We start from the raw sequence: 141,671 nt of genomic DNA on the forward strand, positions 1-141,671 counted from the left end.
CTCTGAGGCCCTGGGGAGAGGCTAAGTAAAGCCAGATTCCCACCTCTTGCTGGTGCCTACCTCTAAAGAGAATGATGAAACCCGGGAGCACAGACCGAAATCAATTAGAGAAATCGATGCTCCTGACTGCGGTATGCATTGCTTTCCTCCTAGCCTGGTCCCACCCACCCCATCCCAGCAGCCCTGTTCACTCTTTGGGAATCAGAAGCCTTAGTTAAATCCCTGCTGCTCTCCATCCCCAGACTAGTTCACTCTGGCCAGGCTGGGCCTCAGGGATCTGGAGTGGCCCCTGTGGGGAGGGAAGGTTGGTGAGTGGGTCAGCCTGCCATTAGGAGGGGGGACAGGGCTGGAACGGGCCTGGGAAAGCTCATGGATGATCATGACTCAGGCCCAGGGCACTGAGTTGGACACTGTGGCACGTGCCATGGTAAGACAGGATCCTTTCTAGGCTTTAGATTTGAACTCCAAGGATTAGGCCAGACGAGGCCACAGGAAAGATAAAAAAGAAATTTCAATTCTCATGATTTCTTTACTCTGTTGCCGGACAGGGCAGGGAGAAAGGGGGTATCTAAGATGTTCTGAATTGGGACATGAAAATTTATAGCCTGGAGAGCTGTTACTTTGCTTATTTATTCAGGGCATAGAGGTTAGCAGGGTGGGGGCTTGGATCAAATCCTGGTTCTGCCACTTAAAATATGACCTTAGGCAAGTTATATCACCTTTTTTTTTTTTGCCTTAGTTTTCTCATTTGTAGATTGGGGCTATTAATAGTAACTACCCCATAGAGTTATTATAAAAATTAAAGGCATATCCACATGTATCTTGCCATAAAGTTGGCTACCTTAATTATTTTTTCCAATGACAAAGTCTGAGAAGTCAGGACTGTCCCCTGGCTGGTCACTGTGTGAGTAGAAGGTAATTCCCCTCTTCCTTGTCCCCTGTGTTGAAACTATCACATCTTGCCGATTCATCTTTATAGAGCCTCTGACAACCCTCTCCTCGTGTTCAGGCCAGCACTACTTCCTGTTTTGGACCCTCATTATTTCAGGCTGAGGCTGTTAAAATCGCTTCCTACCCCATCTCTTGTCTCCATCCTTCATGGAGCTGTCAGATCAATCTTCTAGAACACTGTTCTCATGCCACTGGCCTGCTCGAACACCTTCAGTGGCTCCTAGGGGAACAAGGGCTAAGCCTTCTATGCTTGTCCTCCACCGTACCTCCCGATCGGACCCTCCAGATCTTCTCTGTCAGGCCCCTCCCCACCTGTGCCCTTTGTTCCTCCCAACGCTTGGACTGTTCCTCAAACCTTTCCTACCACTGTGCTTGACCTATGCTGTCCCCTCCCCAGAGTGCCCTCCTCTGTGCTCTCCCAGACTCTACCATCCTTCCAGGTCCATCTCGAATCCTACCACCCCCTGTGAGTCCTCCTGAAGCCCACGGGTACTAACCTCTCCTTCCTCTCACTTGGCCCCAGTGTGCCTTTGGGCTGTTCACTCTTTTCATGGGTCCCCGATCTAACTCTACCTGTGCACGCTTCCGTGGCAGGGGCAGTCCTGCTCAGGACCGTATTCCCCACAGCCCTTGGCACTGTGGTGCGGGATCCAGTAAGTTTGTGCTGGTTGATGGCTTGTGGGAGGCCCTAGGTCAGCTGCTGTCCCATGGCTGAGGGCACCTCCGCTTGCCAGCTCCATGGTTTCTGACACATCTTAGTTGCACCTCCTTCTTTTTATTCCTGGTTGGATTTTTCTCTCTGGGGCAAGGGAATCCTCAGCGTTCTTTGCTCCACAGAAGGAAAAGAGGGGATGAGATTCTGCTGGGAGTAGCACAAGTCTGGTCTGTTGAGCCGTGTGGCTAATGAGAGTGTGTGTGCGCATGCGTGCATCCTCGGGTAGGCCTGCAACCCTCCCCCCTTCCACCAGTCCTTCTGCTTCCCTACTGTTCTTCCCCTCCAGAGAATCCACTCCACCAGACGACTAGACCTAGAGAGAAGAGGGAAGGGGAAGAAACTAACGGCCCGAGTGCCCTTTCTCCCTCTCCCTGCACATTATAACTCCCGGATCTGTGATGGCGGACGGGCCATCTTGGGTGGGCTCATCTACCCATGAGCTCAGCTGGGATGGGCCCTTAAAGTCTGAGAAAGGGTGTGTGAACGTGTATCCGTGAACCTAAAGGCAGCTGTTTACACCTCCTGAGAGTCTCTCTCTTGACCCTCTACAAAGCTGTCTCTATTTCCCTTGAAGCCCCATAGCCTTTTATCTCTGGTTTTCATTTGCCACTTTGGTGTTTATGCCTTGTCATAGGTTCCGAATTCTTCTGGATCCTGGAGAAAAGGGGTGACATTTTACGAGCAACTTTCTAAGAGTCAGGCATTTGACTAGCTGCTCTGTGTACAGTATCTCATCTGGACAAGGTTGGGTTTTTTTTTAAAAAAATCCCCATTTTATAGATGAGAGAACTGAGGTTCAGAGAGATTAAATTGCCTATGGCTAGCACATGTCCATCTGTGTTTCCTCTGCAGATCCTGGCATGGGGCAGGGGTGCGTGCATATGGGAGATTCTTGGGAAATCATGGGGTGACACTTGGACTCTGCCATGTCTAAGGGCAGTTCAGGTGGAAGGTGGGTCAGCAGAGACTGAGGTGTAGTGGGAGATGCTTGTATAGACAGGAGGGAAGAAAGGGCCCAAGGTCAGAGGGCCTTATGGACACAACAAGGTGAATGTTGGCCTGGCTGGTGTTGTCCATTGTCCTTGTGACGACTCTGTGATCTGGAGTCCCTGAAGGATCTCAGCCACTCACCTCCTGCTACTAGATTCCCCCACTGCCACCATGGGAAATCAGTGGGCACCACCCCTGGGTGTTCATCACTGCTTTCTCAGCAAAGCTCCCATACATGCTTCAGAGAATTTTCCTTCTTATGCCCAGCCAGGATTAAAAGAAAGTTATAGAAATTGTTTTTGAGGTGGGGGAGGTAGAGAGATGTGCCTAGCACCAATTTTGGAGCCTGGAGTAGGGCCTTAGGAGAGGGAAAATCCGAGGTGGGATACAGAAATGTGGAAGTGGTGGAGGGCATGTGGGCAGCCAGAAGGCCCAGGAAGTAGGAGAGGAGAGGGGGAAAATTTATTCATACCAGTCTCCCAGCCCCCAGCCTCTGATCCAAGAGTATAATTCCTATCAGGTTTTCAACCCTTAACCTAAACTTTTCTGAAGCCGGTTCCTTAAGTCTCCCAGCTTTTGGAGTGAAAATGTGAAGTCCTTTCCTAGAACTGAAGAGGCCCGTTGGAATGGCAGGGAGGGCAGCCCCGAGGGGACTTTCCCCAGCTCCAATCCCCAAGCCTTCCTGCCCCAGGTTCTCCACTCACTGTCTAGGGCCACGCCTCCAAGCGGGCACCACTCAATGGCAGGGTGACAGGATGGAGCGAGGGCTGATGCCCCAGGATGGGGCAGATGTGAGGCATTCGGAGGAGACCCTCAGCTCTGCGCTTCCAAGGCTGGAGAAGCCGCGTTCCCGCCTGAATCCGCAAGATGGAAGTTGCTCCCTCTAGCTTTTCCACTAGCGAAGGCTAGGCTGCAGGTTTTGTAAGTGACCCCTCCCTTCGCGCCCAGGTCCATTTCTAGCATTTACTCTTTTCCAGAGTTTTGTTCATTTAAAAACGCATCTTAAAATGCACTAACACCTACACCTTCGATCCAGCCCAGATCCGGTTTTGGGTATCGCGTAAACTTTACGAGGCACTGTGTGTACCACGCCCCGGCACTTCGGGTGCGCGCGCAGAGCTGAATGTGTGCGCGGGAGCCGAGGGATGCTGGGCAGCTCTAACGCAGCTGAGGACGTGTCAGATGGCAAAGTGAAACTGGGGTACCCGGGGTGCGTGGGTGTGCCCGCGCGTGTCCACAGCCCACCGTCTCGCCCCCTCTTGTCGGAACGTGTCAGCAGTCTCACCTCTCCTTCAGCCCTATCCCAGCCAGACGCTTCCTTTTTGGTGCTTCTGAGCGTTTACTGTAAATGCCGTGACTAACGCACGCTGGTGAGCCCGGCCCATTGACAGATGGATCAATCGCCCCCTTCCCGGAAGGGGGAGGGGACCCTACCCAGAGCCTAGGAAGCGGGTAGCTGCCTGCTGCCTCGGGAGAGCCCCCCGGAGCCCAGCTCGCAGCCTAGCGCCGGCCGCCGAGCCTGGCGCGGAGACCTGTCCCGGGTCGGTCCCGGGGCGCTCCCGCCGGGGTGGGGTGCGAGTCCCCTTCCCCGATCCCTCCAGCGCAGTTCGGGCAGGTTCGCCGGCCTCTGATGAGGAGGTCAGGCCGTCACGGCTCGGCAGACTTCTTCCCGCACCGGAGGAGGGAGACAAGTGGGGAAGGGCAGTCTCGAAGGGCTGCGACGCTGGGGCGTATAGGCGGCGAGCGCGCCGCGGGCGTGCGGGGAAAGTTCTCGAGCTCCGCGCGGAGAGCACACGTGTATGCGTACGCGGGGCTCGACCGGGGCAGGCGGGCTGCGCGGGGACGCTGGGGGCTGGCTCCGGAGGGGATCCTTCTTCTCCCTAGCACCTTCGGGAAGACGCTCTGCCTCGGCTCGCTGGCCGAAGGACGCATCCGCCCGCGGATAGTGCAGCCCCCTGCCCAGACCCTAGCCACCAAGCAGGGTGTTTTTTCTAGCGCCCTTCCCCCACGGCCCCGGGATGGCTCGGGCGCCCGGCACTCCACGCCCTTGGGCCTCCGCTGAGCCTCCCCAGGCCTCAGTGAGCCGGTGGCCGGGGCGCGGGGGCGGGGGCAGTGGGGGAATTGGCGCGCGGCGGGGGAGGAGGAGGGTGCGGAGGCTTTGGTGGGTTTGGGCTGGAGCCCGAGCCTTTGCCGGGGGAGCCGGTCAGTTTCCGGCAAGGCTGCAGGTCAATCCGGGGAAGGGCGGGCGGCAGACCAGAGGGAGACAGCGGCGGAGCTCTCCTCTCGGCCCACGTTCCCCGGCGCCACCGCCACCGCCTTGTCGCCGCCGCCGCCGCTGCAGAGTGTCGCTGCTCCGCTGCGCGCCCGCGCCTCGCGCCGCCAGCGCCTGGGAGCCCGAGCGCCGAGCCCCGGGCGGAGGAGAGGGGCTTGGGTGCGACAGCCCCGGCGAAGGAGCCGAGAAGGGGGAAGGGGGCGGGCGCAGGGAGGAGCAGGGAGAGGGAGAAGGGGGAGGGAGAGGAGAGCGAGGGAGAGCCGGAGAGAGCGGGAGCAAAGAGCGAGAGCTGGGGAGAGGAGAGGGAGGGAGAGGAGAGAGAAAGACACACGCACGCAGAGACACACGGTCACTGGAATTATATTAGAAAAAAGTGACACGAGCAAAGGGTTAGCGGGAGAAGATTTTTTTAAATCTTTCCGTCGTCTTGTGAGAAAGAAGCGACTCCGGTCTCTGGTCCTCGAAGCTCCCGCTGGTTTGTTCCTAGGCGCTAACACCCGTCGGTGGATTTCTTTCTTATTTGCGCTTTATTCTGACCCCCACCCTCGCCGCTTCCTTCCAGCCCTACGCTCTCAGATCGCTTCTCCCCCACCTCCCCAGTCCCCTCCCGGGAAGCGCAGGGGAATCGGACCCGTGGGGACTCGCGCCTTCCCGGATGAGCTGAGGGGAGGGCAGACTTGAGGACCGGCTGTCGGCTTGGAAAGCAGACATACATCCGAATACGTGTATATTTGATTTTAGTGGGCAAGGGGGGCGTCGAGAGGCCGCCCACCGCCCTCCGTTCCACTACCTCCTCCAGCCAGAGGCGAGAATCGCAGGACTCAGGATCTTCATCGGGTGGACTAGCTGGGATCTCCGCATTGGATTTGGGGCCGATTATCACTGCTTGGCTATTATTATTATTATTATTGTTATTTTTTAATTCAAGGGAGAAAGACTAAAAACAAAACAAAACAAAACTGTGGGATTTATTTAACATGATCTTGGCAAACGCCTTCTGCCTGTTCTTCTTTTTAGGTGAGTATCTGCGGGTGGCGAGGGCAGCGTGTCCGCCGGAGCCTCGGGGGCTACGCGGGCAGTGCGTTAGAGCGCTGGAGAGCAGCCGGGAACGCGGGGGGCGAGCGGGGCGCTGGCGGGGGACGGACCGGCGGGGAGAGCGCGCGGCGGGGCGAGCCGGGCCCGGGCGTAGGGGAACCGAGCAGGGCCGGCGGCGAGGATGCGGGCGGAGGGACGGGAGCTGGCGGCGAGGATGCGGGCGGAGGGACGGGAGCCGCGGCTGGCTGGTTACGCGGGGGATTGGCAAGGAGACTTATAACACCCAGACGATCCCCGCGCACACGCACGCAGACACACACTCGCTCACTCACACGCAGTGATAGCGCTCATTTCCCTCAAAATAATGGGTTCAAATTGCGGCAACTTAAGGAAAAAAAATAAAATCCAACTCTTGATCTGGAAGAGAGAAGGGAGGGGAGAGGCTCAGTGTCGTGGAAAGGAAAATCATGCCAGTCCCACCTTTCCCGGCGGTTCCCTGAGTCGGTCGTGGTAGAGGACATGGGTTTCTCCAGGAGCTCCCGGTTGGACATCTGTGGGGGCAGCCCTGGCAGCCATCCCCCACCTGCCAATCAACCTCTGGAAAATGCACCCCGCTTCCCACTCTCCGAACCCCTTCCTAGCGGCTCCACTCCCTGGAACACTTTTCAAGTTTCTCCCCACCGTTTGCCCTCCCTCCCGCCCAGACCCGAGCCAGGTGGGTGGGCGGGAGTGGAGTGTTTCTAGCCGCTGTTCAGTGTGTTCCCTTGGCCACCTCTGGGGCAGGGGACCCCATAGCTGGTGGGAAGAGATGGGAGGGAGGCCAAAGTTTGCTTCCTTGGGTGAAGAAGGAGAGGGGTGAGGGGAGAATCCTGGACTGAACAAAGACCACTGCTCATTCTGTAAGCCCACTCCCCCAAGGGCAGCGAGCAGGGGCTGCCTGGTGCCCCTGAACCCCGGCAGTGTCTTTTGCACCCCGAATTACCAACCCCGCATCCCCTTTTTATGCTACACAAAATCTCAGCTGCTTGGGAAACGGGTATAGAGGGAGCATTCTTGGGGGTGGAGGTGAAGAAAAGTGGGTGTTTGCAAGGCTGTGTGCTAACCAGGAGTCCCAGGCAAGGCTGCTGCCCCAGTAGGTGCTCCAGAGAGGGAGCAGGCTAACGGTATGTGTGTGTGTGTGTGTGTGTGTGTGTGTGTGTGTGTGCGCGAACGCGCGCTCTGAAGGAGCACACATCTGCTTCATTGTGGGTACTGCTCCTGCCACCCTGGGCTGCTGTGTAGCCAGCGGTGAGCCAGGTTGCCCAGATGGGTCACGAGGGCACCCTTTCCCTCCTGGAGGAGGGGAGAGGGGAAGGCCTGGGGAGGTAGGTGCCGATCCCGGAAACACTTGCTGGGGGGTGTCTAAGAAGTATCCTGACTAGGACGGGGGCTTCCAGTCCCATCGATGTTGGTTGGGGCCTGGGCCCTTTGCCAGTTCCCTCCTCTTCCCCCTCCCACAGGCATGAGTTCCCCAGGGGGCCAGGCTGAGCTCTAGGGTGTGGCCTTCACGGTCCAGCCTCCCGAGCCAGAGGTGGCTTTTCTCCGGGCAGCTTTCTCGGGGTGGGAGGGGCTGAGGGAGGAGGCTGGGTCGGTGCTCCTGGCCTACTGTGCTCCTGCGGCCTTTCCCGGCAATCCTCTCTCTCTGAAGGGGCTGTTACGAAACCTGACCTTTTCTCCTACTGCTGGTTAAAAAACGCAGCTTTTTGGGGCCAAGAATGAGCAGGGCCAAGAAGAAAAGAAAATTGTATTTCAGGAAAAGCAGCCAGATTGCTTGCTCCTGAGCTGCGCACACCCTGGGCCGGCAGGTCTTCCAGGTCTCCGTCCCCCGGTGGAGGAGAGCAGTGCCGGCCCGGCAGTCACCTCTAGGCCCAGCCCCCCAGGCTGCAGGCAGGCTTGTCCCAGCTGAGGAGCCTGAGGAGAGACTGTTCTCCTGTGTATGTGTAGGGGGCCCGTTCAGAGATGTCCTCCCAGGTGTCTGTGACCCTAGCGTGTGGGGAGTTGAGAGCAGGAAAAGAGCAGGGTGCTGTGGGCATCCTCTTTGGTCACAGCCTTTCAGTTCCCTTCCCATGAGAAGCCCCTTTCCGAAGCTGGGGTGTGAGGTTAACTGAGTGACCACAGGGCATTGAAAGGCTCTGGGTTAGGCCAGTCGAGAACAAGGGATAGGTTGGTGCTAAGGACATTTCAGCACCAGGGCCCTTTCCTGGGAAGGAACCCATAGTTGGGAGTTCGTTGGAAATTCCACTTGGGGGAGAGACTTTTCTGGAGCTTCAGAGGTGGGGGGCATTTTCAGTGGGGGGGGGGTAGAGTGAAGCATGTTCCTAGGAGCAGGGGCCTTCGGTGCGCCCCTCCCAAGGCTCTAGTGAGGTCTGCGGCTGGAGAGGCCTTTCTGGCCCAGCCTGCCTGACCTCCAGTGTTGACAAGCTCAGGGAGAAAATGAGCTGGGGGTGGGGATCAGGGCTGGTCCGAGGGCCCACCTCTCCCTGGCATTCTAGCTCTTGTGGGGCATTTGATGCACGAGGGTGGCTGTAGTTCTGTGTGGCCTCTCAGTCCTTCTGTGTCTTTAGAAGCTCTTCTACATGTCTTTGCTTTCCTTGAGGGATCTGAGTTTTCTCCTGATCTAGAATTTGGAAACATCACCAGGATACCTTCCAACCTTTACTCTCCTAGAATTCTTGGCCAAAGGCACCGAGTTGCCATGACTTCTTTCTCTGGCTGGGTTGGTTCTGGGGGTCATGACTCCGACTAGAAGAGTCAGGGAGTTTGGTTGGAAGATGCACCGGCCCTCCTACAGAGCGTTTCCCTGCCTGGGAGCTGGCAGGATGAGGGAAGCCCAGGATTCTATAAGGATCGTCCCTTGGGGCTCTAGACCTCACCTGTAGAGCAGGGAGGAAGGCTCCTTATTGCCCCAGTTCCCTAGGCTAAGGTCCTGACCTTTAAGCCTGGGTAGGATGCCCCTTTCTCATTTTACCTCTGACAGTGCAGCCTCAGGTGACGCCAACGGGGGAGGGGAGATGCCTGCTGGGATGCTGGGGTGAGCGGAGTCAGTGGAAGGCCCAGGGCTGGGCCGGTCTTGAGGCTCCAGCAGGCTGGCTACCTGGCTGGCTAGGTGGGGCAGCAGGTACCAGTGAGGCTAGGTCAACACAGCTGCTCCTGGGTGGCCCAGATACAGCCGAGTCCTGCTCAGAGACCCAGGACTTTGCTGAAGCCGGGCAGTAAAGCTGCTTCCTGGGCTCGGGCGGAGGACACGTCTCCACCCACACCTGGGCAGATGCCCCACTGTCCATGACCACATTCCATGCTGGTTTCTTCAATGGTCTTGTCCCAGCCTGGCCACAGCCTTCAGCTCCTCCTGTCCTGAGGCAGAGGTGTGGTCAGGAGGAGAAGGGAAGTCTTTTGCTCTGGACCCTGAGGGCTTCTCCAACCCAGGCCCACCCCTTGCTCTCCTAGTGGGGTAGGCCTGGCCCTCCAGGAGCCCATTCCTTGATTCCTTTCCCCTCGGCACTCAGTCGGGAGTGACAGGCTCGCGGTGCAGCACTCTGCCTCTAGGTGTCGCTGTCTCCCTGTGGTAGCTGCCCCTCGAGCCGGGCCTCCTTGGGGAAAGGAGTGAGAAGTGGCGGTTCTGGGTAGAGATGGAGGGGATTCTGTGGGATTGGGGACAGGGGGTGGGGGTGGGGGACTTCTCCCTAGGATCTTTTTATGTTTTGGGGCAGGATGGAGTGGAGAAAACCCCCCCAGATCACTCCTTGGGTCTCGGAAAAGCCAGTGTTGGCTTTGGGCCATGGTATGGTTTTCTGTGGGGCAGGATCTGAGTGAGGGGCTTGGAGAGGACCCGGAGACCGGGAGGAGGTCTGTGTCCAGAGGAAGCCGTTCTGGGAGCTTGCTTTTGAAAGGACCAAGCGGCCCTTTCTTTCCCTGCCCTTCCCCTCCGAATCTCCTGACTTGACCTCTTCCCTTCCGAGGACCGTGGGTTTGGACACTTGAGGCCGTGGGTGAGGAGGGTGGGCTGATTCCTGCTTGTTCATCGTTGGGGAGGCGAGGGGCTGTGTGCGAGGCCATTCTGGAAAGAAGAAAAAAAAGGGGAGACAGAGGGGAGAGGGTTTCGGGGAGGGTGGGGAGGAGAGGAAAGAAAGAGAAAAAGAAATAGGGGAGAGAAAGGGAGAGAGACAGCCCGATGGAGAGAGGGAGAGAGGGAGGTGTGTGGGGGTGGGAGGTGTGGTGCGATGGAGTTGCTGGGTCTGCAGCATTTTCTTTGGCGGGGCCTGGGGTGGAACTTGTCCGTAGGGTACGTTTTCTGTCTCTGGCTGCACTGTGGGACAGGAGGGTGTGGAGGGCTGAGTCCCCCTGGAGGAGCGCCTCCTTCTGGGCTCAGACCATGGGGTCATGCTTGTCTCTCCCTGTCTCCTCGGGAAGTCTGGGGACTCAGAATGGGTAGACTGGGGGGTTAGAGGGGCATTTTCGGCCTGCGTGTGACCTTGAGTTGTCATCTCCCTTCTTTGGGCCTCAGTTTCCCCAGGGTAGAATGCAGGGGCTGACTCCGGCCTCTAAGAGGCTGTGGTGGATGGACCTCTGGCTGGACCTGAGGTTGCTGGGAGGAGGTCTGGGTGCTCTGAAAGTGAGATGCCCCCTCGGCCCACCCCAGGAGGCCCTGCAGCCGCCAGCTCTCTGCTGAGGCTGTGGCATCCTTCTCTGGCTTCCTGGCATCTTAGACTGTCTGTGGTCTTGCTGGGGCCTCTGGCTTTCCTGTGCTCCTGGGCCCAGGGCTACGGAGTGGAACCAGAAGAGAGTCTGGTAGGACCAGGGCAGAGGGCAGCTTTTCTCCTTTGGGTCTGAGGAGAGCTGGTGGACTCTTGGGACCCTTTAGCAGCCCTTCCTCCGACCTGCTGTCTGTTGGGGAAGGCAGCCTTGAGTCGGCCTTGCTGTGCCGAGTAGAATGGGTGTGACTTTCCCAGAAGGGCCCAAGCCCCCAGGCCTGCCTCTGGGGTCGGAGACTGCGGCCCTCATTCGTGCTTGTCTTCCCTCCCCACCACCCAGACGAGACCCTCCGCTCTTTGGCCAGCCCTTCCTCCCCGCAGGGCCCCGAGCTTCACGGCTGGCGCCCCCCAGTGGACTGTGTCCGGGCCAATGAGCTGTGCGCGGCCGAATCCAACTGCAGCTCCCGCTACCGCACGCTGCGCCAGTGCCTGGCCGGCCGGGACCGCAACACCATGCTGGCCAACAAGGAGTGCCAGGCGGCCCTGGAGGTGCTGCAGGAGAGCCCGCTGTACGACTGCCGCTGCAAGCGGGGCATGAAGAAGGAGCTGCAGTGCTTGCAGATCTACTGGAGCATCCACCTGGGGCTGACCGAGGGTAAGTCCGCCCGCCGCGATGGGAGGCGCGCTGGGGGTGGGGTGATGGGAGGGCCTCCTGGGGCCCAGGTTCAGCGGGAGGGCCTGGTAACGGGGCAGAGTGGCCACAGCGCTCTCTCTCTCTCCACCTTCCTGGGAACCTAGAACCCAGAGCAGGTAGCTGCCCAGCCTAGGAGGGCAGCTGTTGTTGGAGAGACAGACGAAGGAGGAGGTGGGGAGGAGAGACGGTGGGGTGGTGGGAGGGGAAGTGAACCGGGGCTGGTTGGACGGCTGTGTGCAGTGGTGACGAGAGAAGGTGAGGCAAGGGTACCCAGGTGGATGGACAAGTGGGGACAGAGGAGTGAGAAGGGGTAGGCGGCGTGAAGGGGAGCTGTGAGGTCTGCACGAGAGCAACCCAGCCCTTGCCGCTCCCTGCTGCCCCCCTCCTGCCTTCCTGCTCCCAGGAGGCCTGCCCTTCAGGTGGCTTCCTGACCCCGGGCCTGGCCTAGGCACCTTCAACAGAGCTCTGAGCGGCGTGAAGGCGGCAGGTCCCACAGCCCTAGGCAGGCCCGCCTCCAAGGCCCAAGGCAGAACCTGTAAGCCTTTCCCCGGACAGCCACCTTCCCCATTTCCTCCCCCTCCAGACTGGGGTGTGGAGGATTTGCTGGCCACCGGGGTCAGGCATTCACTTATTAATGCAGCAACTGTTTATTGAGAGTTTACCAGCTGCTAGGCATTGTGGCAACAGTTGAGAACAGCTGAGGCAGCCTCTGCCTTCGTGGAGCTCATGGTCGGGGGGGATGCAGAGAAGTTATTTGGTGACAGTTATCTGTTATTTGGTGATGTGAGTGGAAAGCACTGGGTGCTGCGGCATCACTGAGCAGGGGCATCAAACCCCTTCTTACAAAATCTAAAGTGCCTTCCTGGAAGAGGCAGCCTCCAGGCTGAGATTCAAGAACGAGCTGCAGTTACCTGGGGAAGGTGTATGGGGAGAGTATGGGAGGTGGAGGGAGAGCTTGGGCAAAGGCCTGCGGGTAACTCAGGTTAGCGGAACTCGCTTACAGACCTTCAGGTAACTCAGTGTGGTAGAGGCGGGTGCAAGTGGGGATGGGGGAGGAGAGATGGGAGGGGTACGGATCTGGTGGGCAGCACCCCTGGAAGGTTTTACACGATGGATATGTGCTTCAGGACAAAGTTCATGTGGTTCCAATGAAGAGAGTAGATGGGAGAGACTGTTCGGAGGCCACTGCTGGGATACAGGCCAGGAATGCTGGCGGCTGAATGAGGACAGTGGCAGGAAAGAAGGATCTAAGAGCTGTCCAGGAGGTAGAAGCAACAGGTCTTGGGGAAGGGTCAGAGGAGTCGGGGGGCTCCCAGTTTTCGGTCTTGGGCAGCTGGGTGCGTGATGGGGCTGGTCACGGTGAAGGTATTGAGTGGGGGGAGGGCTGGGAGATGTGAATTTGTTCTGGGGTGTGTGCCTCTCATTGGCCCCGCCCTACAGACAGCTGGGCACGCAGGGCTGGGGGTCACGTGAGGAAGAGCGACTGGACATAGGGATTTAGAAGTCGCCAGCAGACTGCAGGTGGTAACTGGGGCCGAGGGAGTGGGTGCAGTCACATTGGGAGGAGGTCAGGGACAGAGCCCCCAGGACCACTGCCATTTAAAGATGGGCTGCAAGGATGACTGAGGAGGCTCTGGGGGTGAGGTAAGAGGGACAGTAGGATACCTCGGGAGGGACTCACTCTCAGAGGAAGGAGGGTCACCAGCCTCTAAGACTTTAGGCCCAGCAGGAGAGGGGTTTTCGGAAAGGGTCCCTGATGCCCTTGGGGTGAGCGCCTTAGGTGGCTGCTGGGAGCAAAAGCCTGCTTAGGGGGTGCCTGGGAGCCGGGGAGAGGGGAATGATGACTGTGGCCAACTTCTTGAATTTTGGTGTGAAGATGGGAGAAGAACAAAGGATGACTTTTTTTTTTAAAGATGCGAGAGTCGAGCAGTTTAAATTCTAAAGTAGGATAGTAGTGCTGGAGAGGCTGAGGTGAAGAAGAGAGAGGGGTGCTCTGTGGATCTGTGCCCTTGGGGGCGGGGAGGCATCAGCCTAGGGGCAGCAGCGCCTCCAGCTGTTGGAGGGGGAGGAGGAAACTGGGCCCAGGGGTGGGGCCTGGATATCGAGAGGTTCCTGAGCAGTGGCCCCGAGGGTTCCAATGTGCCCTGAAAATAGGAATAAGCGGGCATGGAATTATTAATAGTGTTACCACCATTAGTAACAAAGTAATTCCTCATGAATCGGGTGGTCACTTCTTCCGTTGCTAGCAATGCTGGAGTCCTAGAACTAGAAGTTAGCAAAGAGAGGGAGCCGGCCACAGAGACGGGCACTCTGTTCTCCGTGAGACAAGGAGCCGTGTCCTCGCCCACCACACCAGCTGAATCTGTGCCCAGAACATTAAAGGCCCCGATTCAGCCTGCTGGGTTGTTTAGGTTTTTGCTTCCTTTCCGACAGCCTTCGGTTTCAGCCCGAGGGGGATTGGGCAGAAGGTGGGTGGGCTTCCTGTGGGTGCAGGATGGACAGGAAAGGGATGGAAGAGCTGCCGGTTAGAGAGTTGGGCGGGCCGCCTGAGAACCTTGCCATCGGACTGGCTCCGTGGGCACCGCATCAGGGCTCCGGGGACCTTGCTCGGAGCCGGGACGATGAGGCAGTTTGATGATAACAAGAAGCATAATGTGCATTTTATGCTGCCTCCTGCTGTGTCTTCAAGGCCCTTTCAACCCAGGAGGGCCTGACTGTAAGCTCTCCCCGTTCCAAGGCTTGAGATGGCTTGTTGGTTCATTTACTCAACAAGTATCTGTTAAGCATCTACTGTGTGCTTCAGAGGGTGAAAGCACTGGGGAAGCCGTGGTCCCTGTGCTGGTGTGTACTGGCTGGGGGACCCTTCCCCTGGTCCCACTCTAGAAAGGCAGACCCCTGCTTTTCTCCTTCCTCAGAGCCCTGGCCCCCACCCCTTGCAGATTGCACAGCCCCCTCCCCCTGGGTCTTGGGGCTAGAGGTGGTTTCCATCCAGGGCTGACCGGAGGAACCCAGAGGCTTTTTAACAGCAGGTGGTGTTCCTCTGAGGGACAGGATCTTCCTGAGAGGGGGCATTTCCCGGTGTGGGGTGAATGGTCTCCTGGGGAGGCTACAGGCACACCCTCCCTATTCCTTAAGACTCTTAGTAACTTGGCTTGGGCCGGGGTGGGGGGATTGCGGAGAGGAGAGACCCATGTGGGTTTGCACTTAGATTCTGCCTTCTCCTGCTGCGATTCCCCGGAGACTCGGCTCCACCTTCTGCCTCTACCTGAGGCTGAGCTCGCGGTGCAGACTGAGGCTCTCAGCGTGTGGGCAGAGCCGGCGGTGGCAGGATCGTGGCCTCTGCCAGGCTCTTAGACAGTCCCAACCGCAAAGGCCCTCGGGATCATTCTGGCGGGGAAGCTGAGAGGCAGGGAGGCGAGTCGGGGGCTTCCCAGGGCACACAGCAAGCAGCTGGTGGGACCAGGCCCCCGACTCCTTATCTGGACCCCTTTCCACTGCCCTGGGGGAGAGCTGTGGCCTTGGGCCCGTCTTCCCCTCTGCCATCACCACCCCCGTACCCACCAGTATTTACACGGTGGGGCTGTCACTGTTGGCTGCCCAGGGGACCAGGCTTCTTGCCTTCTCCAAATGCAATGCTGAAGTTCAGGGTCATCCTGGTCCTGCCAACGTGAAGCGCCGAGGCCTCTCCTACGTGTCCTCTCCCAGGTCGTGGCCCCGGAATCTGACATCCTGCATTTGGCTTCAGTCTGGCTGCCAGGCAGGTCTCGGGTTTCCTGCTGGTGAATTCCGCTGCAGGAGCAGGAGATGGAAGTTGAGTTAAATAGGACGGGCCCCTCCCACGTGGTCATGGAAGAGGCTCTTTTCCCCCAGAGATCCATCCCCTGTCGCCTCCTAGTCAATCGTACGAGCCATACTCAGGCACAGTCCTATGCCAGATGCTATAGGGACAGACAGACCCTGCTCTGGGGGAGCAGTCCAGCCCACAGAAGGTTGCTCTGTGAAAAGTTAAGCAACAGTAGTACTTGTTTAAGAACAATTTGGTTTCAATAACACTTTTTATTTTTGGAGACAGTATTCATAATGGTTAAGAACTTGGACTCTGGAGCCAACTTCCTGGGTTTGAAACCAGGCTCTGCCACTTACTAGCTGTGTGACCTCGAGCAAGTACCTCAGTGTCTCTGTGCCCCAGTTCCTTATCAGTAAAATAGGGAGAATAATAGTGCCTATCCCCTAGAGAAATTAAGAGGATTAAATGAGTTAGTACATCTGAAGCACTTCTAATAGTGCTGGCACGAAGGCAGCACAATACAACATCATCTTTATTGCAAAAGTGCTTCCTAAACGCTTGTGCTGTTTGGCTGCAGCAGAGAGCATGGCTGGTAACCCCACCACAGGGAGTTTCTCCAGTGCCGGTGGGTAGAGTGGAGGATGCTGAGATCATGCAGGCCTGCCAGGACCCTGCATGCCCCGGGGGTAGGTGGGATTGGAGACAGGCCTGAAGGAAAGGGTAACCTTTGGATTAGGTCCGTTGGCCGGTACCAGTGGGCACCCCCTGTGCGTAAGGTACCCTGTGTGCTGGGTGTGGCAGGGCCCAAGGTGCTCCTGTGAGGTACAGTGAAGGGCGGGGCTGCTTCTCCAGGGGGCGTGCTCTTCCTCCACGTCCTCTGGGGGGTCTGTACCCTTCTCTGGGGGGTCTGCCTGGTATAGCAGACAGGTGCCTGGTCCGTGGACCAGCGGAGGGCTGGTTAAGCCTTGAGGGCTAGCCTTTGGGTGACTTTGGGGGCCTGGCTGAACGAGCCCCTTGCAAGCAGATTCCAAGGCTCCTCTTCTGGGGGCCGGCTCCTTCCTGCAGGTGGCCCCCAGGGGTGCTGCCCCACGTGCTGCTCTTTAGGCGGGGGTACTTGCCCATGGCACTGGGCCCCGGGTGGATGGGAAATCAGTGTGTGAGGCTGTGGTCATCATCTGTCTCCCCCGCCCGCTCAACACACACACACACACACACACACACACACACACACACACACAGTCTGAGTGATTATCCATTGATTTCTCCTCGCCGTCATGTCTCAAGAGGATATTTCCTTTGCTGCCGAGGCATTGGCAGAGGAGGCTGGAGTCCCGCTGAGGTGGTGGTGGGTCTCCAGGGCAGCCTTGTGTCATTTATCTCCTGTCACTCGCTTGCTTGTCTGTTCCCCGAGCCTCTGGTGCACCCCGGAGCCTGGAGGAGAGGGCTGAGAAGCAGCAGGTGGAGGGGAAGACGGGTCGGGAGTCAGTCAAGACAGGAGCCGCAGTCAGGCCTCCACCCAGCAGACCTTCAGCCAGTCAGATTCTCCTGGTGGCATGGTGGGAAGCAAAGGGGAAATCCTGTCCCCTTAAGTCTGGGCAGAGCCAGCCTGGTGTGATGGGAGAGAATGCTGGTGTGAGGCTGGAGTCCAGCTCAAGCTCTGCCATGAGTAGCTGTGTGATCTCAGGCAGGTTGCTTCGCCTCTCTGGGCCACCTCAGAGCCCTCCCCTGTGAAATGAGGAAGTTGTACTCAATGACTGTGGAGGGTCCTTTGGCTTCAGATCCTGGGATTTGTACCTGGCCTTCCACAGGGTTCCAGCTCCCCTGTGCCTTCTTTCCAGAAGCATTCGGAAGTCCTTAGAAGAGGCCGGGACATGCAGAGAGGTCACGAGGGAGATGTATTAGGCAGTTCTGACCTGCTCTGGTTGGAGAGAAGTACCTTGCTCATGTGAAATGTGCAGCATTTCATTCCTAACCTGCCCTGTGCAGCACTTTGGGCAGGATGTGAGCCTGGGCCTGACACGGTTCTCTCTTCTAGGTGAGGAGTTTTATGAAGCCTCACCCTACGAGCCAGTGACCGCCCGCCTCTCGGACATCTTCAGGCTTGCTTCAATCTTCTCAGGTGAGTGGGCTCATGCTGGGGCCTCGCCAGACCTGCTCTGGTCCCCGTGGGTGGTGGATCAGGCCTCGGGGCTTGGCTCAGGTGTCGGCTTGCCAGCAGGTCCCTGAGCGCCTCTGAGCCTGGGGTCTTCATCTGTAAAGAGGGAACCGTAACACCCACCCACAAGGTTGTGTGTGGCATAAAGCATTTAGGGAATTGCCTAGAATGAGCTTGCCGTGCAGGAGATCTTGAATCTGAAACGTGGTATTGCTCTCCCATTTCGTCACCTGTCCTGCCTGGCTGGGTCCTTTCCAGCTGTTCTACTCTGGGCAAGTTACTCGACCTCTCTATGCCTCAGTTTCCTCTCTGGTGCAGAGGGGAGAGTACCTACCTCGTTGGATGGTCATGAGGTCAGAGTGAACCAATGGCTGTCCAGGGCTCAGCATGCTGCCGAGTGCGTGGGAGCCATTAGCCGTGGTTGTCGGCGTTCCTATCATCATCGTCCATTCTGCTCTGAAATTCTCCTCTCCCCTGGGGGCTCTGCTTCTTGAATCCCGTTGAGGAGAGCCTCTGCTCTCTGGCCGCTCCTGCCTTGGCCTGCCTGGGGAGTGAGAAGACCCATTTGAGCTCTAGCTTTGCTTGCTGTGGTCTGTGTATAGGAGCCCAGTGAGTTTTTTGGTTCTTTCTTCTTGGCCTTGTTCCCTCTGGCCTTTGGGTGACCCAGGTGACCCAGGGCAGCCTGCCCCTGCTCGGGCACTAGGGAGGACCTTCCAGTTTGGGGAACTCTTGGGGCTGGGATGAGCTTCCTGGAGTCACCAGTGCTGCTTAAAGGGGGCCAGGGTGGGCTTGTTCGCGGGCCCCAGGCCTCAGGCTTCCAGGCACTTTGTGGCAATATGTAACACCTTCCGAAGTTTCTTTTGCTCTAAGCCAGGGTTTCTCAACAGCAACATTATCGACATTGACCTGGGTAATTCTCTCCGTGGCAGGAGCCGTCCTGTGCACTGTAAGATGTTTAGCAGCATCCCTGGCCTCTACCTACTGGACACTAGTAGCAGTCCCCCAAGATGTGACAACCCAGTGTGTCTCCAGACACTGCCAAATATCCCCTGGGGGCACAGATGCTGCCAGTTGGGAAGAACTACTCTAGACTGTGAAATGAAAGATTCTCCAGTGAGACCCTAAGCCCTTTCAAATGAAGAACTCTCTAGGACAATGTTTCTCAAACTTTTTCTTGTTTTCATTGTTGCCCCTCTAAGGAGAAAAGTTAATTCTCTCTAACTAGAGAAATACTGTCTTAGTCTGCTTGGGCTGCCATAACAAAAGACCGTAGACTGGATGGCTTAAATGACAGAAGTCTATTATCTCACGGTTCTGGAGGCTGGAAGTCCAAGATCAAGGTCTGGCAGGTTTGGTTTCTGGTGAGGGCTCTCTTCCTGGTTTGCAGACATCAGCCTTCTCACTGTGTCCTCACAGGGTAGGGGTGGGAATGGGTGGGAAGGAAGTGGGGGATTGGAGTGGGGAGATAGAGAGAAGAGAGAGAAGAGAGAGGGGGGTGGAGAGAGAGAGAGACAGAGAGACAGAGAGAGAGAGAAAGGTCTCTTCCTCTTCTTATAAGGACACTAGTCCTACTGGATTATGGCCCCACCCTTATGACCTCATTTAACCTTAATTACCTCCTAAAAGCCCTATCTTCAAATACAGTCACATCGGGGGTTTAGGGCTTCAGCATATAAGTTTGGGGAGGGGACACAATTTAGTCCATAGTAAATGCCAAGTATTAAAGTTTTGTCAGGTAGGGTTGAGTTTTGGAGGGCCACAAACCATTGTGGTATCTACCTTTTTTTTGCCTACCCAGGAGCCCGTTTTTGCTCCCCTGGGGGTGATACCCTCCTCTCCCATTGAGAAAGCATGCTCTAAGGGATTGAGATAGGATGATACACATGTACTGGTGGGAGAAATCCTGGGCCCCATGAGAAGGGAGGCACTGGCCAAAGGGTGACCATCTGGACATACCTTGGGCCCTGGTGGTGGGCAGGGTTAGTGGTGGATGGTATGGTGACTTCGAAGATGGTCTGTGCATTAAGTGGCCTGCCCTGGGCTCTCATCATCATACCCCACAGTGGGGTGATGGCCGAGGTTCCCATCCTGCCTCTGCCTGTGGCGCTGTGATGGTGCAGTGACAAGCCTTGCCCATCCCACAGGGCTGAACTGGGTGATGGACTGACTGAGGCCCCTCCTAGCACAGACATTCTGATTCTCACATTTCCTGGTTAGTTTTGGGCTACTCCTCTTGAGACAGTGCTAGGGGGCTCCAGCAGATTGAGGAGATGGTTTGTGCGAGGACGCCGTGATGGGGAAATCCCAGCGGCCCGACATACCCGTTTCCCACCCTACCGTGGGCTCAGGTGCTACTGCCTGGGCGGGAGCCACTGGGTTTACCTCCAGTGAAGAAATGGCTTTGGCTTTTGCCCCCTGAAGGTTGAAGGTCAGAGGTCAGCACCCGAGCTCAGGCCCCTGCTGCTTCCTGGACTGACACTAAGTATCTTCCCGGCAGAAAATCTTTCCGTAATGGACTTGAGACTCTGTGGGACAAGGATGTTGACAAGACAAATGAGGAGATTACTGGTCTGCAGCTCACTGAATCAGCATTCTTTACCTGCTGCTCAGATGGAACTGGGCCCCACATGACTGTAGATCTCTGGGCTCTGGGGACCACTCCCCACAGTGAGGGCAAGGCTCCCCCTCATTGCCCCTGCTGACCCCGCTCCACCCAGAGCAGCCCTCGAGTTGCTGCACGGGCGGCTCTATCTGGGGAAACTCTGGTCCATAGCTGGGTGGGGAGGCCCTGGCCCAGCCACAAGAAACCAAGTGAGCCATGGTGGGGAGCACGCAGCTGAAAGAAGGCTGGATGGGGAGCCGGGACCCTGATTCCAGCTCATTCTCTGCCACAGATGAGCTGGTGGTCTTGGGCAGGTCACTTCCCTGCTCCGGACCTTACATTTCTTTTCTGAAGAAGGAGGAGGTGGGCTCAGAGCAGCCTTTTCCCCATTGAGGCGCACAGACAACGGCAGTGTTGTTTGGTATCTAGGAAGAGCAGAGCAGCTTGGAGCTCTGGTGGTCACAGGCCCTTGCCTGGCTGCCCTGCGGGCTGAGGGGTCAATATCTGGGCGCATGTATCACCCGCCCACCTGCGGCTCGCTGCCTGGGAAAGCCTGGTCTGGGGGACCCCAGATCCTGCACTGTTGCTCCAGGATGATAGCAATCTGCCCTGCAGGACTGTACGGAGTCCCTCCCCACTTCTACAAACTTACATGTGGCTGTATGATGTCCCCCCCCCCGCCCCACCGCCATCTCTGTGTGGAGAGGCTGCGGTGTGGGCCATGGAGGCTCCTCTAGGTCGCGCTTCCCCCAGTCGGGGCCCAGGGACTTGGAGAAGGTGCTCTTGTATCTTTGGGGCCAAGTTGCTACCGTCTGAGAATTCGGGGCCTCCTGGAATGTGTTTTCTTCTTTCCTGCTGGCCTGCTCTCTCTGTTGGGCTTCTTCGAAAGCCCAGCTGGGATTCTGTTGGCAAAGAAAGCTTCTGGGACTCCCCCAACACTCTCTGATGCTGAGGCCCTGGGGGAAGGGCAAGTCCTCCCCTCTTGTCTGCTCAGTTCAGAGACAGGCGCTGGGATCAGTGACTGGGTCTGGGATTCCTGGTGTCCAGTTAAGCCCAAGTCCAAGGCCGGGAGGGGAGCAGTCTGACTCTGGCCTGAACAGTGGGGACAGGGCTGTTGGAGGGATCCAGATGTCCTGCCCTAGCGTTATAGATGGGAAGGGAGATTTCACGGAGAAGAAATGAAGTTTGTTAATGAGGTTTGTCCTGTTTCTAGCAATTTAAACTGCCCTTGGAAACAGGACACGGAGTGTTTCTGGAGGCCTTGTCGGGCCTTTTTGAGCTATAGTGCCGACATTTGTAAAATGAGAAGGGGATGGCTACTGGTCTGGTCGATACAGAGGAGACCATGAGGATGGATGTAGGCAAAGTGACAGCCATCCCCTCTGCCGAGGACGCTTCTCTAGAGGGGTCCCTTGGGTGGAGTCCCTCCCTCCCCGAGCGCCTGGGACCCCGTGAATACTGAATCCCAGCTGGTCCCATCTGGGAGGCAGGAGAGGATGGAACAAAGTGGAGAGAGGAGAGAAAGGCTTCTTAGGGAAAGAAGAGATGGTTCAGGCAGAGAGAGGTTGTGAGGGGTGATGCGGGCAGTGAGGGAAGGGAACTGCTCCATCCACGTGGGGTGAGACCATCAGAGTGAGGATGAAAGGCCTGGGAGGGCCAGAGAGTGGTTTCCGTCGCCGCTGGGCTGTGCCTCAGGGACTGGGAGAAGCGACAGGCAGGTGGTGTGGGCCGGGCTGTCAGCGAGCGCGGCCTCTGCATTTCTGGTGAGGCTGGGGGCCCCCGGGCCCTCGGCATCCGACGCAGGCATTGGAGATACATGGGTGTGGAGCGTATTTTATGCAAACATGTCTTGTCTTTTCTATAGCTGGAGGGGGACTTGGAGATCATCTAAGCTCACCCCTTACCTGACAAAAAGGGAAACTGAGGCCCCAAGGGAAGGGATGGACTAGACCGGGATTCAGTCCTGCTTCTAGCCCTGCTCAGTGCGTACCTCAGGCAGGGGCCTCACCTCTGAGCCCGGGTTTCTTCTTACACAACACGGGACTGATAGCAAAACCTACCTGCCCGGGTTTTGTGAGGACTAAATGAGAACGTGCAGGTAGGTGCCTGGTCCGGTGCCTGGCACGTTGCACTAAAACACGTAGCTTCTTAGAACTGACAGTGGAGTGATTTCTCCAAAGGCCATTGGCCGGCTGGGCTAGGGCCGGCCTGGAGCCTGCATCCGGGAGATGGTTGCATGGCTTTTGGTGACGTGAGGCTGCCTTCCACCCATGCTAGTGCTGGGTGGGGGCTGCAGTGGGAGGTGACGGGGCGATTTGCAGGGGACAGTAGGTCCCTGGGACTACTGCTGAGCCTCTGTGGCCTTAGCTGCATTGTGACTGGGTGGGGACACAGGGAGGCTGGCGAGAGGCCTGGGCTCGGGCCTTTTGTGGGTTGGAGGAAGAAGCGATGGGTGGCGACAGCCTCAGCTGGCCGCAAGCCTCTGGGGTGGGTCATCTTGCTTGGATGGAGCCAGGAGAGGCCCGGGGACGTTCTAGTTGGAGGCTCCAGTGGTCCCCTTTTTGGGGGCTCAGGAGAGGAGGGAACCCTACCCCTGCCAAGAAGCCTTGCAGATGGCCCCTGAGGGATACTACCCTCCCACTCTGTGCCCTTGCACTTGGCTCTTATTACAGCGCTCACCCTCTGATTGTGGGCGTTGGTCTCTGTGTCACTGCACCCACGCCTCTCTCTGTGTTCCCCTGGGTGTCTAGTGCTGTGCTGTGCTCCTGACCCCATCCATGGAGGATCCGGGACTAGAGGGCGGTTGTGGACTTGGAGGCCTGCTGGTCCTAGTTTGAATCCTGGTCCTGCCCTACCAGCTGGTTGACCACAGGGTGGGTCATTTGACTCTGAACCTCATTTTTCTCATCTGTAAAATGGAGCCCTGTAAGGATGGGTGATGACGTGTGCACGGCTCCCCACAGGGCGCCGGAGCCCAGGAGCACCCTAGGTGGTGGCCACAGGTGATGCTGTCAGGGGCTGGGGGAGCTAGTGGTTTAGTGTGAGCTGTTAGCGCTGCACAAGGGAGGGTGGCTAAGAGGTCCAGGCACGTCTGAGGCGTCCCGTGTGCGCCGCCTGTCAGGTGGCCCTGAGGCTTAGAGAAGGAAAGGAAAGCTCACGAGGGCTTCGTGGAAGAGGTGGAGCTGGGGCCGGATCTCCGTGTGGTGCAGACGCTACGTAAGATGCTGCTTTGAGAGGCACCAGACCGTGTCCTTACTGGCTTGTGGGGCAGGCGGACACCACTTAGACGCCCACTGGGTGGTTTGTCAATGGTGGTAGAGTAACCCTGAGAGCTCAAGGGAGGCAGCAATAGGCGGTGCCTGGGGGAAATCAGCAGAGTCTCAGAAGAGGAGAGAGTGGGATCTGGGAATGACATTCCCGGCAGCATCATAGCATCATGGCTCGGAGGCCTGGCCAGGCTCAGCAGGAACCGCATACCTTCTGGGCCTGGTGGGCTCAGATGACAGTGACTAGACACCTTGTGGCAGATGAGAGATGGGCGTCTCTGGGATCTCCTTCCTTGGGACTCCTGCCCAGGAAGTCTCCGGGGCAGAGCTCAGTGTGACAGCCTGGCTCTGGGGCTGGGTCTGTGGGGAGGAACTTAGCCCCGGGCTCAAGACTCAGTCCCATGTGAAGGTTGCCTGAGTGGCCATGTAGGGGCCGGGAGAGGGTCGGGCTTGGCCTAACTCCGCTGGATGCCCAGGGAGCCCCCCTCCCTTCCCTGGCTCCGCTGAGGGGCTGCCGAGCCTTTGTGCCCCCAGCCCCTCCTTCGCTGGGGTTGCTGAGCAGAAGATGGCAAGCAAGGTCCAGCAGGTCGGCTGGTGCCTCTCAGAGACTCGACTCTGAGGCGGCCCCTGTGAGGAGGCGGTGGGGCTTTGGGGACAGAGGGCATGGGAGGAGAGGAGGAAGCAGGCAGCCTGTCTCCCTGCCACCTGCATGGTGGCTTGGGCGATAAACTGCTTATCCTCAGGTTGTCTCCTTGAGCTGAATGCAGAAGCATGTTATTTAAATTTCAAAATCACATTCTTCTTCTAACAGCTGTCAGAGACTCTGAGTGTCAATGAAAATTGGGCCTTAGCTGCAGCTCTGTCACCTCTTACATCCCCCCCTTTCAGGGAGGAACTGTCTGATGGCCCAGGAGAGGGTGTGGGGCAGGAGGAGGGACTATGGGAACAGGGAGAAGTGGGGAGGGCGGGCCAGGTGACCCGTGACCCTGGCCGCGCTGGTCAGCAGTTGGGACCCACAGGAGGATGCCAGTTACTCCATCAGGGGCGCCAAGCGCTTCCCCTCTTCCCTTTCATTTCCTCTTCTCCGTGCCCCCCTCCCCAGGCTCCCCCAGCCAGGAGAAGGATTTGCTCGCAGAAGGCGTGAGCAGGGTGTCGGTGGCTTCATGTTTGGTTGTCTTCATGTCCAAGGAAGAAATTGTGATTAAAAAAAACAACAACCCGGAGAGAACAAAATTTAACCCCAAAGAGAGGCTTTTTAATGGTAGAAGTTGAGGTGCCACGGTTGGGGTGAGGTCTTGGGGGGGAAAGGTATTTCTGGTTCCCTTCAAATAGCATCTTCCCTCTTGCGTGGGAAGAGATATGGGAACATATGTATACGTATAATTGATTCACTTTGTTATAAAGCAGAAACTAACACACCATTGTAAAGCAATTATACTCCAATAAAGATGTAAAAAAAAAAAAGAAAAAGAGAAAAAAAATAGCATCTTCTAAGGGCACCTACTTGCTTCCCCTTGGGCGGATAGACAGGCTCTGCCAGCAGCGGGGGTCTGTGTGTGTGTGTGGGCAGTTCTGGGCTGGGTCTGCCAGCTCTTTCCTGGCTCCTGAGGTGGCTCTGCAGGGCTTTGGTCCGCCCGCCCCACCCCGGCCCCACCCAACCCTGGCCCTGCCCCAGGCATGCTCCTCGGGCTTACCCTGAGCCATGCTCACCTTATTTATCTGGGTGGAAGGTAGGATTTGAGTAACTGTTCTGGGAATGCTCCTCCCAACCGATCTGTCAACATGTTCTTTTTTTTTTTTAACACCTTTATTGGAGTATAATTGCTTTACAATGGTGTGCTGGTTTCTGCTGTATAACAAAGTGAATCAGCTATACGTATACATATATCCCCATATCCCCTCCATCTTCCGTCTCCCTCCCACCCTCCCTATCCCCACCCCTCTAGGTGGTCACAAAGCACTGAGCTGATCTCCCTGTGCTATGGGACTGCTTCCCACCAGCTATCTATTTTACGTTTGGTAGTGTATATATGTCCGTGCCACTCTCTCACTTCATCCCAGCTTACCCTTCCCCCTCCCCGTGTCCTGAAGTCCATTCTCTACGTCTGTGTCTTTATTCCTGTCCTGCCCCTAGGTTCTTCAAAACCTTTTTTTTTTTTTTTTAGATTCCATATATATGTGTTAGCATACGGTATTTATTTTTCTCTTTCTGTCAATGTGTTCTTTTAAGCACATGAGTGTGTAGAGAAAGGAACAGATCTGAATGGGGTCAAGTGTGTATGTGTGTGTAGTGTGTAGGTGGGGAGTATAAGTGTGTGTGGTACGCACATGGGTGGTATGTATGTGTGTGTGTGTTGTGTGTGTGCTGTGTGTATGTGTGTGGTGTGTGTGTGTGTGGTGTGTGTGTGGAGTGTTATATGTGTGTGTGGGGTGGTGTGTGTGTGTGATGTGTGTGTGTGTGGTGTGTGTATGTGTGTGGTGTGTGTGTGTGGAGTGTTATATGTGTGTGTGTGGTGATGTGTGTGTGTGTGTGGTGTGTGTGTGTGGTGTGTGTGTGTGTGGAGTGTTATATGTGTGTGTGGGGTGGTGTGTGTGTGTGGTGTGTGTATGTGTGTGGTGTGTGTATGTGTGTGGTGTGTGTGTGTGTGGTGTGTGGTGTGTGTGTGTGGAGTGTTATATGTGTGTGTGGGGTGATGTATGTGTGTGGTGTGTGTGTGTGGAGTGTTATATGTGTGTGTGGGGTGATGTATGTGTGTGTGGGGTGATGGATGTGTGTGTGTGTGTGTGTGTGTGTGTGTGTGTGTGTGTCGGGTGATGTGTGTTTATGGGTTTTGGCAGTGGCCTCCTTCTGCATGTGGAGAGGGAAGGAGGGGAAGGAGGCAGGGATGGAGAGGCCTGAGTGGGGAAGTGGGGTGTGTGTGGCCCTTCCCTTGGGGAACAAGCGCTGCCCTCGGCCTCTTTCTGACCTCTTCGGGAAACCCTGGGAACAGTGGTCAGGGTGAATCCTGAGGGATGGAAGGCCATCCTTCTCCTGAGCAACAAAAATTAGCAGACTGAACCTTATGTGTGTGTTTCTCGGCCTCCTGCAGCCTGGAGGTTATGTCATTGGACTCTGGACGCTTAGGTCCTCTCTGCAGAAACGGCGTGTGTGTGAGTCCATGCCTCAGATTCACGAGGCATCCCGTGCATGCCATCCCCTGATCTAGGTGCTGAGGATACCTCAGTGGACAAGACAGAGGAGTCTTTTTGCTCTAGTGGAGCTTACGTTCGATTAGCCTAAGACAGAAAAACCACACAAGCCAACAACTACTCAAAAATAAAAAGTAAGATAGTGATGAATGCTAAGCAAGGATTAAAATAGCATGATGGGCAGAGGTGCCTGGTGGCTACTGTGGATTGGAAATGCCAAAGGATGACTCCCGGGAAGTATCCAGCCCTGGGAAGGCCTGGGAATGGCAGAGGGAACAGCTGGGGAAAGGCCCTTAGGTGGGGATGCGGGTGGTGGAGGGCTTAGGGAAGGCCACAGGCTGGGACAGTGATGAGGTGGAGGTGATTTGGGAGGTGGCCACAGAGGAAGGCAGGGGCCAGATCCCTGAGATGCTGCAGGCCGCTTAAGGAGTTTGGGTTTCTTTTTAAGAGTAATGAGAAACCTTTGAGGGTTTTAGATACTAGAGTAGCACTGTGTGATTTATGCTTTGGAAAAGATTGCTCTTGTGCTGTGGGGGAGCGGATCAGGGGCTGGGAGAGTGGCTAAGAACTGTGACAGTGGTCCATGTCCTACGACGGCAGGAGAGGAGAGGACGCGAGGAGCTGGGATCTGTTGTGGGGCTGGAGTTAAGGATGACTCTGCTAATTTAGGCTTGAACACAATGGTGCCACTGTTTACTAGGATGGAGAAGATGAGGGAAGGAGCAGGTTGGGGGTGGGAGCTGAGCTCCAGTGTTCTCTTTCAACCACGTGGGTGTTGAGATGCTAGTTAGACCTCCACCTGGAAATGCCAGGTAGGCAGTCGGATGTAAGTCTGGAGCCCTGGGAGAGGTCAGGTTGATATATAGGTTGAGAATCGTTAGCATATAGATGGTATGTACAGCCGTGGAACCATGAGGTCACCTAGGGAGCATATAGACAGAGAGGGAGGCTGGGGCTCTTCACGCAGAGAGGAAGTGCTAGTAAAGGGGGCTGAGACCAGGGCCAGTGAGGAAAGGGGAGCCAAGTGGCGGGGTGGGGGGGAGGGGAGCTCCACAGGCAGGGAGACGAGTGTGGAAGGGGAGCCCCTGGGCGGGATGCTTGGGAAGAGGAGGAAGGGAGGACAGTGAGCTCAATGGGAGATCATTCTTGAGAGAGCGCAGCGGGGAACGATGGGGTCCGTAGATGACAGTGCCAAGGAGTAGGGGGTGGACTGGTGTCAGGAGTCCCACAGGAGGAGAAATAGCCCGGAAATGACCCTGCGGAGGAAGCAGGACTCCCACCACCTCTGGGCCCGGAGCTGCCCAATGCTCACTTCTTCCCAAATCAGTGTGCTAAATGACCAAATCTCTGATTTTACCGGATTTATAAATCTGCCAAAACTTGATTCCTTTCATCATTTGTAAAACTTTTAGAAATTCACATTTGAATATGGTTTTCATGGCTTCTGAAGATTCTTGCGAATGGTCTTCACTGCTGTGTTTTAAGATATACGCAGTTTTCTGGAATTTAAGCATCAGGAGTTGATGTAGACTTCTTAGAGCAATAAAGTATATTTCATAATCAGTAAAAAAATTTAGCTTACGATTGGTGCTTCCAGTCTTACCTTTATTCATCACACACAAAAAAAAGGCTGACGAAGGATTAAGGTGAACCAAATCAATATGAAATGCCTCAATTTTGGTTTTTAATTGTTATAAATTCAGAATTAAAGCTGATAAGCCATTGTGGGAATTGGTATGAGAATGGTAAAAATCTTAAATATAAAAAAAAAGAAATCACGCCAAGACTATATTTAAAAGGACAGAGAGCCTTCAAAAGTGGCTAACAGAGTCGCTTCAAACGTGAAATACTGAATGAAGTTTTAATTTTTAATCGCTAGAAACACAAAATCAAGACGCATATGCCTTTTGCGGAATTGGAGAAAATTCTGACAGTGCTTAAAATTTGTCAAAATATAAAATGATATTCAAAAGCAATTGATTTTTTTTTTTTTTTTTTTTGCGGTACGCGGGCCTCTCACTGTTGTGGCCTCTCCCGTTGCGGAGCACAGGCTCCGGACGTGCAGGCTCGGCGGCCATGGCTCACGGGCCCAGCCGCTCCGCGGCATGTGGGATCTACCCGGACCGGGGCACGAACCCATGTCCCCTGCATCGGCAGGCAGACTCTCAACCACTGCGCCACCAGGGAAGCCCTTGAGCCTATCTTATACACAACAGTTTGTACCTCTCAACCTCTCACTCCCCTATCCTTGTATTGCCCCTCCCCCCCATAACCACTAGTTTGTTCTCTATATCTCTGAGTCTGCTTCTTATTTGTTATATTCGTAGTTTGCTGTATTTTTAAGATTCCACATATAAGTGATATTATACAGTGTTTGTCTTTCTCTGTCTGACTTATTTCACTTGGCTTAATGTCCTCCAAGTCCATCCATGTTACTGCAAATGGCAAAATTTCATTCTTTTTTATGGCTGAGTAGTATTCCATTGTATGTATGTATGTGTATATATATACACACACACACACACACACACACACACACACACCACGTCTTCTTTAGCCACTCATATGTCGATGGACACTTAGGTTGCTTCCATATCTTGGCAATTATAAACAATGCTGCTATGAACATTGGTACATATATCTTTTCGAATTAGCGTTTTTACTTTTTTTTTGGATGTATACCCAGGAGTGGAATTGCTGGATCATATGGTAGTTCTATTTTTAATTTTTTGAGAAACCTCCATACTATTTTCCACAGTGGCTGCACCAATTTACATTCCCACCAACAGCAGGGACCACATTCTTAAACAAACATTTATTGCACATGTGCTATAGGCTGGAAACCGCTTGTGGCATTTGTGTCCACATTATCCCGTGTAATCTTTAGTGCAGTCCTGTGTGTAGGCAGGGTGGGTGTTGTATCTTCATTTTGCAGATGAGTAAAATGAGGCTGAAAGAGGTTGTATTACCTGTGCACGCTTGCTCTGCTAGTCAGTGCCCCAGCTGGGTCCTCTAACTCCCCAGACATGGCTGGGAGTCCCTGCTCTTAATCACCAGCGCAGTCCCAAGTAGGATGGACAGGGATGCTCGTGAAGCCTGCAGGGTAAGCCTCAGGCCAAAGGGAAAGTTTCTGTTTGTTACCTTGATTATAATCTCATGTTCACAGGGGAATGTAAGCTCTAGGAAGAGAGGAGTTTTGTCAGTTTTGTTCATTTCTCCAGCAGTGTTCCACATGTAGTGGGTGCTCAGTAATTGACTGTTGTAAAAGTTAATGAATCTTGAGGGAGGGCTGGTCATGGGTGGCCCCACAGGGCAAGAAGCATGGAGGTAATGGTCAGGGTGGCTGCAACCCAGCAGGGGAGACGGGGGCCCCCACGTGGAATCTCTTCTCCTTGCCCCTCCCTCTTCCTCCTCACCCTTCCCGCCTTTCATCCAGCCCTGTTTAGAGTTTGTTTAGTCTACATCTCATTGTTGAGTGCCTCTCTGCTCACCCTTGTGCCCCTAATTATCTGGACTCAGTTGACTGTCCTCCTTTTTGAAACTCTTGTCTTGGTTTCCATGACACCAGCATCTCCAGATTGTCCATCACATCATGGTCCGCTCCTCCCCAATCTCCACTAAACGATGGCACCTGGAGCTCTGTCCTGACCCACTTCCTCTTCTTCATTGTCATCCTCAACCTCAGCTACCTCATGTAGTTATGTGGCTTTAAATAGCCTCCAATGTCAGTCATGCTCAGTTTTATCACTAGCTCAGACCTCTTTTCTGAACTCCAGACTCATTTATCCTCTTGCCTTTAAACATGTCCATGTGGACATCTCACAGGCATCTCAAACTTCAGTTGAAAACATTCTGTTCTGCCCCTCCTTCTTCTCTCTAAGTTTTTCCTGTTTCACCGAATGATTCCACCATCCGCTGGGTGCTCAGGCCAAAAACCTAGGCGTTTTCCGTGATTTCTCTCCTTCTTCCCTTTCAGTATCCAGCCCATCCTGTTGGCTTTATCTCTAAATTATATGCACAATACGCTTGTTTTTTGACATCTCTGCAGTCACCATTCTCCCCAAGCCTGCTATGGCAACAGCCTGTAACTGGTCTCCTTTTTAGCCCCCTCCCCTTCATGGGAACTCGGTCTTCCATCTGTCAGCCAAAGTACATGAGGTCGGGTGACTCCCATCCTTAAAACCCTCTAAATGCTTTGCATCTTAGAATAAAATCTGAAGTTCTTACCCTGCTCTGCAAGGTCCCACATGATCTCTGCTGACTGTCCCTCTGGCTTCCTCTTCCTCTTCCTTTCATTTTGTTTTGGAAACTCCAGCCACTTTCCCTTCCTTTTGCCTATAAACACACCGAGCTCATGTCTGTCTCAGGACCTCTGTACCTGCTCTTCCTTTTGCTTGGGATTCCCTTACCTTGGATTTTTTTATTTGCATGTTTCACTTCTGCCCTTCATCCTTTCTCAGCTTGGATGTCACCTCCTAGGACAGGCCCTCCCTCATCCCGCGTTCTCTTCTGAATTCTGCTTATTTGATTTTCTTCATAGCGCTTTACATTGCCTTATTTATCTGTTTGTGTGTTTATTACCAGTCTTCCTCTCAATAGAATAAAGGCCTCTGGAGAGCAGGGACTCCGTCTTTTCAGCTCACGGCTGGATTTCTGGGGCATGTGGTCAGCACGTGAAAACAGCCGTTGGCTGACAGCTGTTTGACCTACCGGGATGTGGAGCTGTGCCTCATGAGCCCTGGTGTGTGTGTGCGTGTTGAGGTGTGCACATGCGCTGTTGAGTTTGCAGGGTGGGACAGGGGAGCTCCCTTATTCCCTCCAGCTCGCAGAGTCCTGCAGTGGCGTGTGGGGGGATGGGAGTAGACAGGAGAGTCACAGAACTTCCTAGAAAGCCGTATAGTTCAAAACCTGTCATTTTGGGCTTCCCTGGTGGCGCAGTGGTTAAGAATTCGCCTGCCAATGCAGGGGACACGGGTTTGAGCCCTGGTCCAGGAAGATCCCACGTGCCGTGGAGCAACTAAGCCCATGTGCCACAACTACTGAGCCTGTGCTCTAGAGCCCGCATGCCACAACTACTGAGCCCACGTGCCACAACTACTGAAGCCCGCGTGCCTAGAGCCCGTGCTCTGCAACAAGACAAGCCACTGCAATGAGAAGCCCGCGCACCACAATGAAGAGTAGCCCCCGCTCGCCACAACTAGAGAAAGCCCGTGCACAGCAACGAAGACCCAATGTAGCCAAAAATAAATAAATAAAATAAATAAATTTATTAAAAAAAAAACCAACTTGTCATTTTTCAGGTGAGGAAATGAGACCCAGAGAGGGTCAGTCTTTGTTCGGGGTTTCACACACTTGGGAGAGATAGAGACAGAATTAGGGCCCAGGTTTCTGACTTCCACTTTAGTGGCCAAGCTGCAGAGCATGGCCTAGGGGCCCAGGGTCAGCTTGAGGGTGGACATGGCCAGAAGCAGGATTAGGGACAAGCGACAAGCGTGGCAGTTTCCTGGAAGGCCAGAAGGAAGAGATGAAAAATTCAAGTCCTATTGCTTTGGAAGCTTTGTGGAAAGGTAAGCATCTTATTTTTGCTCCTCCAGGGAAAGGCCTGCTCTGTGGTTGGAAGGTCTACCTTGATGGGCCTTTCAGTTCGGGGCGGGCGGTGGGGTAGTGAAGCCCCCAGGGGACCTGCTCTGGTGACAGCAGAGGCCCATCAACTCCCTTCTGCTGAGGATGGGTTGGTCGATTGATTGTGGGCTGGATGGGGTGTGTGCGTGTTGGGGGACCAGGCCAGGGGCACCTCTGCTTCTCCTCTGAGCCTCTGGTTCTCCAGCTTTGGAAGGCACCCTCAGAATCATGGGGAGCTTGTGAAATCCAGATTCCTGGGTGCCAGCCACAGAGCTCTCGACTGGGAGGGTCTGGGTGGGACTGAGCATCTGTGGGTAACAGGCAGTTCGAGCGAGTCACAAATGCACCAAAGTTTAAGAACTTCACGTCTAAATCAGTTACTTCCCTTCAAGGGCATGTACACCATTGCCAGAATGGGAAATGGGCATAGGAATAGATATTTGAATAGTAGTGCATTTTAACACGTCTTGGAAAAATTCAGAACTAACATGGATGTTATCATCCAGGACAAATCTAGGTAGGTATTGAAAAATTTAAAAAGTGAGTCTGTTGAAGAAATTTAAACATTTCATTTAATATAAGAATTAAGGGATTTAAAGAAAAAATTAATTAAATATCGGCACAGGTGGTACTGGTAACATGGCCAAAACGATATAGCTGGTACCCGGGTGACTGCGGTTTGGTAAACCTAGCTCTATAAAGGAAAATATTCAAGGATATCATTTTGAAGATTTAAAGACAGATGGTCATTGTCTTGGGGCGGCACCCCAGGAGGGAAGGGGGGAGGTGGGTGAAGCTTGGCTGGGGTGAGGCAGTCCCTCTACAGCTGGTCCCTCCTGGTCCCCAGGGGCTGGAGCTGGGAGGATGAGTCCACGGAGGTTTTGGGAAGTGCCAAGCACGGTTAAATCCCACCTCCCTCTCCTTCGAGCAGCCGTTCCCATTTACTCCTTGGCCCATCTGCGCTCTTCTCAGCAGGCCTGGAGAGCGGGCTGGCCCAGGCCTGGGAGGAATTCCTTGCTCCCGAATCCCTCAAAGGTCCTGTGTGGTCTGTGTAGGGATGGGGCAGGGTGGTGGTGGGCTAGCAGGGACCTCCCTCCCTGCTGTTTGGATATTTTAGTTCAGGGGCTGCGGCCCACACTGGGCTCGTGTTTGCAATCCAGCACATCCTTCTTCCTCCCCAGTGGGGTCTCTTGAAAAGGATAACAAAGGCTTCTGGACCTGAGGGAGAGGCGCCTTAGTGCAGATGCAGAGGCAGTGGATGGGCTGGGAAGAGGCTGTCCCAGGTCTGCCTGCCCCAGCACGGGCTTCCTCACTTACTGGGGGAGCCAGAGCAGGCCAGTCCTGGGCCTTTCTCCACGGTGGAGCGGGACCCCATCATCGGCCCACTGGTCTCTCTACCCACTCCGGGAGGATCAGAAGGGGCATCTTCCTGGTAACTAGGCAACTGCTGTTACTTTCGCCACCCTTTGTGTGTGCGTGTGTGCGTGCGCGCGTGTGTGCGTGCGTGTGTGTGTGTGTGTGTGTGTGTATTTCGTAGGAAATTTACCAAGTTTTGGCCCAGGGGTTTACATTTCCCACCCCCTTAGCAAAAGCTTTCACTATTCAAGTTCCAAATGGAAGCCGCTGAGGCTGTAATTACATCACGTTAGCTCGGGAACATACTGAGGGGAGCGGGAAGGCGCACCTGGGAACCTGAGAGCCGCCGTGGGCCTAAATTAGCTGCTGTTCATTGGCGGTTGTCACCCTGCTCCTCTCTGGGGCCCCTCATGTCATTGCTCTCCTCCACCTCAGCCCCAGGCTGCTTGACTCTTCGCTTCCACCAGCCAGCGTCCTGACAGGTGCACTGAATGGGAAAGAACACCCTGGCTGGTCCGGGAGAGCCCTCCCATGGAAGTGGTGCCCAGAATAGCCTTCGTGTAGACAGGTGTCCTTGCGTCCTCGCCTGGCCTGGGCAGAGTGGCTTGACAGCTGCTCAGAGACTCGCCCCCCACCCTGCCCCATGGCTGAAAGCTCTTGCATGGCTCCCCAGCATTGTCTCTGGTGGTGCCTCTTCCAGGCTGCATCTCCAGGCACGCTGGATTGCTGTGGGCTCCTTCCAGCCTCTGACCTTGCTGTTTTTCTCTCTGCCTGGGACCCCCTTTCCACTCTTTTTGCTTCCTCTCCCTCATCATGTAGGTTGCAGGAGAGCTGTTGCTGCTTCTGGGACCCCCTGGTCTGGGCGGGATGCTTTCCCCTTGGCTCCTACAGGCAGTGCCCTGACCTCCCCAGCACATCAGCATCCCCTCAGCCTTGACCCCAGCCACGTGTCTGGGGAAGTGCCTGGCACACGGTGGACCCTCAAAGATTTGTTAATTGAATGGGTAGGAAAACGAACCTTGATTCCCTTTCTGCCCTAATTCCCCTTTTATTTTTACAAGAAGGTAGGGAACTTTTCTCTTTCTGCCTTCATAGGGCTGTTGTTGTCTGGGTAGGATATTGGGGTGATGGTTCAGTCTTCGATGATCGCCCTCCTAGTTTCACTTCCGCCCCCGGGCTGGACCCCGCATTGATGCTTGACTGCACGTGGTCTTGTACTGACTGATGTTGCTGGCCCTGTGTCATTTTTGGCTTCCTTAATAATATTAGCCAACATTTTTTGAACACTTATTATGAACTAGATACTGTACTAAATACATTTATTTCTTCACTCATCAAATACGGATACAGCATTCACTACGTACCAGACACTGGCACCTATGGAATCAGCAGTGAGTACAACTGAAAAAACCCCTGCTTTCATGGAGCTTACATTTGGTAGAAAAATACAAATGACTAAATAAGTGTATACGATGGCAGATGGTGATGTGTAATCTGGGGAAAAGAGATCAGAGTAGGGGGTGAAGGGAGTGACTTGTTATTATGTGTAGGGTGGTCATGAAGGACTCACAGATAAGGTAACATGGAGCAGAGACCTGAAAGAAGTTGAGGAAAGGAGCTGTGTGGTCATGGGGGTGGGGGAGAGCTTTCCAGGCAGAAATCAGCAAGTGCGAAGGCCCAGAGGTCGGGTCATGATTGGCATGCTCCAGGAAGAGTAAGGAGGCCAGTGTTGCTGGAAGGGAGTAAGTGAATAGGGGGAATGAGTAGGAAGTGAGGTCATATATGGCAGTGCTGGCTAATGGAAGTATGTTATGAGTCACGTACATGCAATTCTAAAATTTCTTTCCTTTTTTAAAATTTTTATTAGAGTTGATTTACAGTGTTGCGTTAGTTTCAGGTGTACTGCAAAGTGAATCAGTTATACATATACGTGAATCTACTCTTTTTTATTTTTTGAATTTTAGAATCTTATTGTTTTATACAGCAGGTTCTTATTAGTTATCCATTTTATACTTATTAGTGTCTGTATGTCAATCCCAATCTCCCAACTCATCATACCACCCCCGCTCCCCCGCCAATTTTCCCCCTTGGTGTCCATACGTTTTTTTCTCTACATCTGTGTCTCTATTTCTGCCCTGCAAACCGGTTCATCTGTACCATTTTTCTAGGTTCCACATATATGCGTTAATATACGATATTTGTTTTTCCTCTTTCTGAATTACTTCACTCTGTATGACAGTCTCTAGATTCATCCACATCTCTACAAATGACCCAATTTTGTTCCTTTTTATGGCTGAGTAATATTCCATTGTATATATATATCGCATCTTCTTTATCCATTCATCTGTTGATGGGCATTTAGGTTGCTTCCATGACCTGGCTATTGTAAATAGTGCTGCAATGAACATTGGGGTGCATGTGTCTTTTTGAATTATGGTTTTTCTCTGGGTATATACCAAGTAGTGGGATTGCTGGGTCATACGGTAGTTCTATTTTTAGTTTTTTAAGGAACCTCCATACTGTTCTCCATAGTGGCTGTATCAATTTACATTCCCACCAACAGTGCAAGAGGGTTCCCTTTTCTCCATTCCCCCTCCAGCATTTGTTGTTTGTAGATTTTCTGATGATGCCCATTCTAACTGGTGTGAGGTGATACCTCATTGTAGTTTTGATTTGCATTTCTCTAATAATTAGTGATGTTGAGCAGATTTTCATGTGCTTCTTGGCCATCTGCATGTCTTCTTTGGAGAAATGTCTATTTAGGTCTTCTGCCCATTTTTGGATTGGGTTGTTTATTTCTTTAATATTGAGCTACATGAGCTGTTTATATATTTTGGAGATTAATCCTTTATCCGTTGATTCATTTACAAATATTTTCCCCCATTCTGAGGTTTGTCTTTTTGTCTTCTTTGTAGTTTCCTTTGCTTTGCAAAAACTTTTAAGTTTCACTAGGTCCCATTTGTTTATTTTTGTTTTTATTTCCATTACTCTAGGAGGTGGATCAAAAAATATCTTGCTGTGATTTATGTCAAAGAGTGTTCTTCCTATGTTTTCCTCTAAGAGTTTTATAGTGTCCGGTCTTACAGTTAGGTCTCTAATCCATTTTGAGTTTATTTTTGTGTATGGTGTTAGGGAGTGTTCTAATTTCATTCTTTTACATGTAGCTGTCCAGTTTTCCCAGCACCACTTATTGAAGAGACTGTCTTTTCTCCATTGTATATCCTTGCCTCCTTTGTCATAGATTAGTTGACAATAGGTGCGTGGGTTTATCTCTGGGCTTTCTATCCTGTTTCATTGATCTATTTTTCTGTTTTTGTGCCAGTACCGTATTGTCTTGTTTACTGTAGCTTTGTAGTATAGTGTGTGAAGTCAGGGAGTCTGATTCCTCCAGCTCCGTTTTTTTCCCTCAGGACTGCTTTGGTTATTCAGGGTCTTTTGTGTCTCCATACAAATTTTAAGATTTTTTGCTCTAGTTCTGTAAAGAATGCCATTGGTAATTTGACAGGGATTGCATTGAATCTGTAGATTGCTTTGGGTAGTATAGTCATTTTCACAATATTGATTCTTCCAATCCAAGAACGTGGTATCTCTCTCCATCTGTTTGTATCATCTTTAATTTCTTTCAACAGTGTCTTATAGTTTTCTGCATACAGGTCTTTTGTCTCCCTAGGTAGGTTTATTCCTAGGTATTTTTGTTGCAATGGTAAATGGGAGTGTTTCCTTAATTTCTCTTTCAGATTTTTCATCATTAGTGTATAGGAATGCAAGAGATTTTTGTGCATTAATTTTGTATCCTGCAACTTTACCAAATTCACTGATTAGCCCTAGTAGTTTTCTGGTGGCATCTTTAGGATTCTCTATGTATAGTATCATGTCATCTGCAAACAGTGACAGCTTTACTTCTTCTTTTCAGATTTGGATTCCTTTAATTTCTTTTTCTTCTCTGATTGCTGTGGCTAGGACTTCCAAAACTATGTTGAATAATAGTGGTGAGAGTGGACATCCTTGTCTTGTTCCTGATCTTAGAGGAAATGCTTTCAGTTTTTCACAGTTCAGAATGATGTTTACTGTGGGTTTGTCATATATGGCCTTTATTATGTTGAGGTAGGTTCCCTCTATGTCCACTTTCTGGAGAGTTTTTATCATAAATGGGTGTTGAATTTTGCCAAAAGCTTTTTCTGCATCTATTGAGATAATCATATGGTTTTTATTCTTCAGTTTGTTAATATGGTGTATCACGTTGATTGATTTGCCTATATTGAAGAATCCTTGCATCCCTGGGATAAATCCCACTTGATCACGGTGTATGATCCTTTTAATGTGTTGTTGGATTCTCTTTGTAGTATTTTGTTGAGGATATTTGCATCTATATTCATCAGTGATATTGGTCTGTAATTTTCTTTTTTTGTAGTGTCTTTGTCTGGTTTTGGTATCAGGGTGATGGTGGCCTCATAGAATGAGTTTGGGAGTGTTCCTTCCTCTGTAATTTTTTGGAAGAGTTTGCGAAGGATGGATGTTAGCTCTTCTCTAAATGTTTGATAGAATTCACCTGTGAAGCCATCTGGTCCTGGACTTTTGTTTGTTGGAAGATCTTTAATCACAGTTTCAATTTCAATACTTGTGATTGGTCTGTTCATATTTTCTATTTCTTCCTGGTTCAGTCTTGTAAGGTTATACCTTTCTAAGAATTCTTCCGTTTCTTCCAGGTTGTTCATTTTATTGGCATAGAGTTGCTTGTAGTAGTCTCTTAGGATGCTTTGTATTTCTGTGGTGTCTGCTGTAACTTCTTTTTCTTTTCTAATTTTATTGATTTGAGTCCTCTCCCTCTTTTTCTTGATGAGTTTGGCTAATGGTTTATCAATTTTGTTTACCTTCTCAAAGAACCAGTTTTTAGTTTTATTGATCTTTGCTATTGTTTTCTTTGTTTCTATTTCATTTATTTCTGCTCTGATCTTTGGGTTTTGTTTGTTCTTCTTTCTCTAGTTCCTTTAGGTATAAGGTTTGATTGTTTATTTTAGATTTTTCTTGTTTCTTGAGGTAGACTTGTATTGCTGTAAACGTCCCTCTTAGAACTGCTTTTGCTGCATCCCATAAGTTTTGGATCATTGTGTTTTTGTTGTAATTAGTCTCAAGATATTTTTTGATTTCCTCTTTGGTTTCTTCAGTGATCTCTTGGTTATTTAGTAACGTATTGTTTAGCCTCCATGTGTTTGTGTTTTTTACGTTTTTTCCCCCTGTAATTGATTTCTAATCTCATAGCATTGTGGTCAGAAAAGATGCTTGATTTGATCTCAACTTTCTTAACTTTACTGAGGCTTGATTTGTGACCCAAGATGTGATCTACCCTGGAGAATGTTCCGTGTGCACTTGAGAAGAAAGTGTAATCTGCTGTTTTTGGATGAAATGTCTTATGAATATCAATTAAATCTATCTGGTCTGTGGTGTCATTTAAAGCTTGTGTTTCCTTATTAATTTTCTGTTTGGATGATCTGTCCATTGGTGTAAGTGAGGTGTTAAAGTCCCCCACTATTATTGTGTTACTGTTGATTTCCTGTTTTACAGCTGTTAGCTGTTGCCTTATGTATCGAGGTACTCCTATGTTGGGTTCATATATACTTATAATTGTTATATCTTCTTCTTGGATTGATCCCTTGATCATTATGTAGTGTCCTTCCTTGTCTCTTGTAACATTCTTTATTTTAAACATTTAACATTCTTTATTCTATATTTTATCTGATATGAGTATTGCTACTCCAGCTTTCTTTTGATTTCCATTTGCATGGAATATCTTTTTCCATCGCCTCACTTTCAGTCTGTATGTGTCCCTAGGTCTGAAGTGGGTCTCTTGTAGACAGCATATATATGGGTCTTGTTTTTGTATCCATTCAGCGAGCCTGTGTCTTTTTGTTGGAGCATTTAATCCATTAACGTTTAAGGTAATTATCTATACGTATGTTCCTATTACCATTTTCTGAATTGCTTTGGGTTTGTTTTTGTAAATCCTTTTCTTCTTTTGTGTTTCCCCCTTAGAGAAGTTCCTTTAGCATTTGCTGAAGAGCTGGTTTGGTGGTGCTGAATTCTCTTAGCTTTTGCTCATCTGTAAAGCTTCTGATTTCTCCATCGAATCTGAATGAGATCCTTGCCAGATAGAGTAATCTTGATTGTAGGTTCTACCCTTTAATCACTTTAAATATATCATGCCACTCCCTTCTGGCTTGTAGAGTGTCTAATGAGAAATCAGCTGTTAACCTTATGGGAGTTCCCTTGTGTGTTATTTGTCATTTTTCCCTTGTTGCTTTCAATAATTTTTCTTTGTCTTTAAGTTTTGTCAGTTTGATTACCATGTGTCTCGGTGTGTTTCTCCTTGGGTTTATCCTGTATGGGGCTCTCTGTGCTTCCTGGACTTGGGTGGCTATTTCCTTTCCCATGTTAGGGAAGTTTTCGACTATAATCTCTTATAATATTTTCTCAGGCCCTTTCTGTCTCTCTTCTCCTTCTGGGACCCCTATAATGCAAATGTTGCTGCGTTTAATGTTGTCCCAGAGGTCTCTTAGGCTGTCTTCATTTCTTTTCATTCTTTTTTCTTTATTCTGTTCTGTGGCAATGAATTCCACCATTCTGTCTTCCAGGTCACTTATCCATTCTTCTGCCTCAGTTATTCTGTTGTTGATTCCTTCTAGTGTATTTTTCATTTCAGTTATTGTATTGTTCATCTCTGTTTGTTTGTTCTTTATTCTTCTAGATCTTTGTTAAACATTTCTTGCACCTTCTCAATCTTTGCCTCTATTCTTTTTCTGAGGTCCTGGATCATCTTCACTACCATTATTCTGAATTCTTTTTCTGGAAGGTTGCCTATCTCTGCTTCATTTAGTTGTTTTTCTGGGGTTTTATCTTGTTCCTCCTTTTATCTTGTTCCTTTATCTTGTTCCTTCATCTTGTTCCTTGGCCAGAGGTACATAGTCCTCTGCCTTTTCATCTTGTCTATCTTTCTGTAAATGTGATTTTTGTTCCACAGGCTGCAGGATTGTAGTTCTTCTTGCTTCTGCTGTCTTCCCTCTGGTGGATAAGGCTATCTAAGAGGCTTGTGCAAGTTTCCTGATGGGAGGGACTGGTGGTGGGTAGAGCTAGGTGTTGCTCTGGTAGGCAGAGCTCAGTAAAACTTTAATCTGCTTGTCTGCTGATGGTTGGGGCTGGGTTCCCTCCCTGTTCGTTGTTTGGCCTGAGGCAACCCAACACTGGAGCCTACCCAGGCTCTTTGGTGGGGCTAATGGCGGACTCTGGGAGAGCTCCTGCCAAGGAGTACTTCCGAGACTTTCTGCTGCCAGTGTCCTTGTCCTCACGGTGAAACACAGCCACTGCCTGCCTCTGCAGGAGACCCTCCAACACTAGCAGGTAGGTCTGGTTCAGTCTCCTATGGGGTCACTGCTCCTTCCCCTGGGTCCCAGTACACACACTACTTTGTGTGTGCCCTCCAAGAGTGGAGTCTGTGTTTGCCCCAGTCCTGTCAGAGTCCTGCAATGAAATCCTGCTAGCCTTCAAAGTCTGATTTTCTAGGAATTCCTCCTCCCATTGCTGGACCCCCAGGTTGGGAAGCCTAACGTGGGGCTCAGAACCTTCACTCCAGTGGGTGGACTTCTGTGGTATAAGTGTTCTCCAGTTTGTGAGTCGCCCACCCAGCAGTTATGGGATTTGATTTTATTGTGATTGCGCCCCTCCTACCATCTCATTGTGGCTTCTCCTTTGTCTTTGGATGTGGGGTATCTTTTCTGGTGAGTTCCAGTGTCTTCCTGTGGATGATTGTTCAGCAGTTAGTTGTGATTCCAGTGCTCTCGCAAGAGGGAGTGAGCGCACGTCCTTCTACTCCTCCATCTTGAACTAATCTCATACTCTTTTTTAGATTCTTGTCCCATATCGGTCATTAGAGACTACTGAGCAGAGTTCCCTGTGCTACACAGTAGGTCCTTATTAGTTATCTATTTTATATATAGTAGTGTGTATAGGTCAATACCAGTCTCTCAATTTATCCCTCCCACCAATTCTAAAATTTCTGATAGGTGCATTAAAAAAGTTAAAAAGAAGCAAGTTAAATTAATAAATACTTTTGTTTAACACAATATATCCAAAATATTATCACTTCAACATGTAATCAGGTAAAACATTGTTTGAAATGAAATGCTTTACATTATTATTTTTTCTCATTAAGATTTCAAAATCTGGTGTGCACATCTCTTTTCGGGCTAGCTCTATTTCAAGTTCAATGGCCACATGAGGTAATGGCTTCCATATTGGACAGCACACATATAGAGCCTTGTGGACCCTGCCAAGGCCTCTGAATGAGATGGGGAAGCCACTGGAAGCTTTGGGGCCCAGGAGCATTATCTCTGCCTTAGGTTCTAGAAGGTTCACTCCAGCTGTGATGAGAGAAGATTGCTGTGGGGTGGGAGGCAAAAGGACAGAGCAGGGAGACTGGGAAGGAGACCTTTACCAGCACACAGTGACAATGGTTTGGACCAAGGTGGGGACAGTGGTGGTGGTGAGAGTGGCTGGATTCTGGGTATGTTCTCCCAGGTCTTTCTGCTGTGGATAAGAGAGCAGTCAAGGGAGGGCCAAGAATTTTGGCCTGAGCTACTGGAAGGCTGGAGTTGTTTTCAGAGGGATGAGGAAGACCTGGGGTGGGGGGCAGCCTTGGGGGAACGTGGGGTGTGGTTTGAGATGCGGGTGATAGCCTTTCGGGTGGAGTTGATGGGCAGGCAGCTGGACATATGAGTCTGGGGTTCAGAGTGCAGGTCCCTGAACTGGCTGGTGATATAAATTTGGGAGTCGACAGCGTATTGATGGTGTGTAAGGCCATGCATGAGTGGAGGGCCCTGGGGAGTGGGTGCATATAGAGGAAAGGGGGCTGAGCCCTGGTGGAGAAGATGGAACCAGTGAAGCAGGCCTGGAGGGAGAGCACAGGGAGGCAGCAGGAAGGCTGTGAGAAAAGGGGGGCTGAGGGAGCCACCAGTTGTGTCCAGTGTGCCGATGGGCAGGGGAGGAGGAACCCCCAGGGCCTCTGATCACTGCCAAGGAAGGAGGCAAATGCCAGGCTGCCGTGGGTCTAGGAGAGAACGGGAGGGGAGAAAGTGACTACTGATATAGATGATTCGTTTGAGGGGTTTTGCTTTAAAGAGGAGCAGAAAGATAGGGTGGTAGCTTAGCAGTGGGCGTGTGGTCACGAGAAGTTCTTTTTTTCCCTTAAAGATGGGCAATGTAATAGCAGATGGGGATGATCTAGTAGACGAGGGAGAGAGAGAGAAAAATGAGCTCATTCATGCTCACAGCAGCGCTATGAAGTAGGTACTATTTTCCAGACGGGGAGACTGAGGCGAAGGAAGGTCCAGCCACTTGCCCAAGGCCACACAGCTGATAAGCAGCAGGATGAGTAATCGATGCAGATGCCTCAGCTTTAGGATGCCCAGTCTTAATCGTTCCGCTGTTCTGCCTCTTCGTTTCCTAGCTAGATTTGTGAGGTCTTTGAGAAGGGGCTCCTCTTACATGTACGGGTCCAGCCCAGCACCTGGCAGGGAGAGGGCTGTGCAGAGGCGGGACTTGATAGATCATGAATGACCAGGTGATTGGAACACTGGGACCTGTGCTGGAAGTGCCATGGGAGGGTAGACGTGGCCACACCCTAGTCTTTCCCACCCTCGGTGGGGCAGGGCCTCACGTGGATAGGGTAGTGCTCAAGAAATACTGAAAAGCATTTGTTGGGTGGATGAGGAATGAATGAGAGACCATGGCGCATCCATCCTAGGACCTAAGCCGGTGGCTCTCCCTGGTATACCACGGTGCTGGCCAGATCTGGGCTCCTGCTCTGGTTTGCTGCCAGTGTGCTAGAAGATCTCCCACCCAGCTCTCACCAGAATGTCATAGGGTGGCGGGTGAGGGGTCTGTACAGACTGAATTCCTGCCTCCCTACTCTGTCTGTCATCAGGATGGACAAGAGGTGCTCTGCAGGTGGGAGTAGGCTGGTGGCTGGGGGGGGTCCCTGTGCCACGTGTTCCCCTCAGAACAGCTGAGACTTGGGCATTGGGGCAGACACCACAGAAGGACCCTGACAGTTCCCGGGATCACCGAGGTGTTTTGCTCCACAGGCTGTGGCATGAAGCTCAAAGCCACGGCTCTGATGCCAAGGTCCCAGCCTCCAGCTCATCTGCGCTTTGCTTGATTAAGGGCTCAGCCCTGCTGGAGCCTGAGGCTGGCCTTCAGCCTCCTCCTCACACTGCCAGGCTCCCAGCCCAGCGCTTGCTTTCAGTGGTCCCGGCTGCACTAAGTGTCTGCAGTAGCAGTCCCACCCCATGGGGCCTTTTGAAATGTGTGGGGACAGTTTCAGTGGTCACAGTGGTGGGGGTGAGGATGGTGGCTGTGGTGCTGTTGGTACCCTGGCTGCTGAAGATCCCATAGTGGGAACTTCCTAAGGGCCAGCAGTGCTCCCTTACCGGAAGCCCTGCTCACATGTGCGACCTTGGGTGCCCAGGGACCCAGGGACCCATCTTGCATCAATGGCCATCCAGTTGTGTGCTCTTGAGCCAGTCCCTTTGTTTCCCCATTTCCCACTTTTGTGAACAGGGCCACGAACGCCTAGTTGCTTGCTTTTTGGTCTTGTGATAATTTTTTTCTTAAATCAATGTATAGTTGATTCACAATATTGTGTTAGTTTCAGGTGTACAGCAAAGTGATTCAGTTATATACATATATATATATTTTCAGATTATTTTCCATTATAGGTTATTACAAGATACTGAATATAGTTCCCTGTGCTATATAGTAAATCCTTGTTGCTTATCTATTTTATGTATAGTAGTTTGTGTCTGTTAATCCCATACCCCTAATTTATCCCTCCCCCTCCCCTTTTCCCTCTGGTCTTGTTTGTCTTCTGTGTCTGTGAGTCTGTTTCTGTTTTGTGTACAGATTCATTTGTATTATTTTTTAGATTCCACATATAAATGATATCATATAATATTTGTCTTCCTCTGACTTTCATCACTTAGTATGATAATCTGTAGGTCCATCCATGTTGCTGCAAATGGCATTATTTCATTCTTTTTTATGGCTGAGTAGTATTCCATTGTATATATACACCACATCTTCTTTATCCATTCATCTGTTTATGGACACTTAGGTTGTTTCCATGTCTTGGCTATTGTAAATAGCACTGCTATGAACATTAGGGTGCATGTATCTTTTCAAATTGGAGTTTTCGTCTTCTCTGGTTATATGCCCAGGAGTGGGATAGCTGGATCATTTGGTAGCTCTATTTTTAGGTTTTTAAAGGAATCTTCATACTGTTTTTGAAATAAGTTTTAAATAAGACTTTGGTTTAATAGTTGTCATCCTAAAAGCGCACCGTACGTACAGCTTGCTCAGTGGACCCGCATATTAACTTACTTGATCTTCATCACAGCCTTAGGCGGGAGGGCTGCTAAGTGATCCCCATCTCACAGATGAGCAAGCCGAGTCCGAGAGCACAGTGACCCTGGGGTGTGTCCCCAGCATTGGCTGACTGCCTCCTTCCTTCCCTCCAGGGACAGGGGCAGACCCGGCAGTCAGCGCCAAGAGCAACCACTGCCTGGATGCCGCCAAAGCCTGCAACCTGAACGACAACTGCAAGAAGCTGCGCTCCTCCTACATCTCCATCTGCAACCGCGAGATCTCGCCCACTGAGCGCTGCAACCGCCGCAAGTGCCACAAGGCCCTGCGCCAGTTCTTTGACCGCGTGCCCAGCGAGTATACCTACCGCATGCTCTTCTGCTCCTGCCAGGACCAGGCGTGCGCCGAGCGCCGCCGCCAGACCATCCTGCCCAGCTGCTCCTACGAGGACAAGGAGAAGCCCAACTGCCTGGACCTCCGCAGCCTGTGCCGGACGGACCACCTCTGCAGGTAGGGGCCGCTGCAGCTCTGAGGGGAGTCGGCTGGGGTGCTCTGCCTGCTCGACATTCCCGAGTTCGCTGGGTTAGGATCTTGAGCCCAAAGGAGAGGGTGACTCGGACATGTGCAAAACAAATTGTCATTCATTCATTCATTCGTCCTTCCCTTCCTTCCTTCCTTCATCCATCCATCCATCCATCCATCCATCCATCCATTCATCCATCCATCCATCCATCCATCCATTCATCCATCCATCCATCCATCCATCCATCCATCCATCCATCCATTCATCCATCCATCCATCCATTCACCCATCCATCTATTCATCCGTTCATTCATCTGTCCATTCATTTATTCAGCACAGGTTTATCATTTGCCTGCTGTGTGCCCAGCTTCAGGCTAAGCACCATGGGGGAAACCAAGATGAACCACCCTAGCAGCTCGTAATTTAACATCATAGACCCTAGAGCCTGGAGTAAGAAGGGACCTTCAGTGACTTTAGGTCCACTTCTAAAGGAAGCCCACCCATTATCCCAGTGAGGTCCTGTGGCCGTCATGGAAGGGCTCTTGCACATCCCAGAGGCAGCTCCTTCCACACTGACAGCTGAGCTCGTCTAGTGCTGGGTGGAGCATGGGGACTCTGACGGTCCTGGGTTTGAATCCTGACTTTTCCACTTACTAGCTGTGTGATTTGGAGCAGGCTTTTTAAATGTCCTGAGTGTCAATCCCTTCACCCATGAAATGGGAATAAAAATACCCAAGGCACAGCATTATGGTGAGGATTAGATGACATGTGTGTTAAAGCTTAGCGCAGAGTTTGGCATAAAGTAATTGCTTAATAAGTGTCTAATTATTTGGAAGGTTTGTTTTGTTACAGTGAGTTGAAATTTGCCTCTGTGATTCTTCCGTTTTTCTCGTTTGTTATTAACCATGTATTGAACCTCTGTTGCATCCAGTGCATGGTTCTAAGGCTCAGGCATGCAGAGGTGAACACGATGCTCTCCAAGGAGCACCCAGAAGGGAGACAGACAGGGGGAGCAGGGATCCCAATGCAGTGGGCTGAGGGCTGTGGGCTCCCAGAGGAGGGTGCACAGGAGAAGGGCATCTGCCTCAACCTGGGGCTCCAGAGGACGGGGCCTTGAGCTGAACCTTGGAACATGAGAAGGAGAAAGCCAGGGAATGAGTCTGGCATGCAAATAAAAGGAACATGTAATGGGGCCACATGTTGTTGGTGGGCAGATGTTAGATGGATGTATGGATGCGGGAGAAACATCTTTTGCACAGAATTATTTGTTGTGTTATTTGTATGTGGGGAAAGAATACGCAAAGGCTGGAGGGTAGGAGAGAGCCTGTGGTTATGGGCACCTGCAGGTGGTGGGTGCACGTGGAGTGTGGGCCACGGGGTGGGAAGGCCAGAGGTGAGGCTGCTAGGGAGACAGGGATTGCTTACTGTACCCCAGACACTGGTCTATTATATGGTTTATCTCATTAATCCTTGCAACAAGGCTACGAGGTAGGTACTGTTATCGTCTTTATCTGTCAAATGATCAGGTCGTAGAAAGTGACTTGCCCAAGGTCACACAGCTCATGCATTTGAGAGCTGGATCCGATCTCCAGTGCTTTCCTCCCAGTGTAGCACACTGGCCTGGACTAAGATAGTGGCTGTGGGCATGGGGAGAAGTGCATCAGTTCAGAGGTGATTGGTAAGTAGACTTGACAGGACTGGGGACTGGTTGAAAGTTCCCTGGAGGGAGAGGCATTTCTGCTTTGTTTACTCCACACCTGGTCCTGCACATAGAGCCTGACGCATGGCGAGCGCTCCATGAACATTACTTGAATGGATACATGAATGGTGGCCACCATGTTTACCGGGTGAATAATTCTGGGGCGATGGATCATTCAGCACTGGGGGTGCACAGCATCTGAGATGGTGGTGCGGGGGGGACCATTGCCACCCCCGTTGCAATGTCTGGGGCATTTGGACCTGTGGGCCTGGAGCTCAGTAAAGAGGTTGGAGTGGAGAAATGGGGTTGGGGGTTGTGGCGGGGACTGGAGGATGGGGCTGCAGAGGGAAGGGAGCTCAGGGCCTGTGTGGCTGAAGAGGAGGCACTACCTTGGTTTGGAAAATGAGCTGGAGTTCGGAGAAGGGCTGATCCCCGCAGGGCTGGGAAAGCCTGAAGAAAGTGGGCTTTTCTTTTTTGCTTACTTAAAGAAACATACCTTATTGCTTACAAAAACAATGGGAGCGATTTCAAATAAGATATGCACACTACAAGAGGATGGTTAAAAGTAGAAACCGAGGGACTTCCCTGGTGGTGCCGTGGTTAAGAATCCACCTGCCAGGGACACGGGTTCGAGCCCTGGTCCGGGAAGATCCCACATGCCGTGGAGCAGCTAAGCCCGTGCGCCACAACTACTGAGCCTGCGCTCTAGAGCCCGCGTGCCACAACTACTGAGCCCACGTGCCGCAACTACTGAGCCCGCAAGCTGCAACTATTGAAGCCTGCTCGCCTGAGCCTGTGCTCCGCGACAAAGATAAGCCACTGCAATGAGAAGCCCGTGCACCGCAACGAAGAGTGGCCCCCACTCACCGCAACTAGAGAAAGCCTGAATGCAGCAGTGAAGACCCAATGCAGCCAAAAGAAAAAGGCAAAAAAAAAATTAGAAACTGAGGGCCCACAAAAGGAAGTCAGGAGTCTGGCAGGCTGGGGCTCAGCTTCCCGAGAGCTGAGAGAAAGCCAAGACGGGATGGGCCATGTCACTCCCCAAACGTGACGGAAGGAGCCTATTAATTCTTGGATGGAAATGCATTTCTCCTTGTCCTAAATGCTAAACTGACCTGGTCAGGCTGCACAACAAAAGGTGTATGTGGGGTGGCAGGATGGACGAGGGACTGTAGGGGCTGGAGGGCCAGCCTGAGTCCAGGCTCAGTGACCACAAGCCAGGGTGTCAGGACCAAGGCCAGGTGCACCACTGCCCGGCTTCAAACCTCAGGTGGACGTCTCTGCAGGGGTCCTGAGCAGAGCAGCCTTGTGAACACCCTTTATTAGTGGTGTTTTAAGGGAGGACAACATGTGCAGCTCCTAAGGAGATTGGAGAGCGTGGAGCAGGGTGGTTTTGGTGGCCTGTAGAACATCTGTGTCTGTTCAAAGAGCCAGAGGGGTTTTTGTTTGTTTGGAGATGGGGGGAGTTAGGAACAGGAGAGCTGGGGCAGAAGCTTCACGTGGTAGAACCAGAGGTGTTTAAACAAAACTAAGTATTGGGAGCGTCAAGAATGAGGCGTCCCAGGACCTAAGGGCTGACAGTTTTCTGAGAGGCACTGAGCCAAGCCTGTGAGTGCCATGCATCCTGATATAAATTTAAACAACAGTGGGACTTCCCTGGCGGCTCAGTGGTTAAGACTTCACTTTCTAATGCAGGGGGTGCGGGTTCGATCCCTGGTTGGGGAGCTAAGATCCCACATGCCTCGTGCCCAAAAAACCCAAAACATAAAACAGAAGCAATATTGTAACAAATTCAATAAAGTCTTTAACATTGGTCCACACCAAAAAAAATCTTAAAAAAAAAAAATTAACAGCAACCATGGGACTCAAGGACAGTGCTGTGTCTGGATTATTGAGTTGGGTCTCGCATAGGAAGTTCCAGGTGATCCTGGATGTGGCCGGCTGAGCTCCTGGTCTAGAACCAGGGCGTTCCTCTAATGCATCTCCCCCAACTCCCATCCCACCCAGCTCCCATCCCCATGCAGATTTAAAGTATGGTCCTGCAAGTGGGAAGACGAGGGGTGAGGGCAGAACCCGAGGGTAGGGTGAGTCTGGCAGGACCTGGGGGCTTGTTACAGTGTGGCCAAGTGTCCTTGGGAAGCTCTGTCTGTGATGCAGAGTGGGAGGTGGGTGGAGGTGTTTGCCACGGTAACCCCGCAGCTGCAAGAGCTGCCTTCTGTGCTCACCCTGCCCCTGGTCTTCCGCATGATCCTGGATGGACAATTTCATTCTGCGTGCCCGGGCTGCTTCTTCACTGATCAAACAAGGATGCTCCCCATTTTCCAAGGACCCTTCCCGGTCTTTGGATCTGAGTCTATCTCAAGCAGCTTTCCCATCTGCCTTCTTCCCCTGCGCCTCCACTTGAGGTCATATTCCTAGAGAGGTGAGCCCTTGCTACAAGAGGAAATGACCAGAGATCCCTCGTCAGGGTAGATGATGTGGAAGGGCAGCTTTGATGGAGAGGAGCCGACTTCCTTCCATGCTTTTGTGGGCTTGACTTACTGACGCCTGGACCCTGTCTCTCTGGTCCATGGAGGAGCCCGGGAGGTGATGGGTGGCTGGGGAGGGGGCCTCTGGAGAACAGGCAGTTCTCCACTACACCCAGGAAGGGGCACTCTCCCTTCCCTCCTGGCCTTGGTTTCCTCCAGGTTTCTGCCTACCAGGGTGGCCACCACAGGTGGAAATCTTGTCTGTGAAAATGGGACGACCCAGTGCCATGGTGTTTGGAGCAGGAACGGGGGACCCCCCAAGTCTTCCTGTCCTGGATACTTTAGTGGATGGAGCTGGCCTTGATGGGGGTCACAGGAGAGCCTCTCTGGGCTGACTCTTTGGGAATGAGGCCCTTGTCTGCAGGCATCTCCTAGAACACGCTCCACGCTCCAGGGCTATAGTGCCCAGTTTGCACCTCACTGGGCCTGCCTGGCCCCCCTTGCCCTTCAGCTTGGGGAGTTGGCCCGGCTATGCCCAGGCTTCTCCCCGAATGAATCTTGGCCCAGGACTCCTTGGGGGAGAGCTCTGCCAGACCCCCGCCCCACGGCACTCCATTAAAGCAAGCCCATTGACGTGCTGTGCGGTGCACCTAGCGGCAGGCCTTGTACAGCCCCGTGTGATATTCAACAGACTATGCTGTGCTCTCTTACGAATGTTACTAAGCACAAAGCAGAGGGGTTTGCAGAGGGGTTTGCAGGGTATTTTTTGGGGGTGCTTGTGGGTATTGGGAGCATTTCCGAACCCTCTTCCTGCTCTTTGGACCAGGATCAGTTTGGGGTCAATGACCAAGGCAGGGAACCTCTGAGAGTGGAAGCTTCCTGCTCAAGCCGTGGGTCCGACTCTTCTTGAAGTTGCACTCCGGGAGCCCATGCCCTGCCTTCTGCCTTTGTCTGCTTCACATCCCACGGGCCTTTAGGGCTGTGGATTTAGGACCAGGAGAAGCTTTTCCTTTAAAAGCCTTCTGATATGGAGTCTGGAAAGCCTGGAGAATCTCTTGGAATGGTTCCATGGAATTTGGCTAATTTCTCGCACCCCAGCCCCCCAGTGAGCCATGACCTACTTCTTTTTTAAACGTAATCTTTTGGTTTACACTTTCTAAGCTTACACTCATTGCAAGGATGGTCCAGATTGTGTGTGTGTGTGTGTGTGTGTGTGATGATTGTGTTGTATTGTAAACTGTGTCCCTCCAGGCCTCATTTGGAGAGGCCCGCTGAAATGCCCTGTTCCTCTTGGTCGGCCAAGAGGATATAAATAACTCGGTGCTGGCCCTATGCCATATCTCGGGCTGTATGTTAACCTTTGGGTGCCGAGGATGTGCATAAATAAATTCCAGCCTGGGACTACCCTGGCTGCCTGGGCTCCTTTGTGCCGTGGACACTGTCCTTGTCGGAGAGGATTGCTGGGAAGGCAGAGGGGTTGGTGTCTCCCTTCTCAACTGTCTGCAGGGAGCAGGGAGGCATCCCTTCAGCAAGCTCCCTCCCCACCCTTGCCTAGCTTGGTGTGTGTCTGGTGTCTGTAGGCAGTGTGGGTGGACAGGTCTGGGTTTGATTCTTGGCTCCTGGGGGCTGTCCCTCAGCTTCTTTTGGACTCTAGAATCTGCTGGCTATGTTTTCAGCAGATTTTCTCTAAAGGGTAGCAAATGATTATTTGAGTACAGGCTTGGGGCTTCCATGCCTTTACTTCTTTTAAAGGAGAGGATCTTGAATATCTCGAAATCAGATGTAAAGTTTTGCGTGTATATTCTAAAGAGAAACTTGTTGCTTTCATTAGATTCTTGAAGGATTCTTTGACCTCCCCAAACTTAAGAATCTCTGCCATCTCTAGATGGCCAACTTGGACTGGCTGTCTGAAGGATTGTGAATCTGCCTCCTGGCTCAATAGCAAAGAGAGCTGTGATTGATTAGTGATGTCTGCCACTGGCATGGAAGGGGAAGAATGGGTGCCCTGCTAGAACCCAGCTAGTCATTCCTGGGACCAGTGGTTCACCAGTAGCAGGAGGAATGGGGGTTTTGGGGCCATTCCTTTATTCATTTGACCACTGTTTGTTGATTGTCCACTCTGGGCCAGGCCTCGTGTTGAGATTAGAGAATTAATGAAGTAGGCAGAGGCCCTTGCCCTCAGGGGACTCCCAGTCCAGTGACTGGACACTGTGGTGATTGCCTCTGCAATGGGAATGGAACCACACAATGAACCAGATGATAGCATTTCCATTCAAGTTCTCTTGAAATCCCAATTCTGCTCTGCTCCCTACCAGGCCTTCCCTGGGTCACTCTGGTGGCTCAGAGAGCAGCTGTTTCTTGGGGGAGATGAGGCACAGACAGATGAACTTTGTTCAGGGGCCCGTCTGGCCTCAAACAGAGCTCAGAACCCAGCAGCCCTATCTGTCTTCAGAGCAGAGCTGTGCCCAGGAGTGCCATGGGGTAAAGAAGTCACATCCTCCTGAAGAAGACTTAACCAGGTTGCAGTGGGGGGAGACTCTGTGGGGAGGGACATGGGATCCTCGGTCCTGCCAGAGACCCTGAGACCCATCTTCCCCTTGAGGATCCCATGCTGGCTTCTGCTACTAGCCTCAGTAGAGGCCCTGTTTACCCTTGAACTCTGTGCCAAGGGTGCCTAGATTTTTCCTCTTGGAATTTCCTGTGGCAAATTGACACAAGGCTGGAATGTTGAACATTACTAAAAGCTCTGGGAGAATAAACACAGAGAGAAGCTGCAACCTAGATAGTTAGTTTGCAAGACAGGGTTTATACGGCTTTCTGCTCTGGCTGCTACAGGGAGGTCAGCACGGCTGGGTAGAGTGCCTTTACCTTTTACCACCCAGGCTGCTCTCTGGGCACCTGGGCTCCATAAAGCTCACACCCCAGAGAGGTGAGGCGCACCCTTGCCTAGCCAAGGCTCCCATTGGTGGAGTTCTGTGTGAGAACCCACTCCATCCCTGGCTGATTGGAAGGAGGAATGACCGATCGTGGGGATGCTGCTTATGCAGAGAGAATCAGAGTACAAGTTGGTCAGGGTTGGGTGTGTTTTTGCTCGCACAGGGCGGGGCGTGCTCTCAGCTACCCAGATGTTACTTCGTTCACCAGGCTCCTTGATTATTTCTGCTTCCATTCAGTGACCTGGGCTTTCTCTTTGCTACTGTCGGTGTCCCCTGGAGCTGCTTTGACAAAATACCATAGACCAGAGGGCTTAACCAACAAACATGTTATTCTCACAATTCTGGAGGCTGGTAGTCCAAGATCAGGGTGCCAGCATGGTTGGGTTCTCAGCGAGGGCCCTCTTTGGGGTAATTTCCTCACGTGGCTTCCTTGTTGTATGCGTGCCAAGAGGGATTGGGTGTTCCTTCCTCTTTTCATGAGGGCACGAATCCCATCACGGGGGCTCTACCCTCATGACCTAATTACTTCTCAAAGACTCCACCTCCAAATACCATTGCATTGGGGGATGGGGTTTCAACCTATCCATTTGGAGTGGGGGGACACATGCAGTTTGTAGCACCTAGACTTGCACTTCATTCAAAGCCTGTTTGGTTCTCATCTCCCTGAGCCCTTTCTTAGCCTCTCCTTCCAATGATGCTTTCTAGAACTCATCTGCATCCTTCCTGTGGCACTAATCAAGTGGCTTTCCTTTGATACTTTATCTTCCCAACTAGGTCTCTGTTTTTAATATTCTTATATGTATATAATATGTATATGCACTGCCACATATATGTATAATGTTGATTAATTTATTTAACGGATACTTATAGTGTACCAGACACTGTGCTAGACACTGGATATGGATACTTACTGGAGAAACAGTAGAAACGGTCCTTGCCCCCTTGGAGCTTATGTCTGATGGGGGACATAGACAATAGTCAAGCAAACAGACAAGTATATGGTTAACATCTTTTTTTTTGTTTTTTTGCGGTACGCGGGCCTCTCACTGCTGTGGCCTCTCCCGTTGTGGAGCACAGGCTCCGGACGTGCAGGCTCAGCGGCCATGGCTCATGGGCCCAGCCGCTCCGCGGCATGTGGGATCTTCCCGGACCGGGGCACGAACCCATGTCCCCTGCATCGGCAGGCGGACTCTCAACCACTGTGTCACCAGGGAAGCCCTATGGTTAACATCTTTGACATGAGCAGGATGTAGAAAGAGAGTATAACGGGGGAAGGAGGGAGGACCTCTTTGGGCAGAGCAGTCAGGAAAAGTGTATCTGAGGAGGTGACATTTAAACTGAGACCTGAAGGACGAGGAGCCAGAAGTAAGCCAGGTAGAAGAAAGAACATCTCACTCAGAGGCAGTAGCATGCGCAAGAGTTGGGGGGAGGAGAGGAGCTCGGCATTGGCGTTGGCATTGACGGGGCTGGCGTGGCTGGAGCAGAGGGGACTCGGGAGAGACATGCAGGCAGAGCCAGGTCACACGGGACCGTGTAGCCCGGGGCAAGGAGTTTGGATTTCTTCTGAGTATACTTAGAAGCCAGCGAGTGACATTATCGAAGTTGTGACATAAAAAGATGACTCTGGCTACTGGGTGGAGAATTAAGGGAGAAGGAAAGAATGACCTCGGAGAGACCAGGGAGGAGGTTATTTCAGTATACTAGATCAGAGATGACGGCAGCCCAGGCCAGGGGGTTGGCCGTGTGGAGTGAGATAAGTGGGTAAATTTGAGATAGTTTGGAGATGGACATGAGGTACCTTGATGTGGCAGCGAGGGAGACAGAGGAACTCGAGGAGAGCTCACAGACTTCTGGCTTGAGCCACTTGGTGGGCACTGGTGCCACTTTCTGAGATGATGAAGGCTTGGAGGGGGAGATAAATCAGGAGTTCCATTCTAGACGTGTTAATTCTGAGATGCCTTTGAGACATTCCCATCTGGAGCTTGACTGGAGTTATACATTCTGGGGGTCATTAACATACTTATGGTGGTTAAGGCCAGGGGAATATGTAGGTTCTCCTAGGGAGAGGCCAGCATGAGAGGAGGCCCTGAGAATGCGCCTGGCTCCCCTGTAAATGCCCGGTAAGGGTTTGGGGGTGTTGTTATGGCGCCCCAGGAGTCAAAGAAGATTTTTGAAAAAGAAGGCGTGGACAGCTATGCCCGACGCTGTTGAGAGGTCTGGAAAGGTAAAGACACCAGGTAACTGTTGGATTTGGGAAAGTGGAAGGCGTTGGTGACCTCTTCAAAAGCAGTTTGGATGAAGTGGTGATTACAGAAACCTGACCAGAGGGAATTCCCTGGCAGGCCAGTGGTTAGGACTCCGTGCTTTCACTGCCGAGGGCCTGGGTTCAACCCCTGGTCGGGGAACTAAGATCCCACAAGTGGCACAGACAAAAAAAAAAAAAAAAAAAAAGAAACCTGATCAGAGCTAAAGAAATGTTTGTAAGTTGGCTGGTCAGAGCTTCCTGGGAAATATCCTCATGGAAAAGGAACCCATCCAGTGTGGGGAAGTTGCTCATCTGTCCCTTCAGTGGAGAGATAGCTGAGGAAAACTCAACACTGGCTTGGCTTTGGGAAGTGTGGGCTGGGGGTCCTGCCAGCATGGGCAACCCAGGGGCTCCGTCATGGCACTCTGCAGGTCCCGGGAGCACACCCTCGGCCAGGGTCAGTCTGGATCCTGAGGCCGTGCAGCCTTGGGACAGCCCGTAGCATGGGCCACATGTGCCTGATGGTCTCGGATGCTAGTGCATACACTGCAGTGGGATGAGGACCTCAGCATCCCCTCCTCCCATGTCCTCCCTGGGCTCTCAGGGACCACGATATGGACACTGCAGACTCAGTTTCTCCAGCCATGGCCGAAAGACTCTTTACAATGTGGGAAGAGACCTTTCTCTAAGCTCTGGGCTCTTCTGAGCAACCTAGCTGGCCCGCCCTCTCAGAGAAGAAGGCTCTGGGGCTGCCAGGAGGAGCCTTGCTTTTTCAGCCTTCTTCCTTGAGGAGATTCCTAGAACAGGCTGAGCAGTGCCTGAGAGGTGCCCCCAGGCTCCCTGCACTGGACCTCCTCTCCGTGCTGGATGTGGGATGTGACCTCTCCTGTAGCCAGCCAGGACGTGGTCTTTGACCTCCCGGGGCGGTACCCACAGAGGTGAGGAATGCTGCCCTGCTTCTTCTTAAGTAGCATTAGCCTGGCATTCTGGGGCCAGCTGTCCTCCTCAGGGCCCTTTTGGGGGCTCTCTTGGAATGCTCGGAGACCTGCACATGCCTCTGTTATCCCAGGGTCTCTGAGGTGGGTAAGCATAGTGGAGCACCATGGGCGCCCTCCCACCTAGAGTAGAAGCAGGACGTTGAATTAAGCACCAAGGAACAGTAAGATCCTCAAATGGAGTGAGAGGGAAATCTGGGGAGAGCTGCTCATACCCTGCCTGGCCCAAGGTGCATTGTGCTGGTCCAACAGGAGTCCTCCTGAGTGCGCGAGTTCTCCATCACTCAGCCTTTGGTGGGCTGGGGGTGGTCTCTGAGCACTGTGACGTGCTCAAGAAAAGGTTCCCCAGAAATGTTCTTCAGAGGGTCTTGAGTCGCAGCCCCGGATTCAGATCCTTGCGTGGGCAGTTGTGAGACCTCAGCCTGGTTCTTTAACGTCACGCAACCTCTGTGCTCCTTGTCAAAATCAGGATGGTTACGCCCACATGGAAGCTTGGTCACCCATTCCCCAGGACTTCCATGGAGCTCCATTTCCAGGTGCTCATCAGCCCGGATGCTGAGATAAACTGCCGGCCTGCCCAAGCAGCCCCCAGGCTGTGCCGGCTGGGAGGGGGAGGGCTGGCCCCCGAGGGTGACAGGGGCTGTCGGGCAAGGCGGCTTGGAGGAGGCATCTGAGCCGAGCTTGAAGGAGGAGTAGGCAGGCCTGTTCTAGCAGGCAGCCCTTCTGGTCCTCGCAGGGGGAATATGTGTCTTGACAGGGGGGGCCAGGCAAGGGTGAATCAGCTCCTAAAACCTTTGTGCATTTTGCCAAGGAGTCTGATTTTCTCCGGAAGACAATGGGAGCCATGAAGTGTTTTAGGCAAGAGAGTGACACAGTACAGTTAGTGCTTTAGAAAGATCCCTTTGGCCACTGTGTGTACAATGGATCAGAGGAGGGAGCGGCTGGAGACCGGGGGGCCTGCTGGGGACCCACTGTGATGGGGCCTGAGATCAGGAGGCTGAGGCAGAGGGTGGGTGGGGAGGGGCTGGGTCTGAGACCTTCAGAGGTCGGTTCCCAGGGACTTGCTGAACATGGACAGTGAGGGAGCGGGGAGGAGTCCAGGCGGACACTGCAGTCTCTGGCTTGGTGGCCGGCCGGCTGGCGAAGCCGTTACCTGAGGGAAGGGAGGAGGGGGTCTGGGCATAGAGGGGAGATGTTTGGGTTTCGAACTTGTTTGTTGGGAAGCCTTTGGAACAGGCGAGTGGAATTGTGTATGTGGGAGTTTGGGAGAGAGGCCGGAGCTTGAGATTGAGATTATGGGGTTAAGTGAAATAAAGCAGGAAAAGCAGTGAGCCTAGGGCTGGGCACACAGGTGCACGGTAAACATGAGTTCCTTCAGAGAGCTTGTAAGCGTGTTTGGGGAGACGAGGCTCACACCTGTGGAAACATTTAACATGAAGAGGAGGCCCTGCTTAATTAAGTGTTGTAAGGATTATACTGTGTGCTGCAGCCATTCAGAAAAGGGGAGCGGTGTGGCCAGAAGAGCCACGGAAGGCGGTGTGGAGTTGGGGTCCCGCAGCTGGGGAGGGAAGGAGGCTTCCAGAAGGGGGCAGGAGGGGGAAGCAGGGCTGGGCACGGCTACTCCCAGGAGAGAGGGATGTTCTGCTCACAGCACAGGTGCCAGTGGTGGGAGGAGTGTGTGTGTGTGTGTTTATGTGTGTGTATGTGTGTTTGTGTGTATTTATGTGTATGTGTGTGTATGTGTGTTTGTGTGTGTATGTGTGTGTATATGTGTGTGTTTGTGTGTGTATATGTGTGTGTGTGTGTGTGAGAGAGAGAGGGAGAGAGATTGGAGCTTTGAGATGCCCTGGGGAGACACTGGGCAGATAGGGACGACCTGTCCCAGCCTCCCACCTGTTGGTCCCCAATTCCAGCAGACTCTGGGTCCTCCAAACTTGTTGCTCAATACGTGGAAGAAATAGAGGCATGTGCAAAGAGTCCCGGATTAGGAGTCATACTACATCCTAGTACTGTCGCAGTCCTAGTACTACCTCGGCCTGTAACTAACTCTGTGATCTTGTTGCCAACTGGAACGAGTCACCTTGTTAGGTAGGGAGTTCCGCATCCTAAGAGGTATGGAGCAGAGGCTGGAGGCCTCCTGCCAGACCTCAGATGAGTGTCAGGTTTGGGACTTTGCAGGTCCCTTCTGAGCTGCTGTAACATGACCCTCCTGTCTCTTGGGGTCACGTGAAGGGAGTGGATTATGGGTACCAGGAGGCTCCCTCTGCCCCCCTCCCCTCCTCTCCTTCCCCTTTCTTTCTTTTTCTCCTGATTTTCAAAATGAAGTTCACTTTCCTGCGTTTGCTGATGACAAAAGCTGTATGTGCTCGCTATAAAACGTAATTCTGCCGAGACAGGAAGGTCACCTCGAGAAAGCGGAGATCATCCGCGGCCCTAACACCCTGAAATAACCCTGAACTAAGGGAACGTTTAGGAGAATGTAGACTTCCAGGCTTTTAACATATGCATACACGTATTTTTAACAACACTGATGTCATGCGGTACATGCTGTTTTGTTAGCTCTTTTTCCTCTAAATATATGAATGTTTCAATCTTAACGTCTCCGCACACGCAGGTTTACTGGTTTTGGTGGTGGTCTCGTTTCCCCTGTGGGTGACACGCAGAGCTTGCTATGGTTACACGTGTACATCCACTCTGTCATGTAAGAAACTCATGTTTGGATCTGAGCCTGCCACGTGGTAGGGGACAGATATTCTGGGCCCTCAGAGGGAAGGGAGTACTTAGGCAACAAGAGAGCTCTGGGATCCCTGACTTGGGCCTTCCTCGAGGTGAAGGGGAGGACGGGGGACTGGATTGAAGTAGGATCTCCACAGTGGGTGGGCGTGTTTCTGGGTAGTTGCCATTTGTGGGTTTGGGTTGTTCTCCACTGAGGGACCACTCAGGAGAGGATAGTCTGTTTCCTCTAACTTCTCAGGGCGGTGTGCGGGGTGAGGACTGTACCAAGCAGTGAATTTGAGAACAGAAAAAGCAGAGGCCTCTTTAGCAGCCATCCAAAGACAAGGAAGGATGATGCCCAAAGTGGAACGTTTTAGGAATCTGTACGTGTGTCGGCATCATAAAAGAATAAGCTGGTTGGTAATGTCAAGAGCAGGGCTGCGGGCCACGTTGGAGAGGGTTGGTGGGCCAAGCCTGGAAGGAAGGTGGGCCTGGGGTGGTGACGTATTTTCTCCCTTCGGTTTTCCTAAGTGTTTGTGTCTCTGGGGGAGTTTTAAGTAAACCAAGCAAGGATCATTGCCTGCAACTTGTTAATCCTCCCCTAGTTACAGCAAAGATGATTGGAAATCCCTAAGAAATCAAAAATTAGTAGCTACCAGGTGGTAACCAGTGAGCTCCGAAGATGGAGGCTGCAGCAGCAGAGGTCATTAGGCTGCCAGCTCTCCCTGCTGCTCTCGGAAGGAGGTGGAGAGCTGTGCTTGGAGCAGAGGTGGGCTCTTACCTCCCGGAAGATGCACAGGGCGGGAAGAAAGCTGGGCAGGTGCACAGGTCTGGGGAACCCCTGCCTCCTCCTTTCCCCTGCTGGGAACTCATCCACAGACGCCCAGGCGGGAGGAGGCACTTTGGCCACCTCTTGGCTACCTCTTCTGCCTGTTTCTCCTTTTGCAGGCTCAATTGTATTCTAGTTGCTTTCATTAGGGCCTGTGTCTTTAAGGAGGTTGAGTTGGTAAGGGGGCCTCAGACAGAACCAACCAGAACACCTGCACTGGTCCTAGATGGGGAGGAGAGGGCCCTGGAGATCCCTGCCCACTGGCCTGAGCACCCTGCCTCCTGCACTGCTTGAAGGAGGCGTGGCTTGGAGGGCCCCTAGTTCGAGGATGTGTAACAGGGGGCGCTGGCAGCGGTGAGGGGGGGCCTTGGTTGCTCTGTCTGTAGTGTGCCTCAGGCTGATTCATGATGGGAGGAAAGTGTGCTGTCTGAGGAGGTGGCAGCTGTGGGCAGAACAGGACAGCGTTGTGTCTGAAAATGTTTCTGGGTGGAGCCTGGGGGATCCATGATTCTACCTCAAAACAGCTAGAGGCAGGCTTGAAGCTCATCCCCACAAAATTTCATTTTAGAGATGAAGAAGCTGAGGCCCAGAGAGGTGGAGTTATTTGCCCACAGTCGCACGGCTAGGGAGTGGCAGGACTCAGGCAAGAGGTCAGGTCTGGCCTCCCTGGGCAGTGTCCTGTCCTGAGAGGAGGCTTGGCATAGTGGAGGGCTAACTGGACAGGGGGTCAGACACTGGGGTCCCAGACTCAGGACTTGAAACATCTCTGAGTTTCCTTATTTAAAGAACAGACAGGGGCTTCCCTGGTGGCGCAGTGGTTGAGAGTCCGCCTGCCGATGCAGGGGACACGGGTTCGTGCCCCGGTCCGGCATGTGGGAACATGCCGCGGAGCAGCTGGGCCCGTGAGCCATGGCCGCTGAGCCTGCGCGTCCGGAGCCTGTGCTCCGCAACGGGAGAGGCCACAACAGTGAGAGGCCCGCGTACTGCAAAAAAAAAAAAAAAAAAAACAGAATCAAATCTGTCCTGTCCACCTCATGGGGCTGTCGTAGAACAGAAAATGAGAGAAGCGCCGTGATGGTACTTGGAATGCTGCAAAGAATCCCCCTCCCCTACACCCCTCCCCACCATGTTTAAAACTGTGATGTTCCGCAGCACAGGGTCCTGGCCTGTACTGTGGAAAGGGAGGCGGGCAGCGTCGGGTAGGTCCCCACACAGGGGGAAGGGACGGACTGTCAGGGAAGGCTTGATGCTTGAGTCCATGCAGAGCCCTGGAGGTGGCTTTTGGCTTCTGGCCGTGGACAGGAGGTCTAAGACCACTTGGATCACGGGCTAGACCGGACCTCCGCTTCCTTCCTTTTCCTTCCAGCTCTTTGCAGGAAGCTCGTTAGACAGTCCTGAGCCCCTGTTGTTGCGCGAGAATCCCATTTGGTTTGTCCATGGCGCAGTGAAGGCTGGGCTGGAAGGGGCGGGGCGTGGGGTGCCCATCTTGGGAATCCGCAGTCCAGAGCCCCTCTCCCACCCTCCCTTTCTCCATAAGGGCTCACACCTGCATTGCTCCTGTCCCCCACTGCCCTCCCTTCCCCCCTGGATCAACCTCTCAGAGGTCAATGGCAAAAAGGAGGGGGGAGAAACAGAAATGATGATGACTGATTTTCTTCTCCTGTCGGAGCCTGGGGAGGGTGGTTGTTTTGCTTCCTGGACCTCAGCGGAGAATTCTCTGCCAGACAATCATCTCAGTGCTTTCATTGCTTTCTGATGCTCTCCTAACTGCACAGGGTCGGCTATTAAATGGTCATCAAACCTCAGCCTCTATCCCATCAATAGTCATAAAGTTGGGGAGATAAAAGCCATCAGTTTTCCATTATAGCTGAAAGCAATACTGTAGATAGCTATTTTCTGAATGCTGCAGATAGATGTATTTTAACCAGAGCAGGGTTTTCAGTGGGTCCCCAACTCAGCAGCTGTGAGTCCTGCTGGGCCCGGGAGAACCTGCCAGGTGGTGGTTGAAATGAGGGAGGGGCCAGGGCTTTCTCTCCCTTTGTCTCCTCTCTCCTAGGATTGAAAGGGCACATCCTCAGGTGTGGGATGCTGGGGCAGGGGCGCTGCGGTGGTGGGCCTGTGGGCGTCTTCCCTTGGTTCGGACCAGGGGCCGTGCATAAATGCAGGGGTTGTGGTCTGCTCATTCTAACGAGAAGTGACCCTCCCCTGCCTGATCTCGGGCTGCGGGCAGGCCTGGGGCTAGGCTCAGGGTAGGTGCCTGGTGATTCGAGGTGTGGGTGTGCGGGCCCGCAGGCTGGGTCTGGTGGAATAGGAGGGGCTGCAGCCTAAGGAAGCTGCGAGACAGCGGCGGACCATCGGGAGGATGGCTGCTCCTGATATATAGTCCCTGTAGCTTCTCACAGATGAGCAGGCCATTTGGAAATGGATTTTGCAAGCAAATAGCTCGGCAGTGAGCAGCCATCAGATAAGTCCTCAGAATGAACTTTTCAAAGCACTCAAACCCCAGGGCCCTCCCGCCTCTGGTTCCAGAAGAATCTGGGATCTGAGACCGCCTGCCTCGGACCCCCGCCTGCAGCCTCCTCTCCTGGCCCTCCTTCCAGGCACCTGTGCCCCAGCCTCCCTGGACGGGTAACTTCCCTCTGCTCTTCCTGCCTCTGGGGTCCTGCAGGGACCAGCTCCCCTGCCTGGGCCGTCCTCCTAATGAAATGGAAAGTTCCCGTTCATCTTAGGAGACCCTTTGAGGTCACCATCTCTTTGAAGCTTCTCTGTCTTCCTGGAGGTTATGTTTTCTGTTCCCTGTGCTCCTACACCGCTTGTCCCGACCCCCGTCAGAGGTCTTCTTAGGATGCATTGCAGTTGTAACATGTGTGGATTTCACTCTACAACACACTCTGGGGTCAGGTCACATTTCCTGATTTTTCTAAATTGGCTCCAGGTTCTCCCTGCCCCAGCCTGGCCGGCAGGAAATGCAATACCATTAATGGAGCTTCCCTTGTCTGTGGCATGCGGGATCCAGGCTCAGGGCATGGGAACCTGCAGCGGTGAGGAGGCTGCTTGCCCGCCTGTGGCATTGCTCCCCCTGCCAGCTTTACAGTGGGGCTGGGGCCTTCAGCATCTGCTGGGCAGCCCCGAGACCCCACAGTTGTAATCTCCACTGACCCCAGATGTGCCCAGAGGGAGCCCGCTGACCGGGCACTTCCCTCAAGGCCATGGGGACTCCCTGTTCAGCAGCTCCCGGGGTCCCTCATGTGGGCCCTAGAGCAGGGGGCCCAGGTTTCCTCTAGCTTGGGGAATGGTTTTCTCTCCTGCCCCACTGGGCTTCTCTGCCCTCTCCATCACCAAGCCCTGGCACCTCCCGCTCCTGGCTTGCTTTCACTGGGCTTCTGAAGATAAGGCCTCTTCTTAGCGGCAGGCATGCTCAGGCCTCCCGGCCTCAAAATCCTGTTCTCCTTCTAGAAGGGACACATGGGTGTCGGGGGAGGAAGGGAAAGCACCTTTTATCATTTCAATTCTCCTTCTTCGGTGTCTTCTCCACCAAGTTATCCTGCATGCAGCTGCCACGTGGCCTGTCCACGTGCCCCTGCACCTAGCCTAGGGCTGGCACAGTGGAGGGTGCAAGAAATACTTGTTGAATTCTTTTTTTTTTTTTATTTTTTGCGGTACGCGGGCCTCTCACTGTTGCGGCCTCTCCCTTTGTGGACCACAGGCTCTGGACGTGCAGGCTCAGCGGCCATGGCTCACGGGCCCAGCCGCTCCACGGCATGTGGGATCTTCCCACTTGTTGGATACTTGAATGCTCTTTCTTGCCTTAAACAGAGATTGTAGGAGGTAACTTAACCTTTTCTTATTGACGCAGTGCTCTCCTTAACTACCGGTTAATTCGCGCAGATGGCGTCCTCGATGCCTTCAGGTGTTACTGACTTACAGAGAACTGTTGGACCCTACACTAATTAGCCTCAGACACCGTGAATCTTGAGTAATTGTGTTTTGCTTTTCTAGTATTTCTGTTTCCTTCACTGTGTCTGCTGTCACTTCTCGCTGAAGGTTCTGTCTGCCCCTGGGAGTTTCCCTCTGTCATCCGTTTTCTTTCACTGGTTTTCTCTGGAACAGAAAAGCAGATTACCTGAGTGTTCAGATTATCTATGCACTAGGCACCATTAGACTTTAAGCAAAGAGATGAAGGATTTTCTTAGGAGTAAAATATCTATTTTAGTGTACAAACGCCATACTCCCCATGCAGGCGGCTTCCTTGTTCTTGGCGGGCTGCCTGAGGAGTGACCTACAAAAGTGCTATTATGGTGGACTTTTCAGATTAAAAATATATATTTTAAGATGACTTTGGAAAAGGGACATGAGAGCATATTAAGGCCTTTTGGAATCAGAGTTGGCTACGTAGATGGATAAGGAGAGGCGAACTCTGTTTTTTCTGCAAAGAATATCACGGAATCTTCATCATCTGTAGTTTTCCCTGATGACCTTGGGTAATGGCACAATTCTACCTTTTTTATCACTGACGGCGGGCCTGGGGATTTGGTTGAGGGAGGTTTGGACCTTGGAGGGGCGAGGGTTGTCACACCAGCAGGGGATATCGTCTCATCCTGGAGCTGTCGCCTCTGCACTGTCTCACTGCAAGCACCCGAGTCAGCGGTGGAGACAGTAAGGCCTGACCCAGTTAGGGTGCTGTGTGGACCAGGTCGAGAGAGTGCATGGTGAGGGCCTCTTTTCAGAAATTAAAAAGAAAATTTAATTGAAATATAGTTGATTTACAAGGCTGTGTTAGTTTCTGGTGTACACAGAATATGTATACACATATTCTTTTCCATATTCTTTTCCATTATGGTTTATCACAGGATATTGACTGTAGTGCCCTCTGCATACAGTAGGTCCTTCTTGGTTATCTATTTTAGATATAGTAGTGTGTATATGTTACTCCCAAACTCCTCATTTATCCCTCCCCTCTTTTCCCCTTTGGTAATCGTAAGTTTGTTTTCTATGTCTGTGAGTCTGTTTCTATTTTGTAAATGGGTTCATCTGTGTCATATTTTAGATTCTACATATAGGCGATATCGTATGATATTTGTCTTTCTCTTTCTGACTTACTTCACTTAGTATGATAGTCTCTAGGTCCATCCATGTTGCTGCAAATGGCATTATTTCATTCTTTTTTATGGCTGAGTAATATTCCATTGTGTGTATACACCATATCTTCTTTATCCATTCATCTGTCGATGGACACTTAGGTTGCTTCTATGTCCTGGCTGTTGTAAACAGTGCAGCAATGAACCCTGGGGTGCATGTATCTTTTCAAATTAGAGTTTTCTCCAGATATATGCCCAGGAGTGGGGTTGCTGGATCATATGGCAACTCTATTTTTAGCTTTTTAGGAAACCTCCATACTGTTTTCCATAGTAGCTGAACCCATTTATATTCGTGAGGGCCTCTTTTCAGATACGAGGGACGTGGGAGCTGGGGTGGTGTCAGCAGCTTGATGGAAGGGACGCACCTGTGCCAGAATTCCTGGGTCCTGCCCCCAAACCGGCCCCATCTGTCTGGGAAACCTCAGAGGTGCTCTGTACCCTCTCAGCCTTGGCTCCTTTATCTGAAAGCAAAGGGAGTGAAGGAAATGATATCCCAACTTCTATGCTTCATCAACGGTGGCTTGCCTTATTTCTGGGATTTGGGCAGGAGAGGAGGGAGTATGTGACAGAGGAGAACCGTGGGCTCAGGGCATCAATAAACTTCCTGCCACCCAGTGAGGTCAAAAGTGTCTTTGTCTTATGATTCATAAGTTTGCATGAGAAGATGCAGGCAGTGTGTGTGTGGCCTTAGGAGGTGCGGGGACAGAAATACCGAGGGAAGCGCAGCTTGACCAGTGGAGCTGTTGGAGGAAGGGCGTTCCACTTCGATGCCTGTGCAAGGCCAGACTCTTGCCTCTCTGCCGTGCAGGTAGGAGCTGAAACAGGGGCCTCTGGACAGCAGCTTCCTCACTTCTGGAGTGAGGTGGTTGGGCTCACTGGTCTCGAAGGTCCCTCTTCACCCCAAACACCGAGAACCAGAGAAACGCTTTACAGTCTCCCCTCTTCCTGGCAAGGGAGGATGTGGGGAGTTCTGCCCAATGGCCCACCCCCTCCTTGGATTCTCTGGTTGGGGTGCAGATGTCGGATCAGTTCTCCAGGGCATCCTGGGTGCTGCATCTCTAATTCTAGGCTTTCCAGGTCTGAGAGCCGGTCCATAGGCCCGCGGGCTGTGCCGTGTGGCATTTGGGCTTCCCAGGCTCAGAAACACGGGGGCCAGGCAGATCAGGGTCCTCCTAATTCTGGTGGCTGGAAGAGCAAAGAGGAGAGAGTCATTCTCTGGTGATTCCACCCAGAGGATGCCCTTTGGTGACGGCAGTGGGAGGAAGGCTGATGCAAGCGTGTGTGTTCTTTGGGGGATGAGTGTGTACTCAGAGGAGGGTGCTTGAGTGAATGAAAGTGTGTGTCCCTAAGGGAGAGGGATGTTCTAGGGGTGGTCCGTGGACTTTATCAGCACGTTCCCTCAAAGTGTCTCTGCACTGTAGGCGCTACTGCTGTAAAGAAATTGCCATCTGCTTTAATAATAACGAAACCCAGGCTCTCCACAGGAAAAGGGGGAAATCTCCTGGGCTCCACTGTCCTCTCCTGGGGCCCGTTCCCTTGGGGCTCTCTCAGGGATGACCACTGCCACTTCCCGAGTGTGAAGGGGTGGGGGCAGCCCTGCTCCCCTTTAACACTCAGGCTCCAGTGGAGATGCCTCTCCACTTTCTAAAACCTCACACACAGCCGGGATCAGCTGTTAATGACACTTAAATAAAGGGAGCCAAAGGGAGGTAGGCACGGAGGGTACCCGGAGCCCAGGTTATCTGTTTTTCCCACTGTGGCTACCCACCCCCATCCCCATCGTACTCTGGTCTTGGGCTGCCCGCGTGGTAGGCACCATTTGGCATCTGCTTCCCTGGGCACAGGCCTGACTCCTTGTTGTCCAGATCCCAGAGGGCAAGGCTGCTGGAGGGGACCTTTCCCTTCCCCTTGTAGCTGATGCTGGGAATGCCATTCCCTAGGGAGACCAGGCTTGCCCAGAAGGCTGTGGCCTTCCAAGGCAGGTGGCATTGATGGCGTGCCTGTGTGTTAGGTACCTGTCACTATGAGGAATTGTCACACGCAGCCTCAAGTGCTCTATACAAGCCTCCTATTATTTCTCTGTGCTCAGATAAGAGCACTGAGGGCCACAGATTTTAAGTGACTTGCCCAAGACTGTACAGCTTGTAGGATGGAACCTGAAGCAGGGCTGGCTCCAGAGGCTGTGTTTTCACAGTTATTCTGCAGTGTCTCCAGATGTGGCCCGTGGGCCCCCATCTCCATCAATGGCGGCCCTTATTAAAATGCTGATTCCCAGGTCCTCCCTAAAACCTATTGAGGCAGCTTCCTGGGTTTGGGGCCCTAGGAATCCAATTTCCAAAGCTCCCTGGGTGATTTTCTTCACTGTGAAAGTTGAGAACTGACACCTGCAGGCACCCGGGCACCAGGTCCGCTGCTGGGGCCCATGCCTGGAGCGGGCTTGGTACGGGGGCCTGCAGAGAAGGTCCTGGATGTGCGGCCTGACAAACAAATCCACGTTTTAGGTTCACCTGTGAGGAGGAGCTTATTTGCTGGTGTCTTCTGCTTCTCCGTGTTCTCTAGAATTCTCCTGATGGTGGAAGGAGTGTGCCTGGGCCGGAGAGTGGCCCAGATTCATCTGCCATTGGCTTGCGTGGAGCATCTAAACACTTTTGCTTTAATATCCAGCTGGCGTGTTTTTACTATTAAAATGACCCCTGTCTGTTTATCCTTTGGAAAACAATCAAAGTATTTGCCGTGAACCCACAGAGTCGCTGGAAGTGGGAGGCCAGTGCAGAGAGACCACTGTGGTGGGAATGGAATGCAGGGGTGGGCCTGAGCCTTGAAGACGGGGTTCGGCCCAGCGTGGAGGCCGGTGCTTGTGGCCAGACAAGGGTGGGGAGCGCCTCTGCACGGGTCTGGCTGCTGAATGCAGCACCCCGCACGGCCTCTCCCTCTCCCACGCTGGGGCATGCCTGGCCCTGGGGGACGCAGGCTTGGAGTCTGGGAACCAGAGGAAGTGAGGCCCAGGCCCCACAGCTGTCCTTGCCAGGGGGAGAGCACAGTGGGAATCGCTCCCCCAGGGCGTCATGGCTGCCGGTGCAGGTCCTAGGGACTGTGCTGGAGCGGCCCCAATCCTCTCTCCCAGGACCTACCCAGAGAAGGCCCCCAGCATGGGCAGGGGAGGCCCTGTCTCTCTCCCGTGCAGAGATTGAGACCCTGGAGAACAAAAGCCTGGTCCTGGAGGAGTGTCTGCTCAGGCCAGACACAGAGGGTCTCAGCCTGCATCTGAACCAAGCTGGGGTTGGGGGCGGCAAGGTCAAGTGCCCGCTATAAGGGGAAGGGGATTGACGAGTGCAAGTGGGTTAAATAGCCTCCCTTCCCAAATTCCAGAAGGTCCACCTGGAGCCCCAGCATGTGGCCTTATTTGAATAGGGTCTTGGCAGATGTAATTAGTTAAGATGAGGCCATGCTGGATTAGAGTGGGCCCTAAATGCGATGACTGGTGTCCTCATAAGAAGGAGAGAGCAGGCCTAGACATCTAGGGAGGAAGACGGAGGCAGAGAGACTGGAACGACGCAGCTTCGGGCCAAAAAACGCTGAGGGTTGCCTGGAGCCACCAGCAGTGGGAAGAGGCGAGGAAGGCTTCGTTCCTGCTGCCTTCAGAGCGAGCACACCCCTGCTGACACCTTGATGCTTCCAGAACTGAGAGAGGATTAATTTCTCTTATTTTAAGCCCCTCGATTTGTGGTGACTTGCCGTGGGGGCCATGGGACAGGAACACACCGAGGCAGGGTCTCCCACACTTCTCCAGGGGCGTCCCTAGCTAGAGAAAGACTGTGACCCCCAAGGCTGGTGGGCCCTGGCAAAGTTCATGACAGTTGATTTCCCATGAGAGGCGGGTAGGAGGGACCTCAAATGGGCAGATGCTTCTTGGAAAGGTGGGAAAATGCTAAGGGGAGGGGGCTTTCTGAGGAAGGGGAGAGGGCGTAAGATGGTGGGATCCAGGGCACTTGGTTGGGAGAGGATGGGCTGGGGTCTGTTCTGGCGTGAGTGAGGGGTTCTATGGTTTCCTAGGCAGAGAGAGGAGCTGGGGAAAGACACAATTTTGAGGGCAGAGATCAAGAAAAGCAGGCGTGGGACTTCCCTGGTGGTGCAGTGGTTAAGAATCCGCCTGCCAATGCAGGGGACACGGGTTCGAGCCCTGGTCCGGGAAGATCCCACATGCTGCGGAGCAACTAAGCCCGTGCGCCACGGCTACTGAGCCTGTGCTCTAGAGCCTGCAAGCCACAACTACTGAGCCCAGGCACCGCAACTACTGAGCCCACGTGCCTAGAACCCGTGCTCCACAACAAGAGAAGCCACCGCAATGAGAAGCCCACGCACCGCAACAAAGAGTAGCCCCCACTCGCCGCAACTAGAGAAAGCCCGCGCGCAGCAACAAGGATCCAATGCAACCAGAAATAAAAATTAAAAAAAAAAAAAAAAAAGAAAAGCAGGTGTGCTGTAGGCCTGTAAGGGGCGAGCCTTCCTCGTGGCAACAAAGCCCAGTGACTCTTGAGGGGGAAGGAAAAAATGGCAGAGCGTGTTTAAGGTCAGGCAGCACTGGCTCTGCCCTGGTGGCTGTGGCCGCTCCTTGGGGCCTCTTTCTTACATTCTGCTGCCACCATTGTACCCAACCCCAGAGGGCGATGTCCCTCCCACATGGGAGCAGTGGCCCAGGCCCCTCTGCTGCTCTGAGAGGACTGGCAGCCTTGGGCTTGCACCCCAGACAGGCCAGTGTTCAAGTCCCAGCCGCAGCACTTCCCAGGCATGCCACAGTCATTTCTCCAAGCCTCGGTTTCCTTCTCTGTCTGGTGGGGGATTTTGTGAGGATTAAACACGTTAATGCTTTTAGAGGTGCTTAGCGGACACACAGCAAATGCTCAAAATTGTTAGCTATTATTATTATTAGTTTGGTAGGTCTCAGTAATTGCAAAGACAGGACTGAAATAGAAATAATTATAGCAAACATAAACTGCATAAAAATACAGGAAACATAAACTGCATAAAGAAAACCAGGTTTCCATGGTGCAGATTTCAGATCTCGAGTGTCTGGGCTGGCTCAGCATCCTTGTGGCTGTCCCCGGGCTGGGCATCGGAATTCCGTGAAGGTTTCTACCTGGCCGCCTGCCTTGGAGCCTCTCGGCCTCTTGAGTGTGTCGTTGCTGGTGGCAGCAGCCTGTTTCCTGGTGGTGGGAGTGAGGCTGCAGGTCTTGTTCTTTGTCAGGAGCTAGATTGGAGTGACTCAGCTCTGAGGTCTCAGTTTTGGGAGAAACTCAGAAACCTCCTTTGGGATGAACTAACTGATATTCATCGTTGACTCCCCAACTTCTCCGAGCTGGCTGGCTCTGCTCTGAATGTGGAAGCTTGGGTGGCATCCTGTGTGCTCTCATGGCTGTTGCTGCCTCCCTCTGCTTCCGTTTAGAGCAGGAGGGGTCAAGAGTGATGGGTTTTGAGAAGGTCAGCTGTATGAGGGTGAGTGGGAGAAAGTCCTAGCCTGGAAGGCTGGTGTCCAGAGATTGTACCTGGGCTGTGGCTCCTTTGCAGTGGGCCATTGTAGCCTGGTCAACACACTGAGTGTGTCCCACAGAGACTTCCGCCAGGAATGACACTCCGTGTGATGCCATTATGTGTGCTACTTGGATCTGAGCCTAGAGGGTGGGTCAGGGGCGTCCTCTGCTAACTTCTGAATGTCCACTGGAACATAGTTATTTTTTTTTTTCATTTCTGTTCAGTTCTATGCACATGGACTTACCATTGTCTTGGGGTCCTGGATACCTTAATTAAAATGTCAGTCATCACCCGTTACATGTCCTTTCCCTGCAGATCACCAGCCACCTGATCTCTAATTGCCATTCCCAGTTTGCCTCCTGGTTTGGAAGGTTCTGCTTAAGGCCTTCCAACAGCCTGCCTATCTACCTACTATTTACAGACCTACTACTGCAGAAGAGTGCAGCTGGGTATTCAAGGGATGGCCTTCCTATCAGCTATACAACTGGTCTACCTTCCTCTTGCCACATTCATTTCCGTATATTAAAACCCACTGTACCCCATTTCAGTGCAATGGTAGGTTCTACTCTTTCCTTTGAATACCAACATCACCACCAGCAATACCCAGATGAAATTCACGTTGCCTGTAAGGACATCCAGTACACGTCTAGTAGGCCAAGGGGCAACGAGAAGGACCACCGCAAAATGCCAGGCCCCCATGGAAGACCATCTATGGGGGGACACTGTCAGGCTGTCTTGCTGGGACACATTACCTTCCTGTGCTGGAAGCTGGAGGACCGCTCCCTGGGGCCTGGGCTCAGACATCATCAGCCTGATTGACTGCTGTCTTCAGGCTCTGTGCCTCTTGGGGTGTCCTCTGGTGGCTTTCTTTGAGCAGACCCTGATGGCACATGGCCCCTGTGTGTCCTGGTAGGTCTGTGGTTTGCAGCTTTCTACCCACTGTGCCCATCAGCATTCATTTCTCCTGCCCTGTTTGACTCCCTGCACTGGGGCCATACCTGTCGAGTCACCCCTGCTGTCTGCCAGCTGCCGTGGGGATCCACCTTGGCTGACACACGGAGATGTTGCCTCCTACCTTGACCCCAGATGCCTACCACAGGAGCAGGATGCAGGAACTGGAGTGTGTTTTACAGGAAGTGCTGGATGTCCAATGGTGTTATGGCCAACCCACTTTCCAGATGACTGGGAAGAGGACAGAGTGAGCAGTTGGGGGGAACCTACCTTCACTTCAGAATTCTCCTGGGGAGCCCTGCCCCTTGTACTCATTGGAGAGAATGAGGGCTTGGTGGTGAACCCTGTCTTAGCCCATTTGAGCTGCTATAACAGAAATACCATATAATAGGGGGTATAACAACAAAAGTGGAAGGGGCAAGCTCTCTGGATCTCTTTTATAAGGGCACTAATCCTATTCATGAGGGCTCTTCCATCATGACCTAATCACCTCCCAAAGGCCCCACCTCCTAAAACCATCATATTGGGGATTGTGTTTCAATATATACATTTTGTGGAGACCAAACATTCAGTCTATAGCAGGCCCCTCAGGGGAATCTTTTTGCCCAGGGCTGCCCAGGTGTCCTGGAAAGGCTTCTGTTCATTGCATCCAGAACAAATGCTACTCTTGTTTCTGCCTCAAGAACCTACTCATTCATCCTTTCCCATTGCGGGGTCCACTTCCCTCTCTGTTGCACTGTTGCCATGATGGCTTTTCCTCTCTTCCTGGGTCTGTTCCTCCCTGTGTCTCGATTTCCACTTACAGGCTTTTCTTCCCTTTGTACCTTGTACTCCTGTGTTCTGTCTCCTATCTTTTTGTTTTTTCTTTTTTCGGTACGCGCGCCTCTCACTGTTGTGGCCTCTCCCGTTGCGGAGCCCAGGCTCCGGACGCGCAGGCTCAGTGGCCATGGCTCACGGGCCCAGCCGCTCCGCGGCATGTGGGATCTTCCCGGACCGGGGCACGAACCCGTGTCCCCTGCATCGGCAGGCGGACTCCCAACCACTGCACCACCAGGGAAGCCCTGTCTCCTATCTCTTGAATCTCGGCCTTAGCAGAGCCCTTTAGGGTATGCGTGAGAGATTCAGTAGAAGCAATGAGGAACTGCTTATTCTGAGATAAATGCATTCAAACACTTGATGAAGCACTTAAGATTCTTCTCACTCCTTGCCTGGTGTTACCTCTTCACGTAGAAGTCACCATCTTTTTTCTGCCACATGGAACAGTCTTCCTTCACACTTTGTCTTCTTGGATGAAGCCAAACTCCGGTTCAAATCTCAGAAGCTCCAAGTTTCTGACGTTTCATTGATTTACAGTAGAAGTTTTCAGAGAGCTGGTGACAAATCCATTGGGACCTTGAGACCCCTTGCTCTCCCTGAGTGGTTTGCCGTGTCCCCTCTGATTTCCATCCAGCCCACTCCTCACGGGAGGCACTGGACCCATTGCAGGACCGCAGCTCCCTGTAATCAGCGTTGGTGCAAGTACCACCCACACGGGAGGGGCATGGCTCCCAGCCCTCTGATGTCATCCTGGAGTTGTCACCTGTTGTGGAATTGGAGGGTAGAAGCAGGAAGGACCTGCCCAAGAATCACGGCTTAGGGGACGGGCCTGTGATTGGGAGGGATGCGGACTTCCTGCCTGGAGGTGTGTGTGGCCTTGCGTGTGCTGCGTCCGTCAGGGTGGCAGGGCCTTCGCATGGGCGTGCCTGTGGGGACACGTGTGAGTGAGCATCCTGCTTGCAGGTGAGACAGACGGCCCGGATTCAGTTCTTTCCTCTCTGGATGCTGTGTTCTGTGTGCTTGACCTTAAGCTAACAGATTGGAGTCCCTCAGTTTATAGATTTTATTTTTAAAGCCTTTTTCGTAAAACACTAACCTCAGCGAAGGAGAAAGAAGAAAAAGGAAAAAAGCTGAGGTCAGCAGCTGTAGTTTGCTGTATTTTTCATCTTGCATCAGCAAGTTGGGACCACAAATAATCTGGTCTTATATGCTTCGGTGATGCTGCTGCTTAAGACTCGGCTCTCCTCCTAAGGCAGGATATTCCTTGGAGCCAGCGTCACTCCCCTTCCCCAACCTGCTGGCTCCGGTGGGGGCCAGGGGCAGGGGTCCAAGTGGAAGGCAGAGCACAGAGGGGAGCACCGGCCAGCAAGGGGGTGGGTCATTAATTTCTGAATGGTTTCTGGAATCAGCGAAACATTTCCTTTTAACCAGCTTCCCCAGCCTCATATCCTTTGTTAGTTGAGGAAAAATGTCATTTATAATGGATATTGCCTTGATAAATAGCTCCCAGGAAGCACAGCGTTCTCATTAGTCTATATAATGAGAAATACTCCTAGTGGTGGCATAGCTGCCCAGATATTTGCCTGAATGGAAAAATATTTATCTATGCAGTGGGCTCTAGAAGGCCTGGATGAAGGACGCCGGGGGGCCAGGCTGAGGGCCCAAGGTCCCCTGCAGCCTCTGTGGCCCCGAGGGAGTGTGTGTTCTCCCAGTCCTCTGTGAGAGCAGACCCGGACTCCCGTTCCTTCCTGCGTCCTGCTGGGCCAGGCTGCGGTATGCAGGCTTCTCTCCCTCCCTGCCACACCAGCCTCCTGTCCTTGCTCTGGCCCCCTGCATTTATTCTCTTTTCATCATTCCTAGGGAGAAAAAGAATAAACATGTACAGAGTGAATTCTATCTTTCGGAGGTACTTTTGCATATGTGATTTCACTGTTTACTTTTGCATATGTGGTTTCATTTCCACACTCTTCTGTGTAGGTGTCAGAGCCATTTAGGCACTAAGAGTTACCATGATGTTTCCAGGTTTACGGCTTATAAGCAGCGGGTGTTTTGATCCAAATACTCCACCCTGACACTGATTCCTTTTGCCCTTCTGCTTGTTTGAGAATGGACAGTTTACCCAGCCTTTCTCCACAGGGACCCATTGGATTTTCCTCTGTGGGTCCCCAAGGCACTTGTTCATGTTAAGAGTGGTGCTTAAGCATGTGTGTTAATTCTTGCAGGCCACTGGGGCCTCCTTTAGCAAATGGCTGGTATCAGAGATAGCAAAGATACTTTTCCAAGTTCCTAACAACCACCAGGCAGTGTCTGAGGAGTAGAGGGAGACAGACCCACCCAAGGGCATTTTGGAGGGCTGACCTATCTTAGTGCCAAAGTTAATGTGACCCTGATGCATTTTGCCCTGATGCCACCTGGAAATCTGCTTGTAATTTTATTTTTCAAGGGGAGGTGCTTGGAGAGTTCTTGACTCTTTTCCTGCTTAGCAGAAAATCTTCTGTGCCTCTAGATATAGTCCCCACCCATCCATCCACTCATCCATCCACTCATCCATCCATCCACTTATCCATCCATCCATCCACTCATCCATCCATCCATCCATCCACACATCCATCCATCCATCCATCCATCCATCCATCCATTCTTTCTTCCCTCCCTCCCTTCCCCCTTCCATCCAAAAGGCTCTGTATTCAGTGTCAGGCACTACTCTGGGCACTGAGGATTCAAACATGAATAAAGTCATTTCTGTTCTGAAAGAATTGATACTTTAATGGGAGAAACAGATACAAAAAATATAAATTATGCTATGATTGGTGGGGAAAACATAATAACTGGTGTTTGTGAAACACGTTCAGAGTTGGGACAAGGCATCATTCTCAGAAAGTTTTCTGGAAGCGCCGACACCTCCTGAACTGGGTTTGGAAGGGTGAACTGGAAGAGGAGATAAGGAGCGTGTGGCTGGGGGAAGGCAATCCTGGCGGGAGGAGCCCGTGGGGTAAGGCTCTGTGGAGCATCACGGTTGGGGAACTCATGCCGTTTGCTGTTGCTACGAGGGTTTGGGCGAGAGAGAGGAGGAGAGGGGGAGAAATGAGATGGAGAGGTCATCACGGTCCCGATTATGGGTGAGGGTCAGGGTGGCAAATGACGGGCTCCTGAAACCCAGGAAGTCCTCCTTTGGGGGCATGAGTGGGGCCATAGTCACCAGAGTCAGAATAAGTCCCTCAAAAAGCTGAGGCCAGCGTGCTGGGCACAGTTCTAGGTGCTGTACGGGAATCTCGGTGACACTTCCCAGAAATGACTAGACCTTTTTTCTGGTTGAGGATTCTCACGGTGGGGTAACTTGCCCAAGCTTGTCCCCTTTGTGATTTGCAGAACTGGGGCTCGAACCCAGGTTGTTTGAGGCCTGGGATTTTGCTTTTAGTCACTGTGCCCCTCGTGCTGGCCTGTAGTTTAGGCTGGTTGTTCCTCTGTATGTTATGTTTTACGAAATATGATTTGATGTCAGAGCCTATCTGAATCTCTGTAACAACATGCCGTGGAATCATAGGGTTTGGATGGATTGTGAAGGTTGAGAAACACTCTGTGGAGGTGGGAGAGAGGGGAATTGCAAAGGGGGGGAGTGATCTGGGTCTTCAGCTTCTGGAATGGGAAGAATAAAGGTTGAAAGTGCTTGAACTTAGCTCATGAGACTTCAAGTGTCAGAATCTTAGGACTAATCCCTGGGGTTAGGAAGATCACGTGAGAGGCCGACCACTGGCCATGGGGATCTTGCCTGCTCCCTGGCCACCACAGGATCACCTGCTACCCCTGACTTAAAGGACTTAAAGGAGGTGGACCTGGAGCTTTTTGCTCTGGAGCAGGAGGGAGGGTGGCAGTGGGGAGGGAGAGAGAGAAGAAACTAACCTCATACCACCAGCAGGAACCATATCAGCATTTGGAGAAAGTTGAAAGAAATCTTTCAGCTGGATGGCTACCTAGCTCAAGGCTAACTACACTCTTAACACAATAATAAGTCAATCCTCACTGAATAATTAAATAGAGAGCCTTCATAAGTATTGACTTAACATGACAGCAAGTCTATAGTGACTCTGGGTTTGCTTATGTAAACACAATCTCTTGTTCAGCTTACTTAGCAGTTCAATGAAATAGAACAGTCCTTCAATTAAAATCAAATGATGCATACGTTTAATTCTTTTCTCCTCTTACCAGGTAATAATAGGTTTGGAACTTAGGTGAAGGGATTGGGGGGAAATTGGGGAAAAGGGCATCTGCCCATCTGCCTGTGTTTTCAGAGAACACGAAGGGCTATATCCAATGATGATGTCTAGAAGAAGGATGTGGCCTTGGCTCCCATCTCTGGGACCTGGGTGGGAGGTCCATGTGGGCTCGGGTTGGCTTCTGTCCCATCCAGACCCTCCCAATCCTCTCCTAAAGCAGGCTTCTGTTGGCCACTCTGGTTGGCATGCCAGTCTTTTGATGGTGGCCTGGGTCTAATTGATTGCTTCTGGTCACCTGGGGTCCAGTGGCTCCAACCACAGTCATCTCCAGGTCATTACCTCTGGATGCCATCATGGCTCACTGGGAGGAGAGAGGGGATGCTGGGTGAGCTCCAGACTGGATGGAAAAGGTGGGGGCCAAGGAGGAAAGTAGCACCTCACTGATTCCCACAGATGACACTAGAAGAGGAATAAGCCTTTCTCCTTTTGCGGCTGTCACATGCTGGGAGAAGGGGAGGGAGCAGTGGGTTGAGAAAAGAGAGGGCTGGGTAAGGGTGGGGGCAGTGTGGTGGCGGGGAAGACCCACTGGCTTTGGAGCTAAGATTTGAAGCTAAGTCTTGTGCCTTGCTGCTGTGATATTAAGTGAGTTAATTAACCTCTCTATGCCTCTATTTCCTTACCTGTAAAACAGGGGTAATCGTGCTAACTTCAGAGAATTGTTGTCAGGGTAAAGCGTGGTGGTGTTAGTGGAAGTACTTTGTGTGACTCGGGGTAAACGCAGGAGACGCTTGTTAATAGATCACAGATATTATACTCCTTTGGCCTGAAGGGAGAGCTCATGCCTTCTACACAGTGTCCCATGCTCAGCAGTCCCCTAATCTCAATAACAGTGTAGCAGGTGTTGAGGGGGCAGCATCAACCATTTGCTCATACAATCCTCGTCCCCACTGTACGAGGAGGTAAGTACTATTATAACCTCTGTTTTGCAGATGAGGAAACCTGGACAGGTTTAATGACCTTGTCCAGGACACAGAACTGAGCCAAATTTCAGACCCAACCAGGATGACAAGATGTCAGAAAGTGGACCTCACGGGTGGGCCTCCTTCTGTAGAGGGGTGGAGTTCTCTCAGAGTTCAGGACCTCCTGGGGAAAGGGAGCAAACATTTCTCCTTACAGTAGCCTGCCCTGAGCTCTTGGTCAGGTCCAGAAGGGTTCTGACCTGCATTTGCCAGTGTGGCATCAAGTTCTCTCACCTGCAAGCTCCTAGGACTCGGAGCTGCCCTGGAGTGAGGGGCCAGTGCTCTGAGATGGGTAGCTTTGCTCTCTCAGCCTCTTTCTTTTGGGATCTAGGGTCAGTCCCATTTGCTGATGCTTCTGGAACCAATAACATTTTCTCTAGCCAAAGGCTTCGAGAAATCGTTGTTTATAAAAACGCAGGATTCCTGGGGCCTCATTCCATTAAATGTAAGGAAATAATTACCATCTTAAAGCAGCTTTATTAAAAGAGCACATAATAAACAGTGTATTCTATTAGCATCTTTTGAAATTTAATTCTGGATCGTGTCAGTTCACACACTCACCATGTTCCCCTGTTTGTAACCAGGGTGCATAAAGTATATTGTCTCCTGCATTTTATCCCTTAACATGATTTCATGTTTAAATTTTCACATGTTGGTATCCTCTACGTCCTTGTCATTTTCAATAGCGATGTGGCTTTCTGTGGGTTACCCATCTGAACCGTTCCTCTCTAGGAAGAATCCAAGGTCAGGTCTGTCTTCCTTCATGAATTGTACCGTCGTCTGTTTTCCAAGTTACTCCCACTGAAGGGTTCCTGTGATCCTGCCTCTTTCACGTGGATTAGATAGACCCTTTGTGGGTTTGGTTTTTGGTGTGTGTCCCTTTCAGCGTGTGCCTTTTTTATTTGCTTTGAACTTGGACAAAGAAGATCAGATAAAATCAGAGAGCAAAGCTAAGCAGTAGTGAAGAATTTTTCTTTTTTTCTTTTTCCTTTTTGGCCATGCTGCGTGGCTTGCAGGATCTCAGTTCCCTGATCAGGGATAGAACCTGGGCCCCCTGCATTGGAAGTGCGGAGTTCTAACCACTGGACCGCCAGGGAATTCCCCAGAATTTTTCTGTTTTAAGTGACAGAGACCCAACTACCTTAAGAAAAATTAAAAAGGAATCTGTTGGCTTCCAGTAAAATCTAGAAAGGGCAGGAGTGTATTCCAGGACTCACACAAATAGGTCTCCCTCTGTCTCTCCTTGTCTCTAGTTTCTGTTTCTCTCTGCAGGTTAGCTGCGTGCTTATCCTTACTGTGACCAAGAGGCTAGATCTATGGTCCCAATTTATCTGGGCTCACGTCCATAGTGTCTTATAACCAGAAAGAAAAGAATGTTCTTCTTTGCTCCATTAGGAAAGTCTCTGGGCAGGGCTCTGCTTGGCCTGGCTAGTGTTACTTCCTTATACCTAGACTAGTCAGTGTGGCCAGGAAGAGAGCTGTGTGGTGGGCCAAGCCTGGGTCACGTGTCCACCTGTGGCCCCGGACAGTGGAGTGCCACGGTTGACAGCCTGTAAGAACTACCTGGCCGGAGGAGGAAGTCCGCAACCCACCCCCTAAGGGGAGCTGCTGTTCTAGGCAGAAAGAATAAGTATCCATGTACACTTAAAGAATAAACAGGAGGGAAGGAAGCCAAGTGGATTCTTGATTTCATGAGACAAGTGGCGGTAGTCCTCGGGAACAGGCAGGAAATGACGGGGGCTCAGGCTGTCCACGGTGAGCCCTGGAGGCGTCAGAAAACAGGCACGTGGGGGAAATCCATTTTCCCCTTTCTCAGTGTCACGTAACATTGAGCCTACTTAACCGTGCCCTGCACCACCGGTGGGGACCTCGGAAAGCCATTCCAGAGGCTCTTGGGTCTATGAAAGCCATTTCCTCTGTGTTCCCCTAAATTGTCTCTGAAGACCACCATGAGTAATTTGCATTTCTTGGGAACCCTTTTTCTCCTCCATAAGATATTCAAGTGCCTTGTTCATCAGCATGCAGCAGTGCTGGTGGCAGCCGTCTGGAAGCATTGTTAGTGGGGGCGGGTCATGGCAGCAGAGCCAGAGAAAGACCCTGTCCTCACTGGCAGGTGCCTGGCCCTGCTTTGCTGGCTGTAGGGTGTGTGACCGTGCGACCTACCTCTTGGAGCTGCCGTGTCCTCGCTGTGAAATATGTCTACTTTGTGGGATTTTTCAGAAAGTTAAGTGTGATAACCACGACTGGCACATGGTGTATCCTCAGTAAATATTAGCTTCCTTTACTCCTCCTCTGAATCGAAACCAGTAGAAACCCATGGGTTTCTGTGGCAGCAGCATAACAGGTATAACCTGATAAATGGGAACTTGGCCAAGAGCTTCAGACCCTAAAGCCACGTATTGGCCAGCATTGGAACGTTTTGGGCTTCGGGGGAGCAATTTACTGTAGTATTATTCTAGGCCAGACAGATTTGAGAAGAGTCTTTGTGCTTGGGAAGGTGTTTACAGTCTGCACCAAGGGAGGGATTTGTTGATAACAGGTACCTGTACTTTCTTGGCTAAGGCCAAAGAAAAGAAGCGAGAGGTGTGTACCCAAGTGTAACTGTGTTTGTATGGGGATAGGAATGTGTGTGTGTGTGTGTGTGTGTGTGTGTGTGTGCGTGCGTGTGTGTACAAACATGCATAGTCTTGTAACTGTGAACCTTCTTGGGCTACAGCCTGAAGCACTACTTTCTTCCATGGGCTGGGCTATATCGTAGGTATATTTAAAGCTGAGACCAGGGAGTGGAGTCTGGAGGGTTCCCACAATCCCAGCTCTGAAGCCTGTGCAGATTTGCTTCATCCCCCAACTTTTGCCTGCATCAGAATCACCTGGAGGGCTGGTTAAAATGAAGATTGCTGGGCTCTGCCCCTAGATTTAAGATCTGTTCTATCTGGGGTGGGATCTGGAAAATTTGCATTTCTAAGAAGTTCCCAGTTTTACACTGATGCTGTGGGTCTGCGGACCACACTTTAAGAACCACTGAGCTATAGGAAGTCCACCCTCTCCCATCACCACCACCCCCGCCCCCCAGTTCTGGATGATTCTGCTTATGTGGGTTGACCTTGGCACTTCCAGCTTTGCCTCTTTTTTCCTTTCAGGAACACACCTGTCCATCAAATAGGGTTGCCAGATCTAATAAAAATACAGGCTACCCAGTTAAACTTGAATTCCAGACAAACATTGACAAACTGTTTGGTGTAAGTATATCCCAGATACTGCATGGGATGTACTTATACTAAAAAAAAATATTCATTGTTTATCTGAAATTCAAATTAAATGGACATCCTGTATTTAATCTGGTGACTGTTTAATAAAACTGGGGGTCAGATGTCTCTCTCTGCCTCTCTTGCCACTTTCCTGTGATTGAATAGGCTACAGCTGCTGAGGAGACAAGCCCACAGAGGGTTTGTGTGTTTTGGACAGACCCATCTGCTGTCCTGAGCTCATTTGGCAGTCTTTACTCCATCTTGCTGAGATGGACTTGACTCGTGTTCATTGTTGGCTCTCTTGCTGGCTCTCTGTTTTTTCTCTTTGTCTGTCTGTCTGTCTGTCTCTCATGCTTTCTTTTATGCCATCACTCCTATGGGGGCTCTTCAAGGCAGAAATCTGAGAAGTGATGAGGCTGGTCTAGGAAAAGGCTGTTCCTGGAAGTGAGAACAGAGTCCAAGAGACTGGGGACCTCATGGCGTCAGCAGGGACGAGTGGTATCTGGCCCGAGATCCCCAGCTGCCTCACCGCACATTATGAAAAGGATAACACTTGCCTTGGAGACTGTACCTACCAGGACTGGACTGATGCACTCATGGTTGGAGTTGAGAGTGTCATGGGCTTGAAGGAAATTGGCCCCGCTGGTCTTGCATGCCGGTGGAGGGAGCCGGCTGCTATGGGCTTTGGTGTGACTTAAGGGACAGAGGGAACTTGAGAAATCAAAGGCCTCCCGGAGGCTTGGACACGGCGTCCTCCTAAACGGCCTCATTTGTCACTCTGGCTTGCCAAGGCTGCCTGGATGCTGAGGACAGAGAAATGGAGCAACAGAAGGCCTGGCCGCTTCCCTTCCCTCCACCCTTCCCCTTAGCTCCTCTCCCTCCCCTCCCTGTGCTCTGAAGAGAGCCACAGGCTGCTGTAAAGGAAGTGGGCTGTGGCCTTCCAGGAGCGAGGTGGCCTTTCCCCATGGGTCACCCAAGGTCTGGCAAAGGGGCCTGTGCTGCTCCTCCTGTGTCCTCAGCGTGGCATGGAGAGTGATGCGGGGCAGGGAGGCCATTGTTCACCTCGGTCCAGCAGGGTGACTCTGGAGCCTGGCGGGGAGAGAGGGGGAGCTGTCTCTCTCCAATAGGCTCACATTGTCTTGTGTGGGGTCCAGACCCACCTTGGAGGGGTGAACAGGTATTTTTCTTCTACATCAGACACAGGAAAAGCTACTCCCCGTTTGTCTGTGGCAGGCACGGTGCTGGGGATGAGACATCTGGGTAGAGAAGAAAGGTAAGGACAGTGTCTCCTCTCTGTGCCCCAGCTCTCCCACGTATCCCGTGAGGGAGATAGGCAGGCACAGCCCACCCCATTTGATAACTGGGGACACTGAGCACAGAAACACACCAGGCCTGCACAAGGTCACACAGCAGGCGAGCGGTAGACTGAATGTGGTTGTGTGACAGCTGCTCCCTTCTCTCCCAGCAGCTGGATCTGCCCTCCCCTCCTCACTGAGGGGTCTCACTGGCCCGCTGCACCTGGTGTTGGAACTCTTTCACTTTCCGTGTCCTGGCTTACTTCCTTTACCCACCCGTTCTCTCTGGATGACCTTGTCTCTCTCTGAGGGCATCATACTCCCATTTTCACACGTTCCCTCCGTCTCCAGCCTGGGACCCAGTGATATTTTAAGAAGCCTCATGGATGGTGAGGACAGCAAGATCCTTGAGGTTCTTAATGTCAGTGATTGGAGAACCAGCCTTGCAGAAGGGAGGTGAGCTTCCGGGAGGATGGAGCTGGGCTCTCAGGTCTGCTGCAGCAGGTGGCATGCTCCTCCGGGATGGTGAGCCGGCATTGACCTCTGTGGAGCCCTGACCCCATCAGCTGGAATTACCTTCCTGACATTGCACTGACATGCGTGCCATTCCCATCCTTAGTCTGTCAGCCACATGGCAGGGCCTCAATATGTATTTGGAGAAAAGATGAATGGATATCTACCACTTGCCCAAAGGGGTTTGGAGGATATGGGTGAAGAAATCAGTAGAGTCTGCCACTTTGGGAATGTGTGTTCCAGTTGGAGAGAGCGAACAGGGCAATATCAGTAAGTCTGTATGCAATTAAGTATGAAATTGACTGGTCCAGACCATATGTGTAGCTGGAATACAGAGGTGGACGAAGTCCATGTGGCTGGAGGGGCAGAAAGGGCTTCACGGGCTGGACTGACAGTGAGCATTGGGGAGCTGGTAGGAGGGGCTTGGGCTCTCTGTGTGATCACATGACATTAGAATGGACTCCTGTATTTTGGCTGAGAGATCCTATTAGAACATCTCTTTGGTGGGGAGGAGATGGTACCTAGCAGCTCTGCTTGTAATCTTGCAGCCCCACACCCTGCAGGAGCTTGGATGTGGCTTCACGCTGACCCCTGTGGTCCTCCTCACTGCAGGGCCTGACCACAGCCCCTTGGCTCCTTCTGGAGGCAGACATTTGGCCAAAACAGTGAAATCTTTGAAGGTGCTGTATTCATTTCCCTAGCTGCTGTAACAGAGCGCCACAACTGGGTGGCACTGATTTTTTCACAATTCTGGAGGCCAGAAGTCCAAAATCAAGGTGTTGGCAGGTCTGTGCTCCCTGTGAAGGCTTGAAGGGAGAACCTGTTCCATGCCTTCCTCTTAGCTTCTGGTGTTGCCGGCAATCTCCGGCATTTGTGGACCTGTAGGCGCCTCACTCCAAATGCTTCCTTGATCTTCACATGCATTCTCACTCTGTGCCTGTGTCTCTTCTCTTCTTCTTATAAGGACACCAGACGCTGGGTTGGGGGCCCACCCTAATCCACCGTGACCTCACCTTGGTTACATCTGCAAAGAGCTTATTTCTGAGTAAGGTCACGCTCACGGGTACCAAGGATGAGGACCTAGCTCTTTGGGTGACACAATTCAACCCACGATAGCTGCTGAGAGATTTTGGTCTGTTGGCCTCCCAATCTCCTTTACCTATTAAGTCTGTGTCCCCTCCTGGCCCCCTGACAGGTCTCTGGAGGTCCGGGGTGTGGGCAGAGACCATCTCTCATTGACCTTCATTCATTTGCTAGTTCATGGAGCAGGACAGACTCCGGTCTGGCCATTCAAAACCAAATGTCATTCTTGCCTTTTTTTTTTTTTTTTTTTTTTTGGTGGTACGCGGGCCTCTCACTGCTGTGGCCTCTCCCGTTGCAGAGCACAGGCTCCGTACGCGCAGGCTCAGCGGCCATGGCTCACGTGCCCAGCCGCTCCGCGGCATGTGGGATCTTCCCGGACCGGGGCACGAACCCACGTCTCCTGCATTGGCAGGCGGACTCTCAACCACTGCGCCACCAGGGAAGCCCCCAAGTGTCATTCTGCAGGGGCTGGGGGCTTGGTTGGAAATGCTGCTTTTCCCTGTTTTGGGGACTGTGTGGTGAGGCAATAGAGGGTATGATTTACGGGCAGGAAGGAGGGCGGAGACACTGCAGCTTTCCTTCTCTTTTCCTATGGAAGACGAGATACTTTTATAGAGGAGCAGGATGTGGGTGGAGGACCTGCCGGAAGGGGTGGCCCTTATTGTTGGGGTTCTGGGCTGGAGTCTTGGCTCCGCTGCTCGGAAGCTCTGGGGTCTTGGGCAAGTTATTCAGCTTCTCTTAGGCTCAACTTCCTCCTCTGTGAAGGAGGATGGTGATAACAGCTGCTTGGCAGATCTTGGCAAAGTTTCTGTGAGGATTACGTGATAAAAGGTGGATGTGAAAGGACCTCTTCTTAAGTCACGTTTTTATCGTGGTCAATTACACACAACATAAAATTGACCGTTTCCACCATATTTAAACGTACAGCTCAGTGGTGTTAAGTGCCCTCCCCTTGTTGCACAGCCATTACCACCATCCGTCTCCAGAACTTTTTCATCTTCCCTGACTGTGAAAATACTTTTATTCATTGCATATATAAGGCAAATGAGTCCCCAAGAAGCAAGGACTCATCTGAGACCTCGCAGCAAGATGGGGCGGAGCTGAAGTGAGACCTCGCCCCCAGCTCTCAGCTGGGAGCTCACCTTCCATCTCCAGCACCTCGCTGCCTCTGCGGGCTGCAGGGATCCAGGGACACTCAAGGTCTCTTTGGGGTCAAATCACTCTGGAGAGCTTCCTCGTTCTCCTAAACCCCCTCTCCCGGGACTGTGGGGCCTCCAGGGAAACCAGGTGGGACCCAAGGAGCCGCCTCTGTGTTGAGAGCATTCCTCTTAGGCTGTCCTGGTCTCTCTCAACTTCTTGTCTTTTTCTCTATCTGCTCCTTCCTGATATGGACAGAGTTCCAGTGGAGAAGCAGAGGAGCTGAATTCGGGGTGACCTTTGGGATGGCTTTGTGAGGTACCTCACGGTATGGACAGAGCTTGGACAGGGAGGCAGATGGCCTGGGTTCTGGTCCTTCCCATGGCTACTGTAGTAGTTCTCACCGAGCCCGTATTGTCGAGGTCCTACTATGTGCCCATCACTGGGAAAACACCAGTGAACAAGACCTTGGTACTTGCTGCATGCAGCTGCTGTAAGACACTCGGGATATGATGGCGAGGACCTTGTGGCAAAGGGCACTCGCCTATAGGAAGCCCTGGTGGGTGGGGAGGTGGGCGGTGGCCTGGGCTGATGGATGGTAACAGCCTGGGGCCAGGGTGCTAGGGCAGGAAGAAGAAGGAACGGGAATTGCTATGCAGGTTGGACTTGGGTGCCCTGGGCTCCCTGTGACCTCTGCATCCAGGTACTGGGGGCTGGAGACAGACCGGGTCAGACAGCAGCGGCCTTCAGGCAGCTCATGGTCGAGTGGGGAGCACAGAGCTGTGTGCAGGTGGTTCCAAAGCAGCTTTATCTGCACTGACAGAGAGGAACGGGTGATGACAGGTTACATCACCAGGGGAAGAAAAGGCTGATTCTGCCTTGCAGGATGGGGAAGCTGGTGGAGGGACGGCAGGGGAGGCTTTGCTCTGATTTGATGCAGAAGAGATGGGTCAGGAATGCCCAGGGGATGTCTCGTCCTAGGGGGACTCTTTCTTTAACCTCCCTGGGGGCTGTCCCCTTTGACCCCCAGACGGATTCTATGAAGTGGCTGGGCAGGGATTATTGTACTCATTCTGTGAGTGGCAGTGGTGCTGTGTTGGAGGACTTGGGAAAGGTCACCAGGAGTGAGTTGAGCAGGAAGCAGGGCCTGACCTTCCTGCCTGGGTCCCAGGCATTCTCAGCAAACCCACCCGGGTTCCCTCTGTTCCTCCGACGGAGAGACCCATTCAGAGCAGGCCTTGCCTAACCTGGGTGCCTGGGTCTCCAGGAAGTCCTGTCCTCAAGGAGCTCCTAGCCTAAAGCCCTCCAAGCTCTTTCCCTCCGTCTTCCTCCTCTCTGTTTTCCTGGCTTCTTCCCACCCTGGGAGGCTGTGGAGAAGCCGCTCTGCTGCCGGGGAAGCGGGAGGGCCGCCAGACTAACATGCTGTCCGATGGGTCTTCTCTTGACCCCAGGTCCCGGCTGGCGGACTTCCACGCCAACTGTCGTGCCTCCTACCGGACGCTCACCGGCTGCCCCACCGACAATTACCAGGCGTGTCTGGGCTCCTACGCGGGCATGATCGGTAAGCTGCCCCCACCCGGGCTCTCGGTGGCTCCTGGCTGCCCCAGGCTCAGTTAGGGACCGAGGCCCAGCTCAGGGTCGGCGGGTGGACAGCCTGAGCTGGCCCCTCTCTGCTGTGATGGGAGCCGGAGGTTTATCATGGGGGAGGAGGCCCCTGGGGCCTTAGGAGTTTCCCAAATAAGAAGAAAGGGTAACATTCATTGTGCAATATTCCAGACGCTGTGCTAAGCAGTTTACAGGGACTGTCTTGTTTAAGTCTCACGGCAGCCCTTACTAGGCAGGGGGTGGGGCTCCATTTTACAGATGGGAAAACTGAGGCTTGGGGAAGCTAAGTAACTTGTGCAGGTTCACCCTACTGGTCAACATTGGCACTGGGATCCAAACCCAAGAGAGAGCCTTAGCCTCCCTGACTGGAGGACACATGCTCTGCTTGTTGGTGAAAGAGAAAGTGAGGGCCCGTGCTCTCGGGTGCGGGGTCGGGGGGCTCCTTGGTATCCCCTCTGCCGCCCTGGCCTGTCCTTTATGCCATGCCCCCCTGCTGACCCCCGCGGTTTGGAATGTGAGCTGGGATATATGTGTGTTGAGGGGCAGGTGGATGGGAGGGAGGGTGGTGTCCGAAGCCTCTTCTCTGATGGGCCTGGGGTCTGGGGGCCCTAGGGGAAGCCTTACTGTTCCTCTCTCCTTTGCCTCCCTTTCTCCCTGCCTAGGGTTCGATATAACACCCAACTACGTGGACTCCAGCCCCACTGGCATCGTGGTGTCCCCCTGGTGCAGTTGTCGTGGGAGCGGAAACATGGAGGAGGAGTGTGAGAAGTTCCTGAGGGACTTCACCGAGAACCCGTGCCTCCGTGAGTCCTGCCACGTCCTCCGCAGCCAGCAGCCACCCCCCACCCCTCCTATCCCAGGGGGCCCTGGAGCTCTGCCTGGCTATTCCCTCCTTCCCCTTGCGGTGGCCAGTGACGCCTGAAGGGCTTCTCCAGCAGGGGGGTTGCCTGCAGAGACCGTGGGTTTTGTGCTCTCGGAGATTCACCCCGGAGCTGTCCGGAGGCCACTGGAGGCCTTCCACCTATGTCGAGTCAAGGCCGAAGGTTTCTGGTCTGTGATCCTGACAGTCTCAGCCAGGTTCCTTCAGGCACAGCCCTGGGGTGAGGTCTTAGCATCTGTCACTTTGCCCTTTAAGGATCGATTTCCCCTTGGAATTGGAGTGTCATCAAACTCCTAATCCGAAGGCTAGAGAGAAGGAAAGGTCAGCCACAAGCTCTGCCTGCCTGGTCTTTCTAGTCTGACACCCTTGCTATCCACACCCACCTGGAGATCTCCTCCCTCTTTGCTGCCCTCTTTTCTTCCTTCCATCCATCTGTCCATCCTGCCTTTCTGACAGCACGGTGGGGCTTAGAGATGGAAGTCACAGTGTTTGTCATTGAGCAGCTCACCCTCTGAAGGAGGTGCACTGTCAGGGGGTCACAGCCATCACAGTACGGTGGGGGAGGAACCGTGCTAGGGTGGAGGTCTGCAGAGGGGTCTGCAGAAGCCCAGGGTGGGGCTGCCCAAGTCAGCCTGGAGGAGGGGTGCCCTGAAGGCATCTCAGACCCACTTGGGGATCACTGGCCACCGGTCAGCTGAAGGGGCAGGGAGGGCCTGCTCGTCCGCTCTGGGCAGAGGTGGGTTTCAGGAACTGCAGACCACTTAGCCTTGCTGCACTGCATAAGGATGCCCAGGGTCACCTGGACAGGTGGAGAGAGTCCTCCTGGTGAGGGCCCTTGCAGATCTGAAGGCGTGTGGATCTTAGGGTCCTGCAGGTGGCGGAGGTGGCGTGAAGCTCGCTGAAGGGGTGTCGGCAGGTGGTACCATGGTCAGATCTGATTTCGGAAGGCTCACTCTCTGGTTCTGGTGTGGAGGGGGTGGGGGTAGGGATGTGGTTCGCACAGGTGACCCAACACAGAGTCCGCTAGAGGTTGTTGTAGGTGCTCTCGGGGGAGGACAGCACTCACTGATCCAGAGCAGCGGCGGGGTGTGGAGTGGGGAGGTGGCCTTGGTTGATGGCAAGCGGGTGGTTAGGGAAGTGTCCTGAGTACCCTAGGTTTCTGACTTGGGAGACTTGGGTGGAGAAAGATGTCACCGTCAGGACTGGAAACGCAGCGGGAGGCAATGTTGCGGTGGAGGGAGTGGTGCTTAGTTCAGGGGTGACATGATGAACTTGAAGTGCACCTGGGACTTGGAGGTGGAGCTCCATGCAGGCTCTTGGCCTGGGGACACAGTTTTGTCCAAGAGGTCCCATTAGTTGGTCCTGAGTGGATTAGTGTAACTGACTGAGTGGGGGGTGGATGAGGCCACCTGGGGAGGGGGACTACGTCGGGGGCCACGTGAGCGTGGTGGTCCGCAATACTGAATGCCGCAGAGAAGGTGGGCTTGCGCCCTGGACACAGCCTGCCCCTCGCCTCCCAGCTCCCCACACCCCACTTCTCCTCCTGTTTTCCTCTTCATTCCGCATCTGGTACATTTCCTTTATTCCGGTTTCTCTTTTTCAACTTCCTTCCTGCTCTTTTCTTCTCTCAATATGAGATCTTGGTAGCTATCTGAAAGGGAGCTTCAGCCAAGTTAGTTTGGACGAGTTCCACCCTGCCCCCAGCTCTGGGCTATCACAGGGAAGGTCAAGTTTGGGATGGCAAGGGGCAGAGTGATGGAGGGGCCCCTGATTTCTCTGTGTCTCCTGCTCTCTTTCCCCACAGGGAACGCCATCCAGGCCTTTGGCAATGGCACAGATGTGAACCTGTCCCCTAAAAACCCCTCATTCCAGGCCACGCAGGCCCCTCGGGTAGAGAAAACGCCTTCTTTGCCAGATGACCTCAGTGATAGCACCAGCCTGGGGACCAGCGTCATCACTACCTGCACATCTGTCCAGGTGAGGGGATGCAGCTCTGCCGCTGGGGAAACGGAGCCGGGGCAGTCTGAGGGCTTAGAGAAGCACCTGATGCCAGAGGCGAGGTGGGAAATTACAGCCTGGGGACCAGGGACGGGGCGCGCAAGTTCCTCCCTTTGGATCAGGACCCAAGAGGCAGGAAGAGCTGATGGGGGCTAGTTTTCCATGATTAATTCACTAACTGTCACCTTGCAAGTATCAGACACCTGTTCTGTCACAGGATTGTACTAGATACCACGGGGGTGCCGGAGAAATGGAATGGTTACCATTTATTAACCATCTACTAATTACTGGGTACTGTGTTAGTAGACTCTACCTATTTCATTGATTCTCACACCATGACCTGTTGGGATTCTTGTTGTACACGCAGGAAACTAGCCCAGGGATGTTAGGCGACACACCCAAGGTCACACAGCTGGTTAGTGGTGGAATAAGATTTCAAACCTACATCTGATTCCAAAACCTGTGATTTTCATTTGTTTGTCCATCCGTCCATCCATGCATCCATCCAATGTGTGTCATGCATGCATTGTGTTCGACGTCTTATGTGAGATGCTAGGGAGACACTGGTGAATGAGGCTGATGCAGTCCTGTGTTTTGTGGTCCTTGTGGTCTTGTCGAGGGTCAGACAGTTCAACAAGCACCAGACGTGGGCTGTGGTCAGTGCCACAAGAGGAGACCACGTGGGTGGCATTGTGGAGACACACCACAGGGCTCCCCACTCAGCCTTTCTCTCTGCTGAGCTATCCTCATGCTGTCACACCATTTGCTACAGTAGATTCTTTGCTTAGGATGTTGGTTCTAATCAGAACGTGCCCCCCCCACACACTCATACACACTCTCTCTCACACACACTCTCACACACACTCATATATACTCATATACACACTCATACTATAGAACAGAGAGTTTAAAAGAAGACCTTGTGCAGAATATCAGGGAAAACAGAGGAGGGGGGAAACAGTGAGGGTGTGGTGGTGGGGATAAGGGGATGTTTCAGGCAGGAATTGGGGCTGGAATTGCTAAGGAGAGGTGGGGTCTGGAGTCCAGCCAGTGAGAGCACAACGTGAGCATAGGTTTGGGGACTGGGGGAACAGGCCCGGCTGCGTGTGGCAATGAAGATGCCAGTCTGAGTGGGGCGGGCTCGTGGGATCACCAGTGAGCACTCACTACGAAGTTTCAGTCTTGCAAGATGAGTAAGTCCTGGAGAACTGGTTACAGTGATGTGACTGTAGTTGACAGTGTTGTACTGTGTACTTGAAATTTGTATAGACCTTAAGTGTTCTCAGTGCAAAAAAAAAAAAAAGCAAAAAAAGAAGATGGTAGAAGTGTGAAGTGATGGATGTGTTGATTGACTCGTGGTGAGTTTTTTACAATATTTATATATATTAGATTGTGCACCTTAAAAATATACTTTTTTCTGGCCATGCCGCTCGGCTTGAGGGATCTTAATTCCCCAACCAGGGATCGAACCGGGCAACTGCAGTGGAAGCGCAGAGTCCTAACCACGGGACCACCAGAGAATTCGCAAATAGATACAATTTTTGATGGTCAATATAACCTCAATACAGCCAGAGATGAAGAGCAGTGGGCTTTCAGAGTGCTGGCATGAGACCCGAGCAGGGATGGGGCCTGGCAGAGGTATCCAGGTTGCCCCGGGCACCCCTTACTGGTGCCCGTCCTGGTTGGGAAGCCCACTCCCCCTTCCCTTCCTGGTGGGCTGTAACAGCTGACCTCCAAGTGCCTTCAGGTCAGGCCCAGCGTGGGCTCCTCCATGCCCCGCTCCCCTCCATTAGGCCGCCCCTCCTGATTTGGGCTGAGGTGCCCGTGTCACCCCTGGGTGGCTTCTAATTACACTCAACACGCTTCAGCGGCTGCTGGCGGGGCTCGGTGGCCACTCCACAGACGGTCGCCAGTTCAATTTCATGCTAGAGTGGCGGGCAGCTCGGCAGGTCAGGGCTGTGCCACCTGTCAGGTGACCAGGCTCTGGCGTGGTCTCTCTGGGCACTGCCAACCTTCCTCCCCAGCCCCTTGGGGCTGGCTCACCGGGGAGATGCCCACTCATCAAGGGCTGTGGACCCTTCCTAATACTCCCACAGAGTCACTGTGGGCGTGGAGAAGTTCAAAGCCCTGGTCTCATGCCCACCGCAGCCCCCTCAGTGCCTGATGCCTCTGACTCCCTTTTTCCCCCCCGCTCTTTCCCTCCAGTGGTTTGCTAAACCATCGCCTGGTTTCTTTCAGCCCCAGCCTGGTTTTCTGCAGACTCACCATCTGGGGGCTTGTCTTACACTTGGTTTGATTCCAGTGGGGTTAACACACGATCTGTATGAGAGATGACGTATGTGAGGAACCTTACACACATGATGGGTGTTTTGAATCCTGGAGGGCTGTCTGGCAGGGGGCTCCCCCAGGCCTGGCCCCAGGGTCCGTCCACTTGGATGTGTTGACTAAGTCACTCTGGGTGGGACAGCAGGGGCGGACCTCCCAGGAGGAATGGAAGAGAAGCAGACCCTCAGAGGGACCCACCCACAATCACCCTCATACCCCCGTTCTTTCTCACAGAAACTGAAAGGAAAGGGCCTCTGATTCTGTTTTAATTGCGGTCTTTTATTTTTTTTATTCTTTCATTTTTTAAAATTTCTTTATTTTAATTTTATTTTTGGCAGCGTTGGGTCTTTGTTGCTGTGCGCGGGTTTTCTCTAGTTGCGGCGAGCAGGGGCTACTCTTCCTTGTGGTGCGCGGGCTTCTCATTGCGGTGGCTTCTCTTGTTGCAGGGCACGCGTGGGCTTCCGTAGTTGTGGCGCACAGGCTTAGTTGCTCTGTGGCATGTGGGATCTTCCCGGACCAGGGCTCGAACCTGTGTCCCCCGTATTGGTAGGCGGATTCTTAACCACTGTGCCACCAGAGAAGTCCTAATTGCGGTCTTTTATTTTGTGGTTTTTTTTTTTTATGTGATATGCAGGCCTCTCACTGTTGTGGCCTCTCCTGTTGTGGAGCACAGGCTCCGGACGCGCAGGCTCAGTGGCCATGGCTCACGGGCCCAGTCGCTCTGCGGCATGTGTGATCTTCCCGGACTGGGGCACGAACCCGTGTCCCCTGCATCGGCAGGCGGACTCTCAACCACTGTGCCACCAGGGAAGCCCTAATTGCGGTCTTTTAAATGAGCACCTACTCCTCTGTGCCAGGTGCTGGACGTGCAGAGGGAATAAGCCCACGACCCTGCCCTCAGCTTGGCTGGAGGCTGGTGTGGGTGGTCTGTCCCTCCCCAGCCCGTGCCCCCTCCCTCAGCTCTGCTAGCTTGGAAGGGCTCTGTGGTGGCCCTTGTGGGGCCCTTGGGAATGACAGCAACCCATGGCCACAGAAGGGAGTCTCCGAGTGAGGGCAGAGACAGGGAGCTGAGCGAGGGAGGGAGGGAGGGAGGGAGAGGAAGCCCGCACACCCCAGACACCCCTGGAGAGAGCGGCAAGATCACTTACCTCTGTCCTCCTTCTTATCCACAGGTGGACCCTGGGGGAAGCCTTAGGAACCTCCTTCACTGACCCAGAGATGGTAGCCAGGTGGGGACCTCACATGAGTGATTGGATGTTAGCGTCAGTGGGCTCTCTGAGAGCTGCTTCTCAAATCCCAAAGGATGGGAGGCCAGTGTGGACAGTGGCTTGTTCACAGCACCCCCGGCCCCCGGCTCCTGGACAGTTTTCTTTTGGCTGCGCTGTGCTGACTCTTCCTCCAAATCCGCTCCCCCAAAGGACTTTCCCACAGTGGGGCGGGGTCTGGCATTGGAGAGACTGTTGTCTCCACCGAGGGGCTGCTGAGCAGAACTGTGGGTGTCTTAGGTACCAGAGAGGAGCTGGCAGCTGGGCAGGCCCCGAGTGGGCCCCGTGTCTGTGGTCCTTGACGCTCTCTGGAGCCTGGCTCTCATATGCTTCCGTTCCTGGCTGTGGTTCCCTCTCCGGGTGGCCCTGCCAGCCTGGGGCTCTCTGGAACTTGGAGAAACTGTGGCAGAATCTGCAGAACAGTGTCTCCCTCTGTCCCTGCTACACACACACACACACACACACACACACACACACACACAGCCCTGTGTGAATTCCCTCCCTCCTGCCCAGTGGTCCCTAAAGCGAGAATCTACAGGAGGCCATCAATCTTGCACCCTCCTCCAAGGTCCTTTGTTTCAGAAGCCCATCAGGCACCCCTGGTGTAGGCCCAATGGCCAGGCTGAGCAACATGCTGGCCCTTGTGCTCGTCAGTTCCTCTGAGCGAAGGGCGTCTCCTTCCCTTCTCTTCCAGCCCTCTGCCTTTGAGTCCTACTTGGATGTCACCTCTTGGGTGGTCTCCTGACTCGACTCTGGCAGAACTGCCTTCTCTTTGCTTAGGGCTCCCGCTTTGCCTCCCTTCAGCCCCCATCACGACGTGTTCTGCTCCCCGCACCAGACAAGCATCCCTGGAGGGCAGGGGCCGCATCACCCCCTTGGTAGCCCTTATAACCATGTGCTTAGTGCCTGGCATCAAGTGGGCGCTTCACATGGGTCAAGAGAAAGAGCCCAGAGTTCCCGATCATTGGATTGATGGGAACTTCCTGCTCTCTGTTCTAGAAAACGGTCTGTTGTGTTGCTCGCAGGCAACTCTATTCAGCTTCCCTCTCTCTCATTGATGCCCTCTGTGTGCCGTGAGGTATGAAGGTAAAGAAGTAGGTAAAGAAGGTGAAGATGCAGGAGGATTGGACAGAAGGCTCTTTTGTCATAAGATGGGGCCTGGACCGGGGCAGTGCAGCATGGGCAGGGCAGACTGGCAGTGGGTTCCCACTTTCCCTGGACTTGGTTTGTTTCCAGTGTCCTTGGTGTTCCCGGCGGGTGGCTCTGGGCCAGTTTGCGGGACCCTGTCATATCACCTTCTGCAGGGCTGCAGGGCCCTATTAACGGAATCTCCTTTGCTTTCCTTGTCTCCACCAGCCAGTTTCTGCTCTCACCCTTGCTAGTGCCCATCACATCTGGGGGAATTAAAAATGAGTTTGGAGGGCTTGCCATGAACCCTCCTCACCACATGCCGGCCACAGGCTCAGCAGCCGGCAGCCACGTCCGTCTCCTCAGCCCCCTGCCTGTTCCCTGGACGGGTCTCTTACTCAGCACGCAGGCCGGTGGCTGTCAGAGCACGGGACCCAGAGGCTGCTCAGTGTATCCGTATGCCTATTAGGCATACGTTTCTGATTTACAGATTTGGCTCGTTTCAAAGCTTTGAGAGGCTGATGCGTTCCTTCTTTTCTTCCCTCCCTCTGGCTCTCCCTTGTACTCATTCATTTATTCTTCCGTCAATGCATTCCCTCATTTATTCAACGTAAATTCTTACCGCACGTCACCCTGTTCCAGGCACTGAGGCTGACCAGCATATGAGGCTGTTACTTTGGTCCTCATACCAGCAGGAGGGACAGGGTACACGCTCAGAGAATTACGGGGCAGGAGGTGATGGGTGCGCCAGGGGGCTGGATAAGGCGTTATAAGGCAGATAAGGCAGAGATGTGGAACCGGGAGGGGTGGGCGAGGAGGGAGCAGAGACGGGAGTCAGGACAGCACAGGGCAGCTGAGGAGGGGGGCCGGTCCTGCCGGCTGAATCTGGCCTGCTGACTGTTTGAATAAATTAAGTTTTAGTGGAACATGGGCGACACCTGAATAAATTAAGTTTTACTGGAACACGGGCCATACCCTATTGTTATGTATTGTCCGCGTGCTGCAGGCAGAGTTAAGTTGGGACTGACGCTATGGCCGGCAGAGCCTAAAATTGTTACTCTCTGGCCCTGTGCAGAAAATGTTTGCCTCCCCCTGACCTAGAGGAACACAGGCCATGCGTTTGGGAGAACGCAGGTTTCTGATATGGGAAGGAGCGGGTGGAGAGACAAACCTAATTTTCAGGTTGAACTGGTGAGTGTGGAGAGGCCGCTGAAGGCTTCTGAACAGGGATGTCTGATGACAAGTGTGATTTGGGAAGTTAATCTGACAGCAGGTGGAGACTTGTTGTCGAGGGAGAGTGACTGGGGGACCTGTTAGGAGATTTTTGCAATAGTCAGTGATAGTCAATGGTCATCAGAGGTAAGAAAAGAGGGGTTGTACTAGTGGATGGTGGGGAGTGGAGGAGGGTGAGGTGTGTTACTGGGGGTGGGCGTGTGCAGGACGGAGGTCCCCAAGGGCACTGAGATTTGGGGATGGGGCCGGGGACAGAAGCAGGGGACACAGGAGAGGGCCTGCCAGCCCCGGCCAGGGGTTTTCCCATAGAGACAACACTGGACTTGGTCCCTGGCACCTGGACATGCCAGACCCAGTTTCGGGAGTGTGGACAGAGGTGGCAAGGAAGAGGAGGAAGACGATAATTTCCTTCTAACTTCCTGAGCAAAGGGCCCCTCTGAGAGAAATTTCTAGAAGGATGAACCTTGTCTTTGCTGCCATCCTCCCTTCCTGCCACCAAGATAATCGGGTGAGATAGGCATCAAGAGTGGTCTTGGGGGGCTTCCCTGGTGGCGCAGTGGTTGAGAGTCCGCCTGCCGATGCAGGGGACACGGGTTCGTGCCCCGGTCTGGGAAGATCCCACATGCCGTGGAGCAGATGGGCCCATGAGCCATGGCTGCTGAGCCTGCGCATCTGGAGCCTGTGCTCCGCGACGGGAGAGGCCACAACAGTGATAGGCCCGCGTACCGCAAAAAAAAAAAAAAAAAAAGAGTGGTCTTGGGGAGGGGTGTGACCTCAGAGGACAGCTGCACCGTGGGGGGCTTGGGGAAGATAGAGCCTCTTCCCCCTCCCATTTGCTGAACTGGGGCAGAGGTGACCTTGTGGGTGTTTATTTCTCTCATCTGGGTGTGAGCAGGGCTGTGACTCACTCATCTTTGGAACCCCCTGCAGGGGAATGGTAGGGGGGGAGTTAATGGTGAAGGAGACGGTGAATTTGAGCCTAAGGCTTGGGCATTAGGTAGTGGAACCTCTTTCTCTATGCACTTCCCCCATCTGCCACTTTCAGAAAAGGTTGGCTGACGGGCAAACACCCACACTGTTCTGTGTGCCCAGGACTGGGGGAGAGGTCTTGGGCTTGCTGTCGGGGGAGATTACTGCAGCCTTCACCCCTTCGCTGTCTGTTCTGTGTTTTCTGGAAGTCAGGTGGAGGGGTCCACGGGGGCCCAGACTTCTCCCTGGCTTTGCTTGCTGAGCTGTCAGGGTAGAGCTAGGATAGCCCCAGGCTACCAGCTGACCTGGGTCTCACCCCGCAGCCCCAGTCCTGGGAGTTTACTGGATGCAAACGCTGCTTCGCTCTGCATCACGCTTGGGGATTAAGGGGCGTTTATACTTGTCCAGAGCTTTACTGCACCATACGCACGGTCTCATGTATCTCACGGTGCATCAGTGAGGTTCGCTTGACTATCGCTATTTTATAGATGAGGAAACTGAGGTGCCGGTAGATGAAGGGATTTGCCTGGGGTCAGTGGCTGAACCAAGACTGGAGCCCTGGCCTCTGGCCTCTGGGGTCCTTCCTTGGATCAAGGGGCTGTTCCACGGGGATGGGCACCAAGGCTTAGGACACCGCAGTCTAAAAAGGAAAGGCTGGGATGGGTCTCTGAGGACAAAAATCTGTAAGCTGGGTGTTGTAGCACTTGAAGGAAGTACTTGAGGACAGTGAGAGGAAGCCCAGTGTGTCACCTGGCCACTCAGCACTTGTTCAGTGTGTGGCAGGTCAGCCCTGGAGCCTGCCAGATGGAAATGCCATTGGTTCAGAAGGGCTTGGGCAAGTGCTGTGGATGACGGATCCAAGATGGGTCACTGAAGGGGCATGGGGAGGGGTCCTGTCCTGATATTCATAGAGCCCAGTCCTCTTACCCAAACCAGGTCCCTGTGGCCTGTCAGAGACCACACAGTGGGTCAGATTCCTTTGGCCCTGGTCCTGGGAGGTGGCATCCCTCTCTCACGGTAATATGGGTCAGAGGACGGGATGAAGGGGTCCTCTCCTGTTTCTTCTCCTCCCCCGATGCTCCCTCCCTCCCCCTCTTCCCTACCTGGTGCTCCTGTCTCCTTGGGTGCTGTCTTTCCCTTTTTCTCTACTTCATCCCTCCTCTCATTTCCTCTTACTCCTATCCCTTTCCTCCTTCTCCTCTTCCTCTTGCTTCCTATCTAATATTTGCCAACACCCCCTCCTGTGTCTTCCCTCTTCAGAGGAGGCTATCAAGTCCCAGGCGGCTCCAGAGCTGAGCGTTCAGATCCCACCTCCTCCCCTCATGGCTCCTCTCTGTGTGGTTGACCAGGCTAAGTTGTGTCCAGGTCTGTGTCCAGGACCCGGGGTTCCCTGAGAGCTGGCATCCTGTCACAGAAGGTCAGGCCAAGAGGTCATCTAGTTTAGCTATTTTCTCAAACCTTATTTATTTTTAAGCCACAGACTATTTTTTTTTTTTTTTTTTTTTGCGGTACACGGGCCTCTCACTGCTGTGGCCTCTCCCGTTGCGGAGCACAGGCTCCGGACGCACAGGCTCAATAGTTATGGCTCACGGGCCCAGCCGCTCCGCGGCACGTGGGATCCTCCCGGACTGGGGCACGAACCCGTGTCCCGTGCATTGGCAGGTGGACTCTCAACCGCTGTGCCACCAGGGAAGCCCACCACAGACTATATTTAAAAATAATTCTGTATATAACTTCAACATATAAAACAAGTCAAAATAGAGCTTCTTGGTTGAGGTAGCGGGGAGGACCGGGATCCCCAGCTGTCTGCCTGTGATTCCACACAGCCTCCTGTTTAGTGAGCACTGTGGGAGGGGGCGCCAGGGAGAAGACAGGGACCCTGGAGGGGGCGGAGACACGGCTGCTGTACCTGCAACAGTTAGAGCTGGAAAGGCTGCCAGGAAATATAGGTGCTGGGCTGCGTGGCACAGACCCTGACAGGCTACAGGATGTCATAGGTGGGGACCTAGCTGGGGCTGGGAGTTGCTCAGGGAGGTGACCGAGTGAGGATGGTGGGGGGCAGTCAGGTGTAAGCTAATGGTGACAGCACAGCCTCTGAGGTGGGGTGGGCAGGCTCCATCAGGCAGTGACCTCCCACAGCCCTATCTGGAGCTGCACTTGGTCCTGGGCAGTGGAATCCAGTCCTTGGGTCCGCAAGGGCCTCCGAGCACACACCCTTCTGCAGGGATGCAGGTTGGTGGCTTGGCCGGGCTAGATCTTGGCACCCAGAGTCACTGGTGCTGAGGTATTATACAGGATGCTCCTTGGTTGAGTCCCTGATTCTGTCTCGACTGCACTCGTTGTCCCCATGATCACATTTCTACCTTCGGTAGTGACTCTGCTCTTGGCTGGGGCCTTTGTGTGACAGCTGGGGCCTTGTTTAGCTGACCAGATGCCCTGGGTGGTAGATTGCCTGTGATGTTCAAAGCATCCTTCATATCTCTGGCCAAGAGCAGTGGTTTAGGCATAATTTCTTGGGCTTCCCAGTTGCTTCTGGTGGCCAGAGCCATTTGAGGCCAGTTTAGAAGCATCACATCTCCCAGCTGGTTCCCATGGGTCACTATTATGATGGAGACAGCAAAGCGCTGCTTATCACACCTACCCTCTGGTCCTCATCCAGGTGGTGTGCCAGGGGTGGAAAACCCTGGAGTCATCACCAAGCCAGCTTTCCTTCCTCATTCCTCACCTGAACCACAGAGCTCCCAGGTGCCACACAACTGTTTAGGGTGGAACAGCCAACACCTGGCACCATGGCCAGATGTCCGCCTAACCTGCCCCAGTGGCAGACATCACTAATCAATCACAGCTCTCTTCCCCATGAGCCCAATGAGGACTCATGATTTTTCTGGAGCTGGCACTGGGATGCTAGTTCTGATCTGTGGCATTCATTCATTCATTCATTCATTCACAGATATGTTAATGAATGGTGGTTAATAAACAGTAACTGAGTATAACATTTATTGAGCTGCTGTTATACAAGGAAAGAAAACATGGTCCCTGCTTCATCCAGAGGAACTCTGAGTATGGTAGACAGACCCGGGAGTGGCTTATTATTTTATTAGGCTGTAAGTGGGAGAGCAGAGTTAGAACTCCCTTCTTCAAGAGCCCTGATCACTGAGAGTGTCAGAGAAGGGCAAAGGTCTCTGTGCTGCCAGTGCTCTTTACGTGTACACTGTGATGTCAGGGGTGGGCAGCAGGGCCATGGAATGTGTCGTCTCATCTGAGTCATGGGACAAAGCCCGGCCAGAGACCCAGCCCCAGTGATCCATCCTTACTAGCGCCTTCTCTCCCACAGGAGCAGGGACTGAAGGCCAATAACTCCAAAGAGTTAAGCATGTGCTTCACAGAGGTGAGTGAGGGCCTGAGTGGGGGTGGGTGCCGGGGGCTGGGCCAGAGTGGGTTGTTTTCCAGGAGTGCCTTGGACTTGAAGCTCCCAGATTCCATTGCATGGACTGGGCTGGCTGAGCTTCTGGCCCACCTGGACCTTGGTAGGTGCTCACTCTGTTGGGGGTGAGGGTGGGTGGGTATAGATGTTGCAGCCAGGGCCCTTACTTGTCTCTTGGGTGAGACGCAGGAGGCCGCTCTGAGCAGAGGTCCTGGCAAGCCTTCCTGACTCTTTAAGACAGGTGTTCCCAGCAGCCTGCTCTGTGCTGGTTCTGTGACATTGAGGAGGTGGAATGATGGCACAGGACGTGGGCCCTTCCGTGAAGGAGCCCCAGCACAGGAGTAGATCTGTGACTATGTATATGTATAGCGTATATATAACTTAGAGGAGAAGTAAAATTAGTGAAAGAGTCTGCAGAAGGAGGGAGAGTTCAGACAGGGGTGTGCAGTGGAGGCTCTGTGGAGGAGGGATTCCAGCAAACTTAGGAACCCGGAGAACGTAGCTTCTCTCTTCACCCCTCCCCTCCCCTCCCTTCCCCTCTCCAGAAGCAGGTCCTGTGGACCCTGGGACTTTCTTCCTTTAGATCTTTATACCATCCCCATCCTCGCTGGTCTGCATTAGCCAGGCAGGGAGAGCAGCCCGTTGCCCTGGGGGCTGCTGCCTTGTTCCCCGAATAGTCAGCTGAGGCATAGCCCAGCTCCATGGAAGCCTGGCTCTGCGAAGAGGGTCCCCTGGGTGACCAGGAGGGCAGGGGCCTTAGTGCTCCACTTCCAGAGTCTTTTATTCTTTTTTTTTTTTTTTTTGCCTGATCCCAGCCCTACTGACTCGTTTGTCCTTCTCTCTGCTTCTGTTCCCGCTTCTGCCTGGCCACAGCTCACGACCAGTATCATCCCAGGGAGTAAAAGGGTGGTCAAACCTAACTCAGGCCCCCGCAGAGCCAGACCATCGGCTGCCTTGACCGCTGTCTCCTTCCTGATGCTGAAGCTGGCCTTGTAGACTCTGGGAGGTTTCCGAAAGCTACACGGACGAGCACACCCGCCTGACAAAATGGAAACACACACAGACACACACACACCTGGCAAAAAAAAAAAAAAAAAAAAAAAAGTCTTTTCCCACCTTGTCTCTGAACCTGTCTCCTCCCAGGTTTCTTCTCTGGAGAAGTTTTTCTAAACCAAACAGACAAGCAGGCGGGCAGCCTAAGAGCTGGCCCAGAGGTCCCCTGGCAGGGGAAGCCCAGTGCTGAGGAGGGCACAAGGGTCTAGAGATGCCCTTCACTTTCTTCTGGTGTTTTCCTCTCTGGACGCTGCTGACATGAGAGACCAGGATGACATCCCCACCGCCTAAGGGACATGGGCTGGGGCAGGATGGCTGCCGCTCTCCTCAAGCTCCCCATTCTGGGGACCTGCCGGGGGCTGGCGGGGGACGTCAGGCAGCAGAGCAGCGAGGCTGCCCGCCTTGGGGTCCAGCTGGGTACCTTCAGCACCTCCAGCTGGCTTCAAGGATGGAGGTTTTCTCGCCTCCCTTCTCTGAGGGCTGGATCTGACCTGTGGAGGGTTGCGGTGCTGAGCCCCCTTGACCTCCACTGAAGCACAGGGTGGGAGGCGGGGCAGTTCCAGGGGGCTTGGGAGCCCAGCCTGCCTGGGATATCCCGTTGGGGGTTGGGAGCAAAACTTGGATACCACCTCAAGGCTGATTCTTCCTGCTTGGTGGCAGGAGTTTTGAAATCAAAGAGAAATGATTTTTTGTCCACTCCCTTGGTTTCTCTTGGGTCCATTTGGTGGTTCTCCCTTGGGAGGGAGGGGCTGGCGCTGAGAGGGGCAGAGAAGACCACCGGGGCCCGTCTACCTGCACCACACTCTGGTCTCTGCGGCTCTCTCCAACTCTTTTCTCTCTGCCTCGCTCTTCTCTTTCCTCATTTCCGAGACGTATGCACACTGTATGTACATTACACGGCTCCTTTCTCGACATATATGTATATACACATCCGTATACATATATCGTGTGGTTCCCCCTCCTTTCCTTTTTTTTAAGGAACAAAACTAATGAAATAATACCCTAACAGATGATCGAAAATGTATTACTGTAAAGTTTATTTTTTTTAATAATGTTGTCTATGATGGGAAACGAAGGAGGTTGGCTCCCTGTGTCCCCGCCCCAGTCGGGTTGACTGGGCAGCGGAAGAGGGTTTCTGATCTATATCACGCTTAGCAGAGGCTCCAATAAACGTACTAGGAAGCAGTCTGCCCTTCTGCCTCACTCTGGGTGTGCCTTTGTCCCTATTTTGTTCTTGGCCCAGTGCCAACCTCGTGGCTGCTTCCCCAGGGGCTCCTGGTGGGCCTTGGGAGAGCGTGTGTGTCCGCGTGTGCACACGTGTGTCTGTCGTGTGTCCTCGGTGTGGCTGATAGAACTCTGTTAGGAGACGGTGGGGCTGAGGTCCCAGCTGTGCTGAGCCTGCGGGCTGTTCACCTGTCATCGCCTCCCTCCCTTCCCAATCAGCACCGATGCCCGTTGGTCCCAAACTGGAAGAGAATGAAAGTAGCCGTGGGGATGGCAGGGTGGAGACAACCTGACATCACATCTTGCAGATGTTTTTGTTAGAAGGCTGCCTGGGTGGCCCTGTGAGGCGGCACAGTTCGTCTTATGTAGGGTGGGTGGTATCTTCCTGCTGGGACTCCTGTTTTTTTTTTAAGGTATGTGATTGTGAAGGCAGAGACCTGGCCTCTTGGGTCCCAGCAGAGAAGGAAGACAGTTGTAGTCCATCCTTTTTCTCTTTTTCTCCGTTTGCCACCCAGGCTCTGCCCGGACATTGGGCCTGCCATATTCTCTTGGAGAGACTCTCCTTCAGAGAATACTAGGGGAATGCCTGCTGGCCGAGTGTGTGTGTGCGTGTGTGTGTGTGTGTGTGTGTGCGTGTGCGCGCGTGCGTGCTGGCGGGTGCGGGCTCGTGTGTGTTCAGGGCATGTGTGAGTATGCGCACAGCAGCAGGGAGGAGGGAAGACTGCCAGGAGAAGGGATGTTCCTTGTGTCAGCATGACCTTCAGGGCTGCACGTGATCCCATCCTGTCACCCCTGGGAGACGAGATGCTTCTCTCTCCCAATCCTGGGTCCCCCCAGGGGCTCTTGTTCCTGGCTGCACACGCACTAGGAACATTGGTCCCTGGTGGTGATCAGGTTGGTGTGCTATGTTCCAGCCTCTGATGGAGGGACAGTGAGCCAGCCTGCCCTCTTCCCCAGCCACCGCTGGCCTTACGTGGGTAGAGCAAGGTAGAGCGGCTGGCAATCCATGTTCTTTGCAAACAGCAACGACTGATTCACTTAGAAGGCTTTGGGAGAAGTTGGCTCATAGAGTCAGTGGGAGATGGGAGGACCAAGGGAGGCTCGGGCAGGAACCAAAGGACATTTGAAGGGACAGAAGGAACAATCTACAGGGTCAACGTGCCACTGTCTCTGTGATGAGCGACAACCAACCATTGTCATCCAGCTGGCTCAGCTGGGGCCTTGTGCCTACCTCCTGCCCCACTTGGGTGGGAGAGGAGGCTGTATGTCACGTCTGGCATCCCTAATGGGAGGTAAGCCCTTGGCTTGCATCATGGGGGAGAGAAAATTTCCCCAAATGAAATGGAGGTGCCATTATGAAGGAGGAATAGAGGCTGGGCAGCTTTACTCTGCCTTAAAACTTCTCCCCACCCAGGTATCACATAGCTGAAATTTTACCATTAAATATTCATTCCTTTGGTTGAGATGATTCCTGTTCTCCATGATCCTCTCAAAATATGTAAATAAAACTGGGAAGAATAAAGTTTCACTATCTTAATGCTAAGTAGTTTAATGGCTTGAATGAATCTTAGTAACATTAAGGCATTTGAGCCTACACTTTGAAGTTAGGCTGGGGGGACAGATAAGTGAAGAGAAGCAGGAAAGGAATTGAGACAAGATTGGTAGGGGCCACCGGAGATCTGAAATTACTTTCGCGTTCTTTCGGGGAGAGTCGTCCACATGGAGTATAGGCCCACTGTGCCTTTACTGCAGAGTCAGCAGTCTGTAAAATGAGCTTTTTCTTTTTGCCACCAGCCCCATGGGGACTGCTGACCTGGGATATGCATCTGTCTGCAAGGCTGTCTTATCCTGTTTTCTAAGCTCTAGTATATTGTCAAGACTGAAACCCTATGGGGATACTTCTGCCCTCCCTGGGGAAGCTTCCAGCCTGGGGCAATTGTGGTTCTGCCCAGAACCCAGACATCAGCTTCCTGCCTGGCTCTTGCCCTGCCACCCTCCTCTCAATGAAGCTGGGACCACTCGACTGGGCTAAAGGCCTAGAAGAGACCCACAGCGGCAGTGGGGGATCCAAAGAGGCTGGTTCAGGGGCTCAGAGGACTTGGCATCCAGCGGGCCGCTCCCTGGCCCTGGGTGGCCCTGGTGTGTGGGCCGCACGGCTGGTTCCCTGCCTTGTTCTGAGATCAGACACAGAGTTGTTATCTCAGTTCCCTGCACCCCAGGCCCTGTTTGGCAACACAGGTTTCCCAGGACTGCCCAACGCTGCTCTCATGAGTCCTTCCAAGGATTTCATCCCCAGGCCCCAGCTGGGCCCGGCTGTGGCAGCTCCAGGGCGGGAAAGAGGGTACATTTGGGGGCGAGGCAGACCTGGGGTTGAATTCCAAATCTGCTGATCACCAGCTGGGTGACCATGTCCAATGTAAGCCTCAGCTTCTCATCTGTGAAAAGGGGCCGGCAGCCCTGCCTCATGAGAACGGTGTTGGGATTAAACGGGATACCCTGCCAAGTGCCTGGCACTCAGCTACGCCCCTCCCTTCGCCCAGCGGCCACATGACGCTGGGCCTCTGTAGATTCTTAGCTCCTGCCTGGCCGGCCAGGGTTCCTCCTCCTGGCAGCGGGAGGAGCGGTGCTGGGGTCTGCCCTTGGAGCTTCTCCCTCCTTCCTCCTCCTCTCTGTGTCCTGAGATGTTTTCACGGATTCCCTGCGGCAGAAACAAGACATGATCAGGCCCCTGGACTCTGCTCTTGGAAGCATGGCCAAGTGGAGTTGAGAGGGCGGCGGGGGGAGGTGAGGGAAAAAAGGGAACTTCCTCCCGTATGTAAAGCAGAGTTGATTTGATCTGCTAGTCACTGAGGACAGTGGCTACAGAACATCCAAATGTCACGCTCCCTGGAGTCCGCTGAGTGGCCACGCCCTCTCCCCTCGGGAGGGCAGAAGATGTGCCTTTGCCGTGGGTGCGCCAGCTCAAAACTGGGACCAGGACGCATCGACTGGCCGTGGGAGCTGGGGCAGGCAGGCTGGCGTGGCATCCCTGGTGGGGCCCAAGGCAAGACCAGAGCAGCTTCACCCCCAGGGGTTTTGAGGAACTCCCTGCAGGGAGGGAGCCCCAGGTCCGCAACCCAAGCTTTTGGGAATGAGTTCTGAGCCATCTTGACGCTTTGTGAGCAGAACCGCCTCCCCTGTGACTTCCCTATAGAAAAAAGGGCTGGCAATGAGGCGGGAGTCTGAGGACATAGTCAAGTCCATATTCTCTCCTCCTGAAGTCTGGGGTATACCTGGAGAGGCTGTCAGGGGACCTGGGCTCAAACTCTGGCTTGGCCACCCATCAGCTAGTGACCCTAGCTAAGTCACTGAACTTCCCTGAGCTTCAGAAATGTTGCTCTAGATTGGGGATTGGCAAACATTTTTTTTCAAGGGCCAGGTAATAAATACGATAGGCTTCGTGGGCCATGGCGTCTTGGTTGCCACTACCAACTCGGCCACTGTAGCTCGAAAACAGAGGCAATACGTAAGTGATGGGACCTGGCTGTGTTCCAATAAAACTGGATTTACAAAACCAGACCCAGGCTGGAGTTGACCCCCCTGTTCTAGATGATCTCTGAGACCAAGCTCTCAATCCCAGGCTCTCTGACCATAGGGCTTTGGTGGCAGGAAGTGATGACGGGTGGTGGGGCTGAAATCATCCACAGGTCGGAGGAAGAGAGAGGGCAGGTTGCCATCGCGACAGGGAGGTAAAGGCAGATGAGCTGGTGGAAGAGGACGCTGGGAGGAGAAGCCCCACATTGGGCAGGGGCTGTGAGGAAGAATCCAGGTAGCCTGTGGGCCATACAAACATAGGTGTGGTCTGGAGCACGAGGGCTGCACGGGTGATTTTGAAGTTGTCCTCTGTACAGGGGCATCGGGCCGGGAGGGCATATGAGGTTGCAATTCAGCTGCTCTCAACTCATCCATCCGTGTAGCCACCTGAGCCCTAAGGAGGGGGTGCCATTCCCTGGTCTGCAGGAAGGCATCAGAAGGACCTGTGGTCCAGGGCAAGGGAAGCTGCCGCTCCAGGGGTGTGAGGGGAGAAGTTCACACGTGAATGCAGAGAAGGTCCAGCAGGGCAGTGGGGCTCTGAGAGCCCCCGCGTAGCTGTCGGCAAGTCACTTAACCTGGCCGGCCCCCACTTTCCTCGTCGACAAAGGGAAGGGTCAGAGACGCTGCTCTCCAAGGTTCCCGTCCACAGTAGGATTCTGTGATTCTATGACCGCCGGCTATTTCTGAACTCACCAGCCTGGCACGGAATAACTTGGAAGGAGGCGGAATTCATCTCTCTTTCAATAAACACCACCACCCTGCTTGGCTGCTCCAATTTTTCACCAATCATCTTATGCAGAACTGCAGACTGCTGCCTGGGGTCTCATTCTGCGTATGGCGGACAGTAGCGCCCCTCATGCTTTGCCCCATTTCCTCTTTTCAGACAACAGTGTTTCCTGGAAAGTTCATACCCATCGGCCACATGGAGCACCCACCGAGCCGGCCCTGGCCTCCCTCCCTGGGTAGGGTGCTCTCTAGTCACCACTTTGACCTGGATCCTGCTGGGCAGTCAGAGGTCACAGAGCCTCCTCCACTGGGACCAGCCAGGCAGAAGTGACTAATTCTCATCTAACGTCCCCGTAGGAGGAGTTTGCATAGTTACCACCGTGAGCATGATTCAGGGTGCTGAAGCTCTTGCAGCCAGAAGAGAGGCTTCCAGGAAAACCTCCCCCTTAATTTTCCCTGAGCCTGGTGGACTGACCTCTCTCCTCTCCTCCCCCGCCCACCCACACGCGGGAACTCGACAATTTAAAATACAGGCCGTGGCTCTCACTCTTCTCCATTTCAAAACGAGAGTCCGGCCTGGTTGGCCAAACAAATCCTTGTGGGATAACACCACTGGCCCAGTCCATCCTTCACTTTTATCCTCAGTGGGAGATGAAATGCCTTTTCTTTCAGGGGCCCCAGTAACCTGAAATCACTCTTAATTCTCACTGTGTTAGAAAGCTGGGTGAGTGTGAGGCCACAGTGACATGAAGGATGAAAAGGCCTGCCTCCCAGAAGTACAGTTATAGCATTTCTACCTGGGGGGCTGCTGAAATCACCTTCTCTCCCAAATGGAGGAGACTTGACTTTATTGATGATTGGAAGTGGTCCAGAGATGCTGTCATCCCAGGGGATGGCGATGACCCCTCGCTAGCCCCTCAAACTCACCCAAACCCAGGCATCTCTCTGTCCAGCCCAGGGCAGCTGTGGAAGGACAGGCCTAGAAAAAGCCTGGGCCATCTGGGGAACAGCTACGATTGCTGGGTCCCTCCCTGCCGCGAGTGGAGGTGGGGCTGAGCTAGCGCTGGGGGCCGCATTCCTCTTTGGGCGTTGGCTGGCGGGACTTCCTCCACTCCACCCCATCACCCGCCCCGAGTCTGCCGGGGGAAAGGGACCCCACTCAGAGAGCAGGGTGGGACTTTCTTCCCCACGCATCAGGGGGACGGCTCAGCCTGGCCCCGTCCTGGGCATCTCCATGTGGACTCAGGAATCCACATCCTCAGCGTAAAATTTGATACGCTCAGGACAGTGGGAGGACTGGGGTTGCCACCTCCATCTGAATAACTGTAACTGAAACTGATCATGTGACTGATTCCGGTGGGAGATGGGTGCTCCCGGGGACCCGCTCAGGTTCTGTTCATCATCTGCAGGACCTCTGACTTCTATCCCTGGGGGCTGTTCTCCCAGAGAATTTGCCATCCGCACCCCCACCCACTCATCCTCTTTGTCAGGCTGGGGCTGTGGCCTCAGACACCTTCCCTTACTGTTGAAGCGACTCCAGAGCCTCCACCTTTGGCAGGTGGGCTCTGAGACCACAGGTGTGGGCTCTGGGTATGGCCCTGGCTGTGCCCCAAGGTTCGCTGACTCCCCACGGCTGTGTCCTGTTAGGAATTCAGCTTGGCGCACACCTGGAATCATTCTCTTCCAGGAAATCTGTCTTTCATCCTCTTCCTTTTGAGCCTTCTTCCGCCTGGCTGGCTTGCTCCCTCGTCACCTTCTGGTGCAGGCATTTTTGTTCAGCATTTGCAGGCCCTGGAGAAGTGAGGCTTTCTCCCTCCAGGTCTTCTGCTTCAGGTCAGGCTGCTCTTCCTCTCAGAGGCTGGATCCAGCTGGGCAGCATCTCGGGGGACCATCCACCCAAAGTCCCTGAACTGGCCTCCCTGTCGCCATCGTTGCGTCTGCATCTCCGCATTGTCTGGTCCAGCCCCTTTGTAGGGTACTCTCCCTTCCACAGGGAGTGGAGTTGAGAGCAGAAACTATGAGGTTGACATCAGTATGTGAGGCAGCCTCCTCTGCTCCTGTGGTTTGTTCAAGTATTGCTGTTTCCCCCCTCGTTTCAGCCTCTTCAGATTTCACTGTGCATTTTCTTGCGTCCCTCTACAACCGGGGGCCAAGCTCCTCTCATTTGAATTAACTGGGGAGTTAAGGTAGACTCATCTAAATGAATAAAAAATCGAAACTATAGAATCTTGCTTAACAAATATAGTCTAATATCTAAAGTAGGCCTTGAAATGGCCTGGGAGGTCCCCGGGATCTGGTCTGGCTGCCTTTCCCACGTCCTCTCCAACTGTTGCCTCCTGCCCCTACTCTGCTCCAGCCACCTTGGCCTCCTGCTGTTGTATGAACACACCAGGCTGGCTCCCACCTTAGCGTCTTTGTAGTGGCTGTTCCACCTCCCTCCCTCCCTTCCTTCCTTCAGGTTCCCTGCTCAGATGTCAGCTAATTAAAGAGATCGTCCTTGTCCAAGGCATGCTTCCTTGCCCCCTACTTCAGGACTTCTCATCTTGAACACTTACTTTCCCAAAGTTTATCACACTTATCACCTTCAGATCCACTATACCGTACATACACATATATGTTCATGTGTGTGCAGAGTGTGTGTTGGGTATTTATTATCTACTTCCTTCTACTACAATGTAAACTCCAAGAGGGCAGGATCTTCATCTTTTGTGTTTTTAGCATCATGTCCTTAGCACCTACTACAGTGCCTGGCAGAGAGGAACTTCAGCAAGTGTTTGTTGATTGACTGAAAGAAAGTAGATATGGAATTTCAGTGGGTCCCAGGAGAGTGTGCAGGTGGAACACTGAGAAAAAATGAGGAACAGAAATCTGGAATTAGTATATTGAAGCAGAAGCCCAGAGAGTGCTAGCCTGGGACAACTTTTCCCTTGCTGAAGCAAGTCCAGAGACTACCTAGTATCCCAGGCCACGCAGTGTGTCCTCAGCAGCAAGGCTGAGGCTAGAAATCCAGACTCTATTTCCTAGTCCGATCCTCCTTTGGTTTCTTCTCTTAGGTGGTTACATACGTACCCTGATATCTCATTTAAAAGAATTAATTTGCTCGGCAAACTCTGTTCTGTTGGGTAGAATAAAGAGAATTTTGGTTCAGCCATCAAAGCACCGTGGATCTCAGCCTGGTCGGAATTGAGGAGGATGTTGAAGGGAACCCTGTGGGGAGAGCTTCTTGGTAGCGGAGAGAGACTCGGACATCTGTTTAAACAAGTTCAGCTGAGTTCCTCTGCGGGAAGCTTATCTCATAATGAAGCCGACTGTCATCTGGATTTCTGCATCCTGTCCCTTTAAATAACCTCATGTCCTGGTTTCCCCAGCCTCAACCTCCTAGGGGAAAAAAAAAATGACATTCCAGTGCAGAAAAGCCAGGCTTCTACAAGACTCTTTCTGAATTTGCACCAAGAGTGCATGCTTGCTCTGCACTGCGGCCGGGTGTCTTGGTAAATAAGCTGGGAAGTTAGTAAGGAAAAATCCACTCAGGGCACGTGCCTGAGAGTGGAAGTGTTAAGGAGGAGGCTGGTTAGAGAGGGAGGAAAGGGGAGTGGGGTAGGGGTGGGGGTTGTTATTTACTAAGTGGGAACTACTGATAAGGAAAGGGGAAACCCAGTCTTGCTTGTTCAGGTATGTGATTGAGAAAGGCCATTAGCCAAGGGACAGGGAGCTTGTTGAAAATCACCAAGCCATTATAACTGAGACCAACAGCTGCCTCTCGAAATGGGGAGGAAACATACAATCTCAGGAGAACCATAAAATGGGAAGATTCCAATGTGCTCTGGTGGACAAACACAACTTCGTGAAAAGTCCATTTGGGTGAGGGCCTCTATAGGATAATCATCCTCCTGGCCAATGGTGATAGAGAGTGAGGAACATTGGTCAGTGGCCAGGGCTGGGGTCAGAGGCCAAAGTTCCTCCACCTCCCTCTGGTCAGGGGTCACAAAGATGCTAACTTTTTTTTAACATCTTTATTGGAGTATAATTGCTTTATAAGGGTGTGTTAGTTTCTGCTTTATAATAAAGTGAATCAGCTATACATAAACATATATCCCCATATCTCCTCCCTCTTGCGTCTCCCTCCCATCCCCCCATTCCACCCCTCTAGGTGGGCACAAAGCCCCGAGCTGATCTCCCTGTGCTATGCGGCTGCCTCCCACTAGCTACCTATTTTATGTTTGGTAGTGTATATATGTCCATGCCACTCTCTCACTTCGTCCCAGCTAACCCTTCCCCCTCCCCGTGTCCTCAAGTCCATTCTCTATGTCTGTGTCTTTATTCCTGTCCTGCCCCTAGGTTCTTCAGAACCACTTTTTTTTTTTTTTTTTTTTAGATTCCATATATATGTGTTAAGATGCTGACTTTTGAAGACAAAGGAAAAGGGAGGGACCAGGAATGGCCAGCCCTGGGTCTTAAGTTTTCTAAATTTGCTGACGATCTTGTACTTAAAAGGATGCTTCGTGGAGCTCAGTGGATCAGCTCTGTCGGTTTCATGACTGCGGGGTCACACAGGTTTTCTCTTTCTGATGCTCTCGTTCTGCAGTGAGGGCCCCTGGGATATGTGTACACAAGTGGGTATATATGTATATGCGCACATGTAGAAGTTGCTTGTTGGCAGAACACGGAGGGTGGGTGGAATTTTTTCCTCTTATACGGTTCTCTGAACCAAACCCTGAGTTCCTTCGTGGGAAGCTGACTGACTAGCAAATCACAGGAAGTGGACAGAGAAATGACCCGACTGTATGAACGCTGCCTCTTTGGCTTGGCCCTCCATCCATGCAGCTTCCTGTGGTCTCAGGTGACCACGGGGACCACGATTTGTCTTAGCAGTGGCTGGGAGGAAGCCCACTCAGCCGGTGGGTCCTGCTGTCTGTCTGCCTGCCTTCCCGCCCAGGGCCATTTCCCTCCACGGCCCCCATGAAGGTATTCTTCCTGTGATAATTTGCAACTAGTGAGGAATTTAGCTAAGTCCCTCATTTGCCTTTTAAAAATGTCATTAGCTATTTGCACATGAACTCAGAGAGAAATCAGAGGAAGTGTGCATGGGAAGAGAGAAGCGTCCACAGAGCAGGCTGGTGGAAGGATTTCCCCTTTCACTTTTCTTGGCTTCCTTGCGCTGGGTGGATATTGTCTCCTAATAAAAGATGGATGGGATTTTGGGACACTGAATTCCTTTGGATAGAGTCCTGGATGTGTTCTTTCTTTGGAGAATTCTGTGTCTGGCCCTCAGAGCTGTAAGAAGTGGCCATGCCTTTGAGATGGAGGGCAGGCAAAGGGCAAAGGGGTCCTAAAAAGTTCCTCACCACTGAGAAGTAGCAGTTAGTGGGGGCTCTAGCCTAGCTGATCTGCCAGGATGAGCCAGGCTGGGAGGAAAATGTGTAAGGGAGTCAGGCAAGCGGTCCTCCTCCTGGTCTAGGTCACTTGCATCTGTCAGCCCCAGTTTCCTCTTCCATCAGGTGCGTGGTTTGGACCAGGTGTCAGGCAATCTAGAATGAGCAGAGTGTGTAAGAGCTGTGGGTGGCCAACTTGAGAAGATGGGCTGTCTCAACCCGGGCCAGCTCAATTTCCAGGCCTTCAACAGTAAGCTCCAGCGTTGTGACCTTGGGAAGCCACTTTGAAGAGTTGGAGGTATTGGACGAAATGCCTAGTGCAGGGGCTGGTACGTAGCAGGCTCTTTAAAAAATAGGTTCCCTTCTCCTTTCCTGGTTTTCTCACTGCCTACTCCTACATTCTTCTGCTCAATTGCAGCACCAAGTTTGGGAACTGGAAAGCCACATAGGGGCACTGCATTAGTTTGATTCCCTGTTTAACTCTGTGCACTGGGTGACGTTCCAGCATCCTACTCTCGGCTCTCTTGGGAGATTGCTGTAAGTCACGGCCACTTGATGAAGGTTTGCACTGTCTGCAGACCCATTCTGGAAGACACTGCCCATTATAGGCCATGTCCCTGAAATATGGATACATGTGACCTTAGACTTGAGTACAGGGAAATAAAGGCTCCCTTGATGTTAGACTACTGTGGAACGGATCGTAGTTCCCCTTTCTGCTTTGGTTGCCAGAAAACTCAACTAAATTGTGAGCTTAGGAGCTCTAATGTCTGAAATACTTGGACTAGCCAACCTTTCTTACACATCCTTCTAGGAAAACTTCTCTGACTCCCCAAGTCTGGGAAAGAGGCTGACTTCAGTGTTCCTGGTGTTCGTGCTTTCCTTCTACAGGACATTATCAGGCTGACTGTCTCATTTCCTTTCTCTCAACACGCACACACACACACACACACACACACACACACTCATCACCTTTAAGTTCCTTGAGGTCAGAGAGTGTGTCCTTCAGCTCAGTACGCCCTGCACAGGATCCGGATCTGGACCTTACGAGATACTCAATAAATGCTCATAGAATGGAGAGATGAATGAATGAACACATGATTAAATAGAACATTTTAGTTCAAATGTCAGCTACAATCATCTTCTCTTTCTACTCTCTGGGGTTTGATCTTTTACAATTATTGCACACCTTTATTACAAACACAACTTTAAAGCTTGTTGGAGTTACATAGGGTGAGGGGTATAAATCAATGAACAAATAAACAACGACATTCCTCTTCCACAAAGCCTTCTTTGCCAAGCCCAGCCAGCAAGTGCCTTGTGCTCAGGACCATAGACTTTGGAGAGAAGCAGGATGTGCATTTTCTGGCTCTGTCCCTTAACAGCTGTGTGAACTTGGGCAAGTTGCTTTGCATCTAACCTTCTGTTGTCTGATTCATAAAAATGGAGGTCATAGAATTTCCATCGTGGGGTTGTGGAAGATGCAACAAGACCACGTAAGTAAAGTGTGTAACAGAGTACCTGGCCCGATGGAAGCGCTCAGCAAATTTTTATGAGTGCAGAGAAGTCTCCGGTACTGTGAATGATGTGCCCCATGTGTCCTGTGTTCTAACTTGACTTTTAGCCCCTGGAGCCAGGTGCCTTGCCTGATGCTCCTCTTGGGTCATCTTGACCACCTGGCTCGGGACTGGGCTCGCTGGCTCTGCAAATCCCCAAATAAACTTCTGACACCATTAGAAAAAGTGTCCAGGCAAATACTGGTCTGGTTCCATGTGTCTTTAGCACAGAGATCTGGGAGGGGCCTTGGAGGCCAGATGGTCTGACTTTCATTTTACAGTGCGAGAAATTGGGGTCTAGGCAAGTGCTGGGTGGCCAGGCTGGCTGGCACCCTGGGCTTCTGACATCAGGCAAGGACACCTTCCCCGTCACCATGTTGCTCCACCTGACCATAAGCAGAGACCCTTGTTGGGGACAGACTGAGCCTGGCCTGGGGTTATGGGCCCTCTGAGCACGGGGCTTCGGGGCACTGTCTTGAAGCTGCAGTCGTTACCCGAGGTGCAGGCATGTAGCTTTGTGTTTCCAAAGTGCTATTTCACAGCCGTGATCTTGTTTCATCGTCTCAGGACTGTGAAGTAGGCTGGCAGTGGTTTTCATCTGGATTCTCTGAGAGAAGCTTGATGGCCAGAGAGGTTAAATGATGGGGTGGGGATCTCTCAGCCCATGAGCGACCGGGCTGGGATAGGAACTGTAGCCTGGGAGGCTGGGTCACTCTTCTTTGCGCTGTGCCTGGTGGAAATGCGCCGGAGGCTGTGTCGAGCAGTTGGCACTGTCCATGAAGTTTGCTCTGAGGAAGGTCAGAGCCTGAATCCCAACCAATCCAGCCTGTGGAAGCTGAGGGGGCCTGGCCTTTTAGTGAGGTCTCCTTTGCCCGTGGCTTACATGGGCTGATGGCATCAGGAGCAGACCGGGGGTAACTCTGAAGGCCTTGATTCGTCTCCGGGCTGGGTTCAAAGTCAAACGCTCAGAAAGCATTGCCAAAGACAGCATGAATAATGCGGTAGGGTGGGGATGGGGGCTCGTGTGCACGGTTAAGCCTCTGAAGTTTGCCCTGAGGCTGTATCATGTCTACACACGCATCCACTCAGGGCAGCCACCTGTACACATGCACAGATTGGCAATTAGCAAATTTCCAAATGCGAATTGCAGTATAAAATTAAATTCACATTTAAGGGCCTTTAAAGCATAGCCTATTTATTTAGCAGCTTTTTATGAAGTCCTCACCGATTTATAATCTGTGCGGGAACTCACTCCACATGGCTGAGAGCTGGGGGTTAACCCTTAGCTGGAAGAAACACATCTCCTTCATTCAGACAAAGGAAGCCAGGGGTGGTGACTAAGTCAAGGAGGCAGGTGGGACCTTGTAGGGGGAGGCGGTCTGCCTGCCACCCTCCCCTCCGCCCTGATGACCCACATCTTCCCCTAGTCCTCTGGAAATCCCTGAGGGCCTGGAGCCTGAGATGCAGGAAAAATATATTCATTCTATCCCATTTATCCAGAGCCAGCTATGTGCTGACCACGGGGAGCCCAAGGAGGACCTGCCTTAAAAAGTGCCCGATGGGCCGGCCAGCAGCACGGGCGTCCCCTTTCTGTGTGTGGGTGCCTGGTGCCCATAAACTCCTGTCCCCTGTCCTCTCCCCACACCTTTTCAGGAAGTGAAGAAAGACTTGTCACCCCTTCTCCCCCACCCACCCCGGGTAGATCCCCAGGCCTTCGGTTCGGCAGGGTGTCCTCCAAAGGTTTTCAATTAAGTCTGTTCTCGGGAGGAAAGCCCTTTCCGAATACTTGGGCCAGGCAAGCCACTTTCTCTGCAGTCTCCTTCTGGAGAATGACTCGGGCCTTAGAGGGTGTTTCTTCTGCTTCTGCTGGGGAGCATTTGCGCTAATTATTTGCCATCTCAGTTACATAACCGGGCCTTTGTCAGCGGTTTTCCAATGGGACTGCATGTAAAGTTGGGTTTTGCTGTTCAGCAAGCATTTCTGTTGAACGCTCCGGAAGGCCCACGGAGCTATAATTGTGCTTCTGCCCTGCTGGGTCCCGCGTGTCACTGGGACGCCAACCCAGCCTTTGTGGTGAGCTCAGGAGCTCTCTGTCACTGTGGCAGCCGCTCCAAAGGACACGCAACCCGGGAAACTCTAAGTCCATCTGCGTTGGCGGGGCCCGGCTCACCGACTCCGGCCTCAGCTGCAGCAGGAACATTTATTGGAAGAGGTGGAAAGAGCTCTCCTACAGGAAATGCGACCCCGAGCCAGGCCCTGGATCCTCTTGTTTCATACTAAACTCAAGCTTCAAACCTCGTTTACTAAAATCTCATTAACGGCAATGATAGTGGCTAATTTTAGTTATGTTCCTTTCAGGCATTTTACGTGGGTTATCTTCCTTAATCCTAATAACAACCCTATGAGAAGGTGTTATTATTTGCTCCATTTTACAGGCATGGAAACTGAGGTTAACAGAGGTTTAATACCTTCCCAAGGTCACTTAGTTGTGGTAGGCGGTGGTGGTGGAGGCTTGGGATTTGAACCCGGGGCCTCCTGCTGATTGCTTTGTTAGCTTGTCCATTTTCACAAACAGATATTGTATGTTTTCTATGTGTCCAGCACTGAAATGTGAAGGAAGTCCTCACCCTGGAGAAGCTCAGGGTCTAATGGGGAGGACTTCTTGGAAGCATACCACTGGGCGTAGCAAGTAGAGGATGTACAGAGCACACAGCACTCCCAGGAGGGTGGCAGAGCATTAATGACTGTTGGTGTACAGGAAGCGGTCAGGGTGGCCTCATGGAGGTGGCGGGTTGCTTGAGCTGAGTCTGGAAGAATGGACAAGAGATGCTAGGCAGCCAAGGGGAAAAGGGTAACCCAGGAGAAAAAACAGCGTGTGCAGAGGCACAGAGAGGTGAGATCCATTGCTGCCTCTGAGCATCCTGTGTTGTTTGGTGTGGCTGGAATATGACCTGCCCAACACCAGCGGGAGGTTCATATGTCTGCAGGAAGGCTCAGATGGATGGAGGGAAGGGCCTACCTGAAAGACAAGGGGCAATTTCATGGATCTCAATGTCTTGCTGAGGCCCTGCTCTACTATCCATGAAGGCTCTTCTCTCTAAACTTGAAAACTTAAAACCCATATTGCACGTTCCCTTTGGTGTCAGTGCCATAAGACCCCAGCCCCTGTATTAAGCAGTTGCAAGCTGTTGAACCCAGCTGCATGCTCTGGGGTGTCTGGAAACCTATCCCTCCTTGTAAAGCCCACTCCACAGTCTTAGTAGGTAGGAAGCACCCACTCATCTTGTAACTTGTCTTCCTGTGTTTTTCCTCCCCACAGTGACACTTGAGAAATCCTAAATTGGATATTCAGGAGATGATTGAAATTAGATCACATGTTTGTCGTGTCCTGCTAAAGTTCTTCAGTACCTCTTATGTCCTCTCATAAAATCTCAGGTAATAGGAGTGAACTAGGAACAATGGGGGTGAACTTTGGCTCCAAAACTATCACAGCAGGAATGGCTGGGGGAACACGGTAAATTCAGACTTGACCCTCACCACACTTATTACCTGTCACACACCTGCCTCAAGACCCTGCAGCTGGAACTCATTCTCTCTCCTCACCCCAGCCCCTGCCATGCTCTTGGACGTGAACATTCGATATCATGAAAAGGTCAATAGTTCCTAGGTTCATTTATATGTTTAATACAATCCCAATAATATACCAGCAAATTTTTCTTTCCCCCTGAAACTAGACAAGGTGTTCTAAAGTTTATATAGAAAAATCAATAAACAAAAAAACCTGAGAAATAACTTAAAAAAAAAAGAACAATAAGAGACTAGCCCTACCAGAGAATTTGAAAATACTCCACAGCTTCAGTAATGAAAACCATGTGGCACTGGAAGAGATATGCAGACCAACGAAACAGAACAGTCCCAAGATAGCTCAGAACATACATAAGAAATTAGTAAATGATACAGGTGACATCTCAAATCAATATGGTAGAGATGAAGTTTAGTTAAAGGATATTGGGACAACAGAATAACCATTTTGGGGAAAAGACAGATATGGCTCTGTACTTCACTCCATGCATTGGAAAAATCTCCAAGTGGAGCAGAGATTTTTTTTTATATCTTTATTGGAATATAATTACTTGACAATGTTGTGTTAGTTTCTGCTGTACAACAAAGTGAATCAGCTATATGTATACATATATTCCCATATCCCCTCCCTCTTGAGCCTCCCTCCAACCTTCCCTATCCCATCCCTCTAGGTGGTCATAAAGCATCCAGCTGACCTCCCTGTGCTATGCAGCAGCTTCCCACTAGCCATCCATTTTACATTTGGTTGTGTATATATGTCCATTCTAGGCTCTCACTTCATCCTGGCTTCCCCTTCCCCCACTGTGTCCTCAAGTCTGTTCTCTACGTCTGCGTCTTTATTCCTGCCCTGCCACTAGGTTCATCAGCACCATTTTTTTTAGATTCTGTAATTGTGCATTAGCATACGGTATTTGCTTTTCTCTTTCTGACTTACTTCACTCTGTATGAAAGACTCTAGGTCCATCCACCTCATTACAAATAACTCAATTTCGTCCCTTTTTATGGCTGAGTAATATTCCATTTTATACATGTGCCACATCTTCTTTATCCATTCATCTGTTGATGGACACTTAGGTTGCTTCCATGTCCTGGCTACTGTAAATAGAGCTGCAATGAACATCTTGGTACATGACTCTTTTTGAATTATGGTTTTCTCAGGGTATATGCCCAGTAGTGGGATTGCTGGGTCATATGGTAGTTCTATTTTTAGTATTTTAAGGAACCTCCATACTGTTCTCCATAGTGGCTGTGTCAATTTACATTCCCACCAACAGTGCAGGAGGGTTCCCTTTTCTCCACACCCTCTCCAGCATTTATTGTTTGTAGATTTTTTGATGATGGCCATTCTGACCGGTGTGAGGTGATACCCTATTGTGGTTTTGATTTGCATTTCTCTAATGATTAGTGATGTTGAGCATATTTTCATGTGTTTGTTGGCAATCTGTATGTCTACGTTGGGGAAATGTCTATTTATGTCTTCTGCCCATTTTTGGATTGGGTTGTTTGTTTTTTTGATATTGAGCTGCATGAGCTGCTTGTAAATTTTGGAGATTAATCCTTTACCAGTTGCTTCGTTTATGAATATTTTCTCCCATTCTGAGGGTTCTCTTTTCGTCTTGTTTAGGGTTTCCTTTGCTGTGCAAAAGCTTTTAAGTTTCATTAGGTCGCATTTGTTTATTTTTGATTTTATTTCCATTACTGTAGGAGGTGGGTCGAAAAGGATCTTTCTGTGATTTATGTCATAGAGTGTTCTGCCTATGTTTTCCTCTAAGAGTTTTATAGTGTCTAGCCTTACATTTAGGTCTTTGATCCACTTTGAGTTTATTTTTGTGTAGGGTGTTAGGAAGTGTTCTAACTTCATTCTTTTACAGCTATCCAGTTTTCCCTGCACCACTTATTGAAGAGGCTGTCTTTTCTCCATTGTGTATTTTTGCCTGCTTTGTCAAAGATAAGGTGACCTTATGTGTGTGGGTTTATCTCTGGGCTTTCTATCCTGTTCCATTGATCTATATTTCTGTTTTTGTGCCAGTACCATATTGTGTTGATTACTGTCACTTTGTAGTATAGTCTGAAGTCAGGGAGACTGATTCCTCTAGCTCCATTTTTCTTTCTCAAGATTGCTTTTGCTATTCGGGGTCTTTTGTGTTTCCATACAAATTGTAAAAATTTTTGTCCTAGTTCTGTGAAATATGCCATCGGTAGTTTGATAGGGATTGCACTGAATCTGTAGATTGCTTTGGGTAGTATAGTCATTTTCATAGTGTTGACTCTTCCAATCCAAGAACATGATATATCTTTCCATCTGTTTGTATCGTCTTTGATTTCTTTCATCAGTGTCATAGTTTTTGCATACAGGTCTTTTGTCTCCTTAGGTAGGTTTATTCCTAGGTATTTTTTTCTTTTTGTTGCAGTGGTAAATGGGAGTGTTTCCTTAATTTCCCTTTCTGAGTTTTCATTGTTAGTGTATAGGATTGTAAGAGATTTCTGTGCATTAATTTTGTATCCTGCTACTTTACCAAATTCATTGATTACCTCTGGTAGTTTTCTGGTGGCATCTTTATTGTTCTCTATGTATAATATCATGTCATCTACAAACAGTGACAGTTTTACTTCTTCTTTTCCAATTTGAATTCCTTTTATTTCTTTTTCTTCTCTCATTGCCATGGCTAAAACTTCCAAAATTAGGTTGAATAATAGTGGTGAGAGTGGGCACCCTTGTCTTGTTCCTGATTTTAGAGGAAATGCTTTCAGTTTTTCACCATTGAGAATGATGTTTGCTGTGGGTTTGTCGTATATGGCTTTTATTATGTTGAGGTAGTTTCCCTCTATGCCCACTTTCTGGAGAGTTTTTATCATAAATGGGTGTTGAATTTTGTCAAAAGCTTTTTCTGCATCTATTGAGATCATCATATGGTTTTTATCCTTCAATTTGTTAATATGGTGTATCACATAGATTGATTTGCGTATATTGAAGAATCCTTGCATTCCTGGGATAAACCCCACTTGACCATGATGTATGATCCTTTTAATGTGCTGTTGGATTCTGTTTGCTAGAATTCTGGTGAGGATTTTTGCATCTATGTTCATCAGTGATATTGGATTGTAGTTTTCTTTCTTTGTGACATCTTTGTCTGGTTTTGGTATCAAGGTGATGGTGGCCTCATAGAATGAGTTTGGGAGTGTTCCTCCCTCTGCTATATTTTGGAAGAGTTTGAGAAGGATAGGTGTTAACATTTCTCTAAATGTTTAATAGAATTGTCCTGTGAAAGCCATCTGGTCCTGGACTTTTTTTTGTTGGAAGATTTTTAATCACAGTTTCAATTTCAGTGCTTGTAATTGGTCTGTTCATGTTTTCTTTTTCTTCCTGGTTCAGTCTTGGAAGGTTGTACTTTTCTAAGAATTTGTCCATTTCTTCCAGGTTGTCCATTTTATTGGCATATAGTTGCTTGTAGAAGTCTCTCATGATCTTTTGTATTTCTGCCATGTCAGTCATTACATCTCCTTTTTCATTTCTAATTCTGTTGATTTGAGTCTTCTCCATTTTTATCCTGATGAGTCTGGCTAATGGTTTATCGATTTTGTTTGTCTTCTCAAAGAACCAACTTTTAGCTTTATTGATCTTTGTTATTGTTTCCTTCATTTCTTTTTCATTTATTTTTGATCTAATCTTTATGATTTCTTTCCTTCTGCTAACTGCGGGGTTTTTGGTTCTTGTTTCTCTAATTGGTTTAGGAGTAAGTTTCGGTTGTTTATTTGAGATTTTTCTTGTTCCCTGAGGTCAATTGTATTGCTATAAACTTACCTCTCAGAACTCCTTTTGCTGCATCCCATTGGTTTTGGGTTGTTGGGTTTTCATTGTCATTTGTTTCTAGGTATTTTTTGATTTCCTCTTTGATATCTTAGTTGTTTAGTAGTGTATTGTTTAGCCTCTATGTGTTTGTATTTTTTTATAGTTTTTTCCCATAATTGATATCTAGTCTCATAACGTTATGGTCGGAAAAGATGCTTGATACAATTTCAATTTTCTTTTATTTTTTTAACATCTTTAATCCAGCTTGATTTAAGAATCCTATGGATTACTTGTTAAAATTAATTCAGATTCCAGGCCCCTGTCTGTGGTGGGCACTGGGAATGTGTGGTTCCCCATTAACCCTGGGTTTTCCTTTGAGCGGGAGGTTTGGGAATGTGCTGAATCTCATCCTTGGCCACAAGGAGCCAACCAGACGAAACAGTCCCTGTGAAGGTCCTGATGCAGTGCCACCATTCTCAAACTTGAAAACCCAGGTCCAAATCTGATGAGCATGAAAATCTCGCTCCTTCCCCTGGGGATCTTGCTCTGCTCCACCACAGGGCTGGTCCTCCCATCCCGTGGAGAATCATGGCACAATTTGATGCCCGGATCCAGCAATCAAAAGCATGTTGTTGGATTTTCTTTTCCACAGTTTGCATTATGAAAATGACAGGCATTTAATTTTCTTTTAAAATATGAAATTATTATGCCCTTGAATATACATTTTCAAACTACACCCCACCCTTCCCAGTGCCCCAGGGAATTCTGAGAGCTCTGATGGATATTCCTATCTACCTACCCAGATATGTCCCTCACCCATCCCCTAAGCCTTGTTCAAGAAAAATGGACAGAAGATGCTTAAAAAATAACCCTCTGGTCCTTTCTCTCCCTCCAGGAACCACTCCCTCCACTTTGGTAGAGGAGATAATGCAGAGGGAGACCGTAGTCCTGAGAGGTGGCCTTGGGGATATTTCTTGGCCCCCGGCCATCTCCCTTTCCTCTCCTGGAGCTCTCCTCCCTGTCCCATGGGCTGTGTGTCTCATAGGCAGGCCACCTTGACTGCCTCACCTCCTTGTTGACTCTGGGTCTAGGCACACAGGCCCTTTTCTTCTGAGGGGTTTACCGCTAACCTTCATGGGGGAGCAGAAAGGAGGAACCCAAATAATGACCATGCAGGCGGTACAGAGTCTGGGGAATTGGGACCGTGGTCTTAGTCCTCAGGTGACAGTTCTGAGGCTCTGAGATGCTATCTGGAAGTTAGGGAGATGTTTGTGGAGAACCTGTGTGCAGCGTGGGCTCCTTAAATCCCTCAGCCTGCTGAAGATGCTGCTGGGAGGACCCAGGAGGTCTCAGGCTGAGTAGCCTTCCAGCTGGGCTCTCTGTGGCCCCACAGCCATGGGGGCAAGATGTTGAGAGCTGGGCTTTGAGTGGCAGTGGCCAGCCATCCACAAGGACAACCATGGCCCTCCGAAGCCTGGCCCTTTATCCCGCCCTCTCCTGGCCGTTGTTTTCCAGCTTGGATTTTTTGGCATCAGGAGGAAAAGGTCTGTCTCCTTACCGTTTCTCCCTGTAGTCCCCAAGCACTAAGGAAAGCACATCTTGGAAAAACTCGAGGTCTTTGCCACGCTAACAACAAAGACTTGTGTGCCAGAGATTAGATGGGGCCTGTGATAGGTACTGGGTAGGAGGTGCTGGCAGGAGCACTGCATCACCACCCCCGTGTCCCCAACACCCCGCTCTGCCTGGATCCGCCTGTGACCCTCGCACCCCCTTGGCTGCACGTAGGAGGGAAAGTGACTGTGAGAAGGGGGGTGCCCCTCTGCTGGCCTCTGTTTCCTCCCCAGTGAAATGGGGCCGGGGGAGGCGGGCTGCTCCGGGTCATCTCCAGAGCGCTTTCCAGCTGGAACTGACATTCCTGCCCGGCACCCGCCCTGCGCTGGCACCTCTTTGCAGGGAATTTGGGGTGAAGGGAAGCCCCGTTTGAGAGGCAGCATCTCTCGGCCCCTTGCCCTAGAGGACAGAGCAGCTTTTGCTGGACTTGCTACCATGGTGGAGCCAGGCGGTTTAGTTTGCATCGCCAGAGCAAAGATGGGTGCCCGCGAGGCTAAGAGGAAGGTCCAGCATCCCAGGCTGACAGCGGAATGCTTGCAGGGAGACCCGTCCCAGCACCCCCTCCACGGGTCTGTTCTCCCTGAGGCTCTGCTCCCCCAGCTCAGAGGGAGAATAAACAACCTCATCTGGAAGCAGACTTCTTTCCTCCTCTCTTTTCTTTAAATTGTGGCAGGAGTTCGGGCCCCATTTCCTGCCACCCTGTCACTCTCTCTTGGCCTGTTCTCCCAGATACTGAAGCCAAAGCACTGAGGGAAGGGATCCAGGCTGATGAGCTGGGCAGTTGCTCTCCAGGGGCCCCGCCTTGGAGGGGGATCACCACGTCCATCCCTTCTTCCCTTCCCTTCCTTCAGCTTTATGAGCTCTGGTGGGTCAGGGGGGGATGTCTGGAGAGCCTCCACAGAGGTAGGAGCTGTTGGGAAAGTTCTCATATTTACTGGGGCACAGAGGGTTCTGAGATCATAAATGGACTGGCACGTGTGAAAGCTGTTTGGAGGGAACTGCTCACAGGGAGGATCTTGTGGCAGCCAAGGAAGGATGCCTTTGGAACATTCCTACTTTCCTTGGAGTCCCTCTCCTAACCTATTAGGGTCTCTTCTCTCTCTTTGACACCGTCTTGACCTCTCACACTTGTTGACATAAGCCCCCTGTTTTCTGAGCACCACACCCCACCCCCGCCAAAGCTCTCCTCCCAAATGCCACGTGCTCATTGATTCTTTCCAGGCACGGTGACTGAGTGCCTCTATGTGCCAGGGGGACACAGCCAGGAAGGAGCAGGCATGCTGCCTTTGAGGAGCTGATGGTCAAGTGGAGGAAAAAATTGTTACTGTAAAAAAGAATGAAGTGATGTCATTTACAGCAACGTGGATGGACCTAGAGATTATTATAAGTGGAGTAAGTCAGACAGAGAAAGACAAATATATGATATCACTTATATGTGGAGTCTAAAAAAAATGATACAAATGAACTTATTTACAAAACAGACATAGACTCACAGACATAGAAAACAAACTTAAGGCTACCAAAGGGGAAAGCTGGGGAGGGATGAATTAGAAGTTTGGGATTGACAGACACACACTACTATGTATAAAATAGATAAACACGGACCTAATGTATAGCACAGGGAACTACAGCCAATATTTTGTGATAACCTATAATGGAAAAAATCTGGAAAAATAAATACACACACACACACACACACACACACACATATATATAACTGAATATATGGTATAAAACTGAATCACTTTGCTGTACACCAGAAACTACCACAACATTGTGAATCAACTATACTTCAGTAATAAAAAAGACCATTAATAAAACGATGAATGCCACAGGTTTTGTACACAGTCCATAGCGTCCAGGAAGGCTACCCATTCTCTCCTTTCCCACCAAGCTCATCTTCCCACAGTGTCCTGAAGTTGGGAGGAGAGCAAACCAATGGATTCATTCTCTCCAGGATTACTTCCACCCCACACAAAGGAGCTTGTTAACCTAACTCGAGAATTGTGTCCTGCAGGGAAGGACCCTTCCCTCTGGCCCTCGACTACTGTCCTTTTTTCCTCCAAATCTTCAACCTGCACCTTGCTTCTGCAAAGCGGCCAAAATCTCACATAGACAATCAACATATGGTGTGTATGCGTGCGTGTGTTTGAATACTATTTTTGGAAGGAGGCCGGCGCTGGGAGGGCAGAAGCCTGGATTTAGATTGCTACTAATTAGCTTTGTGACCAGGGCTGATTCATCATGCATCTCTGGACCCCACTTTCTTTGTAAAAGAAGACAATGCTCTCTGCCCTATTTCACGGAAGGGCTGCTGGGAGAGGTTTAGAGAGTGTCTGTGTGGGTGTTTTACCAACACTTGACAAGGTGCTCTCTGAATGCTGAGGATCAGGCTTGCTCATCCTGATACGCTCTGTGACACAGGTCTCGAGCCATCCGGCAGGTTGGAACCGAATAGGAGCTGGGGCTCTCTCTGCCCACATCCCTTCAGATCCCCTCCTGTGAACCCTTCTGTGAATCTCTTCCTGGCTCCAGTGAGCTTTACTTTCAACACTTGCCCCTGAGGAGGATACCCTGGGGTCCGGAAGCTGCCTGGGAACTGTCCCCCCGCCCTGGTTCTGTCTGTGACCTGGGATACAGGAGTGTACGTTCTGGCTCCTGGTCTCCCCATCAGGAGAACTCGGATGTGTAACCGAGCCCGGAGGCATCTGCTGAGGTTACCTTCCTGGGACTTGGCCTGAAGCCCCATTCATGCTCCCTCTCCTTTATAGCTTCTTCCGGGGAGCACTTCCTTAGGAAGTCACTCCCATGTGAATCCTGGCTGCAAACATCAGGGTCTGTTTCTGGGGAGCTTGACTTTGGGGTGGGGAACTATCTGGAGATAACGAGCTAGCAAAGGAAGGGAGAGTGATGAGGAAGGAGACGCAGTTGAACAATTATTAAGCACCTACTGTGTGCCCGGCACTGGGTCAAATGTCTAATATGTCACCTAATCCTCAAAAAACCCTGTATGATTGCTAAGCTTTCCATTCTAGAGTTGAGGAAACTGAAGCTCAGAGAGTTTAAACAATTCACCCAGGTCATGAAGTTAGCAAGTGACTTTGAACTCTGGTTCCACACTCTTTCTGCTTCATCCTGTTGCCTCCCTGGGATGCTGTGGCTTGGGGGTGACTGGGGCTGACTTTGGGAGGCACCTGTGAGCAAGTCCGCTCCTTGGGCTAGCCTGGGCCCCATAGTCATATCCCTGAACATGGGACAACCTTGGGAGCCTTTAGTTTCTCCTCTGGAGAGCTGTGTGTGTGTGTGTGTGTGTGTGTGTGTGTGTGTGTGTGTGTGTGTGTGTGTGTAGAGGGGGTGGGGCTGGGGAGGACGGTGTCCTTTTACCCTCGTAATGAGGTTTAATTACCATCTGTTTTTCAAGGGCTTTGAAGACCAAAAGCAGTGGAGAGAAGCTGGTTTCTAATCCTATCTGTCATAACTCACTCTAACACCAATCAGATGCCTTTTGTCTCTGCATCTTCACTGTTAATGGCCAGTTGTCTCTCTCGAGACCAGCCACGGACACCCTGCTACATCTCCTGCCAGCTGCAGGGAGTGCGAGGGGCACAGCTGTCCCCTTCTTTTCTCCCTGTCCTGTCAGGAGAAGGGAGCTATGGCTGTCCTCCTGGGGGCGTGGAACAGATGATGAACGGAAAGCTATGTGAACTGGAGCCACTCTCACTTTCTGCTTTCTGGGCCTCTGTTTTCCTGTCTGTAAAATGGACGCGATAGCATCTGCCTGGCTTTCTTCACGGAGTTGGTAGAGGAAGGAAGGAGAGAGCAGGCACAGAAACATTAGCAAGGAGATGGTCCCACAGAAACGGCAGGTGCACCCTCTGCTCCTGCTTCCCTACACCAGCGGGAAAACAGCGGGCCTTCCGGAGTGGCCTGTGGGTGGGGAGTGGAGTCCCTGCTCCAGGGCGGATCCTCTGGGCCGGGCACACCCGCAGCTGCGTGCAGTCTGGCCTGCGGCTTAAGTGTCCCGGGGAATTATTTGCCACGTATACAGTGTCTGCGAGAAGGGCCTCTTATGAGTCAGTGTTCAAATATGTTACTGGCTCAATAAACAGAGGTTTGTTGTAAATTAAGGAAAGGAAGTGAGGTGCCTGCAACAGCTCTTGTTCATCTACTGTTTTCTATTAGCGACGCTTTCCCCTTAAGTAGCGCATAATTCCCTGGTAGCTGCTAGGCAGGCAGCTTGGAAGGGGTTGGGGGGGGGGATGTAATTACACTGCACTTGTTAGATAGTTAGAGCTACACAATAAGGTCCGGAGAGAGGAGGGGCGGCCCCTGGGGGGCTTAGCTGGGCTCCCTGGACAGGATCATGGGTTGCCCGATACGCTTTGGGTGAAATTAGGGCCGGTGTGGTGAGGGGCAGAAGAGGTGACGATGGGAGGAGCAGCCTGGGCAGGACCGAGGGGCAGATCTAGAAAGCAAGGCTCAGACTCTCATCAGTGGGACGAGGTGGGTGGCTAAGGTCATGGCACCCATGGGAAGCCTGCGCCGGCTGACTGGCAGGATGTTGGCAAGGCGTGGCTCTTGCTCGTGGAGACAGCAGGTTGGCACTGGGGCTGCCAAGACACAGGGCTCAGTTGGGATGACTGAGTCCTGGTGGGAGTGGGGAGGGGTCTAACATGAGGAATACTGTGGCGGGGGTGGGGGGACTTGTGCCTAGAACCTGGGTGAAAATGCAGCCAGGCTGCTCTTGCCTGGGAGAGAACTCTCTGGGGAGCTGGCTGGCTGGTGAGCCTGACTGCAGGAGATCCTCTGGCATGTTCCACTCCCCCAGCTTTTTTCTAGCAGACCCTGTAGGGCCCCATCCCACCCACGACCCCAAACTCTGAGGCTGGAAGGACTTAAGTGCTCAGCCAACCTCTCCCTCCCCTAGCCCCCCATTTGCGTGGGACTTTCGTAGCCCTTGCTCGAGTGAGGGGTCCCAGGCTCCTGAAATGTTATGGGCATGGGGTCAGAGAGGGGCAGCCCATCTGGTCCTTGACACCAATGCCCATGTGGGTGACACTGGGCTGTCACCACTCCTGTCTGTCCTTAGCCACCATCCATGAGGTTGCTGCCGGCGCAGTCCTATTCCCACCGTCTGGCCCTTTCAGGTGTGTCCTTCTTCTCCCCCCTCGGCCCGGGGCACGGGGGTAGGGTGGATGTGGGAATATTATTTAGAAAGGCAGGAGGGCATCCTTACCCCTCAGTCATTCAGGTAAACCCCAGAGTTCTCTCAGTGCCTTAAGGAGGCAAGCTTCTGATTCTAGAGGGGCAGGAAGAGGCTCCAGGGCGATTTGTTTGTCCTTTCCCTGGGGGCAATGATCAGGGAAAGGCCCAGTGGCTTGAAGGAAGGTGGAGAGGAGAGCGAACATGGGATGGAGAAGAGGGCTGATACTCCATAACATCTCTCCATTGCAATTGAGCACGGCAGAGTTAACGGGGACCTTGACCAGCTTCTGTTCAGTCCCCCTAGTTTATGGATGGAGATACGAGGCCCACAATTAGACAGCTTCTTAGTGGCAGAGGGTGCCCTTCCCCTGGCAGAAGAGTTTGTAGCTGACATGCTGGAATGTGCCTGGTACATGGTAGGTGCCTAATACATTTTAGGTGAATGAGTGAATGGATGGATGGATGAATGAATGAATGGAGGGTGCAGTGGCCTCTGGTGGTAGGTGAGGAAGGACCAGAGTCCCACAGCTTCCTCACATTTTCCCCTCCCTCCTGCCCTGCCTTCCAGCATTATGGCAGGCACAGATGGTGAGAACACTCTAGAATAAATGGGGGAGGCTACTTGCAGCCAGAGGCCAGCCGCTGGCCGAGGGCTTCAGGGATCAATGTCTTATCTACCTGTAACCCACTCTTGCCCCACTATGGTGCTGCAGCAGGCCGGCTGGGCACAGATGCTGCATGCCTCAGGGGGACCTCATCATGCTGCCCCTCCCTCCTGTCTCCCCTGCTCCCCACCCCCAGCAGCAAAGCACCCAGAGCTGGCTGAGCGGCTCTGCTTCACTGTTCTCAGTGTAAAAAAGTTACGGTAGGCGTCAAAGTCACTCCCGGGTTTATGGGATCGGGAGAGAGCTCACCTCCGTCCACTTGGGGGTGAGGGGAGGGCTTCTGGAGACTTTCGATTCTAGAAACCTCTGTCCAATGTCCAGTCTTATCTTCCCAGGCTTGATTGGAAATCTGCATTCCGTCTCTTTCTCTTTTTGATTTATACTCTAATTTTGCTAAATCTTCTCCACACCCCTTGAATCCACGGAAGCGGTTTCCCATGTGGAAGCTGCTTTCCACGTGGAACCGTTTCCCATGTGGAACCTTCATGTCACATGACCTCAGGGAACACCAGCAGCTCCCACCCCGCCATTGCTCAGCCCTGGGCCCATCCCCGAGGCTGCTTCCCCAGGCCTGCCCTGTCTCTCAGCCTAAGCCTATCTAGTCCTCGACCAGACTTCTCCAGAAGTCACTGACTTTTCCTCTTCACTGAATGGGGCCTTACTTCAGTGTAACCTGTGATACGGTGGGAAGAGCATGGGCCCAGGACACCAGCATCTCATTTGAAGCCTGACCCTGTGCTGTGATCTTGGGCAACTCAATGAACCCCTCTGTGTTTGTTTTAGCTAAATTTAAAATAGATAATGGTTTACTTCACAGGGTTGGGGTAAGGATTATAGGACAATCTGTTTGTTGCAAAGGGACTTTGCAATATTCAAAGCCACTCTACAAGTCATGGTGATGCTTGTTCAGTGGGACCCGGGGAATTCATCAGTCTGGTCAGTGTTTAGCTAGTTGACAGGTCAGAGGGACCAGGCTGGGAGGACAGAGCTTCACCCTCCCTACTGCAAACCCCAGTTGAGGGAGTGTTGGAGTGGGATCCTGGGCAGCCTGTAAGATGAACACACTGGCTTACACTTGGCCCACACTAGACATTCATCCCAGAGATACTGACTGAACACCTACAACAATGTGTCCTACCTTGGGACACATCAGTAGACAAACAGACAAATGAGTCCAGGTCCACTGAGAAGATGCTACAATGAGATTAGATTTACTGGCAAAGAAGCAAGGAAAGGCTGGGGGACCCTTTACACTGGGATGCAGACCTACCCCTGCAGAGGGAGAGGGGGAAGGAAGGAGGTTTAGGGGAGGAAGGGCTTCAGACTGAAGCACAGTTCAGGGAATGGTTTGGCCCGGCTAGTGGGGAGCGCTCGAACCCAAGTCGACCACACAAGGAGTCTTGCCTTTTGGTGGGTGGAGCCTGCCTTAGTACCTGCTGTGCTTGGCAACTGGCTGGGAGCAGCCCTGGGAAGTGTGGCCTCAACACGAAGGTGGGGGTGGATCCCACAGGGCAGAGCTGTTACTATGGGTCAGTTACACTTCTGGCAGCAGAGATCTAAGCAGCAAATTTTCTTATTTGTTGCCACAGCAACAAATATTCTTATTCTTATGGAGCGAGGGAAGACAGACAATACTCAGTGCACATAGTAAACAAACAAATAAAATGGTCTGATAGAAGTTTGTAAGTGCTATGCAAAAAATGCGGTGGTGTAAATGAGATTGGGAGCAGCAGGGTAGGGAGGGTTACAACTTAAATAAGATGGGCAGAGCAGGTCTCCTTGCGGAGAAGACACCCAGGCCAAGCCCTGAAGGAGGTGAGGGAGTTAGCTATGTGGGTAGGTAGAGAAGGGTGTTTTATGAGGAAGGAACAGCCAGTGCAAAGGCCCTGGGGTAGAAGCAGGCCTGGTGTGTATGAAGAACAACAAGGTAACTGGTATATCTGGATGGAAGTGAGCCAAGGGGAGACTGGTAGAAGAGGGGGAGTGGGCCTGCAGGGCATTTCAAAGACTTAGCTTTTACTCTGTGTGATAGAGGAGACTTTGGAAGGTTTGAGGAGGGGAGTGATGTGCTCTTACATTTAAAACTGATCGGTCTGAATCTGCATTGAGAATAGATTTTAGAAGCTAAGATGGAAGACTGGAGAACAGTTGGAAGAGGTGGCATTGATTCAGCTGAGAGATGCTGGTGGCTTGGAGCAGGGTGGTGTCACAGTGGAGGTGGTAAGGTTCTGGGTGTATTCTGAAGATAGAACCAAAAGGTTATTCTGATGGTTGGTGAAGGAAAGAGGGGACTCAAGGATGATGTCGACATTTTTGGCCTGAATAACTAGAGGAAATTAGTGTCAGAACCAGAAGAATAGAATGTAAAACTTTTAAACCGGCAGAGGAAAATTTATCTATCCAGTGGGAAGGAGGAAAGGAGGAAGAAAGAGTATGGCAAATGGAAAATGTGAAATAAAATAGCAAACATAATTTTTAATATAACGTCAGTTTACAATGATATGAGTGGATTAAACTCATAATTCAAAATATAGAGACCCTTGAAGTGGATTAAAAACACAAGAATTAGGAATATGCTTTTCACAGGAGATACAACAAGAGGGTGGAAATAAAGCAGTAGAAGAAGATATAGCAAGCAAATAGGAACAAAAGAAAATTTATAAGGAAAAAAAGAAGAGGAACATTCCAATATGAGGAATAAAAGATCACAAAATTATAACAACCATGAAAAATATATACACATCTAACAGCATACCATCAAATATACACGTGTGTACTTATACACGCACATATATAAAAATAGCTATAGCTACACAGGGAGAAATAGAGAAATCAAACGTATTTCTTTTATAACTTGATAGAGCAAGCAGACAAGATTTATTAAGTATATAGAAGACTTGAATAACTTTTTAAATATGCTTAAATGTCTGTGTATAGTTACATACCCATATATAACTTTATACCTAACAAACAGAAAATATAAACTCTTTTGATTGTATGTAGAGCATTCATAAAAATGACCATAAATCAGGGAACAAAAGCAGCCTCAATAAATTCCAAAGGATTGACGTCATTCAGATAATGTTCTCTGACTGTAATACGATGGAATGTGAAATCAGTAAAGAACAACAACAACAAAAACCCCAAAACTTGTACGTCTGGAAACGAAAAGAATGACACTAATGAAAAGTTTTTGGATTAAAGAAAGAATTATATAGGCAATGCAAAATATTTAGAACTGGGACTTCCCTGGTGGCGCAGTGGTTAAGAATCCGCCTGCCAATGCAGGGGACATGGGTTCGATCCCTGGTCCGGGAAGATCCCACATGCCGTGGAGCAACTAAGTCCGCGCGCCACAAATACTGAAGCCTGCGCACTCAAAGCCCATGCTCCGCAACAGGAGGGGCCACCACGATGAGAAGCCCGTTCGCCGCGGTGAGGAGTGGCCCCAGCTCGCTGCAACTAGAGAGAGCCCCGTGCGCAGCAATGAAGACCTAATGCAGCCAAAAATAAATAAATAAATTAAAAAAACATTTAGAACTAAATGAATGAATAAACCACATGGCAAAATTTGTAGGACACAGATAAAGCAGCACTTAAGACAAAATGTATAGCCATAAATCTATTTATTAGAAGACAGAAAAGTCAGGAAACAAATGAGCTAAGCTCTTATCTCAAGAGGCTGCAAAAGTAGTGACAAAGTAAACCTAAAGATAAAGAAGGAGATTATAGATAGAAAGGCAGAAATAAGTGAATAGCAAATTACAATTAAAAATCACAGAAGTTTAGCAAAACTGACTGTAGGTCTTTTGAACAGATTAATAAAATAGGCAAACCTCTGGCAAGACTGAGGAGAAAGAAGAGATGTAATAAAAGGAAACTGAAAGAGAGAGTAAAATGACAGACACTACAGATTTTAAAAAAATAATAAAATAATATTCTGAACAAATATTCCAACACACTAATAAATTTGAAAAATTGGATGAATTGGATAGCTTTCTGGGAAAATGAGAAACGCCAAAATTGGCCAAGAATAAAAAGAAAACTCGAACAGACCAGTCATGGGTAAAGAAGTTAAAATTATAGCCAACCTCCCTCCCCTGCCCTGCCCCCTGCCCTTAAAGCCCTGGGCCCGTACAACTTTACAGTTGAGCACCGCAAAGTATTTATGGAGAAAATAATCCCTGTTTTGTATTAATAGAAGCTGTTCCAGGAGGTAGACAAAGGAAAAAGAAAGCCGTCCGATTCATTTAATGAAGGTAGTTTAATTGTTATTCTTAAGCTAGACAAAGGAAGGAGAAAAAAAAGGCATATAACGCTTGTAAAAATAGATGAAAACAATACTAAAAACATTACCTAACTGAATCCAGTAGTGTATTAAAAACAATCTCTGCAGTCATGTTGGGTTTATGTGAAAAATGCAGGGGTGGTTTAACAGCAGAAGGTCTAGCAATTCACCACCTTAATGGACCAAAGGAGAAAAAAAAAATCATATGATTAGCTCGAGAGACCCAGAAAAGCATTTGTTAAAGTTAAATACCTTTTTTACGAGGGTAATACTAATAAAAAAGATGAAGTTCAGCACACATTTGTAACAATAATCATCAGTACAATAAATTTCGCAGGAAACTAGAGTGGAAGGGTCTTTCCCTGACTCTGGAACCGCTGCTTATCCCAAAGCTACAGCAACAACACACTGAATGGAGAAGTGTGAGCCTCTTCGTTTTTTTTTTTCAAGAAGCTGACACGCACACCCAGGTCTGCCTGGCCCCACATTTCACGCTGTTTCCTGCATGTCTAACAAAGGCTGAGGCATGGGCAGGCGTTAGGAATTTTCTCTGGGGCAAGGTCCTTTTGGTTGATTATAATAGAAACTCAGTTCTGCAAAAAGTGGGGACTTGGTCACAGATTTGACAGGGACAAAAAGTGTTAAATAGTAAGTCTTCTTAGACCATAATAACGTGTCTTGTCTGTGAGTAGAAGCCTGTCTGTCTTGCCATTGCCATTGGCTCCAAGTGGCACTCACTCAATGTATGAGGGATTAATGAATGAGTCACTTCATTTGCACATGAGTGTTTGGTGGTGAGGGGAGAAGTGGTGTGGTGTCCGCAGTTGCCATCTGGAAGCATTTGGTAGAGGACAGAAGAGCAAGGGGTAGAGACATCGGAGTGGCTGTCCTGATTGGGGACCCTGAGAAGAGAATTCGTTGAAAGCATTTTTAGAAATTTTTGCTGGTCTTGTTGGGTGCAGCCCCACTTTCACTTAAGTCCTCAAGAAGAGCTCTAGTCAAGAGTTATTTTCAACCTTTGGGTCTTTTGGTGTTTTCGTGGAACCCAGGGGCCAAAGCTGTGGCCTGGTTCCCAGAGGGCCCAGAATTTGGACCAGGATTGGAGGTGGGGCTTGGCGGTACGGGTATCCTGTTCTCCTTCCTGTCCCCCTGCTCGGGGACCTCATGCCGAGTGTTCTCTTCACTCTGTTTCTCCCTCTTGCTCTTTTTCCCCCTCCAGTCCCTCCAGATCCATGAACATTTGGGAGTTGTGAAACAACTATCCTGTGCAAAGTTCATGCAAAGTCATGCAAATTTCATGTCCTTAATTTAAGGGGCCAACAGAGTCTGGCTGGTGCCTCTTTGACCCAAGTTCAAATTCTTGAGAGAAGGACTTTGATGGCCTCAGCCTGGGTCAGGTGTCCACTGTGCTCTCATCTGTGTGGTCAGAGATGGGACAGAGAAAAGGGGCAGGGCAGGGTCACTGCCACAAACTGGCTACAGGTGCCTATCCCTGTGGGTGGAAGCTTGGGTCTCAGAAGAGGGAGGTGTCAGTTGGCTGGATTCCCCAAGTACACTCTGTACCAGTCTTAAAAGACAGAAAGAACAGAGTCTTCTGAAAAGCCAGAGTCTGGCTGAAGAGGGTGTCATGTGATTACACATGTGAGGTGGTCCTAGGATAGCTCCACCTAAGAAGCTCGCTATCCAAAAGCCATGTCCAGTCATCTGCCTGCTGAGTTCTGAGGACACAGAGCGAGTTCTAACTAGGAATAGGCAACACATGAAAGAAAAGAATTCATAACAGCTTGACACCCTCCAGGCTGAACCCAGCGATTTTATTTTTACTTGTTCAGGAGGGGGAAAAAGCCATCGCTAATTTCACAATTACTTCATTCTGGAGAACTTGTGAAAAATGACTTCAAGTGTAAAATATTGTCTACTAAAGAATTAACTTAATAGATGATTTGGATTCAATTATTGGCTCACTACTAAAATTTGCTGGGAAAAGCGCCGGCAATATTTTATGACTGTCACGTGATGCAGCGATTGTGAAATTAGTTATTAATGACTTATGAGAAAGACACTTAAAAAACGTCAACTGGGGGCTTCCCTGGTGGCTCAGTGGTTGGGAGTCCGCCTGCCGATGCAGGGGACACGGGTTCGTGCCCCGGTCCGGAGGGATTCCACGTGCCGCGGAGCGGCTGGGCCTGTGAGCCATGGCCGCTGAGCCTGTGCGTCCGGAGCCTGTGCTCCGCAGTGGGAGGCCACAACAGTGACAGGCCCACGTACCTCAAAAAAAATCCCAAAAAACCCCACACCCAAAACCCAGAATGAACTGCAGGCAGTTTATTACCATTACTTTCCACCTATAACCTGCTTGCTAGTCGAAGAGGAAATTTGTTGAAGCCCGCTGGGTTCTCATTGGAGGTGAACATGATATAACTTCATTAGCCCTTTTAAAGTTATTGCAGGAGCTCTCATCTAAATTCACTTTAAATGACATTTGCTCTTTCTTCTTGAAATACTTATTGGGTGTCTACTCCATGCCCAGCACCATTAGGGCCTGTGGGGAGGAGGAGAGCTCCCTAAAACATGCTCTATGCTCACCTAGAGCCTTGAACGTAAGGGATGGTCCATAAAGCAATGGTGTGAGAGCACCTTCCAGAATGGGGAAGCCGTCAAACTGAATGGCTGACACAAGGGGGTGTCTCATGGGGCATCTGTCCCACAAGGAGGGATGTGGGGACAGAGAGCATCCCTGCCAGAGCAGCAGCGTGGGAGGGCCAGATTCTGCACATCATTTCAAGAGCAGTGTGCAGGGGTGGCTCATTCCTTCCACAAATACTACATTAGTTCTGCCATATGCCAGGAGAACTCCATGTGGATCCAGGTGCCTGAGGCACAATGCAGACCAATGCCTTATGCAACTTTGTGTGTGTGTGTGTGTGTGTGTGTGTGTGTGTGTGTGTGTGTGTTGGGGTGAGAGGAGATGCCAATCATCAATAAATGTTTTTTTAAAAAAATTTATTGGAGTATAGTTGATTTACAATGTTGTGTTACTTTCAGGTGTACAGCAAAGTGAATCAGTTATATATATATATAACCTCTTTTTAAATTCTTTTCCCATATAGGTTATTACAGAGTATTGAGTAGAGATCCCCGTGCTATACAGTAGGTCCTTGTTAGTCATCTATTTTATATATAGTAGTGAGTATGTGTTAATCCCAATCTCCTACTTAATAAATGTTTAATAAGTAAATAATGTAGTATATAAGAAGATAAGTGGTATAGAAAAAAGAAATATAGTGAGGTAAGGGGGATTGGAGGTGTGGACAGGAGTAGGTAGGGTAGCCAGGGTGGGGCTCCCTGGGACATGAGAGCTGAGTTAAGATTTCCAGTCCTGGCTCACTGGTGACATTGACGAGAACAGTTTCGGAGGAGGGTGGGGACGAAAGCGTGGTTGGAGAGGGTTCAGAAAAGGAATGGCCTGGATCAAGTAAAGGGCCACCACTAGCATCCCCCCAGAGTTTGCTGGGGAACCCAGAACAGGTGTCAGTAATCCAGAAGCAAGGGAGGTCCTTGGAAGTCACAAGTCAGGGCTGCAGACAGAGGGGTCAACCAGGTAATCCTGCCAGACCCCAGACTTGTTCTCCTTGAGCCAACTGGGCTGGGTGGGTGCCTACTGCTTAGCTGCTTGCAGGCCCAAGAACTGCTCTTGGGCAGACCAGTGGGGGTGGGAAACGGGGAGACAGCTGTGTGGTAGTCCTGGGCCATATGGAGCTCTTGGGCAAAGCACACGATGATTTTTATGACTCGGTCTTTGCTTGACATTCCTATCTCATTTCTCTCCTTCCTTCATTTCCTCCCTCTTCCTGTTCCTTGAATGCTGAACTTTCAGCTTGGGGTCTCCTGTTGCTTCAATGGCTTCACACCTCTGGGCTTTCACTTACTCTGCTAGACTCTCTCCCACTATCTCTGTCTGACTGATTCCTACACAGCCTTTTAGACACAGCTCAGGTGCCACCTCTTCCAGGAAGTCCTCTATGATCATTTAACAACCAGCATCTCTCTTCTTCATAGCACTCCCCTCATTGTGTTTAAATGATCTCGTTATTGGTGTGTCTGCTACACCGGATGCCAAGCTCCTTGTGGGCAGTGACTCTTGCCCTATCCGTTTCTGTCCCTGGTGCACAATGCTGACACAGAGCAGGCCCTCACATGGTTTTGGCTGGGAACTGCAAAGATCCTTACACTCAAGGTAGGATATGGATAAGCAGACAGGCATGGGGATGAGCAGTAACTCGGTAATGCAGTGATGGGGTGTGTGTCGGGTGTGTGTGGGAGCCTGAGGGGGGCCTGGCTGAAGGCTTGAATTGGGAAAGTTAGGGATGGTGACAGCTCAGTGGGTGCCGACCACATCTGAGGAGGCAGCAGGTGTGTGTATGTATGTGTGTGTGTGTGTGTGTATGTGTACGTGTGTGCACACATGCATGTGGCAGTTGAGGAGAGCAATTATGAACATCAAATCCAGCTAATTTACATGGATAAGTGCAGCCAGTGAGGTTTGGCATGCAGGTCTGACTTATTTAGGGCAAGAGGGGATCGGCAGGGGGCTCCCATTAGGTGAGTGAGCGACAGCCTGGCCATTCTTTTTTTTTTTTATTCATCTTTATTGGAGTATAATTGCTTTACAATGGTGTGTTAGTTTCTGCTTTATAACAAAGTGAATCAGTTATACATATACATATGTTCCCATATCTCTTCCCTCTTGTGTCTCCCTCCTTCCCACCCTCCCCATCCAGTCCTGCTGTCAGCCCCAGGTAAAGCCTGGTTACTCTGTTTAGTGCCGGGGAAGGAAGCATCAGGGTGATTTCAGAAGCGTTTTCTGACCTCTCGCCTTTTGCTCTTTCTGGAACCCTGGGGGACTAATCTTTAACAAATAAGCTTGATTGCTTTAAATTTCTAATTATAAAGATGAAATATGTTCCATATAGAACGTTTGAAAAATATAGAATGATATAAAGACAAAAATTAAAATAACTCCAATCCTGCCACTCAGATGATCACTATTAACATTTTAAAGAATTCCTTTGTCTTTTTTCTATGCATAAATACATTTAAAAAGAACAGAATTCCTTACTTATTACTTTAACCAGTCTGTGTTCTGACTTTTAAAAATTTAAGATTATATTTTGAGACTTTTCCTATGCCATTGATCTTAAATGGCTGTAATAATCTACTTTGTGGACACACTATAGCCTTTTTAACCAGTGTCTAATTAGTGGGCATGAGAGTTATTTCCAATTTATGGTTCTTATAAATAATACTACAATAAAAACCTTGTTCATAAGTCTTTGCCTGTATCTCTGATTATTTAGGACACATTCCTAGAAGATTCCTGTTACATACAGTGAAATTACTTTCCAGAACATTTGTGTGTGTGTTTTGTTTTATTTTTTGTTTTAATCAATTTATACTACTATCAGCAGTGATTGAGAATGATCGTATTATGGTACTAGATATTATTATTAAAAACATTTAATGGCCATTTATATTTTTATGGAGAAGTCTATATTCTTTGCCTTTTTTTTTTTTTTTTTTTTTTGCGATACGTGGGCCTCTCACTGTTGTGGCCTCTCCCGTTGGGGAGCACAGGCTCCAGAAGCGCAGGCTCAGCGGCCATGGCTTACGGGCCCAGCCGCTCTGCGGTATGTGGTATCTTCCCGGACCGGGGCACGAACCCGTGCCCATCGGTCCGCCGCATCGGCAGGCGGACTCTCAACCACTGCGCCACCAGGGAAGCCCTCTTTGCCTATTTTTAACTGATGTGTTTTTATTTTTAAATATGAGCACTCTAGATAACGTAGAAAGGATTGCTTAATTATATCCTTATTTTATTCCAATGTGTCATTTGCCTGTTTGTTTATAACAGGGATTTTGACATGCACAAGCTTTAATTTTGCACATAGGACATTTTCTCAGTTCTTCTATTTATGATTAGACAGTCTTTTCTACCCTAAGATAAATTAAATTTTCACTTATATTTTCTATTTATTTGTGAGTTCATTATGATTTATGAGTTATAAAATTCATCCACCCGGAATTAATTTTCTTTTTTAATATTCATTTATTTAGTTGGCTACCCCAGGTCTTAGTTGTGGCCATTTGGGATCTAGTTCCCTGACCAGGGATTGAACCGAGGCCCCTTGCTTTGGGAGCACAGAGTCTTAACCACTGGACCACCAGGGAGGTTCCCCAGAATTAATTTTGACAAAAATTATTTTTCAAAAATTAACTAATTAATTAACCAAATGTTAATGCTAACGTTTTCCAACATATTAGTGATGACATCTGCTTTTAAAATAACTTCATATATGTGTGTGTATTTATTTACACACTTGAATTTTCTGTGAACGATGTGTTGATCCTTTTATCAGTTCCATGCCATTTGATCCCTGTAGTTTGGGTCAGTTTTAATCCCTGCCGCTGCAAGTTCCTCTTTTTCTAATATTCTTGGGCAATTATCACATGTTTATTTTTCCAGATGACCATTGGAATCGCTTAGTTAAGCTTAAAGGAATATATTCCCTTGGAATTTTGGTTGGAGTTGCACTAAGTTTATAAATTAATATGTGAAGAACTGAATATTCTTTACAATATTCAGCTTTCCCATTCACTGATCTATCATCCCTATTCAAGTTTTCTTTCAATAGAATATTGCTTTGTTTGTACAGAATTAGGGTGGCCCTCCTGGCACCCAGGGAAGATGGGAGCAGGGCACAGAGGTGTAAGAGAGGAGAGAGAGGCTGGATGCAGCTTGGTGTCGTCCACGCTCACCTCTGACACAATACCTTACTGGGGGCCCCATATGGGGTCCCTTTAGAGAGGTATACTGCTCAGAGGCCCAGGGCTGCTCACACATGATACCGATAGCTGTCATCGCCTCTATTTCTAGATCTTTTCTTGCTGTTCATGTCTTATTTCCACTCTTCACTTCTGATTATTTATCTAACTCTGGATTTATAGTTTTGCATAGCTCTGGGAAGATGGGTGGTTAGGTGATACTTGATCTGCTTTGATGTAGGAGGACATTATCGTGGGTGTGAGGCTACATACCTTGAAGCTGGCAAAATGCAGGGTCTCACTGCCCAATGTGGTGTCCAATTATGATTCCCTGGCTTTTGGTGCCCCTAGTAATTCACTAAATCAAGAGCCCAGCTTATTCCCAGAAAACTGCCTGTCATCTAAACTTTTGGACTATTTTAGTTTCTCTGTCTTTCAGGCTCCAGGTAAAGCCAGAGTTGTAGCTCTCAGCACGTGTGTGAGAGTGTATGTGTTGCTTAAGCAAATCTATCTAGACAGCCTGGAACTTTGAGCCTAGATTGCCTCTGGTTCCCATTCTTTATCAGTAACATCTTTCAGCTCCCTATTTTCTCTTTCTTTGTGTAAAGGGGTCAGTCTTGCTGGAGCCAAGGGCTTGTATTGGAATGGAGGCGCAATAAGGTGGGTAAGGAAGATCATTCTGGTCCTGGAGATTGTCCTGAGACAGAGGGTTGTCTCAGGGAGCCTCCAGGCATTCAAAACTGTCCTGGAACTCCAGATTGATAAGACTTTGACTTAGATTAGGTTTGAATAACCAATCTTTTATGCTTTGGACATCCTCATTATCCTGCTGTAGGGCTAAGAGGTATTTCCCAGGACTTGAAAGATGCACCCTTATTCCAATTCCAGCTCCATCCTACAGCCTGCCTCACCGTGGATCTCAACTCGTCATCCTTACCCCAGGTCACTTGGGGATGGTGGTTAGGAGCCTCTCACTGCTGGGTGTTTATCCTCTTTATGGTTTCCTGGTCTTGGTAAGAAGGAAGAGTTGGAGGAGGACAGCAGGAACCAAAAGAAGAGCTCCAGGTCAGTGCCCCGAGAGTTCTCATCATTCTTATCAGGACAAAAGGAAGTTTCTTGAAAGGGGTTGCCCCTCTGAGAAGCAGAAGGAAAGAACTTTTGTAGGTAAAGGGGAGGGGCAGGTAGGAGAGAGGAAGGAGAAGTTCACTGCTCTTTACAGTCGTCCCTAGGTATCCAGGGAAGATTTGTTGCGGGACCCTCCACGGACAGCAAACCCCGTGGATACTCCATAGTTGGCCCTCCGTATCTGCAGATTCAACCAACCTCGGATTGTCAACATAGTGCTATTTGATCTGCGGTTGGTTGAATCCGGAACCACCAATGGATGCGGAACCGGGGGCTGACTGTATATTTATTGAAAAAAATATTGGCGTGTAAGTGGACCTGTGAAGTTAAGAGTCAACTATATTTCCTTTCTTATTATAATTTAAACTTCTGGTTTTAGTGTGAATTTCTTTTGTGGAGAAGAATACTTTACTCACACCTTCTGTCTGCCCGTCTCAACTCTTACTCAGGTGTTCCTGGCTTGTGGCTTTGCAAGCTTCCTCTGCTCTTACCTTTCCTCTTCTTGCTCTTCTCTTGCCTTATGGCCTGCACACCTGAGTTTCACCCCTCCCCTCTCTCTTCTTTCTCTGAAGGGTTGGGCTTCATGTCAAAGTCATTACAGAATTGTCTAATTATAACAGATTAATCCATTAGGATTTATGCCTTTCTATTTACTGGCTGGAACTATCCATTTCACAGCTGTGGCTCCCACATCTAACCAGCTAGCAGGCAATTTAAATGTAGAAAGCAATTTAACCTAGTTGGATACCAGACATCTCGCTTAATGTAGTGCATAAATTTTGGAGCTCTTTGCTCTCAGCCCTCAAAAGGACAGCCAACAGTTTCATGTCCTGGAAAGATTTGGCTTTTCAGGGAATTTACACCCCAAGAAGGGATCCTGGGTATTGGATTAAAAATAAGGGAGTCTTCAGATGAGGTCAGGGGTTGTTTTCAGGCCAGTTCAGATTTCCTTTTCCTTCCTCTTTTGCGGACAATAATCTTATGCTTAACTGAGCTTTCTGGGAGTCTGACATCAATTGGAGGGTACCTTATTTTCTTCTCTCTTTAACTTTCATTTATTGCCTGTTTGAGTGAAGTGTTCTTTTTGTACTGATGGTTGGGGTCACCCTGCTTGCCAAGAGCTTGCAGTCTGAATGACACCATGTCTTAATTCTCTTGGTACTCACAGCCCCTGGCCCAGCACCCAGCTTGTAGTAGCCTCTCATCAGAGGTGCATCACGGCTGGAAAAAGAGCTGGGGGAGGATCATGTGACCTGACAAACCCAACTCTAAGCCCCAAACTAGAAGAAGCAGTGATCAAGACACATGTACTCACATGATGTGTGAATGTACAGCTACCTCTCTTGCAGGAAGGAGATGAGCAGAGAGAGATGTTTTGCTAAGAGTATGAGGAGGCATGTGGTCAAAGTTCTCAAGTACTGGAAGAGTTGCCAAGATGATGTGGGATTGGATTTTTCCTTTTCTTTTCCACATGGCCCCAGAGATATTAGGCTAAGGGGTGGAAGTTATAGGCAGAAAGAGTTGGATTTCACTTATTTCACAGTAGGCAGAACTGTGCAATGACCAAAGTTCTTTTAATGGAACCCTTGACTTAAAGAGGTACTAAACTTCCCACAACTATCTGTCCTTAAGCAGAGGCTGGATAGCCATGGGCAGGGAGGCTGTAGTGGGTTTTTAGAACCAGTCAGGGCTAGAGACCTCGAGGATGCTGTCTACCTGAGCCATGATGTCTACCTGAGCCATGCTGTCTACCTGATGCCATGGCCACCTCTGCATCTGTCTTCAGGAATCTTGAAGCTGAAGTGCAGGCTGTTTTCTCCACTCCTCCTGGCAGATGGGAAGAGAAGAGGGGGCTGGGAGCTTGCTTAGTTTTCAGTCCCTGAGCCGAGAGAGAAAGTGTAGGTTCCCTCATGTTCCCCACTGATTTGAGTTTAGCGCCCCTTGGGACAGGATGGTAATGGCGGCAGTGGACATGACCTGTGCATCAGTTTCTTCGTGCTGCCGTAACCAAGTATCACAGACTGAGTGGCTTACACAACAGAAATTAGTTTTGCAGTTTTGGAGGCTGGGAGTCTGAGAGCGAGGTGTTGCTCCCTCTGAAGGCTCTGGGGAGGGATCTGTTCCAGGCT

General features: G+C 51.4%; 1 protein-coding gene across 1 annotated transcript; it reads left to right on the plus strand.

Annotated features, from left to right (window-relative positions):
• Nucleotides 1-5,179: 5,179 nt before the first annotated feature.
• Nucleotides 5,180-101,209, plus strand: GFRA2 (GDNF family receptor alpha 2). Its single transcript, XM_033859240.2, has 9 exons — nt 5,180-5,945; nt 11,034-11,348; nt 17,210-17,293; nt 44,929-45,283; nt 85,578-85,687; nt 86,394-86,534; nt 88,416-88,588; nt 98,864-98,917; nt 99,827-101,209. Exons 1-9 carry the CDS (start codon nt 5,906-5,908, stop codon nt 99,947-99,949), a joined length of 1,395 nt encoding a protein of 464 aa, XP_033715131.1. The 5' UTR covers nt 5,180-5,905; the 3' UTR covers nt 99,950-101,209.
• The last annotated feature ends 40,462 nt before the right edge of the window (nt 101,210-141,671 follow it).

This window comes from Tursiops truncatus, chromosome 6 (assembly GCF_011762595.2).
Source record: "Tursiops truncatus isolate mTurTru1 chromosome 6, mTurTru1.mat.Y, whole genome shotgun sequence".
NCBI lineage: Eukaryota > Metazoa > Chordata > Mammalia > Artiodactyla > Delphinidae > Tursiops > Tursiops truncatus.

Bases quoted from the DNA above. Each gene is read 5' to 3' on its own strand.
- GFRA2 (XM_033859240.2), top strand. From the start codon at position 5,906: ATGATCTTGGCAAACGCCTTCTGCCTGTTCTTCTTTTTAG. The intron at 5,946-11,033 runs GTGAGTATCTGC...CCCACCACCCAG, and splicing joins CTGCCTGTTCTTCTTTTTAG to ACGAGACCCTCCGCTCTTTG. The intron at 17,294-44,928 runs GTGAGTGGGCTC...CCTTCCCTCCAG, and splicing joins GCTTGCTTCAATCTTCTCAG to GGACAGGGGCAGACCCGGCA.